Source organism: Cyprinus carpio, chromosome A17, assembly GCF_018340385.1.
Source record: "Cyprinus carpio isolate SPL01 chromosome A17, ASM1834038v1, whole genome shotgun sequence".
Taxonomy (NCBI): Eukaryota; Metazoa; Chordata; class Actinopteri; order Cypriniformes; family Cyprinidae; genus Cyprinus; species Cyprinus carpio.
The window spans coordinates 22,247,676-22,391,854 of record NC_056588.1 but is presented as its reverse complement, the minus strand read 5'-3'; the positions used below and the strand labels follow the sequence as shown (position 1 = coordinate 22,391,854).

Below are 144,179 nucleotides of genomic sequence, written 5' to 3'. Positions count from 1 at the left end.
AGAACACAGCATCACAGTATGACAAGGGGTGTAACATTTCCGCCCCGCTTGAGGCATTCGGCCAATCACAACACACTGGATAGCTGGCCATCAGAGCACACCTCGCTTTTCAGACCGATGGGCTTTGTAAAAAAAGATGCTTTCAGAAAAGGGAGAGCATAGAAGAAAAAAATAATGTGCTCTATGTAAAAAAAAAAAAAAAACTTTTAAACACAATTCATTACACCAAATACTCAAAATAATGTTCTTTTTTAGCAACATCATATGACCCCTTTAATAACTTAAATGGAGTAAAAGAAAAAAAAATCTTCTCAGCAGTTGAGGACTGGAGACATGTATAATGAAAGGAAGAAGAAAATAAGTTTGAGATATCCATCATTTGAACTTCTAAATCAGCCAATGAGGTGAGTTTTAGGCGAACAATGGCGGAAGAAAGTGTGGTGAGTGTCTACTATTTCAGCTATTATGTATATACATTTTTTGTGAATACCAATCCACTGCCTTTACCAAAAAAAAAAAAAAAAAAAAACCCTTGATAATCCCGTAATCATACCCTTCTGTCTGTACATTTCTTAGTTTTTTCCTGCTGTGCATGTTGCTGCAGCTTTTAGCAAAGCTATGATGCACATTTGTCTCCATCAGGCACTCTAGTCACAACTGTGGCTTGTCAACTAAGCAATTTCAGTGCCTTGGTTTCTTGACTTTCACTGTGAAAAAAAAGGTAATGAATTTCAACGATATATATCAGTGGTAATGGCAGTGCGTGCCTAAAAACCTTCTTGCATGCATGATGATAATTCAGTTTTCTTCTTCGAATATTAATTAGCTGAAATCTAAATATTTTCTAAATAGGAGTTATTTGAAAGTGAACATTAGACACATTACTATAATAATAATAATAATAATAATAATAATAATAATAATAATAATAATAAAACAAAATAATTACAAATATCAAACATTTTTTAATAAAGAATATCATAACTGAAGTCATAAATGAGGTTCTTGAGGTTATTCACCTATCATTTAAAAGGTAAGGTAAGTAAACAAACAAACAAAGGTAAGCTAAAGTAAGGTAAGCTTAGGTAAGGTAAGGTAAGTAAACAAACAAACAAACAAATAAATAAATAAAATATCTGACCTGTACAATGGATGGTTTGTCTGTCTATCTACTAAAAGTTGTCAAGGTTTGGTTAGCATAGCCACTTTAACCTTTGTTGATAGATACAGCTTTAGATTTTTAATACTGCAGTATTCCCTGTGTACTGCATTTGACATCAGGATAGGACTATGAGCATTCTTGCAATCTACTAGCCAATTGCCGTTTTTCATAGACGCATATTTCAAATTACCTAATTTTGTTGGGGTCCTGCCTCTGAGATGAATAGGCGTCCAAACAATGAGTACCCCAACTTATCTTGAAATAGGCTGTATGCCACACCCTGACAGATTCTTCCGTAGAGAGTGTAACTGCTTTCCAAAAAGCAGCTTTGGCATTGTGGTTAAAGCAGTACACCTTAAAGTAGCAGGCAGCACTGATTAATAAATCACATAGTGACTTAAATAAAAAGCTACTTGAGGATTACTTGATAAAAGTATGATTAGTAGTATCTTATTCATTAGAAGAGCTGTATGCAGCACTCAAAACAAAATAATTTCGCTGAACACCAAGTACAAGTATCAAGTTTTTACCACAAGGACTGTCATCTGTAAACATAAACTCTGATTACCACAAGGACTGTCATCTGTAAACATAAACTCGCACCTGAAATCCTGTGGCTCAGCAAGCAGTCTAGCGATTGACTGCTTCATCAGTCACAAACATAGCGAGGCATGTAGCAAAGAAAAGTCTTGAACAGACTTTCTCACATAAACGCACATACAAGCATTCAATCCCAGCTCTCTCCTGTATTCTACTGCTATCTGGCATGCGGTCTCATCTCTCAAAATTGCAATTTTTTCCTACCATGCTCCATAGCCGCTTATCTGAACGTGCAGCATGTGCCTCTGTTGAGATAATCAAGTCATCGCGACAGTGATGGCGAACAAGCTCAAGGACTTGAGTGCCACTCCAGTGATCACTGATGTGGGCTGACAGTTCATCACTGCTGCTACACCAGACCCTGATAGACTGATCAATTCCCCAGTTGGACGAGAAATACTGTTACAAGGCGTTCCACAAATACAGAAGGATATCCTAGAGAGATATGTTCAGTTCTGTTATTGTATGATATTCACTGAGGTTTGATCTTGAGTTTTTAGGGGTTTGCTTGAGTTGCCAAACCCTCAGCACAGATAAATACCAGTTTATGTCAGTATGCTGTTTGCTGTCTCAAGCGTAGAAGCAGTAAAGGACTCAAGCTGCCTTCACCCAAATTTACAGCCTTCCCTTGCAGGAGGTTTTATGGGAATGTTTATAAGGATTACTTGTCCTGGCTTAGTATGCCTTGTTGTCTAACTTTGTTACAACAGAAAGAGGTGACGCTATAAAATGAAATGAAGTTGTGCAGTTGTTGTCGATCATCTATGAGAAATTCAAAGATATTTTAATTAGAAGCTAATGCATCTGTAACTATATTTCACAATACTGGCGGATTATTCAATGGAATCAAATAATCGTGGTTAGTTTCAAGAAGGAGATGAAATCAGACGGGCAGATTTTCTCATCCCTCTGAGGAAAGTGTTTAACTCGCTTTATCTTTCTTGTTGTGATGTCATGATGGTGATGTGATTTCTCATTAGCGTCTCTTTCAAAAAGATGCTTCCGTATTCGTAGTGGGCTTCTTCTGGGGTGGTGCCACACCCCTAAGGCACCACAACCAAATAGTTGTAAGAAAAACGAATTTCCTCTAGAAACAAGTCCCGATACACAAATAAACTAATCATGAAGAGTCACTATCTTTCACCACCATCCGGACAAGTACTTGCAGGGGGTTGTTTTCACTAAAGTCTACAATTTGGGAAAACTTTCATTAAAAAAAAACACTATGTCTTCCATCAGCCTGTCTCAGGTTAGTATTATCATGACGGTAGCTAATTGGAAATAATTGCTACGTAAAGAGAATAGTTGAGTCGACTAGGGGTCAATACTGGGACAGCTTACGGAAGTTCTGTGAGAGGAGTGTACAGGATTGGGAAGAGTTGGGATCAGTACCTAGAACCAGCACACCTTTCTATTTTATATCACAAAATAAATGTAGAATAAATGCACTTGTACACAGTTTCTTCTCATTTTTGTTTTTGATTAGAATGTACCATTAGAGGTGTGTTGTGTTATGAATAACTATCTCCTATTATTTGGTTGATTGGGAAATTGCAACCACACTTATACACTGGATAACTACCAAAAATATGATTTACAGGATAACTTGGATTACGTCACACTTTATTCATTTAAGGGTCGAGTTCTCCATCTATTAACCTAACCCTATTAACTATGACTTTTGAACTCTTGTCAAATATACACCTTGTAAGAGGTTGTAAAGGTAGTTGGTTAGTTGTTAGTTAAGGCGATCTAAAAATATGGTCAGGCAGAGGAAACCAGAATAAGGCCTTATAGTTGCGGTATACGTCTTAATGAAACAGCAATATGCTAGTACTATCAAGTATACATAAAACAAATTTAAATGGAGATTGAATTAAGTCAATAGTGTGAGAACTGGTCCTTAAGAAAGAAAATGAAAAAGAAAAAAAAAGAAAAGAAAAGAAAGGAGAAAAAGAAAAGACAAGAAAAGAAAAAGAAAAGAAAATCAGTTTATGCCATTATCAGTTTAAGCTATTCGGATTAAGTAAGGTTTGGTAAACATATCCTATATATATATATATCTATAGATCTATATATATATGTATATATACTTTTTTGGAATCGGTTTGTGCTGATATATCTATTATATCTATATAATCGAATATACTAATATATCAAACCGATTCCAAAAAAGGTTGGAATTACCTTAAGGCTCTTAGTCGCCTTTTAAAATTTGATTTAAAAAAGGGTTTAAAAAATTTACAAACTCAAAACTTAATTTTTTTTCAAAAATAGAATTAATAACTATAAAAGTTGAAAGTGAGACTTTTGAAAATTTTTGGGCCAAAAATTGGGTCCTTTTTTGGGTTTTTTTAAAAGCAAACTTCCCAAAAAAATTTGGACGGGAGCAATAAGGGCCGGAAAATTTAAAAGTATTAAGGAACAGCGGGGGGCCCAAATTTTCAAAATTTTTAAGGTTCCCTTTGGGAACATGATTGGGGGATAAAAAGCCTCCCGAGTGGCCCGGGCCCCTCAGAATTTAAAAAGGGGGGAAGGATCAAACCAAATTCCCCCCCAATGCTGGGGGCGAAAAATGTGGACAATATCAAAAGGGTTTTTTCCAGAGAAAAATTTTTCAAAAGTTTGAAGTTATCATCCTCTCAGTGCATAAATCATCCCCAATTCCAAAACTTAAAAATCCCCTTCTAAGGGTTAAAAGGGGGAAAAACCAACTGGATGTGCCCAGTTGATCTTCGGGCCCTTACCGACGGCAACTGCATTACATACAGGATGTACTGTCAAGGAAATCACAACAAGGGGTCAGGAAATCACTTCCAGAAAACATTGTTGGGAACACAATCCACGGTGCCATCGCGTTGCCTGCACGTAAATACTCTATAGGCAAAAAAAGAGAGCCATATCTTAAGTACATGATCCCGAAGCGCGAGCCGTGTTCTCTGGGCCAAGGCTCATTAGCATTAAAATGGACTATGCAAAGGGAAAAAACTTTCTGGGTCAGACGAATGCCAAAATGTTGAATCTTTTGGGAAAACTGGGGTACGCATGTCATCCGGACTTAAGAGGACAAGGACAACCCAAGTTGTTAATCAGTGCCTCAGTTCAGAAGCCGCATCTCTGATGGTATTGGGTGCATGAGTGCGTGTGGCATGGGCAGCTTACACATCCTGGACAGGCACCATGCAATGCTGAAGGTGTGTATCCCAGTACGTGCTTTCTTTCAGGAGAATAGACCTTGAATTTTACAAACATGGACAGATGCCAGAACCACAAAACGGCCATCAATTAAAACATCATGGCTGCGATAGAAGACGGAGTATGGGTAATGAAAATGGACTTTAGCCTGGGAGTCCAGATTCTTGCACCAATAGAAAACCCATTTGGCTGCCACATGAAGAGAGGAAGATTCGACCAAAGAAGACCTTAAGACAGTGGAGCAACTAGAAGGGGGGGGGGGGGCTGGTATTTAGACAAGAAATGGGAAACTTACTATCCTAAACTTGAGCAACTTGTCTCCCAGTCCCTCAAGATCATTCTGCAGATCTGTTATAAAAAGAAGTGGGGATGACCCACACAGTGGTAAACATCGCCTTGCAACTTTTTTGAGAGGTTATGTGATGCCATGAAATTTAAATACACCAAGTATTTTTCCCTTAAAATGATACATTTTCTCATCGTTGACATGTGTTGAATGTCATCTATGTTTGTATCTGTAATAAAATATTGAAATTTGAAACTTCCACATCATTGCAATGCTGTTTTTCATCACAATTTGTACAGTGTCCAAACTTTTTTTGGAATCGGGTTTGTAAAAAAAAAAAAAAACAAAAAAAAAAATATATAATCATACCTTTGTTATATGATTATATAATATATTATAGACTATTAGATTACTTTTTGTTATTTTTTTTACACAACCCAATGTTCCAAAAAACGTTTTGAACAAAAAATTAAACAAAAAAAACTTTATGATGCCAAGAGGCCATGGTGAGGTTCCATGGGTATACCAGCATGAACAGCAATCTTAATGGTTGAAAGAAATCCCAAGCTAAATGATTATTGCAGTAGTGATTCTGGCGGCCTCGTGATGAATATATGCAAGGTATAAGTGAACTATGGTACAGGGAAAATTGAGGTGCGTGGGTGCAGTCTTGATTCTCAGGAAAACAGGCAGACCGGGGATATGCGGTAAGGGACTTCAAGGAAATCACCAAAATATGGTGCCTGAACCACAAGCGTCCTTCGACACCTTTAAGCTTGCCGCTGTTTTGAGAGGTACTCATAGATATAGATTACTGTGTTTAGCAAAACAAGCACATGCCCACAATTGGTCGCAAGGCACTACTGTGCCAATATCAACAGAAATAAAGAATCATTTTTATTTTATTAACAGTTATCTGCTTTAGCAAGTTTTTGGAAACAATCTGACCAGAGTCCAGCAATGCCGCGTTAATATATATAGAGATATATGAGTATATATAGATATATATATATGATATAAGATTCTGATAGGACATGACATTGACATTTAGTCATTTAGCAAATTGAAACGGATAGAGATAATATAGTATATAATATATATATATATAAGATAGCATATATTATAGTATATACATATATTATATATAAACAATATAAGTTTCTTAAAATTATTCGTGCATGTGTGTTGTATTTTTATATACATACTTAATAGACAAAAGTATGGTGTTGTGAGTATGTGTGTCTCGTGTGCAAGATAAGGGTGTCTATGAAGGGAGATAAAGTCAAAGTGATTTGTGATGGGCCAGCATAAGTTACAGTTGTGTTGAGGTCCCATCCCTTGGCTGGCGTTTGTCTTACTTATCATTCAAAAATAACATCCTTGGGAGGAAGGGACTCGGGGAAAGAGATTGTCAGTTGGCAGAGACGGTCATAAATGCATGAAAATGTATTTAAAAAATAAAAATAAAAAATGTGTGGAAAAACATATTTAAGTACAAACACAAAATACTGTGTTGGAAAAATGCATTTAAAATACAGTATTGTAACAAAAAACAAAAAACAAACAAAAAAGAAAACAGGTACACATTTTTACTTACTGAAAACAAATACTTTATGATGTTCATATCCATTAATGTGTGCACTCATGTGGATGTGGAAAAAACATTGTATTGTAAAACAACAACAAACCACAACAAAAACAACGTGTACAACTTGCCTTAGAAGAAAACTCAGTTTCCATTTTAAAAACCTTTTACATTCCCCTGCCCTGTAGGCAAGTACAAGTTTAAAACACTAATCGGCAAACTACTTCCCTCTTACCGATCTTTCTGATGTGGTTGAAGGAAAAATTATTCCTAGTCGCCACCCCCTGTCATTTCACAGTAAGTAGTATACCATAGGCGGAGCGCGAGCAAGGTCACAAGTGTCAAGCAAAGTGTCAGAAAAAAAGCTGTGCCCTGTTTAGGGAGGAGCTTCAAGGCTTATACAACAAGGCGCAAGGCTTCAACTGCACAAAACGCTCTCCACCTATGAGAGGAAAGCAAGGGCAGCTGGGCATATGCTCATGTGTGTGTATTACTATGGCTTGCTGGGTGTCCACGTGTGAAAGGGCCTTTGCGCAAAAGTGTAGGGCCCTTCTTGTCTGCCTTGCAACTCCATCTCAGAGCGCACACACAAAAAAAAAAAACGCCTGCCAACATGCGAGTGTGAATTTGAATTTCCTCTCGTGCAATACTGCACTTTAATAAGTGCAATTGCCACCAAGTCACATGACACTCTATCATTTAACCCAAGAATCATCCATGTTTCTTTTTCCACCCCAACGTTTTCTCCCACTAAAAGCTTGCAACAGATATATTTTCTTGCCCCAATAGGGCCTTTTCTATGTAAACAATTTAGAAAAAAGTTCAATTCAGTTCAACACTTGCATGTCTGGAAAGTTTATGCACACAATCAGCACCCGCTGATAAAACGTATTTAATCTTATTTTAAAAATATTATCTTACAATCTGTATTTAAAATCACAAATTACATTAGATTTTTCCCAAAGGCTTTAAAATACAAAAAAGTATTTTGTATTTCAAATACATATTTTAAATACATGTATCTGAAATACTGCCTACCCCTGTCTGTTGGTGTACTGATGAAATATCCACAATGAACAATCTGCAAAGAGTCATTAGAATGACTAAGTTGTATAGTCATAGCCGTTAATTCTCCTGTGGATAACCACATAGACAGTGAAATCTAACTTAATTTTACATTGACAAACATCAGGACCGTGCACAGGGGGGTGGCCCGTTGGCTTAGAGCCACTGCTGCCTTTACCCTCATTGGCTGAGCTGCCCCTCTGGAACACTCAAGCATCCACACACTGAATGTGATTGGCCCCCTCGGTGCCCCTCCCCTACCAAACACACCATGGGACTACAGTATCGGACAAAGCCTAATGCCAATTAGATCAGAGCGTTGTCATCACTGCCCTGATTTCACCTGACACTTGCCGCCTGTAAATTTGATAATGATCAACTACCACATGGATCATCAGAGAGCTACCACTGCTTTGGCAATTGTAAAGCCTTTTTTTTTTTTCATGCCAATAACGCTACTGGAATCTGAATCTGTCATTGCTTACAGTGATCTGGGTTTTTCAAATGACTCGACAACCCGTATCTGTTTTACTTTCGGTCTGATTACTTTCGGTACATTTTGTAATATTAGCATCAATATTTCTTCTGATTCTTCGGTTGACTGCTCAAGTTATTATATGTAGCTAGTATGAGGTAAAAAAAAGTGTTCCCTGTGTCCAGTATTTGATCACAATAATAACTCAAACTAAAACTGACACTTTAAAACTAACCTTGAAATGTCAGCTTTCACAAAAAGTAGTCTGTAATAGTCCTAAACTACTATATTATATCAAACTGCATAATCTAATACCAGTATGTGTATGTTCCCAGTAACTAGGGACTACACAGCCCTATTTCTATATTTACATCTAGGGGCTATACAGCCATGTAGTGATTACACCATGGTGCATTAAATTAGAGTAAATATTTTAGTAAACATTTAGTACCTAAAAATCCCCTTAAAATACATAATGTTCAAAGACATATATGTATTTATTTATAGGAAACACAGAAATAAAATATATTGAATAATGCAAAAGGATGCATAAACACCATGAGGAAATGATCAAAGAAAGTCCATAACATTCATGTCTTTATATTCTGGGCTTACAATAATTTTAACTGATTTTGATGCAAATTGTTTCTTTTAGGTTTTTTATTTTGTTTTTGTTTTTTTCTTAAATTTATTTATTCCTTTATTTATTTACCAGAACAGAAAAGCTTTGCAAAATGTGTAAAGGTCTCTTAAAAATAAATAAATAAATAATAATAATAATAATACAAAATAAATAATAATAATAATAATAATAATAATAATACAATATAACAAATCTGGATTGATTCTGCTATGATCAGTCCCTGTGTAGGCATTTTGGCATTTTCTTCATATTATTTAGTGACAAAAGTAGTTTTGGGAAGATAAGGTTTGACACAGGCTTCATTTAACTTTTGAATAATCTGTAGTTAAGCAGACAATAGAATCTGTACACAATACACCAGGAATACAATAATGAATAATAAGATTGATACTAATACTATAATAATAATCATAATGGTATAATCAGCATTAATAATAATTGTATATATATATATATATAATATATATATATCTATATATATATGATATATAATATATATATTATATATATATTCAATAACTGTTATTTAGACATTTTTATTTAGTTTGCCATTCATCTTATTTTTAAAGAAGCAAGAAAATTTTATTTCTATCCTAATCTTCAAAAGCCATTTTATCTTTTAAAATATCTCGAAGGCCTTTTATGTGTTTAGATCAGTGGGGGAAAAGGCGATGAGGACAAAAGGGATGAATCTTGTCTGTGAAAGTCTACTGTATATAAATGTATCACCCGAATGGTTCTGATTATTCATGTGATGGTTAATTATTCATAAGCACAATTGCATGGTGCAGAACTTGGCCTCTTTATCATTGTGATCTAGAAATAGGCTAAGCTATTATGTAAATGTGCTACTTAATAATGAAAACTTTAATGTATGTCTGCTTGATCTGACTTTGTGCAGCTTTAGACAAATCAATCACAAGCAAGCAAGCAAGGCAAGCGAGGAGGCCGGGGAGGGGGGGGAGAAAAGAAGGGGGGAACAGGGCCGAGAAAGAAAGAAAGAGAATGAAAGGGAAAGAAAAACACAAGGAAAGAAGAAAGAAGAGAGAAAAAAAAAAAGAAAGAAAGAAAGAAAAAAGAAAACAAAAAAAAAAAAAAAAAAAACAAGAAGACTAAAAGGTAAAAGTTCATGCAACTTCTATTGCATTTTGGAAATTTACATTTATAATATGACAGCTTGTACCAGTATGTACATGTGTGATGGTAAATGATACACAGATTATTAATAATTGACTAGATGACATTATAAATAGTTAGTAGTTATAATGGTTTAAAATATTAAAATATAATAGTTTGCAAGTTTGGTGTGACCTGTGATTCTTTTGAAAATTAGAGCTTTGTTAATGCGCTGCAGGAATTTACAGAGACCCAGCTGGATTTTGACATGTATCTCTTTCATTGTCTGGTCTTGCAGTGAACCTGCCCCACTGCTGCCTCCAGCATTGATATCACAGCTATAAATAATAAAGAAACCTGTGGGCCCTGGGAATACATGTATTTGAAACAATAAGAGTGCCAAGACTGCTCTTTGCCAGGATCAGATCAGTATATATTAATGAGACTGATGCTCAGAACCTGTGCATTTTTTTTTTTTTTTTTTGTTTTTATTAAGCTTGGCTTCATGTAGCATATTAATTCAGGAGGAATTATTTTGATGGCAGTGGTAACTATGCTGTAAACATTACAGAGAGGCTAAATGAGTCCTAGCTCTTATTAAGAAGATGTCTCTTTGTAAGGTGCTGCTAATAACGTTATTTTTAGAGTAATTTTTCAGACTCTATTAACATTTGACAGATTGTCAAAAACATCATTATACATATTTAGACCACTGTTTGTCAGCTAGTGAAACACATTTGCAGTAATAGCTGGGTCTGAAGCAAAACCCGATTTTGGGGGCTTAAAATCTCTTATACTTACTGTAGTCAATATGCTGGAAGATAAAAACTTTTAAATTGCGCATTTGCTCCTCTCTAGCCATTTCTGGTGTTGAGGCGTTCTATAAAGTCCATATTAATGCTGCAAATTAACCTACTTGTGAATTGAGCACTGTAAGGACTATATTGAAATGTTTGCCTTACTGTTTCAAAATTAATTTGCATATCAATTGGGGAGCATTTAAGAGCTTCCATGTTGTAAGAAAATGTTTAATGGAGGTTCAATGAATTATTAATTAATATAGCCTATCTAGAGGGAGAAGGCACTGTTGGTTTTCTTCTTCTTCTTCTTCTTCTTCTTTTCTTAGAGGAAGTGTTATGTAAATAAAACAGGACAGGTCAGGATGATAATATATGAGAATAGCAAAATGAGCCTTAAATAATGTAGATAAAACATCCATATGAAATCTGGACACCTGCATCCCAGCTGTATCTGACTGACAAAATAAAATAAATAAATAAATGTTTAATGTTTTTAATCACCCCAATTGCATAAACATATTACATCACCCTTCCACACTCATAACCTATTTCAGAAAATAAATTATTTGTGTGTGTGTGTATATATATATATATATATATATCTATATAGATATATATTTTTTTTTTTTTTTCTTACTTTACTTTTTGAACAGACAGTAGTACAAATTACAAATTAAAGTTTTTTTCTACTTAGAATGTGAAAATACTAAATATTATTACATTATTTTTGCTGTACCATTATATACAACTATCCTATCTGTTTTCTTTATTTTACAAAAGCACAGTGTTTTGTTTCATTGTGAGTGTACACAAATAAAAAGCAGGACCTTTACACAGTGATGCATTATTTACAAGGACAATTACCGTGTTTAAGTTGATTCTGCTATTTGTAAGGAAGCAGTTGAAGTGATTGTGCGGGACAAACAAAAACACACACACACACACACACACACACACACACACACACACACAACAAAACACATGGGTTCCAGCGCACACTAACTTGACAGCACAGTTGGGTACTTTATCAAAATAAAATAAAGTGAACCAAACATCAGTGCGCCTGCCTCTGTCACCATTGGAACTGAAGTACAAAGCTTATAATTTACATAATAAATAATAGTCTGGCATTCAGATACGTATTGCATCGCAAAATATGGAAAATGATGAATATTTGGATTTTTGCCGAATGAGAGAAGGGTAGGATACACGAGCACAAAGATCCATTTCACAAACACCAGGTAAGTGCATTACAAGCCTTTTAAAGTATACTCCTTTGCCAGTCTGTGAAAGACGCATTCAGAGTCAGCACATGGGCCCTGTCCCAAATGGAACACTTCATGTGCACTTTTGGTTTTTCGAACTTACAATGGCCACCACGTGCGTGTGTCCGTTAAGTCCATGAGACGTAGGGTGTCCCATTCGATATTTTAGCTTTCAGAAAGGTGCTCGCTAGTGCCCCCTTTGCAGCCGTTATGTGCCTTTGATACATACTTCTGCCAACCCCGCACTGGGTTGAGCTCCGCAGCAGACTTCTACCTGACAGTCAAAGCGGCCATTATGTCATGGAAGTGCAGTCTCAGAGGGAAGACCAAGAGAGGTTTAGGGCCAAAAATCAGCACAATTAAAAGAACCAAAAGACTTAAACTACTTCAGTCTGTGTGCATTGAATTTATTTAATACACAAGTTTCAATGTTTGAGTTGAATTACAGAAATAAATGAACTTTTCCATATAATTGTGATGATTTTGGCTCACATTTAAAAAAAAAAAAAAAAAACATCAATTCACTATCTCAATAAATTAGAATACTTCATAAGACCCAAAAAAAAAAAAAAAAATTTTAGTGACCCTGTTGGCCTTCTGGACAATGTACGATCATTTACTGTACATGTACTCAATACTTGATAGGGGCGCCTTTTGCTTAATTACTGCCTCAATTTGGCATGGCATGGAGGTGATCGGTTTGTGGCACTGCTGAGGTGGTATAGAAGCCTAGGTTTCTTTGACAGTGGCCTTCAGCTCATCTGCATTGTTTGATCTCTTGTTTCTCATTTTCCTCTTGACAATACCCCATAGATTCTCTAGGGGTTCGGGTCTGGCGAGTTCAAAAACCTGGTCAGCAGAAAGGAAGCATGAAGTGCTCCAAAATTTCTTGGTAAACGGTTGCAGTGGGACTTGGGTTTCACAAAAAAACACAAATGGACCAACACCAGCAGATGACATTGCACCACGAATCATCACAGACTGTAGAAAATTAACACTGGACTTCAAGCAATTTGGGCTATGAGCCTTCTCCACCCCCAATCTTTTGTCCTCCAGACTCTAGGACCTTGGTTTCCAAATGATATACAAAACTTGCTCTCATCTGAAAAGAGGACTTTGGACCAACGGGCAACAGTCCAGTTTTTATTCTCCTTAGCCCAGGTAAGACGCTCAGGAGTGGCTTAACAAGAGGAATACGACAACTGTAGCCAAATTCCTTGTCACATCTGTGTGTGGTGGCTCTTGATGCCTTGACTCCAGCCTCAGGTCCATTCCTTGTGAAGTTCACTCAAATTCTTGAATCGATTTTGCTTGACATCCTCATAAGTTGCGGTTCTCTCGGGTGGTTGTGCATCTTTTTCTTCCACACTTTTTCCTTCTACTCAATGTTCTGTTAACATGCTTGGATATAGCACTATGTGAACAGCCAGCTTCTTGGCAATGAATGTTTGTGGCTTACCCTCCTTGTGAAGGGTGTCAATGATTGTCTTCTGGACATCAGCAGTCTTTCCCTTGAAAGTGTAGCCTAGTGAACCAAACTGAGCGACCATTTTGAAGGCTCAGGAAACCTTTGCAGGTGTTTTGAGTTGATTAGCTGATTGGCATGTCACCATCATATTCTAATTTGTTGAGACAGTGAATTGGTGGGTTTTTGTTAAATGTGAGCCAGAAGCATCACAATTAAAAGAACCAAAGACTGAAACTACTTCAGTCTGTGTGCATTGAATTTATTTAATACACGAGTTTCACAATTTGAGTTGATTTACTGAAAATAAATGGACTTTTCCACAACATTCTAATTTATTGAGAAGCACCTGTATGTATATATACAGGGACGGTTTCTCCATTAGGAACGCACCACCAAAGTGCGAAAAAATCTTCTGGGCGGCATTTTTTTGTTCTTTTTCTTTTGACATTCAACCAGTGTTACGCTAACTTTCACTATTATAGACTGTGTTTGTTCTGCCCCTAAATAGTCCAATCAGTGTTGAGTCACGTTTTGTGTAGTACTGCTCCTTTTTGGGTGATTTCTGTCAGACTGAGAATCGCCCCGAGTGATCTTATCGACTTCCATGCAATGATATTTTTTTTTCGAACTGCAGGCACTGCAATGCAATCTTGAGTTCTGGAAGGGCTCGTACTAACGTGCTTTCATCATCATGCATAACCTTAACTTGTGCAAGGATTGGTGGGAACAGTGGCATCCAATAATATTTACAAAAAATGTGAATTTTAACAAGAAAAAAACAATGAAAAACTGCTTTAATATCTTTATCAAATGTGAAAAAAAAAAAAAAAACAGGGAGACGGGGAAAGCTAATGTTATGCCAACTCAAATTCAGTTGTCAGTTGAACTCGATTGACATCATGGCGAACATTACCTCAGCGCAGAAGAAGTGAGTAATGTAAGTAAGCAGTGCAATGTAAGGGAGCAATGTAATATAATGTGATATAAGTGAGTAATGTGATTTAAGTGAGCAGTGTAATACAAATGAGCTGTGTAATAATTAAATTAGCAGTGTAATATAAGGTAGTTGTGTAAATAGTGATTTATGCGACTTCAGTTATTTTTTATTAAACTGATTTTGAAATAAAATGTTTTTTTTGGAAAACCACATCCTGGCTTCAGTCTTCATTTGCTGCCGAATTGTGTTAACACACACATAGAAACATAAGGAGAGCAAGAGATTGATTGTTATAGTCAGTTTATTTTTAATTAATACTATAATAGTTCAGTTTCCTTTACATCTTGTAACTAGTTAATTTATCAACTGAATGGGTGGGTACCTATCCTCCTATTAATCATGGAAACATTTGCCCCCCAGAGAGAATTTTATATATATATATATATATATATATATATATATATATATATATATATATATATATATTTATAATTTACTTAACAAATGTTTACAAAGGACACATACGTGTCAGCAAACTGTGTGCTTGAGATGTTATGTAAACAAACATTTGAGATGTGACCAGAATAATTTAATTTGATTGTCAAATTGTGAAAATATGATTTCATTGTGTGTATTTAGAGTATTTAAAATGCTAACTAGGGAATTTGCTTTAGAAATACAAATGTGGTACATTTTAGATGTGGTAAAAAATATTTATGCTCTCAAAAAAAAAACATAATAATAAATATTTATACAGTATACAGGCATTGTTAGCAGACAAATAACCTAAAGAAAATGTGATTATGTGTTTTGAGAGAATTTCTAAGAGTCTACAAAGAAAAGTAATGGAACAGACACCCATAAACGGCATTGAAAAGAGATTTTATCTTCTTAGAAATGATCAAACAATGTCTGAAATGAACAGAGCAGTCATCATTATATAAACTGTAATAAATGCTGTTTACTCAGCCATGTGTTTCATACTTACGTAAGATTGTGCAATTCAAAAAATATCACAAACATTCAGGGAGACAAAAACCTTGAATAGAATGGAACTGAAGCCACATTTTCATTAGATTTGTTCTCTGCTTTGCCATATCTAACAAACTCCACACAATTGGCTTCTAAAGGGCTAATTTACAAGAACATCATAGATACAATAGTCAAAAAACCAAAAGTTTTATTTTCTCACTCAATGACGTCCATGACATTTACAAAGCGTGCAATGAAAAGGGAATTGGAGTATTTGGTGGAGATAAATGTACTACTCAAACGGCAAAGACATCACTCTTTGAAGGGGAAGGAGGTGTTTTCTTTCGCTGGATGATAAATGCAGCCATTGTTGTTGTTCAAATTGGAAATTTAACTGCAATGTGTTGAGGTTTTCCTTGAGGCACTGCAGCGCACTGTAATATTAAGCCCTGGCCCTATTCTAAACTGTGCATAAAACGTCACTAGGGAAGATATGAAAAAAGGCTGTATTAATGTACCAAAATATGTTCTGGTGGTAGAAAACAAACAGCAATATTTTATTTTTTTTTCGTAGACTTTTAGGGCTATGGCAGTGAGCAGTGAGCTCATGTTTATTCTATTCCAATCTTACAGACTAATGCTAAAGCTTATCTTCAAGGCTCTTAAAAGCTTCAGTTCCTTGCAAATGTATCATTATTGTGAGCACATTCAAGACTAACACAAGCTGTGGGTAGAATGCACACACCTTTCAAATATAGTGTTCCAACAAGTCCCTATGGCAAACTTGGGGTGAACATTGCAGTAAATTTTCACATGTAAATTGAGCTTTGTGCCAAACTGTTTGCTGCAAATTTGCTGCAAGCACTCAAACTCTTGGCAATGCATTAATGACTACAAAAATTTAATCTGTTCAATATATATTGAAGTTTGGCTAAATTCTCTGGTAGATTAGAGCATTATAAGAAATGAAGTCTGTTTTCACTATGGTTCATACAATTTAAGTTTTTGTAAATAAAAATAATTCTTTACCAAAAAGGCTTTTGAATTCTTGTCGCAAATGTTTGTGTATCCATGCAAGACTACATACCATGGAGAGAATGTGCAATTTACAATTTTACAGGACAGAGTCAAATATATATTATATATATATATATATATATATATATATATATATATATATATATAAACAGGACAGAGTCAGTGGCAAAAATTGCACAGGCTGGAAATCCTCTTCTCATACTGCTTTCTGCTTTGAAATTGGCATGAGGAGATATCAGATTGCATCAGGCTTCATTGCAAGTCCCACAGTCAGTGTAAGACACTTTACTGACTGACTTCTATTGGCAAAAGGGGATAATTCAATGAAACATTATGAGCCCACTCCATACTCCATAAAAAGATTGCCTCCTCCCCTGCAGTGACAATGCAGCTCTCAATTTGGAGAGAATTCCACAGAAGGAATAGAATGTTTGGACATTAAGAGAGAAGACTTTATCTAGTGTAAGGAGGGGCTGGCCGACCTGTGGGGATGAAGGACTGGATTAAAGATTTCCTGCCACAGAGGTGTTAGCGGCCATGTCAGTGGTACGCTGTGATGATTCCCTTAGCGCTGAGGTATGCTGCACATAACCACTACAGATATATGGTTTGTTTGAACTAGAAGGACAGGTTAAATTGGAGATTTATGTGACATAGATGTGTAGATTCATTAAATGTGCTGGAGTCATTTAATAATGACCCCAACTGTAGTGGGAAAAGTGGGGCAAAGCTCAGAATCAGATTAATTAGACTGAGACACACGACTAGCTGCTCACATGTTAGGATGACAGAGAGCTGTTGTGGTGTTACAAAACTCAATTTCTCTTTCTTACAAATACAAAAATGCTGTATGTGAATTCATTGGGTTAGATCTGTGGTTGTTTGCTCATCTATGATCATTTTTAATTAAGGAATTAAGGTATTCTGGTGGGTTGGTAGTATGTATGGAGTGGTTGATACTGTTCCAAGACAAACAAGCTCATCTCCAAGTCTCTGTTGCTGCTTTTTTGCTGAGGCTGGTGCCAGAGCTGGAGCCGGTGCTCGGTCAACAGTGGTACTTGTTCAGAACCGGCTCGCATTTCCACTGGCAGGGAGCAGAACCCTCTAAATCACCAACATGTGACCAGAATTGCTTGTTACCTCTTGTGGAAGTAAAAAAGTGTTAATCCGTTCTGGTGACCATTGCTGATTCAAGATTCAAGATTTTTATTTGTCACATACATGGTTATATGGCGAGCATATGACTAGCAGTGAAATGTATGTCAGGTCCACTCAATGGACAGTGCAATTATTAAAGAATACAAACACAAGAAAATTATATGTAAATATGGTATGAAAAAAGTAAGATAAAAAAATAAATAAATAAATATATATATATATATATATATATATATCTATATAATGCTTATAAAATAAAACTAAAAAATGCAGGACCCAGTATACTGTAGAATTAATAAATATAAAGATAAGCAGGAATGTACAATAGAAGAATGTGCAAACAGACTGTGCAGGGTATTTACATAGCAGTAATAAAAATAAAGTAAATAAGTAAAAATACAAATTACAGAAATTGCTGTGTGCAAGTGACAATGTCAGTATATTAAGTATCTTACTGATAATTAAGTGAAGTCATGTAGAAGTTAAGAGACTGAGTTTGAGTTTAGAAGCCTGATGGCCGGCGGGAAGAATCAGGCATCAGGCTATGGAAGCGCCTACCAGATGGCAGCAAAATGAAAAGACAGTTACCAGGACTGAACTGACATATTTAATTGTTGTGTTAATGTTGTTAATTTACCTAAACGCTGACAGCTTTTAAAAATGGCGCTTTTTTAAATTGTGGTCTGTAGTGGAAGCTCTGCCTACTGACATCATAAGCTCCCTTGTTTAAGACCAGTAAGGTTTCGGGCAGGTTTTGAGTGGAAAAGTCTGTGATTTGTTTATTTATTTATTTATTTATTATTCTAAATCTTAAGTATAGTCAATCCTCTCCCCAATAAGCCTCACAATTCATCCATATCAGTAAAGCAAATGGTGCAGGATAAATTGTGTGTCAAAACAGGATTGGAGTTAGGGGTTTGTTCAATTCCTTAAATTTACAGTAATAATAAGTAATGCTTAGTAACTAGATGAGTAAAATTTTGTTCATTGCATTGTCCGCCATCTTGAAATGATCAGTGTATTGTCACTCACAGTAAAAATCTATGAGATTCAAAATGCCACAACAAAAACAGTCAAAATTTAAATTCCTGTGATTTTTCCAAGTAAGACATGTTCCTGGATCAACATCTTTTGTTGATCCTGGATCAGCATTACTGTCCAAAAATACAGACTTATCCCAATCCCTACCCCTAAACCTAACCTTAAAACTGACATTTCCTGAAAAGTTCTCTCTCAGTTTTGATTAGTTGATTGGAATTATACTCCAACCTAATTCTAATTGTAAGCCTAAAACTGACATTTCCTGAAAAGTTCTCTCTCAGTTTTGATTAGTTGATTGGAATGATGCTCCAGGATTAACAGGGATGGTGATCCAGGGACATGTTGTACTTGGTCAAATCACATTCACCGTGCAGACATACAGGCAATTTTCTCTCGAGTGTTAACGGAACTGCTTTGACCATTCCAATATGGTGGAAGGCTTACGTATAGTGGCACACACCGAGACAGCCAATAATAGGGCATCTACCTTTTCATATCTATGACAGCAGCCTTTAATGTCAGTCGTTAATAAACCTTTTGAGATCAGAGGAGTGAGGTTTACCTGCACAGCTTTTACCAGCTTGCCTCAGTTACACTTTTTAGCACAGTGTTTCTAGAATGAGTTAGCATCATTGTAGCATTTTTAGCACATTGTTAAATATATGTTTTAGCACAGTTCTAGCATCTTTCTAACCTGTGTTAACCTGTTGCTAGCATGTATTATCACATTGCTAGCATGTTTTAACACAACTAGCATGTTTTGAACTTGTTTTAACACATTGCATAATAGATAGATAGATAGATAGATAGATAGATAGATAGATAGATAGAAAGATAGATAGATTTAGTTTTTGCTTGCTTTACTGTTTGTTTCAGAGACCCATATACTGAATCTTAATCTTAACTTATTATAATATACCGTCTGCACAACTAGTATGCACAATATGAAGCATTAAGATCAATGTGCAAAGTTCTCTCCATGCCAGACCTTGTTCTCCACAATTTGTCGATTCTACATGAATTCCTGTTTGTTCCTTAATGAAAGGCATTGCAAATGGATGTGCAATGTGAATTTTAATGCCCTGTACTTGTGAGGGAAGCATGCTAAACCACACATAATGAGGCCTTATTGTTAACTCTGTATAGAAGGATCCTCTACATTACATGCATTTGTTAGGAGAGTGCAGTGAGGCATTGCAGATCGCTGTGATAATGCGAGAAACACTGCACATAACAAATCATTGTCTTCATGGGGGATTAACAGTTCTGAAAATATTTGCAATAACTTTTCTTATTATACTTGCCATTTTGGAATGAAAAAAGCAACAACAGCAAAATACAAAATTGTAAAAAAAAATCTATACAGTATATATAAAATGCAATGCAATTTTATAATGTAATCACATTGTAACTATTTATTTATTACAGAGTATCCTATGTAACATCTTGAGAATAACAGGTTAACAACATACTGTATTTCAGTAAGAACAAAGAAATTATTCAAGATCATTACCAGTACCAGGCTCTGTATTAAGCTAACATTAAGTATTTTTCTTTAGATAATGAGTATTTTTTTTTATTAATCTTTGTAAATGTCATTTAGGAACAATATGGTTGTTCATTGTTTATCAGTGTTACTTTACAGTGTTTTAATGCTAAAAGATAAAATATGTATTTATAGCCATATAAATTAAATATATAAAAACACCCAAATAACAAAACCTAAACAACAAAAATAAAAACTGTAATTTTAACATTTTCAATCTTATTTTTACATTTTTTTTCTGTTTTTTTTTTTTAAACTGCCACCAAAGTAACAGTACTTTTGACATCAATGTTTGACAGCAGTATACAGAGAACCCCCCAATGAATGCTTGAATTCTGTGCCAAATAATTTTGAGCACATCAATTGGAAACAGATTATGTGAAAAGTAACACCTACTGTAACTACACTGACCTGTTATCATTCTTGTTTTTGTTTCGCACTGCTTATGTCACGACTGTCTTGCTTCCTCTCACCTCTAAGCTTCGCCCAGAAGACAGAGAATTCTGATATTGTCTTTGTTTTGACAGTGTGTCACCTCTTGTAAGTGACTTTTTGTACATGTTCTGTCAACCCACTTTCTCGTCAGCCACTGGGTTATATTTTAATTTGCTGAAAATATCACATTGATGGCAAGGTTGAAAAGAACAGATAGCTTGTAAAAAAATAAAATAAAAAAGATTGCAACTTTTTGTCAATGCAGAGAAAGATTTGGTCAATTAGATTAATTTATGTATTTTTGAACATTATGCAGTTATTATTTATTTATTTATTTATTTATTTACTTATTTATTTATTTTGTATGGATACTGCTTTTGACACTGGAAAATCATTTTGTGACATTCAAACAATATATCACAGCAGGGAACCTGGATTTTGTGCCTGGTATGAATTTTGGCTTTAGAGTTTTGTAAACTGCTGATTTTTGCGATTCTTTTTACCAGACTATGGGCTTTCTCTGTAGGTGACACATTACAGTTAATTTAGTCATGAAATATTGCATTTTATGTCTCATAATTCGTTCAGTCTATGAAATTAGTCTCACTCGGTAGCCCATAGATCTGAGCACCATAACATACAGTACAAACAGACTTAATGCAACACAAACATGCGTGTGAAATGACATATGCGATACTTTCTCATAATTTTTCATGAAACATTAAAATGAAAATCATTTGAAAAGCCCTATTCAAATAGAATTACATATCAGGGCACATCTTTTAATGGTGGTGATGGCTATAATGTTTATCATATCAAACATGAGAATAAGTAGTTATTAGGATAAATTGATTTCAGGCTTAAACACATCAGTCCTATTGATATCAGTAAGTTTAAAATCCTTCATTCCACAAAGACAGATCATGTGTTGCAGCTTTTTAGATAATCACATAAATTAGCTGTAGGAAAACACAGTCTTGTCTTTCTCTCTTTTACAGAGTTAACAAATGTCATGGAGTAATAAATGGCTTGGATTTGAAATCCTTTATCTAGTTTAGTGAAAAAAAAAAAAAAAAAAACAATACTTGAGAAAAATATGGTAATGTTGAGGGAGAAGAAACAGAGAGAGAGAGAGAGAACTCTGACAGAATTTTCTGGCTTTTTGTGTTTTCACTGTTGTACGATGGGGGTACTATTACACATCTTGAATGAGTACAGAATATCAATAAAACAAAACAGGTGAAGGAGAAGCAGAAAGAATCGGTAGCATATGTAAGCAGATGAATATGTAAAAAAAAATGCGAACATCAAACATTAAACAGCATATAAATCAAATCTGCCTAACATCACCGAATGAAATATTGACACAGGAAGTGGTATAGGACTCTGAAAGCTTTGTGGGTGTTAATGGAAGCAATCAACTCTATGTATGTGTTGATCATTCATCGTTCTGAATCTGATCAGGACCTAGTCTTTGACAAAAAGGTTTTTTTTTTTTTTTTTTTTTTTTGTCAAAGAGTAAAAATCTCAGAGAAGCATTGGTAAATATTACTCTACCCTATTACTCTACCCTACCGTAATATTACACTATCACCCATATAAAACTTATCCCATTCAAATAGTGCTAAGAATATCAAAGATAAACAACTAATGGAATTCAACATAATTCTCAAAATCAAAGTGAAAATATTTCCAGGGCAATATTTTGGTGTATAGCTGGACACAGAGTGTTGTTTCCTTGTGAGAATGTGCTGATGTGAGGCTAACAGGGTCTAATTTGAGTGTGCATAGGTGACATATCAGTGTGTTGGTGCGTTCTCACCTGTGTGCAAAGTCTGCCATCTGCTCCTCGGCTGTCCAGAAGACTAGAAGCTGTCTGATTATAAGTAAAGCTCGTCTTGACTTGCTGCCAGTGAGGGATGAAGTGAACATCAAAGCTTAAGCCAGACTATGTCCAAGCAGGGCTTAGATCTGTCTCTTCATGCTTACCAATGCTCCAGGGTTCTTTGAATAATATGAAATGCAGAGACAAGGTTGGCCCATCATACAGGCAGCCACCTAGGGCCTTGACACGGCTGGGGGGCACTACATGATGGTCCATAATAAATGAGCAGATCATTACTTTCGACACAAAGATCTTCTTATAATAATATTTATACTGCTGGGGCCCATTTCATGATCTTATCTAGGGCTGCACAAAATACTTGTAGCAACTCCAACATATGATCTATTCGTAAAGATTATGGAGAAAATTATAGATTTAATGACTCTACATTTTTTTTTTTTTTTTTTTTTTTTATTGGACATTCAAAGCCATTGTATATTAGCTGACACACACTAATGACTATGTATCAGTCAAATTCTGTATTAATGCAGAGAGTTGCATGTCACCTGTACACAACCTGCAATCTGTGAACTACTGAATATTGCATAAATTGTTTATTCTTTTAAGAATTATTTACACATTTAAATATTTATTCAGATAGTCAGTCTTTTAATATTGCTGTTCATAATGTTTATTACAATGATTTTATCATGGCCAAAGGGGTTTCTGTCTTCGAGTCATACTTAAGAACACCCCAAAAGTAATTATCATGTAACTTCCACACCTCCCTGTGAGATCACATGAGAGTGTTTTAAATAAAACTGCAGACACTGCATTTGCCATTCTGTTTAGCTAATTCAAACATCCTGTTACATCTTGTTAAACTCACATCAATTATACATGTTTCTCATCACATATTTTATTTTGCAGATTTCATTATTTAAAATGCATAAGAACTATAGCAACGTGTTCTCACAACTATTAAGCATTTATGTGTATTCAAGCGTATTCACAGATTTTTATATAAATGTTCATGTATGACACAAACTATACAAGTAACCACTTTCACTCAGATACTATTGTTTCTAATATAGTATCAGGATGCTCCTGCATGTCCTAGGTTTGAAGCAGGGCCATCCCAAGAGGGGTGTGAACACGGGGTGTGAATGCAACAAAAGAATGCAACTTTCTCACACATCTAATGAACAAATAAACCTTGCAGTCTAATTTGTCATTATTTTGTTGTTAGTTAAAAGTGGCTTGACCTACTGCATAATACACTTCTAACAAGCAAAGTAATAGAGCATTGGGATAGAGCATTTTTTAGGAACAAATTTAACTAAAAACAATAATTCATATATGAGATGAACATAGGTCGACTCATAATACAAACTTGTTAAGTAAAAGTGATTTTCCTTTATCCAGCAATCCACAGAGTGACTTCAGAATTTTTTTTTTTCTAATTATTTTCCTTTTCTCACCCCCCGACTTGTGTCTACGAAAGCAGAGGTGCTCTCGCACAGCGCCCAACTTTTTTTTTTTTCTCTTCCTCACAGACGTGCACAAGTGGAGCGAGTCATTATTATATCATATTATATCACAACTATAATATGAGAAAAGGCTGTAAAACAGTCATAAATTGCAGACAACAGAGTGTGATATTTTATTTTTTTTTTTTAAGTGGTGCCTGTTTTTCCCACAGATCTACAACAAAGGAAACACTCACATCCGAAAATATGTGTCAGAAACAGATCAACAGAAAATCATATGTCATTCTAGGTCTTTATTCTAGGTTTAAGTGTTATAGGTAGCCAAACAGCCAAGTTTCAGCTTTTTTTCAGTAGCTTGTTGTCTTTCTTACATAAATATCCACAAATGATAACACAGATAAAGTTATTATTTAGAGAGGATTGGCACATGGCATCAACAGGAGACTGAAATAATTTAGTTAAATACTAGGTTCGTTATGTACTAGTACTATTATGTTCTTATGAAATGGTAAACTTGATGGTGGATTTGGTGTAGATTTACCCTATATGAGATAGATAGATAGATAGATAGATAGATAGATAGATAGATAGATAGATAGATAGATAGATAGATAGATAGAAACCTGCAGCACTTCTGAGAACAAAGAAAAACAGAATAAAATATATAAGTAAAAATAATACAATAAATAGGCCTACACAAAATATTTTTCGCTTAAATAATTAACAAATTATTTGTTTGTGAAATTTCATCCCTGCTAGATATTCCATGGTCAGCTGTATGTGGTATTATTGGAAAGTGGATTATTATTGGAAAGCATCAACTCAATGAAAGACCACATAAAAATAAATAAACAAATAAATAATAATAAAATAAAAAGTCACAGAGTGCTGAGGGACATGGTGAGTAAAAGTCACCAACCCTCTGGTGCTGGTGTCCCATAGCTGAAGAGTTCCAAACTTCCACGGGCATTAAAGGGATACTCCATCCCAAAATGAAAATTTTGTCATTAATCACTTACCCCCATGTCGTTCCAAATCTGTAAAAGCTCTGTTCATCTTCGGAACACAATTTAAGATATATTGGATGAAAACCTGGAGGCTTGAGACTGTCCCATAGACTGCCAAATAAATAACAGTGTCAAGGTAAATAAAAGGTATGAAAGTCGTCGTCAGAATACTCCATCTGCCATCATTGCATTGAGCCGGATCAACGCACACAAGGCTGCCGGCACGGACGGCATTCCTGTACGTGTGCTTAGAGCATGTGCAGAGCAGCTTACAGGGGTCTTCACGGACATTTTCAACCTGTCCCTCACCCAAGCAACTGTGCCAACATGTTTTAAGTCCACATCCATTGTGCCAGTACCGAAACACTCCTCCCCGATGTGCTTAAATGACTACCGCCCTATAGCACTCACACCCCATCATTATGAAGTGCTTCGAGCGATTGGTCCTAGCACACCTCAAAGACTGCCTCCCACCCACACTGGACCCAAAACAATTTGCCTACCGCAGAAACAGGAGCACAGAGGATGCAGTATGCACAGTGCTGCACTCTGCACTCACACACCTGGACAATAACAACACATATGTACGGATGTTGTTTGTTGACTTCAGTTCAGCATTTAACACCGTCATTCCCTCCAAGCTGACCACAAAACTTGGAGACCTGGACATTAACACCTCCCTCTGCAACTGGATCATGGACTTTCTGACCAGCAGACCTCAGCATGTTCGGTCAGGTCACACCCACTCCACCACCATCACACTTAACACCGGAGTACCACAGGGCTGTGTGCTGAGCCCATTCCTTTACTCCCCTTTACACCCACGACTACAAGCCTGTGCATGGATCCAACTCCATCATTAAGTTTGCAGATGACACCACAGTTATTGGCCTCATCAGTGACAATAATGAGACTGCCTACAGGGAGGAGGTACAGCACCTGGCCACATGGTGCGCTGACAATAACCTGCTCCTTAACACCAGTAAGACAAAGGAGCTCATTGTGGACTTCAGGAAGAAGAAAGGAAGCACGCATGACCCCATCCACATTAACGGGATGGTTGTTGAACGTGTCTCCAGCTTCAAGTTCCTGGGAACCACCATCACGGAGGACCTGTCCTGGACCACAAACACCTCCAGCCTGGTCAAGAAGGCTCACCAACGCCTCTTCAGAACACTGAAGAAGAACCAGCTGTCTTCAGCCATAGTGGTGAACTTTTACCGGTGTGCGATCGAGAGCATCCTGACCAGCTGCATCACAGTCTGGTATGGGAACTGCTCGGTGGCTGACCGCAAAGCACTGCAGAGGGTGGTGAAAACTGCCCAACGCATCACAGGGACATCACTTCCTGCTATTGAGGACATCCAGAGGAAACGCTGTCTACGTCGAGCTCTCAGCATTCTTAAGGACTCCTCTCACCCTGACCATGGACTGTTTAACCTCCTGCCCTCCGGGAGGCGCTTCAGGAGCCTCCGGACAAAGACCAGCAGATCCAGGAACAGCTTTTTCCCTACAGCTGTCTCCTTACTGAACTCTGCCCTCTGACACCCCCACACCATACACACAGACTCCTCCCCCACTTCATCACTACATCTGACTGATTTATTTATTATTTATTTATTTACAACAAGCAAAAAACAGCAAACTTGCTATTACTTGCACTACTGTCTGTTCATCCAGGAACACTGAATAACCCATTTGCACACTGAAATATTTTCTATGCACTTTACTTCCATTGCAATAGTGTAAATTGTTCATATGTTCATAGTTCTGCCTATAGTGTACATACACTTCACATATTTCATCTGTATAGTATGTTCATAGTACACCTATCTGTATATCATGCTGATAGTATTTAAAATCTGTAAATTTTGTCCATAATACTTATCTGTATAGTTATTGTACATATTGTAGACCTTGTATATTCTGTACTTACTGCTTATTGCACTTCTGGTTAGATGCTAACTGCATTTCGTTGCCTTGTACCTTACATGTGCAGTGACAATAAAGTTGAATCTAATCTAATCTAATCTAATCAGACGTGCAGTCTGGGTTATATGAAGCAATGGGAACACTTTTTGTAAGCTAAATACACGTAGAAACAGCGCATCCTTAAGGTGCGGATGACACAGAAGAGCCTCCAGGTTTTCATACAAAATATCTTAAATTGTGTTCCGAAAACTAACAGAGCTTTTACGGGTTCGGAATGACATGGTGGCAAGTGATTAATGACAACATTTAATTTTGGGATGGAGTATCCCTTTAATCTCGTCACAAAAACTGTGCGTAGGGAGCTTCATGGAATGACCGAGCAGCTGCATGCAAGCCTCACATCACCAAGTACAATGCCAAGTGTCGGGTGAAGTTTTGTAAAGCATGCAACCACTGGAGCAGTGGAAGTGCGTTCTGTGGAGTGACTAATTACACTTCTTTGTCTGGCAGTCTTATTAAGTCTGGGTTTGAAGTATGCCTGGAAAACATTACCTACCTGACTGCATTGTTCCAACTGTAAAGTTTGGAATAATTTGTGGAAGGTTCTTTTCTATTCCAGCTTGACTGTGCCCCAGTGCACAAAGCAAGGTCCATAAAGATAGGGTTGGATGTGTATTCATTGTTTCTATGAGAAATTAACTGTGCATGCCAACAGACCACAGAAACAAACAATAAAGAAAATCTTTTTGTTCAGTTTGATTTACTTAATGTAAGAATGAAGGATCATTGGTAGGTTATCTGAGCCCTTTGCGAACGGTCACGGCTAGACCAACTTAATACTTATTGATTTTACATGATCAGGTGAAGAGGTCACACAATAATGTAGTCAGGGGCAAGACAGGTTTGTGGAAAAAATCTTTCCGCCCGACTTTGAAGCAATGTCATTTTTTTTGTATTCATAGTTATTTGTTCTTAAAGTTGTACATATCAGAGTCTAATGTCAGCAGGGTAACACTTTAGTTCAGGGACCTATTCTCCCTTTTAACTAGTTACTCATTAACATGTACATTACTATCATACTGACTGTTTATTAATAATTATAAAGCACATATTAATGTCTTATTGTACATGACCATATTTTAGTTCCCTTAATCATACCCCAAACCTGAACTTAACAACTACCTTACTAACTATTAATAAGCAGCAGATTAGGAGTTTGAGACAAAATTCATACTTAGTAGTTAGTTAATAATGAGAACTGGTCCCCAAACTAAAGTGTGACCATAACCAGTGTAGGGAGCAAAGTTACATGATTATGTGTGGGGAACATCTGTGTTCATTCTGAAAGAAAATATAATTTGTGAATATATTTATATGTATATATATATATATATATATATATATATATATATATATATATATATATATATATATATATATATATATATATGTGTGTATATTTGTGAGTGCTGCAACAATGATTCTTTAGAAATCACACATTATGTTAAATAAAAGTGATGTTGTTAAACATTTAATTAATCTCATATTATCAACACAATAAAGTCAAAGTTATGAATTCAATATTCTATGGACATCTTAGGATTTTTAATACATTTCAACATCTTTAAATATATGCAGATAAGACAGATCCATTGGGGAATTGTTTGAATTATGTTTTGTCAGGGAATTCCTCATCCCTAAGATAACTTACAAATTGGGCCTTAACAGCTGCGTTGTGGGGTTTTTGATCGAAGAGTGAAAAAAAAAAAAAAAAAAACAGAAAAGAAACAAACAAGTAAAGTAAAGCAGCCAGTCTGCTTTATCCTGTGATATTTAAATGGTGCTTATTAAACATTCCCTGATGGGTGCACATTGTGGCAGATGTACAAGGTATGTTGCTGAAGCATTTAATGTAAGCAGAATTTCCCCCAGTGCATTTCACAACTGCCTTTTTATTGGAGTGATTAGGTTTCTGAATTAATTATTGTGATTAGTCATTTTCCAAAACAACACACAAGAGCTTAATTTCTAAGTCGTACCTATGCTTTTGTAGTTTGATTTGGCTCTGAGATAAAATTTCACAGTTGAGGTACAATTTCAATCAGTTTACAGATTATGCAGACAGGATTTAAGAAATGAAATCTGTTAGAACTAATCCAACAATATAACTAATCAGCTTACTCTTTGCCTCGCTGCATATGCAATATGGTTTTCAATGAAAAACATAATGAAAAAAAAAATCATTATCACAAAAATCATTTATAATCTCAAATATTAGCTTTTCTTAAAAAAAAAAAAGAAGCCTGTTATGAAGGTCATCACTGTGTGAAGCATCATATCATTAGCATCATCAAATTAGATCTCAGACCAGAAACTACTCCATCATGACTCATTAATATTTCAGACCCCCAATATAAGTGGGCTGTTTGAAAATTGTATTTTACAACTACGTAAAGATATGCCTCAGAAATCATAAATATTTATGCCAATTCTTTGCCTCAGTTATCTTAAATGATTCCCGGGTGTGGATGCTGTGTAGTATCACATCTCTGCGCAAAGCTTTGCCAGCAACATTACTAATTACTATAATTAATTATCTATGTTTGGCATCTGTGTATGTCACTTAATTAGCAAATGTGGTTCTATACACTCATATTTTAATGATCTGCTATGTGAAAAAAGGGTAAAATAGCTTTGTAATAAGGCTCCTTTGACCCTCTCAACCTTGAAAGACAACAACAACAACTTATTTTTTTATATTTTCAAAGAACATGCAAGATTGGTTCTTTTATAATCACAGTATTCAGCTTTCATCTGAAAGTTGTGAGGGTGATGACAGAATGTATTTTTGTGAGCGTCTACTTTCGTGTGATTGATGAAATGTTCTGTCTTATATTGATAACTTCTTGGCCTGTCAGTGCTGTGATGAGGGTTTCATTCCTTCACTTATCGCTTGTTCTTGACTTCAGAGAGATGTGTGATGGAGAAACAATGAAGGGAAGACACTGTTTTTATGAACTATCACTATAATTGCTGGATCTGCACGAGAGAGCGGGAGTTGAGGTTGAAGTTCACTGCACTACTGTATGTTTAATTGGCCATTAATAATGTCATATTGAAGCTGCACTGTACATAGAATTGGTTTTATCCAACCTTTTTCTTGTCTAATGCATACTGTACATCCATGGTTACTGGACTTTTTTTTTTTTTTTTTTTTTTTTAATGGAATAAATTTTAAATGGCTAAAAAAAAAAAAAAAAAAAAGTTTTCTCACTTACACATTTTACCAATTAATATTTGCTAGATATTTCCTAAACAATAAAACATTTTAGACATATTTTAGATGTGCCATCAAGGCAAAATTTTGCTGGCAAAACAAGGCAATTATGCTCAGAGCTAGTTCTGGTGACATTGTCACTGTGGCTTACTTTGTTTCCAAATGTAGCAACTGGTGCACTGTAATAGATGTAATACACAGATAAACTAATATTTGGATTGGATTACAAAGTCATGCATAAAAAGAATTGTAAAAATAAACTTTCAGATTGGCAAAAAAAAAAAAAAAAAAAATTGAGATTTTCCTATGGGGTTTTATAATGGGGTTTTTCAATGGGAGTTTTCAATCTATGAGTGAAACAAAGCCTGTGGTAAACATAACATGATGTTCTGTAACTTTATATTTTGACAAACTAAAGTACACCAACGTAAACCAAAGTAGTCTTTGGGGTTCTAATGCCATTCTATTGCCATCAGGCCATTAAAACCCATATTGTTTAACCAATATTATTTATGATAAATAAAACATCATTTATTATAATAACTAAAACCTAATTTAGCAGTTTGCGGACTAAACTTTTAGATAAAAATAAAACTGAAGATTAAAAAAAAACTGAAATAAAACTATTAGGTTTATTTCAGAATTATGCGTTAACACTGTACAATAAGGTCTCATTTGTCAACATATAGCATTACCTAAAACTAACATTGAGAAAGCTGGTTGGCTGGTCTTAGCTGGTCCTAACACCATCAAAAACCAAACATGGCATTGTCCGGTAAGGTAAAAAGCAAGGGAAAAAGAAAAGGCAAGAAAGCAAAAAATAAACAAAGACAAACCTAACATAACCCATAAAAAGAAAAGGCAAGAAAGCAAAAAATAAACAAAGACAAACCTAACATAACCCATACATTAGAAATGTGATGGTAAGTTTTACATTTGTAAGCACCACTCACATTTTCTTCAGATAATATATTGATTAGTATAGTGATAAAATTGATAACATAGTTTGAGGTTAATCCTCTCAGAGCAACACAGTGTAATTGTGGTTGACTTTCATACCAGTGATAGATTGCACACAGTCTTATAGCATAAATCATATTGGCCTGCAGGTGTGTCCTTGATACTGCATCATATTTTTATGACATATTTTAGTGTTGCCTCGTGATGTTTCATATGATAAAATCATTACATCAATATGAAAACTTCCTTTTGTTTAATGCTTATAATCTCAGCAACATTTTATATGACTCAGATGTACCCAAGTGCAATTATGAGCAGTGTTTAAAGAGAACAGGAAAACAACTTATCAATTTCTTGGCTTATCGTGGCTGCAGCATTTGATCAGTACATCGACCCATCATGGCTAATACCAAAATATAATGTGTTGAGTTACAGTACGTCAGTGAAAGACATAACATCGAAGAGACTGCAGCTTCAGATAGGCCTATATGACAGTCAAAATGACACTGATAGCAGCAGCATTATCATAAAAGTGTGAATCTCTTGATGGATCATAGTGTTGAATCCCTGAAGACAAAGACTGTGGCAGAATACTGATGTTTCTTGAACTAACATGGGCAAATAAGAGTAGTCTGATAAATGTTCCATTTTTATACTCCATATTGGCCATTAAATCTAGCTATATCTAGCTAGAATTTACTAAATCATGATCTTGCACTTACAAAAAAAGGAGGTGGTACAATAGTACCGAGGACAAAATAAAATATTCCAAAGCACTGAATGATTGGCCTAATTAAAATAACCATGACACTGAGTGATTACCTTATTTATATACCTATGTATTTACATACAACTCGAAAGAAAACGTGGTACTCTCAAGTCAAGACAAGTCATGTCACATTTATAAACACTTAAAATTCATCAACTATGAAACAACTTCAATTTCAGCAGAAAAGCAGCTATATAGTAGACAATAGTGTCATTATTCTGTTCAGTGTTGTTAAAATTCAACTCTATAATTGTCAAATGCAAAATTTATCAATTTATTAATTAAATTGAGCAACTGCATAAGCAGCTCTTAAGAAGATAATAGTTTCATGAGTGTCAAGTGTGAGCTCAAGACAGTTTAGTGTTGATTCAGTTTAGTTCAATAAAGGTGTCAATGATCAGTTCCATGAAAAAAAATAAAAAAAAAAAAAAAAAAAAAATATATATATATAATATAATATAATAAACAAATACATAATTATATATATATATATATATATATATATATACCGTGGGTCTGGCAGCTCACATCTCTGGCGGCTTGGGAGTCCCTCTATGCACCCTTCCTGGACCCACAAAGACACCAACGTGCATGCACGGGGAAGAGACCGGTCTCTCGAGAAGAGGCGCGCTCGGCATTTAAACAGCAGGGGTGATGAGGCTCCATTTACGTCAGGTGTGCCTCATCACACGCCACCAGCCCTGGATATTTCAGCGCCCCTCTTCTCACACACACACATATACATGCATACATATACATATACATATACATAAACACACACACACATATACATACATATACACATATATATATACATATATATACATCTATATTTTAAAACGCCACTTTGTTGGTGAACTCAAACAACACACACAATCACACCATAGAAGGTAAATTCAAACAGAATGAGCGCTTGTAACACATAATATCAACGAGACCAGACAACAATGAACTGAAAGAAAACTTAAAAACACAAGCAGACTAGTCTAATTAAATAACACACACCTGAACAGAATGACACAATTAACTCAATGAACGGAAGTGGTGCAAAAGTCCGAATGATATGGTGAAGAAAAACAAAACAAAAAAAACATGGCATTATACTTTTTTAACCATAGTTATATTCCATTTCTGCACAATGAGGTAGATCCATAATTCAGACATTAATTAAATAAAATGGATCTTACTTGATAATGGTTGCCATAAAGCTTATGTTATTAACAGTGTTTTCAAGTGTTTCCTGGCAGTGGTGCAAATGACTGGAATAGCATAGAGTCCAATAACATCCACCACAGAATACACCAAAGAATACCTTAATCAATTGCAAAATCACATTCTGTAAAAAAAAATTAAAAACCTAAAATTTAAAAAAAAAATTAAATTATTTTTTTTAAATGTAACATACTTCAAGCTACCAAAGCACATGTTCAGATAAATGTATGTTCTTTGTCTTGCAGGTGAATGAGTGACCCAATGAGGTGGAATACTACTTTAGCGGAGTGCTGGAAGAGAAGTCACCTTGCCCCAGTTCTCCGAGAGCACAGGGAGAGAGACAGACATCTCTGATTGTTTGTTGCCAGTAGGGAGACAGAAAGGTCAGTAAACAAACTAGACTGCATTTCTTCTTCTGCAGTGTGTCATTCTGCCTGATGTTCAACTCATGTCAGCACAGGAAGAGATGTTTGGATCCCTGCTTGAAATATCAGCAAGTGATGGTTGTCAGTGTAAACACTGCCATTCTAAATGCCAGGCGCGAAATTCAGATTAAGATTTGGATTTCAGCTTCTTTGAGCAGGTCTGGAAACTACTTTTACTTGTTGAAAAATTATGATTTGACTAATGACCACATGTACTTTATTTATTTATTTATAATTTTTTTGCCTGAATATTGTTTAAGAGGCTGCAATTAAAGGATTAGTTCACTTCCAGACTACCGCAATGTGCATCCACAAATTAAAGAATAACGTAATCACATTGGAAAGGTCAGGTTGCAATCTATGTACTCCGGTTTAAAAAGGTAGGTAGGGTGAAAAACTCCATCTCATTTTCTCCTCCAACTTCAAAATCGTCCGACATCGCTGTTGTTTTTTTTTTTCTTTGCACGTTTGCTTTGTAAACACTGGGTCGGTTCTTCCGCCTACATCACGCATAACCTTTCCAACATGACAACATAATGCTTGAAATCGAGCTAGTGCAAGATGAGCATTTGTGGTTAAAAAGTATATACATTTTTATGTTTTTAAGAAAAATATAGATTGTTTTGCTAGATATGACCCCGATTCCTGGGCTGGGATCGTGTAGAGCCCTTTGAAGCTGCATTGAAACAATATATGGAGAAAAATTCTGGAATGTTTTCTTCAAAAACCTTAATTTCTTTGCGACTAAAGAAAGAAAGGCATGAATGTTTTGGATGACATGGGGGTGAGTAAATTATCAGAACATTTTTATTCTGGAAGTGAACTACAAACTCCACCTGGCATTGCTTTGAGTTAGTTCAGTTGATATGCGATTAAGATGTTTACATCCATTGTAAAAGATTTGCCCTATTTACACTCGTTTTACTCATTCTTATCATTAGCATTGGGTATTGCATTAACACAATATATTAAAGTTGCCTCAGTCTACAAAGTCTGAGTCCACTGTCTTATAATTTGGGGGTCAACTGAAAGAGATTTGGGTTTTGTTCTTTCACCCTTGATAAGTAGCTCCTTCTTTTGGGCAAAACATGATGCAGAAACTGCATTGCTTGCAAGTTTATAAATAATAAAATTTATAATAATAAAAAATAGGATTTATCTTATGACATCCACATTCCACAATCCACATTTCAATACGGCTGGCAACAAATACGTTTTTTAAAACCAAAATTGAAACATACCTTCCCATTTAATACATAAAGGGATTGATATGGTGGTGTATTGTTCAGATTATATTCTTTGTTGTTTAACAGTTATTTCTTGCAAATTCGAGATATTTATTTTGATTTTATTAGGTATTGCTTTCCTGGAAACTCCAGCGAAGGGTTAATAAAACATTTTACAATTGCAGTGGTTATGGCAACTAGGTTCTTGTAGTATAAAGATGACTCACAACAGGAAGCAGTGGGCTTTAATTGCCTCCCAACAGATTGCTGTCTCATAGAGAAAGCGGGTTAATTGTGTGGGCTGGGAAAGCCATTTCATGACCTTTATCAAGCATTACCAAACACAACATTTCTGAAGCTTTAATGTTTACAGGTTTGTCTCCTATTGCGCATGAAATGAACTGGCTAGCTTCCAAAATAAAAAGGCCAGTCTTTCAAGACATTATTAATATACATACTGTAGTGTCAGACAGGACATTTAAAAACAACCCTGGCTCATTGTAAACAACACTTTCAAAGTAAAGTGCCCGGTGCATGTACATAATGTATACTGATAAGGAATTTTGTTCAGCATCAATTACAAATCTTTATTATATGGTGCGCACGATCGGTTGTAACCAAAACAGATGAATGCAAATCTGGCAACATTTTTATTACCTTTATTGACGAATTATTGCAGCAGTTTGGAAAAAATTGCCCAGTGAGTGATGCTGAGAAAAATAAATAAATAAAAAAATAAATAAATAAATAAATAAATAAATAAATAAACCCTTTCAAAAAGATAGTATACCACCTACAGTAAATCCTAGCCTAAACCTATTTGATGAAGAAACCATACCCATTTTGGCTTGGTTCTATAAGTCTTTGAGCTCTTTTAATGTGACTAGTTCCTGAAAATGCGAGTGCATGCTATACCCGGTGAGCTTACAACATAAGAAAAGAAATGGAGCTGGTTGTGATGTGATGTCACAACAAAATATTTGTTGAAAACAATGTGCTATGGTAAAACCATTTTGCCACAGTATTGTGCAAGGAACCGCGCAAAAATCAGTAATGTGTGAAAACGCTGTTTGTGTGTTACTGCCTCTAGCCTTCAACTGATAAGGAATTAAATCCATAATAAACTACAAAACACTAATATACCACAACATACTAATATCAGTACATAATGTATACTGATAAGGAATTTTGTTCAGCATCAATTACAAATCTTTATTATACTGCTACAGACTCAGATCTCAGATTCTGTGACTTGCATGCACAATTATGCACCAATTTTATTTAATAACCCAACAGCGTATAAAATAATGAAAACACCTAAAATTGTCAGATAAAAATCATAGATGTTTAACCCTATTGAAACACTTAGATTTTGATCATTTTGTCCATCAAAATGCCAAAACCTCAAAGAAATTGGACAGTTTAAAAAGGTTTTTTTTTTTTTTTTTTTTTTTTTTTTTTATCGGTTTTGTTCATGTTAATATGCAACTAACAAGAACACTCTAATGATTGCTTAACATTCTAAAAATACTCTTAGCACTATAGTAACAATTCATGTTGTGGTGGCTGTTTTTTGCAACACTTATCAACTATTTTGATAATGTAATATTATTAACAATGTAGTAAAATTAACAGTATTATACCTTGCCAAGTACTTTTTCAATTCCCTCTGACATGTTAAAATATGACTCTAAAGTACACTGAAACGATGGCTGATTGTCAGCCGTCAGCTTAGCCAAAGCCCCTCAGGAGACTGGCTGTTTCCAGACTGTATAAATGTTTAACACTTCAGGTAAACCATTAGCTGGTGACCTGCCAGTAAACTGCCTACATGCCACATGCTGTCTGCTAACAGTCAGCCAGTATGTCAGTGTACTCCGAGGGTGGATGTCTGTCCACCACCTGACCACTGTCTCTGCTGCAACTCAGCCATCTGGCACTGCTCTCTCTCTTGAGATGGGATTAAGTGCACTCGCCTGCCACACAAATAACAACAGTTCCACTGCAAACTCCAAGAAATGAGAGTGAAAAACTGCTTAGTTAGAGTGCTAAGAGTGACGTTTGTGTGTGTATTTGTGTGTGTGTGTGTGTGTGAGAGAGAGAGAGAGAGAGAGAGAGAGAGAGAGAGAGAGAGTTTTCACACATACAGTACTTTTCAGTACCAAACTCCCTTGAGTGTCATTGGTTTTGCCATTTCTATCCTTTGCCTCGTGTGAGTTTTGCATGTTGTTTTTGTATCAGCATGTTTTAGTAAGTTAAATATTTGTATTCATATGTTTAGTTACAGAGATTGTATTACACCTTATTGCAACTGATTTTAAATTATATAAATATACATATACAAATACAAATTACTATCCTAAATAATTATCCAAAAACCTGAAAAAAAAAACAAAAAAAGTAAATGAAATGTAATGCTTGTTAAAAAAAAAAATAGTCAACACTTCTTAAAAAAAATAAACAACACTAATATAATAAAAAAAAAAATAGTCAACACTTCTTGAATTCAAATATGCTTAAAAACATTGAAGATGATTAAGATTGTAAGATTGCTTTTTCATTTCATTTAATATAAGCTATAATTTTACATTGTTTCCTCTTTTTTGTTCTTTTTTTTCTCTCTCTTCGTGTTAGATGCAATTCATAATCCTTAAATTATGAATGAAATTATGAAGTCATTTAACATGATTTTTGTTCTCATACATAAATAAATATGACTGATAATGTAATTAATCAGGTTATGCTGATTAAGGATAAAAATAGGGTAAATTTCACTCATTTAGTATTCCAAGCTTGAATTCATCTTCTGACTTGAAAGCCTCTTCCAAGATCTGTTTAACTAGTTTAATCTTAACTTGAACTCTCATTTGGATAGCAGAAAAATTGCCCATGGTGTCATGTAAAATCATGGTGTAATAACAAGAAGGAAAACATTCTCTAAAAAAAAAAAAAAAAAAAAAGAAAGAAAGAAAAAAGCCAAGGCAAAATAAGTTTCTTATCTGAGAATGCATGAAGTGGAACAATGTGCTTAGTCATTAGTCTTCATATTTTTTTTTTATTTTATTTTTTTTTATTGAAAGTGTGCAGCACTTTATTTATTTATTGTGTGTGTGTGTGTGTGTGTGTGTGTGTGTGTTCTCTTAGAGCTTGAAAAGAATGCCAACAAAAAAGATAAGATTATATAAAAAAAACTTTATATCTTTTTATTCTAAACGGATTTGTCTTTGAAATAAAGCAAAAACTACAATAGCCGAATCATATCATAAATTACATTACATTGCATTAAATTATCATTGCCAGAGTAACAGGAAAAATAACTGAAGGGATAAAGTATATTTGCTTAATAGGTTATGATGTCTTGGAACTGACAATGAATGTTGGAGGACAAACAAACAAACAATAAAGAAAGAAAGAAAGAAAGAAAGAAAGAAAGAAAGAAAGAAAGAAAGTTAATTAACACATTTGTGTCTGTACAATTTCTGAAACAATAATGTACAGTGAGTGAATGTAAATGCTAGTACAGTATAATGGCATTATTTTTTTCACATTTTAAAGGACCTTTAAATCAAACTGACAAGGATATACACACAGATATAACAAAGCTGCAGAATCTATGAAGCTCCACAGATATACAAGGAAAAGCTATCTGGTATTCCAGTAATTGAGTCTAGAGCCATCTTTACAAGGGCACAGAATCTGAAGCGGCATATCATAAAAATAAATAAAAAATAAATAAAAAATAAAAATAAAATAAATAAATAAATAAAACATTACTTTTTAACTTGACACAGAGGTGCCATAAATGTGTTCCCTTTGAATCAGAATCACAGGAATAAGATATAACACACTGAATTATGATGACAGAAAGCAAAATATAAGAAGCACACAAAGCTTATTAGAGTACTGAAGTGAATGACAGAAGTATTGCAAGTGTATAATGTTCCAAATCAGTCATTTATGAGGAAGCTTACAAGGTTTTCAAACAGAGTTTAATTTTCATAAAAAGGTGGCATTTGATGTGGTATTTCATTTATGCATAACCAACAGCTTGTCACAGTCACCTCAGTACAAGTTTAGTATTTTAGTACAGCAAAAATTGGCATATGTATACACAGAATTTAGAGCTCTTACAGAGCCACTTTAACTTCACTGTTTAAAGATGCATCTAAGTTACTATTATGCACAGTTTCCAAACCACTAAATTGCCTTTAAGTGTTATGAATGAGAGTATGAATGTGTGTCTGTCTGTATGTTAGCACTGTGATGGATTTGCCATCCGTCCAGAGTGTTTCCTTGCCTTCGGCCGAAGATACTGGAATAGGCTCCAGCATCCCCATGATGTTACAAGCAGATTGTAGAATAGACGGATGAATATAATAACCTACATTATGCCCATTTGAAATGAGAAAGGAACTTTGGTAACACTTTCTATGAAGCCTGTTTGTATAACACATTAAAAGGGAATTCTTAAGGCATTATAATGAATGCATTAAAAAAAGAAAAAAAATAGTTTAATCTCATAAATAATCATAAAAACAATTATAATACATTATAAAACTTATTTGTGGTTATAACTTTTAATGAGTATGATTATTTATAACACGCAATGAACACAATTTTAAATCCACTTAATTTATAATGGATAAGTCTTATATTGACAGTATTTATTTAAGAGCTGCACAGTACAGTACTGATATTATATTAAATATGGTTAAAAGCAAATGTGCCATTTTACACATTCATCTGTTCAAATACCTGATCTTATGGCTGTTTAAGAAAAAAAAAAATGTTATTTATAAGTGGTCTTTGTAAAGTAACAAGTTAACAATGGCAAGTAATGGCACTTATAATACATTGTAACTATGGTAAATATACTGTCAGGGATCTGCAAGAAATGGGACCCAAATGCAAGGACATGGGTATTTTATTAACAAGACGTAGACTAGAACAGCAGGGGGAATGAGAAGTGAAACAGTCCAAACAGAGGGGCAGGGCAGACGATACAATACGGGCAGGTGGGATGACCACTGAGACAGTCCGAGATAGCCATGGACTCAAACACTGAGGAGGCAGCTCCAGAAGAAGACCAGGCAGGAACACAGGGAACCCATAGCTTGAAGTGAAACTCAAATGTCGCACCAGTCTATCCGCCAGGTAGGTACTCACAGAACCAGAGACTACACACGTGAGAAGGAGAGCTGCTTCCAGGCAATGGGGGTCAGTGGGCAGGGGATTTAGGTATGGCAAGACAGGACAAAACACGAAAACAAGACGAGACTCAAGACAACACAACAAGACAGACAAAATGCAAAAAGAGACAATGTCCAAAGAGACAAAATGTGTTCATTGTGTGTTATAAATCATCATACTCTTATAAGCTATAACCACAAATAAGTAAATATTATAATGCATTAAAATGTTATGATTAATCATGAGAAGATACAATATATTAAGGTAATAAGGTTTTTTAATTTTTTTTTTTTTTTATATAATACATTATGCATTCATTATAAGTATACCACAGAAAGTGTTAATTTGCCATAGCAAATTATTGAGGCACACGTCTCATAATAATTGCATGGTATTTTATTATTTTACATTTCTGCTTGTGATTGCGCAAATCTTTCTATTATGTCCAGGAAGCCTACATAATAATTGCATGGTAGTTTCAGAAAGAAAAAGAAAAAAAGACACAAAAGGACAGCTCCATTGAGGCACACGTCTCATAATAATTGCATGGTAGTTTCAGAAAGAAAAAGAAAAAAAGACACAAAAGGACAGCTCCTTTTGAAACTCAGTTTTTTGTTTGTTTGTTGTTTTTTTTTGCCCATGATGTCATACGGTTTGTGCTGGACCTTTTCAGTAGGGATTTTTTTTTTTTTTGTGCTTTTCTGAGAGATAAGTTGCCTTGGCAACTTCAGTGGTTAACTAAGTAAAATTGCTACTAGCAACTGAAACATGTATTTTAGTTGTCAGTGTGAAAAAAAAAAAAAAAAAAAAAAAAAAAAAAATACATTGTTATTTTGGGTTTCATTGAATGTCCTGCCTCTGATTGGGAGTTTAGAGTTTTGCTAGTAAGAGTTTGGAATTTTGAGGCCCTCACCCATCTAAAAAGGCTCCTTTCTATGTAGTTTTAGATGTAATAAAAACTATCATGAATAATTATTTACAAATAATGTGATTAATAGTAGTCAAGAGTAGTTAAGTTTACATTCACCCCATAATGCAATTAATACAGCCTTGAGATTAAGTTGCAAAGCGAATACTGTGAATGTCATTATATAATCATGTTGATACTTAAATATCCATAATCACAGTATAGTATGTGGCGTACTGGGTTTATCCACTTAGAGACATATTTACACCTCAGTTTCATTGCATCCTCTCTAAACAAACAAACAAAAAAATGTCTGCATGTTTTGCTGCTGCAGATGAATGACTTGTGAGGCTCAAAGCTTTAAAACATGGCTGGACAGATGAAGCCTTCAAAGACTTCATTTTTTAGATGTCAAATGCTTTACTAATAGTCGGAAACACAGCAATAGAGACATTTTAGTTGTGTTTCTAACAAAAACAAGCTGACAAACATGTCTGTGTATAAAGGAAGGGCATAACAGCTGCCTATTTTAAGCCTCAAAAAAAAAAAAAAAAAAAAATTACAACCAGACACTGTAATCTTACCACACTTTCTGCAAATGAACAAGATCACTGCCATCTTTGCAATTAGTTGATCATCTCTGGTCCTACTGAATATGTATCGTACTGAGGACTGCATTTTGCCTTTGAGGCAATTAAAAACCTATTTTGAATAGAAAATTTTGTTTTGGGTGAAGTAAATAGCAATGAAATGGTAGTAAACATGAATAAGTCATAGTCACACTATTCATGTACACAAACTATACATGTAACCAATGTAATCAGACAGTGGCTTGAAGCATCTGAATCACTTACAACAAAATCAGTCTCTTACATCCACATTAAATGTGGGTCATGATTGTGTTGATGGAATGGATGACCCTGATTTATTATGTGTTAATATTCTAATTTTCATCCATCCATCCATCCATCCATCCATCCATCTTATTTGGATGAAGCATCCCAGCATCTTGTGCCACAGGCAGGAAAACACTCTGGATGGATTGCCAGACCATCACAGAGCTTACACAGACTCACATGTTTGTAGGGGGAAACTAGAGCACATACAAACCTACACCAACACAGAGAGAACAAACTCCACAAAGAAAGGCCTCCTGGCTTAACCAGGACTTGAGCCGTGGGACTTCTTGCTATGAAGCGAAAGCACTACTCACTAAGCCACAATGATCCAATTTGTCTTACTGTAATTGCTGATTCCTTGCCATGTTAGATGACCACTGTGAATTGTATTTATGCTTGTTACAATAGATCCACACATCCCCACTGGAAAGTTTCTTATAAAATGCTCCGCTGAGGCCTTGCATGTTGTTGTTCCTGTCCGTCAGTAAAGGTCGAGGGTTATCTAACCCCAGGCTGTTAGTTTTGCCACTTCAAACATGTTTATCTTGGATAGTAGTGCTCTTCCTGGAGTGGAGAGCAGTCAGGATAAAAACTGAAAGCATGCTTGTCTGAATAAGCAGAGAAAGTGCAGATGAGAAAGCGAGCTAGAGAACGAATCACACTCAACTTGGCAACAAATTAAATCATGGAATTCAAACAGAACATCTGCTCAAAAAAGATGATAGGAGCAAACAAATTAAAACAAAATCAAATCTCCTTCTTACACAAACAAAAGAGAAAAAGTGGGTTGATGAATCATTTGGTAGAAAAAAAAAATAGTGAGCCAAAGGTGGAGGAAGAAAACTGGTTGCGTTAAACATTATGTGGCAGAATGTTCTAATTTTTATGTCAAGGCCTTTGCCTGATAGTCTAAAAAGGTGGTATAATTAGAAACAAGGGTGGCAGGCAGTTGAGTCTACTGCCTCAGAGCACTGTTCCTTTCATTTCAATTAGGTTCCCTGGTGTCAAACTGCTGGCTCCAACATCTACAAAAGAATATCAGAGGAACATTTGCATGCTTATCTGTTGTCTAAATGTCTGAAAAGACATTTGCACACTGGAGGTCTTTCTCTCAGCCCACAGTCATTGCATCTGCAAATACAAGATGTTCTTTAGTGTCTTGCCAGCTATGGTGTAGTAGGAGGTCACAGTCATAACAAGAAATGGCTCACTGTGGAATCTTCCCCATCTCATCACCTATCAGTGCAGCACACCATCCACAGAGTGATTTTGTAAAAAAAAAAAAAGACTCATAATTCAGTGTTTGCCAAATACATTTAAAAAAAAAAAAAAAAAAAAAAAAAAAAAATTATATCCTCTGTTAGCTAGGCATCAAACAAACAAGGTGAATACCAGCACTACTACAACTTCCCATGTATGTTACTGCAAATCTGGAATGCTTACATTGATCGATTTTGTCTTTTGGGGTTGGTGGTTTTTGACTGTTTAAATGCATACAAGGGCAATGCAGCATTATTAGAAGTCTTAAAGCAAAATATAAGTAATTTTTAAGCTTACCTTTGCAAATTTTAACAGATACATTATAGTTTAGATAAGTAATTAATGTAATTTGTTTGGCGCTTGCTTATTTAACAATTTAGAGCAGATTTTATTTTATTTTATTTTATTTTATTTTATTTTATTTTATTTTATTTTATTTTATTTTACTTTATCTTTTTTTATTTCTTCTTTTATTTTATTTTATTTTATTTTGATACATAGAAAGGCAGTACTTGGCCTATAATAACATGCATATAGTATAATTTAATTTATAAAGAAATATACAATACAGGCTTATTGAAATACTTACATTTTTACAAAACTGCTCAAATTAATTCTGTGGCACTAAAACACTAACAACTTTTTTTTCTTTTTACACAAATTATGTTTACAGGGGCTGATTATTATTAAGACAGTCATGTTTCATTGCATAATGCTATGCTATGATCTAAAACACTTTCACAATAGTACATGATTTAAAAACAAATTTAGTTTCACATTTTCATCTATCTATCTATCTATCTATCTATCTATCTATCTATCTATCTATCTATCTATCTATCTATCTATCTATCTATCTATCTATCTATCTATCTATCTATCTTTTTACCCATATTTTTTTTTTTTTTGGTCTGACGTAATAAACTTGCCCCTTAATTTACCTGACCGAGCATTTTGTAGAAATGTCTCCATGTATTTTCCAATGAGCCTCAGCTGGTTAAACTAATAATTTATGAATATACTATTGTAAAATGGTAATTTACATACTATATTACTATACTATATGATAAACGCATGCTACTATGCTAAACAGCTTATGCTAATATGCTAATTTCCATATCTGTAAGAAATATCATGTGACTGGGCATGAATTTGCTTTTAATGTTGTCCTTCAGATTCTTATCAGATGTTCAATCAATGACTGTAAGCTAGTTATTTACAAAGCATTTGCATAATAAGTTATAACTTTATAGCCCTGACTTCATAACCTCTTACTCCTGAGCCTTATATAGTTTCATACTTTTAGTTACAGAGAAGGTCATAGTACATAGTCTGTGCAGGGATTGCTTATTTATTTATTTATTTATTTTTCTTTTCGAAACCAAATGGAACTAAAGGTGACATAAGCCACAGCAAAACAGAATGAGCTAGCCTTTAAAAATGTCAAACTTCAACCAGCTTGCTCTCTGACCTTCCTGACAGAAAAGATTCATCACAATGACATATTCACGTACTGTATGTATGTACTGCAGTATCAAAGCTGTGTAAAACAATAAATGAGCAACAGTAGTGCATCTGTACCAATCTCACACTTCAATTTCACACTTCATCTCTATCTTTCTGCGCTGGAAAGTGTTTTAATATCAGGCGAAGGTCATTGCTGTTTACAGTAATAGTCCCAATCTCAAAAACACCATTATCATTATTAAATGGAAAGTGTTTGAGGTTTGAGACTTGTAATTCTAGGCTATGTGTTTCCATCATTGGCAAATGAATAATGCATCAGACATCACTCAACTAATGGAACAGTGTTGAGTGTAATTCCAAACATAGTGGGAGACAAGTATGCCCCAACAAACCCTACACTCATTAAATCAGACTGCAACAGCAGTGAGGAACAGGCTGAGCTTTCTGCCATTTACAGAGTGGAGATAACAGTCATCACTATGTGTACATGTATGAAAAGCACTCAATCTGTGTATGTATGTTTGAAGATCCTGTGGTGAATGTTGACTGAGATTCTCCACATTGCCTCCAAGACTTCAGGGTATGCATTTTCCAAAACTTTACATTACATTGTTACCCTTTATTTTTTATTATTTATTTATTAATTTATTTATTTGTGCATTATATAGCCAATGCTGGTGGATCCCGTAACACAGAATGAATGGATGGATGATTGGATGAATGAATGAATGAATGAATGAATGAATGAAATTATTTATTATGAAGACCATAGTTGATCAGTATATTTTCCTCAAACATTAGCCAAAATGTTACATTTACATTTACATTTAGTCATTTTTGCACGCTTTTATCCAAAGCGACTTACAATTGGGGGATAGTGCTTAATGTCAATATAATATTTGTTTGGGCTTTTTCAACCTAATTTCAGCATGAAAGTATTTTTAATTTTCAAGTAAGATAAAAAAAAAGATTAAAAAAAAAAAGTTAGTCATTGTTTAATTTATTTTAATTTACCCTAAATAAAGATAGAAAGGCCTTAATGTTTATAGATGTCTTTTTAATATATGCATTATATTTTCTTTTATGTACTACTACTAGCAATAGTTAAAAGAAATGTATATAATAATTTACAGTCAGGTCAGTATGTCTTCTGTACATCAACAGTCTGGTGTCAAAAGAAAATACAATTTAAACCAAATTGTTTCTTAGAAACCCTGATTTTATTATAATGAATAAATAAGGTATTCATTTATCCATCCATCCTGTCCTGTCCTGTCTTGTTCTGTCAGTTGGTTTGGACGTCACAGCTTACTGATGTCAGTATAGTTGCTAATGAAGGATGGAAGCATGTTATGCAGGTCCAGGGCTGTATACAACTCAGAACCCCACATTGTTACTGTATGGCATATTTTCCTGATTTCCATGCTTCTTAAGTTACCAGCTGGACACTGCTTCTCAATTAACCTGAAGTTGACATTCTCAGTAATTCCTCTTGACAATGTTGCCCCCTCTCTCAGCACGATCATTTTAATATGGAAAATAGACATATGCCTTCTATAAGGCCTGTACTTTGATATCTCCTAAAGACACACAACAACCAAGCATTGTCTTTGAGATCAGATGCTACACCATAAGGTGCTGGAAAGCAACTTCTTTGAAGACTTTAGCTATTTCAGTTCAAAGGGTTTTATTGTACCTCACCCTGAATGCTCTTCATCAAAACTTTCCTGGTCACTGGCTAGTTGTGTGCTGCATCCTCTTTCAGTCCATTTGCACCCAAAATATCATATGCACCACCCATTAATGCCATACAGTAGGATTTCCTGTTTGCTCCTTTGTGATTGTGGAGGGGTGTATCAGATTAAATTTGTGATTCTGTATCTTTACTCTGTTTTTTGTCATCACAGATTGGACCCTCAAAAGTTTTAATGAGGGTACAACAATTACAAAATTACAAACTAATATAAACCGTTAAATCATAAAATTATTATTGATCTTTTAATTGTATAATGCCAATGTCAAAAACCTTATTTTATTTATTTATTTATTTAGTTAGTTAGTTTTTCAAACTTTATTATAGTATTGTATATTAATCTCTTACAAATTATAATAGTTTACAACTTATTTCTAAACTGTGTACATTTAGGTATCAAGTAAAAATAGCATTGTTTTTATAACCTATTTTACTCCTGGGGTGGAATGTAATACTTAAAAACATGGATGTTTTCATTTTTTGTTCTTGAAATTATTGTGGTAATGAAAATACATTTTATGCCCATTGGAAAAATGTGCCTGTGACAACATTTCAGCAAAATTATATAGCACTGCTTCTTGCAGGTTGTGCCACACTTTCAAGGTGAACTTCTCAGCCAGTAGTGTTAAACGTATGTTCCGTTTATCCAAAATAGATGAACATGAATCTATTAATGTTTTATTACATTGGTTCTTGTACGTATTGTGGCGCTAAAAGGTTAATGCTCTACCATGTTTCAAAATAACAAACCACCTACTCAGGGGCGTAAATTTCAGTTGGGGGACAATAAACATAAAATTTCTCAAGAGCAATTTTTGAAGGGGACACAAATAATACAGCTGAAATTGTACTTTTAAGGTCAAGTATACACAGCCTTACTACTATTAGTGCAGCAGGGAGACAACTTCAAGCTATTGTGGTCGCACCGCGACAGCACTCATGTCTGTTGTAGACATTACTATCCATCAAGCAGGTAAAGTTATTGCTAACATAGCGTACTCATCGAACAATACATTGGAATCATATGTCTTAAAGAGAAATGAATCACTTCAGCCGATGTTTAAGTGAATAAAATAGCCTTGACAGCCGAATTCCACAACTATTGACTTTGTTCTTGCTCACCGGACTCGTGTGTGTCTGTGTTTGTGTGTGTGTGTGTGTAGGTGATGCAGGGTTTTCCGTGGGATTTCTGCCTATGCACCTACTGTATATTAAATCTTACCCTAAACCTAACCAATAGTGTCAACAGAAGCAAAGTGGGAATGAGTGTAATAACACATGATTTGACATTGTGGAAAATATAGGATTAAACATTGTCCATACATCTTATGAAATCTTTGTTACAACCTTCCCTGTCTGCTCAGCTATGATATTTTTTCTTGTAGATGAAAATCTTGTGTGGTGGATGCTGTAAATCAAATAAAATAAGACAACTTGCTGCATCAGATTTCTGTTTTTATCGCAATATATATATATATATATATATATATTATGTGTGTATATGTGTGTATATATATATATATATATATATATATATATATAAATTGTTTGTTTGTTTTTTTTGTTGTTTTTTTTTGCGATAAAAACAGTAATCTGATGCATGTCTAAAACAGACATTTTTCCATTCTTTTTTCTTAGCATTATGTAAAATTTATTAGACAACAAGATGTGTTCCTCAATGTTCATGATGACAATGTACTGTTTGTGATTTTTTTTTACATATTCAAGTGGACTTTTATGCAACAATGCAAGCATAAAAATAAACTTGCCATTCTCACTGGATTGGTAAATCAAAAATCCTGAAATTTCAGACAGATGTAATGACAGTGATATCGAGAAGTGCCTCAGACTTGTTTTATGCTTGGAATTTCTGCTAACCAATGCTAGCCTTATTACATTGTATGACAACTTCACTTTGATTTGCAATGCAGTCACTCACTCATGACTGGTGTTGAGACATTCTACACTGCCGTTGCTAGGTAAGCTGCACAGACAGATGGATCTGTCAAGATTTGTTTAGAATAACAGAAGTTAAAAGCCTTTGGCAGAACAGAGATCTGTCACTCTAGCCTTGGTTAGAGAACTCAGTAATGTCTTTGTATCAGAACATGGACACAAGCTTTAAGGAATCGAAAGTATAAACTACTTGAGTTTAGATTCACGTTTGTTGTAGTCCTTGTGTGCTTATAGAATCTTGGTCTTTTGTGGATGTGAAAAAGAGGAATCTTTATAGCATCATGTATTGGGTAAAACTAGTTGTGCCAAACTCTTTGGTTATAAAAAAAACAACAACAAAAAAAACATAGTTACTGCCAACTGCCTTCTAGATGACTTAATTAAAAAGAATAATAATAAATAAATAAATAATAATAATAATAATAATAATAATAATAATAATAATAATAATAATAACAATATATGTGTGATTAAACACTCTAGATAGGAAGCAATTGAAACCTATCTCCCACTTAAAGAACGATAACTGGGTTTTATTAATTAGACTAGAACAGAACTCAGGCTTAGATCACTGAAGCTGCTTTGACACAATATGTGTTGTATAAACTGCTCTAGAAAAAGGTGATTTGACTTGACTATATTATCACCCAGCTCTTATCTGCTAAATGCGAAGTCTATGAATGACGATATAAAGATATTTGAGACTTTAACATGTTTTCATATTATAAACATTAACATTGTCATGTTTTCATATAAAGCTGCTTTGAAACAATGTGTAGTGAGAAACACTTTATATAAATACATTTGTCTTGACTATACCATTTGGATCACTCTCTCTCTCTTTTCTTTCTAAGAAGTTGGCCTAATGAATCTGAGGTATCTTTGGAGGCAGCATAATTAAGTTGCCGGTGTTTTGTAAGAGACTTTGTGTCAGAAGCTTCCTATTATGCTTTAAAAGGCAGATTCTATAAGCAGTTCACTTGGAACAGAGCTGCTATATTCAGTATGTGTTTGGTAACTAGGTTTAACGGTATGTTAAATTGTAATAAAGTTAATCTAAATGGACTTATATGGCAGCAGGCAGATTTCTGATGTTCTAATTTTTTCTCCATTCATTGCCACTCACTATCTAAATTTTTGTGAGCACTATAAAAATCATCTCTGTTTCATTATATTATATTTTGACAGTGACAGAATTTCTGGGAGGACTCTTAAAATTGTGAAATAGACTTCCCTATCTGCTGTCTTTGACATAACATTTCAGAATAGTTGGTAGTGATGGTCTGTGCACATTCATGTGGAGGCATCAACCAATCAAACTTTAGCCAGTTAGGATGTCATTCCTGTTCTGACTGGTTCAGAAAAATGTCTCCAGAAATGAGAGCCTATGAGCATGGATGGCAGCATAGCTTCATGTACAACAAGCTTCATTGTACAGATTCACAGTGGTTCTTGTGTTTCCTTTTTAAATTAAGGTAACAGATGTTCATTAGCTTATACTTACTTACAACCTCTTTATTCATGGCTTTTGGACACAGAGAGGGCTTAAGACACATAGATTTGCAGCCCAAATTGGGTAAAAATTAGTAGCTTTACAGCATGATACAATACTTCTATTTTTTTTTTTTTCACCTTAAGTAAAGACAGTTTATTTCAAAGTAGGTGTTAGTGAATAGTCTTCCTTCTTCCTTTCAATGCTTGCTGCTTTCTTGCCTACTTAGTGGTCACCACTTAAAAAAGGAATATGGTAATAGTGTTTGGCAAAGTGTGAAAGCAGAGACCCTGGACTCTGTAGCAGGTCAGCACACCTTATCTTGCATTAACAACCCACATCTACACTTCAAAGGAATAACACAGAACAGCAGTTCTAAAACTGTTTTGAGACCCAAATATTGCTAGTATTAACGATTCCTCTGAAAATATAGAGGGTGTAAAAGCCCTTTAGTTTGTCTTAGCATTCATTACTATATTCACCCATGGGGTTTTCAAAGTCTGAGACAGTGGGCTTCGTCTCTGACAAAACTTACAAACATAAAACTTTCTATCCAAAAGGGCAGAAATGTTATCTAATACTGAGTTTTTCAACGTGGGCATTGAGGCAAAATTGGAAGCATTCACATCATGTACACAGATTTAAGTTGTAATATTACATTTATGGTGTGTATATGTCTGATTAATCTCATATAGAATGTGTTTGGTTGAGTTTACTAACCTGCTATGAAAGTGCTATAGTTTTGTGTTCATTCACTCTTCAGTGGCAATGCAACATTATTGATGATGACTGGATTATTTGAAACAATCATATTCCTTTTAGACGTGTTCTCAAATGATGACCACTGATGTCAGTTCAGTCTGACAGACAGATGGCAATGTAATGCGATATACACTGGTGACAGGTATCAGACTGAATTTGCTTTCTAGCTACAAAAAGTAATAATATCCATCAAACATTTATATGTGTGATTCCACCAGCATCTTTTCTAATTTTATTGCTGAACTTCTGGTATATTTTATTCACTTGTCTGTTCTCTCTTTTTAACTCTGGGATTTATTCTTCATTTGAAGTGAAAAGAAGTCATTTGAAGTCATTTCCCAATAGAAATGAATGCATAAATATGTTAATGTTTTCTCACTAAATTCCACAGAGGCAGAGTTGTGACCTAATAAGCTGATCACATCAGCATTTTTGTAATTTGCAGTTCACTTATATTCATTTTTTTGTTTTTACTTGGTCAATTGTTTTTCACAAATACTTCACACACTGACTCCTCACATCTGCTTTAGGCCATCAGCTCAGGATGAGCTCTTTCAAGGTAATAACTTTCCTGAATGTAATTATGAATACAATTATTGGGCAGATGATAAAGTATCAGATATTGCTTCCATCACAAGCCTGCCCAACATAATACAGTCCCTGGACTCTGAAAAAGCTTTGCACAGCAAAAATTTTCTGTCAAAGCCATTTTTCAGTTAAACATAAGAACATGCCAACTAAGGCAGTCTAACCGTTTGTCATCCCCCTACACTGATTGGATTGTTGCTAGAAGTTACACCACTGGCTGTGCTACCAATGGACAATATGCATTGTTTTAAATCAGTATAATGGCTTGTTTCAGCAGTTCTAACCAGATTCCTTCATATTAAATTTGGTAGGCCTACCTGGCATAGGCCTTGTCCAACAAACTCCTCTTGTTTGAAAACCAGGCTTAATTACCTTTTAAATAACTTACCCAGTAGGCATGTTGTTTCCCGAGGTGGAGGAAACAAAACTAGCGTGGCTTTGAGTTAGTCTATGTTAGCTTTACTTTGCTTGTATAACTGATAAGGTATTGCAGATGATGGATAAAGAAGACCATAGCACCCATGAGGAAATTGATCGTGGGATGCTGTGATTGCTGGATGTTCTGAGCATAGACAACAGCAGGATTTGAGGCATGGCATATTGACTAGATTGAGATGTCAGACTAAATGGTGCTGGCAGGGGAACTGATAGGCTTATGCTCAGAGTCTGTTGGCATGGAGGAGCGGGCCTAAAATTCCTAATGGCTGAGTAGTCTCGTTGACAAAAGTCAAAGTCATTTTAACTGATGCTGCTAACATGTATGGACAGGACATTTTAGGGTAGAGCTGAAGGTTTTTCACTCATGCAAAGGATAAAGATATGAACCATGTTTAGAAATGGAATATTTGGTTATTGCCTGCAGAATACTGTGCAGCATATACATTGCATAATTTCTTTACATATGAATGGTGCCCTGGTACTATCCTAGAAATGGGTTGTTTTGTGCTTATAATTATAAGTTTAAGTGACAATGTTTTTCTGATGCTCCAATGAAATAAAACAATGTAACTTTCCATCAATCTCCTACCTGACAATTCTCTGCCCAGCGAGCATCTTTTCTATTATAATCTTAATTCTGTATTATTTTTTATTGTATTACTTTAATTTTTTTTTTTTTTTAGGTCTGTAATTCTGTAGTGCTATTTTTATGACACTTTTGAAGATTTTTTGGATAACTAACTAACTTTTTAATAACTGTTTATGTTATTAAGGGGTCATATGATGCGATTTCAAGTTTTTTTTTGCATATTTTGACAAGATCCCTAAAGTTTACAAAAAACTAACGTCTCAACGTACCCAAAGAGATATTCTTTTTGATAAAGTTTAAGACTTGTCCACAAAGCCCTCCTAAAATGGCTTATTAAAACACGCCCCCACATGTCAAGATCCCTAAAGTTTTGCATAGACAACCTCAAACCCAAAGAGATTTCATGCAAAGAAAGCCGTTTCATTGTGAAAGCAAAAAAAACAACTATAAACCACCACATGTCTTGGAGACGCCGTTTCATTGTGAAAGCAAAAATACTTTGTTTGGCCTTCCAAAAGAGGACACAACTAGAAATCAGTGGTTAAGTTGTATTTACAACACTGGTTCAGAACAGTTTAACCCAAATATTTAGATGTGTGCAACGCATTTTATGGAGGACTGTTTCCTGAACCTGGGAGAGAGGATTACAATGCCGGCACTTCTGACTCACAGTCTGTAAATACGTTTACATATGTAAAGGATTTGCCACTGATGATTCAAACACAAGTTTTGGGCAGTGTAGAGTAGCAGTTCTCAATTCCAGTCATCGCACCCCCTGCTCTGCATATTTTATGTTTCACTTATGGCTTCAGACGTTTGTACTATTCGAACATAAGTGCCCTGCGAAGTGGATATCATAGGATATTCAGCCATGATTCCAGTTCGAAGCGAACGTATTTGTTCCATTCAAAGTGGATTGAAGTGTGTGAGACGTGAATTTAAATTGTATTTATTTACAAAGGTATATGATGTCACACTTGCCCATGTGTGTAGATGTTACGCAGCTCTAATCTGTGAATGAATGTTCCGAAGTGAGGTAAACTTTAACAGATTTCCCCTGCTCAGGGAGTAGGGAGCAACAACACTGTGTAGGGACCATGTCAATGGGAACACAGTTCATGAATGGAGCTCACTTCTAATGAGTTGATTATCTGAATTAGGTGTGTTTACAAAGAGAGACATGCAAAATATGCAGAGCTGGTGGGGGGGGGGGGGGGGGTACGAGGACTGGAATTGAGGAACGCTGGTTTAAAGTAGCGCTTGTCGTTTGTCGTTTCTCCAAACACAAATGAAGACATGGTTTTATGTTTATGCAGCGCGATGCAACACAACGCATAAAAACACAGTAAAAGTCATTATTATCCGTAAGTATGTCCCCACTGGATGCAACAAATGGCTCGTTTGTAATGGGCTTTATTGTTTTTGTCTTGTCGTGCAGGTGTTCTGACCGGGACACACATCACAGTATGATAAGGGGTGTAACATTTCTGTCACACGCTTGAGGCATTCGGCCAATCACAAAGCACTGGATAGCTGGCCAATCAGAGCAGACCTCGCTTTTCAGACCGATGAGCTTTGTAAAAAACTACACGTTTCAGAAAAGCTGGGCATAGAGGAGAAACAATAATGTACAGTATGTGGAACATAATGTTTTTTGAACCTTAAACCGCATAAACATTTCATTACACCAAATACACAAAATAATGTTCTTTTTAGCAACATCATATGACCCCTTTAAACTGTTGTTAGCTCAGTATAATGCATGTTGTGGTTCTCAAATGAGGGCACAGGAGAACATTAAGTGTTGAAATTTGGCAGTCTGACTCCCATCATATGCTAATATTTCATTCACACCATAGTTTATTACTACAAAGTAGCTCATGATAGAAATCTTGAGCGTCTTTCCTCTGTTCTTCTATCAATTTCCTGAACACCCCAACGTGGGCAGGGACATCCATCATTTTTATGCCCATGCCTCTTTTCATGGCCTCCAGTGAGCTATAAGATGTCTGCTGTGAATTTCCTGACTTCCCATCTGCTTTAGGCATAAGATTTGCCTCAGGTTTACAAATTTGCCTTAGTCTAATTCTTCTCCATACCCCGCATATTGAGTTACTCTTATGAATATACAAATGCATACTATCACATTAATTTCCTATCAGAACGCTGACGTCTTAGTCATCTTATTTGCTATGCTGCTTGATTTCAAATATAGCCCCAGGCTTCATCTAAAAAACACAACCTTTTAAAAGGCATCAAGGTTTTGTTAAACCAGTGTTTGAACTGTATAGCTTCTCCTCTCAAAATTCTCAAGCTTCCTCTAAATTGCAGCTTTTATTTGGACAACACAAGCAAGAGGCACCCTCCATTTACAGAGGCAAAGGCTGGTGTAAATAATGGTTATAACTTGTTTGAAACAGATATTTTTTTTGATTTGAGGCCAGAGTTGTTTGGAGACTAGACAAGCTCTTATTCTGCCTTTCAAGCATGACTCTATTTCATTTTTTCAAGCAAAGAAAATAGTCTTTCTCATAAAAATTCACATTGATAATTAAATATCCTCCATAGCATAGGTTAATAGTATTAGTACGGTCACATTGACTGAGGCGTGAATAGGTTACTCAGTGGTGGACAGCAGCGCTGTGGCAAAATTTGATTTGGTGCATGGAATTTATTAATTGATCGGTTAAATCTGTTATTCTGGTCACAGGTCCCTTTGAGTGCTCACTGTGACGACTTCCCTGAACTGGTTTGCTATATTATTTAAAGAGATAGAGAGAGTTGGGTCTTAAATCGACAGAACATTCCAGAAAATATCAGAAAAACGAAACATATGCATTACATCATCGAAACGAAATGTCTAGGTTTTATTTACTGTATATTAGAATATATTTTGTAACCTGTTTTAGGACTATTAAGTTTTTTTTTTTTTTTTTTTTGCATTTTGACAATCTCTGTAATTGCCTGTATTACATTAGTCTCTTACTGTATTTTGCAGTGAGTGGTGCTAAAATGCGAGTTCAGTACATGTCCGTAGTTAAGCTTTTTTATGTTGGTACAGGCACGTATTGTAGAATTTTTATCACACTGGCACAAGCGTATTGTGGCAGATCTGAATTCAGATGTCCAGAGAGTGTCGCTTAAAGGTTAATGCTCTATTGTGTTGGAAAATATCATACCGCCTACACCAAACCCAACCCTAAACCTACTTAACTGGTATTGTTAACGAATGCAAAAGTGATATAAAAATGCATTTTTATATTTATTTTGTTTTCTTTTTTACTTCCTTATATATTTCATTGAACCATAGTTTTACAGGATTTGTACCGGAGCACTTCACCTCATAAATGCAATATAGTATTACGTGAGCTACCAAGGGAACCTACTGATTTAAAAAATGCTAACATTCATAAGTATCAGTTTTCAAATATCACAGCATGTTAAAATTATTTTGAAGTCATAACAATATTGTTCATAAGGAATTGTGTGTAAACTAGGCTTTTTTAAAATCTAAATTCCAGCCCTAAAAATCATAGTCTGTGTGAAGTATGTTGAGTAATCTGTTGAGTTTTATTGCCTCTAGTGTTCATATCAACTGGAACTGCAGCAATTTGTATGTATTTTTTTTTTTTTTTTTTTATTTTGAGTTTTGAGTTTTGCAGAAATATAGGTAACCTGGGGAGCAATGAAAATAAATTTAATTTACAATAACAAAATGTAAATAAAATCAACATAAAATAATAAATAATGTCAGATTTATAGATAAAATAGAGAATCTGGTTCAAATAGTACATGAAACAGACAGTATGAAATTTTGTTTGGATTGTATACCAAACCGAGAGAGAGACACAAATAGTAGATGATCTGGTTGATATGTGACCTGAGACAACCAGTATGAAATTGAGCTGGACAAGGATGATGAGAGCCACGCGATGGGACTGGAACCAAATCCATCTCTTTCAACACAGACGACATTGCTATGCATGAAAAGGGAGACCATCTCACTAGAATTTTGGGAAAACATGCATTTCTTAGCAGTTCATTTCTTTATCTAGCTGGAGGGCTGTGTTGATATTGCGATACGCTAAGTCTGAGATCTGTGTCTTGTCCCCGGGTGTCTGACATTTCATTCACTGGTGTCCAAAGCATTGCAGCTGTGAGCTCACTCATGTCTCAAGGCATCACACATACTGAAAGAAGAACAAACATGCCACTGTTAAGACTGCACACTAAGTCTCCCTCAATCTTTCTCCACCTTTGACCCATTCTCTCTCATATGCACGCACAAACAGGCGAGCACACTGGCACACAAACATACTCAATTTGCAACATCTCATATCTTCAGGACACCTGCACTGTCATGTGTCACTTGAAGACCAGGATCAATATTTTTGCAGGGCATAGATGACAACATCAAGTGTTTATATAAAACAAGATGATTTTATACGGGCATAATAGCAGAATTTCTTTAGGCTTCTAGGTTTGCAGCAATTAGTTGAACATATAAACAAATCTTGGACATTTTTGAGGGTATTTACACTTGGTCACTGTTTTGCTGACTGCGCAGCTACCCAAGCATGAAAAGACCTAGTGTAAATGCCTGCAGAGATACATTTGTTTCAGATAGCAATCGGGATGTGGTTTGAGTTGCATAAAAAAGCAGCCCAGCCAAGTGTTAATGTTTCTGGCCAATGTGAATGTGCCACACATGTCAACTCCTCCCAAAAGGACCACAGCAGCATGCAGATGTTTGGATGTCACACACATGCATGAAAAATCATGAATGAGCCAGAAGAATTTGCTGTACAAAAGTATTTTGCATAGATAATGGCTTTAAAATGTTCCTAGTAACAGGAAAAATATTTGGCAGACACAGTCACTCCTCATATTTGCTGGATGAAGGGGAGCTAGGGATAGTACTATATTTTACATAAACCTCAAATAGCTGTGTAGCCATCTCTGTATGTCTCTGAGAAATTAGCGATATTAAATTGATATACAACAGCTATTGATATCTACAACAGGTAAACATATCAGCTGTGTGGATGATAGTGCTGGATTAACGATATTGATTTATCTTTTTTTAATTGATACTGGTATGGATTGTTAAATCTAATGTTCAGTCTTTTTGTATATATGTATCGTGTACCCTATATATTATTTATCTCGTATAAGATGCATTTGATTGAGTTGTGCTGCAGTAAAGCGCTTCATTGTAGTAGCCTACTACAGTGATTTTCTCTTCAGTGCGCACTTATAATGAGAACACTATTATAATAAAGCTCTTTTAATAATAACACTTCAACAAATGTGTTTCTACAAATTAAATTTAGAGCCAAGCAGCAGCATTCGGGGTTCATTCAGAGCCGCACAGACACGTTCATGTGCATCCAGGTCATTTTGTGCAGATAACCTATATGTTATAATATTAACGTTATGTTGTATAAAATAACGAAGCATATTCTATATAAGATAAATGACGAGTTAAATCCCATTGATTAAAAACCTAAGCATTCGACACACTGCACAATTTTAGCAATCTTATAAGATCATTGCAAATCACACTGTGCGACATGGATCTGATAAACTTGGGTACGACATGTATGCAGGATATACAAAGATGACACCTATTGACTCATAGGCTATGACGCACGTTACTATTGAAAAATAAAACGTCATCAGCATGCGCTAGTGGTGAACAAAAAGAGCGTTGATTTCATGTCGCATTTTTATTGGCTGGTCAGTAAACGTGGGTCGTAGCAGCAAATACACTGTGCGATGATCATGCTGAATTTCTCCAGTGTTTTAAAAAGTAACATTCTTATACATTACAGTAGCATACGTCAGATGGACATGATGAACATTCAACAACAAAAAAGCATCCATTCAAACAAACAAAACAGGAAATAGAAAAAAAAATCACCCATTCAAACAAACAAAACATTAAACAATTATTTCTATACATACAGTAGGTGGCCATCCAAAACGTTGGTTCTACCGCCGCGTGCACCGCCGCCGCGGCGTCTGCAAAGTGCATTTGCAGCTTTTGACCGCTGAGTGGTGCTTTATCACAAGTTTTCAAACAAGCGAGTCAAAGCACATTTTCGCAAATAGACGTCAGCTTTGCCTCACCGAAGTGTTACATTTGACTGCAGTCCGGGAAAATGAAAGAAAAAATATTTAATATTCACAGATGAAAGTTTAGTCCTTATGAAGATATGTGCGTTTCTTAGAACAAATTCAAGCAGGATAAATATCAAGCCTATGAGCCTGTGCTTATATTTTCTCTACACAATATTTTAGATTTGACACACATTAAATAGTGTGCAGCATTATTTATATATATGAATTATGTGTTTATATTATTCAAAAGAAATTGTGGTTTACTTTGCATTGGAGAATTAAAAGTGGTAGCATAGAGATCTAGGCTTGTGTGTTTTATAAATTATTTTCTTTATTTTAGTAAAACGTGAGGCACTGAATAATTTCGCTCCCATTATTTAGGCCTAATTAAAACAAGAAATGAATAAATTAAACCTGCACGATTTAACTAAATCACTGAAACTCTAAAGAATGGACTGATTAATAAAACGTCCTCATGATTAAACTCAAGTTCTCTCATTATAATCAACGAAATACACACGATGTAAAAAAAGAGCTTCATTAATTGACAACTTCAGTCTTCTTTACTTGCTTTCATGTAATTAAAGTAAAATAATAATAATAATAATAATTAAATAAATAAATTGTAGCCACATTTAAATGCAGGTTTATATAATATTCCTTAAAATATCAGTGCAAGATTTGCTCGGCGCGCATTATGCTAAAAAAAATGCTCGCAGCATTTATTCTTATTTGTCATATTTTCTTCATTACAAATCTTGTTTGGTTTTATTTAGGATAATTGAATGTAAAAAAAAAAAAAAAAAAAAAAAAAAAATATATATATATATATATATATATATAAAAATGGGAATTATTATTCATATTGAAATGTTTGTGCGATTGCTTTGTAATGCATATGCAAAATGGGAATTATTATTCATATTGAAATGTTTGTGCGAAAATTATTACGCATACATGACTCGATCACGTGATTTTTTTCCTGATAATGAAATAACTGAAAAATTGTGGTGTCTCACATACATGAGAAACATATCTACAGAAAGCTTGAAATGTCTTTTAAACGAATCAATTCAAAACGAAAGCATTATGTAATCTGTGAAGGTTGTATTTCTCTCTAAAGGCTCGTCCATGTGGAGAGAGTCAGCACTGTGAATTTCATCTTGCAGCCGACAAGAAAACATTAGTTTATTAATAAATAATTAAAATGTCTCCTTTTTCACAACTATTGGGCTACTTCTGCCTGTGCTTTGGGGCAAACTAAATGCATGTGCTTGAGCGCGGAATATATTAAGGCTCATTATGGATTATAGATGTAAATTTAATATTAACCTGCGATTAGTTGAATAATTACAAATGAACGAATAGTAACTAGAAAAAATCTTACGTGGGAAGCAGATCTATTAAATACCCTCTAGACATCTCTGTTAAAGTTTTTAAAGCATTTTATACGCGTTTGCATACATTCTTCTTTCAGAACGGTCCGTAATGGAGAGATGCCTTACACTGATTTTTCCTCTGAAACACAAAAACGAAAATTGAAATAAAATTGATATTTTATGTTTTGAGAATGACCAGCCCTTCTCTGCAGATATTGTGCTTTTGGTTTGTGCATTTTAAATCACATAAAGTCTACAAAATATATATAAACTCTTGTGTTTTTTGTCACATCTGTAAAAAAAGCCTATAAAACATGTTCATAAACGGATACTTTACTGATGTCTGGACTCTGTTTGGGATTTAAAAAAACTTCAATATATTGTCCATGAATAGGCTACATTCTGTGAAAATTTATATTTCACACTCTAAAAAAAATATTGTATGGAAGCAACAAAATAAAACAGCTGACGCTCCACTCAGGGCTCCCTTAAAACCAATCATTATAAACCCTCCACCTCGCTATCTAGTACCATCAAAAATAAAAATAAATTATAATACACATATCTTAAAAACTAATCCTGTGTGAGTGAAATCAGGAGATTTTAGTTCAGTTTTTTTGCTGTCAGTCAATGAAGCTCTCTGCCGGTAGGGAAGAGTAAGATGTCAGCTCAAACACTTCTGGTGGCTTCACTGCCGAATGGCAGTTTAGAATGAGCAATCACTATATAGACCAGTGGACACATCCCTAATTTGTTGCTGCCTGCCATCCAATAATCGCAATAAGCTTTTTGCTTTACAAAATTAAACAAAGTCACAGCTTTCAAATTCTGGTAATTAACAGCACAAAACACAAGTAATAAAATTAAAGTAATAAAATAAGTTTTCTTTTTTTTCATTAATTAGGTTTTTTAATTAATTAATTAATTAATTAATTAATTAATTGTTGTTGTTGTTATTTCTTATCACAAATGTTTATTAACCTGTTTGTCATGTTCATCATCGGCCTAGGCTATAATACACTATTGAGTGTAAATTCTGTGAATGAAACGAGCTCAGCATATTTGATCAAAAATCAAATAGTGGCATTGACATTTCAGAAATCAGAGCATTTATTTAACACTTAGTTTATTGTTTTAATTAAAATATATTTAAATAAATTTTACAATTATATTGAAAATAATAATTTTGTTATTATTATTATTGTTAATATTTATGCTACATAGTTAAACAAGGCATATTTGTTAAGTGAAAATTTTAAGGGAACGGAAATCACATTTAATTTTGAGATTGCTACAGATATTGGCTCCATTTCACACAGCTACAGGTTACATTTTATCTGAATACAGATACAGAAACAAATAATTTTGAGATTGCTACAGATATTGGCTCCATTGCACACCCCTAGAAGTTACCTTATATTACTCAGCCATTTCTTGGTACACTGTAAGTGCACAAGAAGTAAGTGCAACCATCACAGGTCTGGAATGAAAGCATCTTTCATTAAATGCACAGCCAGTCTGCATATGCATCCTGAAATCATCATTCATGTGACTTGCTCTGGGAAAACCTCAAGGAGCAAGAAGCCAACCACAAGAATCATCCCCGTATTTCTATTTAAAAGTTTTCAGTATGCTTAGCTGTTAGAGCGTCAAGTCCAAAAAATAAAAAAATAAATAAAAAAATCACAGTTACATAGCACTGTATTGAGAAGACAGCATCAGGCATGAAGAAGTGGCAGCTGGCTGCTTGTAATCCACCGAGACGAACTATCAGAAAGTTAAGCGAGATTATACGATGTATTACAAATATGCTTATAGTGATGAGATGAGCTACTTGTAAGATTCAGAGAGGAGCTTTTCCCAAACCTCCACAGGAAAAAAGGATGAAGTGTTGGGCTTTAAATTCCATGAGTAATGCATCCCAGTTTGAAGTGTGGGTAAGTTGGGGTTCAACAGCAAACTGAGGAAAAGGCAGTGCTGAATATCAGCAGCTTAAAAAAATAAAATAAAATAAAAAAAAAAAAAAAATAATAATAAACATCTTCCCGTCAACACAGTGGGTTGAGCTTATTCACACTGCATGCCATTTTTTCAGGCTTTAAATAGTTTACACAAAACTGGGGGAGGGAAAGGGGGATGGGTTGTGAGTGGGAATATATTGCAAGGTATTGTGGAGATATTTTGCAAGAAAAAAAGCTCCCTTCTTAAATGTCAAATTAATGTTGCATGCTGTGAAAGCAAAAGCCCACCTTACTGGCTTTTCTTTAATAGTTGTTTTTGTGTTGGCTGCCAGGGGGCACACACTAAATTCAAAATAAGCTAGTTGATTTATTTCAACAAACAAATATGAAATGTAATTGCATATGCTTTAAATCAAGCTTACCCCATTGCCAAGACCTCAAACAAAGGTATTCCTGCATACTTTAAATGACAAATACAGCATCCACTGTCCATAGAGTGTGTTTTAATGGTATACATTTTCTTTAATGGGCAGATGTTTTAGATTTGATTTTGTTTTTGTTTTTTTTTTGTTTTGTGTTGAAACTAACCGTTCACTGCTGTGTCTTTGACATGGGACCTTGCAGGTCACACTCACAGTGTAAAGGCTGTAATCTGTTAATGTGGGCACTAAACTGAATATGGGCCACTCATGCCCTATTTAGATGATATGTAAAACAGGCCTAATCCTGCAATACCAGCATCAATTTGAGATCTGCTAACAGAAACAGGAGACGAAGGACAAGGCAACTTTCAAGATCATCTCTTGGGTCAGGGTATGGTTATGATTTACACGCTTGGTTTCCCAGTTGCTGACTTTATAACAGCTGTTATCTTTGTAAGATGCCCCAGATTTCATCATTGTGGTCTTGATAGACTGATGTTTTCCTCCCGTAGTTGGAAACCAGTGGGGGCTGACTGTCGATGCTAACCAACCAGATCTCCTGTGATTGCATTCATTACCTCACCATGCACATAGAGGCTGCTGCTTACATTACAATTCTTGCAAGGGAACAAACCAAAAACAAGATACGTAGTGTTATGACAAGCTACATCTGTTTACACATAACCTCACTCCTAATCTTGCCAGACTATTCTATTGTTGCCTTGCAAGCAGTAGTATTTCCTTCTGGAGATGTAAACTTAGTTAATGAATCTCTTGCAGCCTATTGAAAAACACACAATATAATTATTACATCCAAAGTATTACTGCAATACGATCAATACAAATAACCTAGAAATAAGCCATGTGCCAAGTTAAATGAGAATTCAGTTTGGCTTCATTTTGTCATGCTAAAGATTTATTGTTTTATATAGAACTTTTCATGTCATGCTACCTTACCTCTGAGATTTAAATTCGAATTTTCAGGTAGGGGTCACCAATATTGAGCTACAAATAAAAATTATTCCTCTTTTTTTTTCTTTTCTTTTTTTTTCTTCTGGCAGACCCTATAAATCTGGTTCTGTAGAGTAAATCCTTATTAAAATAAAATGTACTGACTACATTAAGCTTTCCGATATGTATTGTTTGACATAATATATGCATTCACATAATACAGTGAATGTTTATAATACATTCCAGCATGGTAGTCTGCAAGAACTGCTGCATTAGAAAATGCAATATGTGAACCTGCTTTTATTACTTAAGTGCTGGCCTTCTTTTAACAGCAAGAACATTATATTTCTAGGTTATTTTATTATCTTGAGAACCTTACTGATGCCAAGTAATTTCTCTTTCCAAAATGCAGCTCATAGCAAGGAAAGAGACAGCACATTGAACCAGCAGTCCCTCTCAAATTGCAGAGCCCAGATAAGTGGGCATGCCCATGGGCCTCAAGCAAGAGGTACATAATGACAACATGGAGGAATATGATAAGCTCTTATCTGAGGGGCACTTGTCCCAAACCTAGTGGAAAATGTAATTACACCTCTCCACAGGAGAACCAATAGGTAGTCGTAAAAAAAAAAAAAAAAAAAAAAAAAAAAAAAAACCCTTTACTTTCTTTCTGAACACAGACCTCGCACACTAAGGCTATGTCTTGTTCCTAAACTGAGAAGCAAACTGTCTAGTTTTATAAGATTTTGTAAAGAACAATGGTTTATGATTTGTTTCTGAGGGACATGGGCAAAAGTTACATGTAATGCTAAGTATTAATAATGTAATAAATATTTGATTACATTGTTACTACACAGCATACATAAATACATAAAAAAAGTTATATGGGTTAAATATATATATATATCCCATGACTGTGGGAACTAGCATGTTTTTATGTTCTGTATCTATTTCTCTTAGGATTTTCCCCTATATAAGCTGTCATGCTGTGGAACTAGCTAATCAGTATTCATGAGAGCAAACACAAGGTCATGAGCATAATGAAACTTCATAAAATATAGTCTGGACCAATACACTTCATGAGATTGATTCTGCTCAAATGTATCTTGTGTGATGTTAGGACAAGTAAAATGTGTATTTACTGCATCAAATACACAATAATAACCAATTTCACAGAATCCAGGTCACAGCAGTACACGTGCTTTGGACATCTATATTTTTGTGTGGCTTGTTCACTTACAAATAAAGCAACACAGAAAAAAAAAGGAAAACAATGAATACAGGCATACAGAAGCTAATAAAAAATGTCACAAACACAACAACATTACTCAAATGTAAAGTAAAATTAAAGTGCAAACAAATAAAAATAAAATCATATGAAAACAAACAGTATATCAATTATACTAAAATAGCTATGCTAACCATAATCTATAATAAAAAAAAAATAATGGACTAAGCAAATCTGTAACAAAATGAAACAAACTATTATTTATAATAATAAAAAAAACTTAAGCTTACCCTGTAATAACTTCTGTAAAATCTACTGTAGCCTACTGCTATGTGTCACAATGCTGCTACTGTGTTTACAACTAAAGTCTTATTTATCCAAGGAACACACACCTAGCAGGCATGGTGCCCAAGAAATGCAATACAGATTACAATTCTGAAAACAAAATAACAAGTCAGAAAACACAATGACAAATCAGACAAACACTTAAAAACAAAGTAAACGGTTTAGGATTACTCACCGCTTACTCGACGAGACATCTGTCAATAAAGAAATATACAGAAAGAACCAGTTTAAGAACAGCAGAGTCATGGTAGAAAGTTCGGAGATGGCCTTTTAAACAGATGGCCTTAAAGTAGCTCTTTAAATGTATTCTATAAATTGCGCTTACTATGAATAAAACATACAGAGTATTTGCGGAGTATGCATTGCGTTTTGTATTTGTTATTTTGTTTTCAGAATGTAATCCACTTCTTGGCCACCGTAAGCAGGGGATAGAAGAACATAACAGAAGCAGGACTCAGAAAAACACAGGGCTTAAATACACTTAAACGTAATGGGACACACCTGAAATCACAGAGAATCAATGGGAGCAAGTCTCTTTTCATACATGACAGAGACCCTTAATTTGTGTACACAAGTACAATATCAAAACTCAAATTTGTATGGAGATTTTTGGAACAGGTCAAATCAGATAGACCTTCTAATTCCGTAATTTTCCACTTGATAATTATAAGGTTCCATCTTGCAAAACTTTAATTGGAGTTTTGAACAGTTTTTCAGCAAATACAAAGTTTACTTATAATTTGTTTTAAAACATAAAAATTAGTGTTGTAACAATATGTTTGTACACTTATTCGCATCTGGCTCATAAATTCGTCAATCTCAGGAACTATAATTTTCAGCGCTTCACTCGATCACTATTACACCCACATCCACCATCAAATGAGACACTCTGTATATTCCATTGCATACAGTAGCTCTGCAGTAAAGCCATTCAGTCATTTTCAGAAAGTTTTAACCTGTTAATTAAGAACACCCACGTCGTCATTGTCTATGAAAATGTGACACTGGGAATGCTAAAGAAATTAAGTCATCAAATATTTAATTGTTGTTCAGAAAAAAAAATGAAAGAAAAATACTTTTACATAGATCCTGACTGCGAATTTTTGACAAAAAATCATAAACAGACATTCCTTAAATGTTTTTTTTTTTTTTAAGAGATCAACTATAGAAAAATGTTTTATCAACTATATATTATTAAAATATTTTACATTTGAAATATTTAGCATTCTATCTTTCCTGCTGTCATGGAGCAGTCCAGTGACGTGACAAAGAAAGTTGATCCTGATTGGTCCTCTTGTGTGCATTCAAAGTGCTGATTGGCTCACAGATAGAACTTTATAGAACCAAGTTAGAGTTCGACTTATTAATTTTGTACCTATATATATATATATATATATATATATATATATATATATATATATATATATATAGCTGCTTTAAAATCCATTTGACCCAAAAATCTGATGTGGCATGTGCCCCCTTGGTTTGAATGGATGTATGACTGCTTTGAAGGCATTGATATTTTGTGTCTTAAATCTATTTTGGAGCTGGCCAGGAATGATGTGAGGTTAATCAAAGGATCAGTGAGATTAATAGAAAAGCAGTCCAACTTTTAGTAAACAAAAAATTCCATAAAACAGTTTGGAAAGTTGTGAGTTCTGAAATTGTGTTGATTACAGTGCATGTAATTCTAACAACTGTAAAACTATCCCTCACAGCCTTGTTTTCATCTGCAGGAATTTATTTGCAGGAATTTTTTGCATTTGATTCTGTTCATGTAATTTTGGTGTGAGATAAGTGCAACAGTGTTGCTCACGCTATCCCACACAATAGCTTCATAAAATCTTCATGCTGTGGAACTTTTCATGCCCCCAGAGTTGAAGAAAGTAGCATCTATGTTTCTTAATTCAGTCAGCACAACTTATTGAACAGAGGTTTAAAGGTTAGCACAGGTTGCTTCTATAATAAGAGTGGGCGTTTTTTTTTTTTTTTTTCAGGTGGCTGACCAACTCCCATTTTGTGTTTGGATTTGTGTGCGCAGCCTGCTCTGAAAGTGCTGACCCTAATAAAGCCTCTGTATTGACGCAGGCAAAGAGAAGCTGTCAACAGAGCATGTGGAACAGACTGTTCTTTCAACTGCATCATGTGTGCATTTTTGGTAATTTATTTTAAGAAACTACTCGCTTCAAATCTTTTTCAGCATAGTTTGCAAAATGCTGTTTTTCTTTTGTTTATTTTATTTTGGCACACTCATTATTTTTGGAGTCTCTTTGGGATAACATGTTGATCTATACCATTACACTGGACTATGATGTTGGCTCCACTGTTAGGTTGTTTTCAGTCTCGTGTAGCCAAAACTTCAGACTGACACAAGAAGGTCTGGACTCCATAGTGGCTTTCACTGGCCAAGAGCTGCCAAAGAGGATGTCTGACTGACATGTAAAGAGACCAATCACAGTTTGTTTTGTTCAGTATCATATTTGGGGGTGTGAAAATGTAAAGACTATGTCAATAACAGACCAGCCTACAGTTCATTCAAGAACGTTGTGAGAGTTTACTGCAACAATGGTGCTGTGAACTTCACATACTTTTGGAAACCCACCGCTTAACTGATCCTGATAAGCACTCATTGTCACAGTTGTAAACACAACAGCTTTCTTCTTCCAATAAGCTGTCACAACAGCTCTGTTTCTAGGTGGACCCGTCTCCCGAAAATCCAAACATGACATTGAAATTCCTGAAGTGTTGTCCTAATTTGTGTGCCATATTTATCAGACGTGTAGCCAGTGGTCCATGCGTGTGCCATCTGAAGCTGAGACTAGGTTGTTTCACTAGTATGTATAGTATATTATCTTTGTACTTGGTTTGTTTGTTCTGTTTAGGTGCACTTTTATGTTTATGCTTTGTAAAGCACAATGAGCTGAAAGCTCTGCACTAAAGGGCTGACAAAAAAAGAAGCGTAGTAAATTTTTCACTCAGAAATTGCTAGTAAATTTCACAATTACTTAGAAATAAACAGCAAGTAACACATTAAATTAAACATGTATTATTATTATTATTATTATTATTATTATACAGTGTACATAGAGTATACATTGTAATAAGTAGCTACTGTATCATAATTAGTAACAACTGCATGGGATATATATTATGTTATATAGGTATCTATGTGGGCCAGTCATCCATCAGAGGAATATGTATATTAAAATTTTCCTACTGTGACTTTAAACACAAAGACACATTCAAAACAGACAGTGTATAATGATATGGACTGTTATAAAAATGCTGTCTTAAAGTGTTAATGGCCTGGGATTTGTGTGTGTGTGTGTGTGTGTTTATTTTATTTATTTATTTATTTATTTATTTATTTATTTTAATTTAATCTAATGTTAATTGATGATATTTCACTAGTTGTTCTCTAGAGTACTCTGCTGCTGAGCCTCTTTTAGCCAAATAGAGGTGTTTGTTTATTCTGAATCCAAATGTCAGAGTCTGTCACTGAGCGTTTTACAGCGTCTTTCCTCATTTATCTCCAACGTCTCTTTAAAAAGGTCAACTCCCTCCATTAGAGGCTGGTGCTTTTAGATCTCGCCAGCAATTTGTACTGTTTTATTTAATTGTGGGCATTCATCTACCCTTAAAATTTGTTTAGTTTTGTAGTCATTTTAATTGTTTATTTTGATGTTCCATAAAACATTTCAGTGCAGGTCAACCCTTTTATGTGACTTCACATATCATTGAGCTTATATTAGGATCATAGCAAGATTAGACATATGTTTCTGGCAATGCCCGATCTCTAATTTTTGATTTTTTTTCTTCTTCTTCTTCTTCTTCTATATTCCCCCTAAAAGGGAATTGCATCATATTTAAATCTGCAAATACACACACATCAGTTCTATTTCAAGAGCTGTCAATGCCCAGCCCATCTGATGTCGTCTGCATGACTGCACTGACTTGAAGCTGAATTGGTAATACGCTTCACATGTGATGTGGTAAACTGGTGAAAAGGAAATTAAAAAAAAATATCACTAGCTAGATTTGAGCAAGCATGCTGCTAATCCCACTCTGAACATATGGAAATTGATGGGGCCTCAGAGCAGAAAGAAATGCAAATGAATTAGTGTGGAAATTGCTTTCCAAATTATTGTGTTTTGCTCTTATCAGAATCCTGACTGGAATTATTTGATAAACTAGGATCACAAACAAACATTCTAAACCTCATGTTTGGATAGAATAAAAAAAAATGTTTCGTCATTATTTACTCATCCTCATATTGATTTTTGCATGAATGATTTTCTTCTGTGGCACACAATACATGAATACACAAACTCAAGGCCAGTCTTTTCCATATATATATATATATATATATATATATATATATATATATAAGTTCATTTCAGTAATTCAACTCAAATATATATATAGGTGCATCTCAATAAATTAGAATGTTGTGGAAGTTCATTTCAGTAATTTAACTCAAATTGTGAAACTTGTGTACTAAATAAATTCAATGCACACAGACTGAAGTCTTTGGTTCTTTTAATTGTGATGATTTTGGCTCACATTTAACAAAAACCCACCAATTCACTATCTCAACAAATTAGAATATGGTGACATGCCAATCAGCTAATCAACTCAAAACACCTGCAAAGGTTTCCTGAGCCTTCAAAATGGTCTCTCAGTTTGGTTCACTAGGCTACACAATCATGGGGAAGACTGCTGATCTGAAAGTTCTTAACAAATTAGAATACTTCATAAGACCAAAAAAAAAAAAAAAAAAAAAAAAGAAAATTTTTAGTGAACCGTTGGCCTTCTGGAAAGTATGTTCATTTACTGTACATGTACTCAGTACATGGTAGGGGCTCCTTTTGCTTTAATTACTGCCTCAGTTCGGCGTGGCATAGAGGTGATCAGTTTGTGGCACTGCTGAGGTGGTATGGAAGCCCAGATTTCTTTGAAAGCGGCCTTCAGCTCATCTGCATTGTTTGGTTTCTTGTTTCTCATTATCCTCTTGACAATACCCCATAGATTCTCTATGGGGTTCAGGTCTGGTGAGTTTGCTGGCCAGTCAAGCACACCAACACCATGGTCATTTAACCAACTTTTTGTGCTTTTGGCAGTGTGGCCAGGTGCCAAATCCTGCTGGAAAATGAAATCAGCATCTTCAAAAAGCTGGTCAGCAGAAGGAAGCATGAAGTGTTCCAGAATTTCTTGGTAAATGGGTGCAGTGACTTTGGTTTTCAAAAAACAAAATGGACCAACACCAGCAGATGACATTGCACCCCGAATCATCACAGACTGTGGAAACTTAACACTGGACTTCAAGCAACTTGGGCTATGAGCTTCTCCACCCTTCCTCCAGACTCTAGGACATTGATTTCCAAATAAAATACAAAACTTGCTCTCATCTGAAAATAGGAGACCCCTGAGCAACAGTCCAGTTCTTCTTCTCCTTAGCCTAGGTAAGACGCCTCAGGAGTGGCTTAACAAGAGGAATACGAAAACTGTAACCTGTTCCTTGACACGTCTGTGTGTGGTGGCTCTTGATGCCTTGACCTCAGCCTCAGTCCATTCTTTGTGAAGTTCACTCAAATTCTTGAATCGATTTTGCTTGACAGTCCTCATAAGGCTGTGGTTCTCTTGGTTGATTGTGCATCTTTTTCTTCCACACTTTTTCCTTCCACTCAACCTTGTGTTAACATGTTTGGATACAGCACTCTGTGAACAGCCAGCTTCTTTGGTAATGAATGTTTGTGGCTTACCCTCCTTGTGAAGGGTGTCAACGATTGTCTTCTGGACAACTGTCAGATCAGCAGTCTTCCCCATGATTGTGTAGCCTGGTGAACCAAACTGAGAGACCATTTTGAAGGTTCAGGAAACCTTTGCAGGTGTTTTGAGTTGATTAGCTGATTTGCATGTCACCATATTCTAATTTGTTGAGATCGTGAATTGGTGGGTTTTTGTTAAATGTGAGCCAAAATCATCACAATTAAAATAACCAAAGACTTAAACTACTTCAGTCTGTGTGCACTGAATTTATTTAATACACGAGTTTCACAATTTGAGTTGAATTACTGAAGTGAACTTTTCCACAACATTCTAATTTATCGAGATGAACCTATATATATATATATATATATATATATATATATATATATATATATAAACATAATAGTCTCAAAAATGTTGAATTCATGCTATTTTCTAAGTCTTCGAACAGTTAATTTCATGAGAAAGTTCTTCAAACTACTTTAGAATGGAAGTCATTGAAAAGATCGGACTCAATACAATGGTTTGTTTATCAATCAACCAAATTTAACAATGATATGAAGAATAAATGTCTTATGTCTTGATGTCTTATTTACACACACTCAGTTGTTCTCAAAATTATTATTATTATTATTATTATTATTATTACTTTACATTTGTGTCTGCAAAATTACTAAATGTAAATGTTTTTTTTTTTTTTTTTTTTTTTTTTTTTAATTACCAAAATCTAACCTTGCATTGGAGAATAAGAATTCAAAATCTCATTATGAAATAAAAGTTCACTTTCATACTCTTTAATTCGATACTTTTTCCAACCTCTTTTTACCACAAAAACAGCTCTGGGTCTTCACCTTTAATGCCTGGGGAGTTTGGAGAACACCTGACTAGAGAGCAGAAACCATTTCTTCATACAGAATAAGTACATACCCTTCAGATTTCCAGCTCCATGTTGGTGCTTCTCCTCTTCAGTTCACTCCACTCATGTTCTATAGGGTTCAGGTCAGGGGTCTGGTACAGCTTTGGCAGAAGCTTGGTTTTGTGCTCAGTGACCTATTTTTGTTTTGATTTTGATGTTTATTTTTGGATCATTGTCCTGTTGGAAGATCCAACCATGGCCCATTATAAGATTTCTAGAGGGGACGGTCAGATTTAGATTTTTTTAACATACAGTAAAAAATAAGAAAAATAATAAAATCTACTGAAAATGAACACAAAATATGAGTGAATAAAAAAATAAATGAATAAAAATTGGCCCACAACATTAAAGATACAGCAGTATATTTAATTGTACAGATGGGGTACTCTCATTTTGAGTGTATGCTGCTAAAAAAAAAAAAAAAAGAAAAAAAAAAGAAAGAAAGCCTGAGCATTATTAAATGAAAGAGAGGGGTAGAAAGATAAGAATTCATACACAGAAACAGGATATTACTGGTGCTGTCTCATATAATTGGTCTCATCATCTGAAATGACATCCTCCGTGTTTCAAATAAACATTTCTTGGAAATGAGGGTGTTTTGTGTTTGTCCAGCCATGACAAGTAAAGAGACACTCTCAGTCTCCAGTGAGGAAGAAAGTTCGTGGCACATTACACTGCATCCACACACCCATACAAAACAACATAAAAAAATAAATAAGCCTTCAAACACTCACTGCCAACATGTCATGCTCCATTATAGTACAAGCACACTGTGTTTTGATAGACAGGCCACCTGACTGTGGAAAATGTTATATACTCTTTATGGAATTGGAATAAATTCTATCGTGACTACAGAGCTGCAGTCTTGCTGTAAAACCCTTTCTGTGAAGTATTTTCATATAATTTATTTATCTATTTATTTTATTTATTTTTTTTTTTGAATACTAAGGTGTAATTCTGCTGTCTGAGAGTGTTTGAAATCAAGGCTGTAAGAAGGAACCATATGGCACAAAACACAATATAGGTAAGAATGAGCTACTTGTTGATGTGGGCATGTATTCACACCCTTTGATTCAGCTAATTTACAAGGTTTTATTTATTTATTTATTTATTTATTTATTTATTTATTTATCTATTTATTTATTTATTTATTTATTTTTTTCACTGATAAAGAAAGGTGAAGTGATGTAAGCTAGCTAAGCATATAAATTGATCAGTAGATTTATTTAGGAGAGAGAGACCTTGAAGATGAGTGTGATAATTTTAAAGATCATATTATTGCTCTACAGATACTGTACCCTTGAGCAGGGTGCTTGGCTCATTGTTGGTCCCCATAATTAGTTGACTGTAACAAGAAATAGTGGTCGTGGTAGGTTTAGTGGTATCTTTCAAATATTTTTAACAAATTAACCATATATTAGACAGCAGGTATTAGACCAGAAAGGTTACAGAGAGCAAATCACTTGTAACTGGACAAAAGTGCATTTACTAGACATAAAATATACCTGCAGTATAAATGGAGAATAATAATAATAAATGTAATAATAATTTAAAAATCCTTATTATTATTATTATTATTATTATTATTATTATTATTATTCAGTGCATTTAAAATACACTTGCAAAAATATTAGTTAGTGTTAGTATCCTCTTCTCACATCCCTGTTTTATATTTCTAAGTTTTATATTTTAATATACTTAAAAATAAAATAAAAAATTCTGTGATGCAAAGCGGAATCACTCCAGTCTTCAGTGTCACATGATCCTTCAGATCCTTCATAATATGTGGATTTATTAAGAATGTTGGAAACAGTTGTGCTCCTTAATATATGGAACCTTTGATACGTTTTCAGGATTCTTTGAAGAATAAAATGTTTAAAAAAATAATATTTTCTAACAATATAAGTCTTTATTATCACTTAACTTTTTATTAATCAAAAAAATCCTGAAATAAAGTATCACATTTTTCAACAAAATAATAAGCGAGAAGAAACAATTTATAAAGTAAAATATCAAGCCATATGTCAATTTAGCACAGGTCCCTCACATTTACTTAACAGAAAACTAATAAAAGGACAAAAGTTGTTTGGAGTTATGGCAGATAAATTTACCATCAAGAACAATAGACATTAAAAAAAAAAAAAAAAAAAAAAAAAAAAAAAAAAAAAAAACAGAAGAGGAAGTTAAATGAACATATTACATGACACAACTAATCAATATGTTAAGTAATTATTGTAATGCTCTGTAAGTCTCAGGCATTTGCTTTAATCATCACTGACAGCTAAAATAATGAGTAAGATAAAGTGAAATTATTTAATAATATTAAATAGTGATTTTTAAATGTACTAAAGCTGTAACATTATTACTTTGAGATGTGCTCTGTATTGCAGGGGTGATTATCACACTATTTTTACAATTAAACTCATAATTAAAAAATATAATCACTCGTATTGCAGGGGTGATTATCACACTAGGTCTCCTATTAAATTCAAAATTATAATATAATATTCTTATATAAGTATATTAATGTTACAGTTTTGACACAAATGGTTCTTACACCCAAAGATGGTATTTATAGTCAGTGATTTGTAGAAGAAAATCCTACAATTGTCTCTGGTCTAGCAAAGAAGGATACTTTTGTATTCTCAAGCGTATTCTGTCAGGTTTTTATTTATTTATTTATTTATTTATTTTTTTTAGGTAATAATAACACATTATTAAAATTCACATATCGTGAGAAAATATGACACAGTGGCTTCTTCACTTTTTTCCGCATGTCAGCTGTCAGAAAAAGGTCTGTTGAATATTCATTGGGACTGAAATAACTGCATTGGATATTTCACTCTGTTCTTTCAGTTCAGGGGCTGTTTATTGCATAATCAGAGATGCTGTCAGTGTTCTTGTATGATTTCAGTTCTTTTACAATCTGTTTTAATGACAAAATTCTAGCATTTTCACTTTGGGATATTCAATACCACATATATTTTTACCCCTAGAGCATCAAGTCTACTTTGTATATACCTATCAGAAATAAATTGGGAATTGTTTGCTGTTCTCAGTTTGCGTCACCACTCTAAACTACCAGAAGCAACAAAGCTTATGCTATGACAGATCTGTCCTGACGACAAAAGATGCACCTTCAGGGAAAATAACACAGACTTTCTCAAAAGTATGAACATACCTACAAAGAGGTCTTTAGATCTAGACGAAGAAATACTTTCATCAGCAGCCCTTAACAGGTAAACTTTTAATGTTTATTCTTCCAAGAATACATTCCTCTACTTCCCTGTTGCAAATTAGCTTGTGTAGCAACAAAGAGTGTCAGAACAGATGTGTTACTTTGAGTTTATAAGCAGAGAAGAAACAAGAAGTTCTGTGAAGTTTTGTAAATTCAGAATGGCTGGACATCTACAAGTATATAATAGCTATTGAAATCTGTCTGTTAGACCTCCATATACATTCTAAAAGTTAAGCTGATCAACTTTTGGAGTACACTAGTATAGTGATAGCTTCAGAGCTAACAGGTTTCAACTACAAACCTCAAACACTAATTTTATTTAAGAGTGAAGAATGGAAATGCTGGTTTTAAGAAGATACTATAATTTTCCCCCTCTAAATTTGAACTGATCACCACTACGATGACATCGAATTGATGTCTGTGCCACATTACTCTTCATCCAGGACAAAGCCAGTTTTTTTTTTTTTTTTTTTTTACTGTATGTTGTTCAACCAATTTGTAGTGTAAAGCAGATGACAACAATTCACCCATTTCTTATTCTTCAGAAGGTGAAAAGATCTGTGGATATTAAATAATAATAATAATAATAATAAACTTCTTTATGCCCTCTATGGCATACTTTGATATGTTGCTGGATATGATTTTTGTGTCAACAAATCTGTTGCAGAACTATTTTGTGATTTGACACATCATACATAATGTACTTGTTATTAAATACACTGACCTGTCACTAAAACCTGCCCTTTTGTGGGTCAGCATTGTTCTAAGCAGGCTGAAGAAGATTTTAGAAGGCTGAAAAGTCGCTGTTCTCTGACAGCTGTCACTCAACATAGGCCACCACTTATATTCCCCATAGGGATTCACATATCACTTAATTCTCACCTGCACTTGCATTTGGTCAACTATGTCCTTGACTGGTTAAACTTTCATGGACTATAAGTACAGGCACCTACATTGGAAACCTGGAATGAATGGCAAATATATATGGAATATATCAATATATATATATATATATATATATATATATATATATATATATATATGGATTTTGCACTTATCTAACTTTCAATTCTCAATGCACTAAAAACAACTGTAGAGGGTCTCCCACTGACTGTGAATACAGTTTTATTCTTGACAGACACTTTTTTATCCAAAGCAACTTACCGCATACATTTTTATCAGTTCAGCAAATTCACTAAAAAAGTCTGAGGTACATGTGGGAGCTACGGAGAAACATAAGGTCATTGCTGACGGATAGCACCTGGCTACTAAAAAACTCAATGGCATATTTATAGCTGACTCTCCCTTAACTAAAACTGCACTGGGGATTTAGAAATGTGCTAAAGAATCAGAGGCTAAAAGAATAAATGCATTTTTCTCTAAAGAACGATTCAGAGTTATGACTGGAGTACCACGAGAAAAACGTCAGACCCAACAACAGTTTAAACTTAACAATACTTGACAAATACATTCACAACTACAAACTCTCACAAACTCTAACATTAACCTTTAGTACAGTTACTAAAGGACTGGGGACAGTTCACTATTAACACATTAACATCGTTGGAGAACTCAACTAGTTCCAGAAAAAACAGTAACAACACCACAACACCTCTGTCATTTAATTTAATTATATCATTACAAACATATCCACAACTGTTCCAGAAACTGTAGTAACATGGCCACACCTCTGTCATTTAATTTAATTATATGATGTCACACAGATGGTGGAGTAATAACTAACTAATTAAGCTGAGGTTGCAATTAATGTGAGATTATTAAAGTCCAACCAAATAAACAAAATAATTGAACTATGCTGGTAACTACGGATCTTGCGCGACCATAGTTGGCTTACAATGCTTTTGTGAAATGCTCCACAGATGTATTAACAGTTGGACAATTTTAATCCAGAGAGAAGAACAGAACCATTCACTAACATGGAAACTTCTGTCATACATGATGAATAATAAATGCATATGCAAATAATGTACATCTGAAAAGCTTTAAATAGAATAAGCAAAAATCCCAGAGGCTCAAAGCACCAGCTAGTAGTAGACTGATGCAAGACTCCAGACTCAGTCAACTTGAATGACTTGACAGATGTCTGTGACACTTCTCAGGAAGACCCTTGAATTGTGATCTGTACTTCTCTCTTCAGTCATATTACTGAAAGAGCAAATCACTTTCAGGAATAGAAGATGCTACCTCCATTTATCCAGTCAGCTTCTCAGGAATACTTATTGAAAAAAAAAATAATAATAATAATATATATATATATATATAATTTTTTTTTTTTTTTTTCTTCACCCTGAGCCACTGAACTGGACCCTTGAATTGTGATCTGTACTTCTCTCTTCAGTCATATTACTGAAAGAGCAAATCACTTTCAGGAATCTGGACTTTTTCTTAACAAACTGATCCCTCGCAAACAAATCACTTAAGAAGTTCACCACTAATCACAAAAAATACCACCATCAACAAACCAAACAATAGGCTCTAGGTTGTTCAAGGCGGAATTGTCCCTGTAAAGAGTTAATGGTTCTTTTCCATGGCAACTACAAATTACATCAGTAGCTGTGTCAAAAAAATAAATAAAGATTGCTCAGGTGCACATCAAAAAAAAAAGATAACATTTAATTTATAAGTTAACAGTGCAGAAACATGTTAACACTGTCGTGATATTATTGTGGAGTTTGCTTTACTATTTTTGTTGTGTTATTGCTCCTATGGTGACCATTTCAACATTTGCATTCATATTTCATATAGACGGCTCATCCTCGTACACTAGAAGGATGTGGAAGGATGTAGAGAAGTCATCCTCGTAAATAAAACAAGCAGAGAGCAGAACTACAACTCACTATGCCTGTACTCAAGACTGGGACATAATGTACAGCACCAGTGTACCTACGGATATTTGTTAATAAGTGTTCTCTGCTTGGTAGTTACCATATGCAATTACATCAAGTGAACATTGTGCTTAAATGTATAGCAAGATTATTTACTCCTATACCAACCAAGGAGATTTGAAGATAGAAGAACAGTAGACTTCATCTACCATTACAAAGGAGATACTGTTGTAATTAGGTGCATTCAAAGTTCATTTTTAAATTTAATGTTATGTTCTGTACTATGCATACAGTATATAAGCTTATGCGCCTATGCAGGAAATGCTTTTGCAGCTTTTGACTGTTAAGTGGTGCTTACCAAAGATTTCAAGTAATCAGGTGAACGTATGGAAGAACAGTTTCACCTGTAGCAATATTGCCTTGTCAATGAGTTCGATTTTATGGATTCAGTCAAAAGAAAAGAATCCATATTAAACTGTTTAACATGAGCATATTAACGTCTGAGTTAACATATAAGCAGCAGTGCAGTCATTCATCGGATATGTTTTTATACATTTTCAAAGGCCAAGATAGATATTCAATATAATTTCCAAAGGCAGTGATGCAATGTTTCAATTTACATGTAATAATATCTTCTATATAATAATAGAAGAGTCTGATGCTCCTCTGTTTTTAAGAGACACGTAATAAAAAGACTGTTATATAATCTAAAAATCTGAAACTATAATGATATAAAAATATGATTATATATTTAAAATGCAATGCAAATTTACACTGAGTTTTATTAGTCTTTATTATGTCTATCTTTCAGCTTCTGCCTAGAACAAGAATCTGACTCCGCAGAATGAATAATCCTCAACAGGGTATTGTCTCTTATTACTTAGAGATTGCTTTGTTTTTGCGGGATAATTATTTCTGTGGTAATTAATCACTCACAGATAACAATTCCCTCCATTTTAATTCCTCTCCAATAGAGCACACATCAGTTAAACAACTCAGGAATGAACAATCATAAAAGTAGGCCAACACTAAGGTTGTTATTTTCTTTATTTTTTTTTATTTTATTTTTTTTATTCTATATTTTTTATTTATTTATTTTTACGGCACTGCACACAATGCAAAAATTTCCCAGGAGAAGCAGCACTGATCCACTGAAAACTGCATAAGTTTTCTATCCCTGGGAATCAGTGTGATAAAAGCGTCAGTGTGAAACTAATGCACCAGAAATGCCACGGTTGCCACCCAGTGTCTTTGCAGGAACCTTTGTTTGCTGACACTGAACTCCAGTAAAACAGGGGTTACTCTTGGCTACATGCAAGAGTTAGAGACTAAAGTTTTCCTTTTTACTGAAAACAGGGCACGCCGGCTTTCTGAGTGTGCACTTGGTGTGTCAGCCTTTTATAGGCTTCTTCTAAGCACAAATCTATCTATGAATATATTCATGTAACATCTATTCAGAACATAGGCCTACTTAAGCCTACTATTTTTGTTACAGATTATAAGGGCTTTGAACAAATGACATTATATAGGGGCATTTGTAATATAACATATAACCCCATATATATTACATGTTTGTTTTTGCATAAGATTGTTTTATCTCAGTTAGTCTCTCTGCAGTTTTTACTGCATTGCAGTTTTCATGGAATGACAATGATGTCCATGATCAGTACATGATTTGGCAGTGATTGACAACATTATTATTAATAATAAAACAAATGCAATAATATTACCACTATTTTTGCTAATTATTATTACTATTAATATTATTAAAAATACCTCTTACTACATTAACATTTTGTTGCATCTGTTAAACTAAGTTTCAATAACCTTTGCCGTTTTAACATTTGTTTTCAAAATGTTTTCAGAATAAATATATAATTGTTATACAATTATTTTATTAGTTTGTAATCATATTTTACTAGAAAAATGACATCCTCATATTGTTAAATATCAGCACGGCTGTGATTTGGCCTTAGGCACAAGGCCACAGTGCAATGCTGATATTGAACGATAGCACGTGGCTACAATTGTGATATTGCATTTATACAACAGTTCAATGGCAAAAGTGTCTACATTGGGGTGTCAAAAAAACTATTTCCTTCTGCCACGGATTCAAATCTTAAGTTGACAGTTTAACAAATGAACCCAAGCCTCCGTTACTAATTTGAAAATGTCACTTTAGAACAAGTAACAAAGAGAGTTATCTTGCTTCATTGAAAGCTCATTGTATTATGTAGAGTATTATGAGAGAGAGATTAAGTGAGTAGGTGTGATTACCTGCAACTGAATGTCTGCTGAGGAAAGTGATATCTATGCCGTAGTATCCTTTCAACTGACGCATCCAACAAATGCATTAACCAGTATTGAATTTACAATGGCAATGCTGGTAAAGGCATTTTTGGTTGTGTCTTACAAGGGGTTGTTGAAAGTAAAAATGTCCTTTTTTACAACCTTGTTTCTGTTTCAGTCCCTGTCAATATAAAAGCCTTTACTGCTGACTCAGTCATAGTCAGAGTGGGGTACGTTAGCAACATATAAAAGCATGCAAATCATTTAGCTAAATATGCATTGGTAAGCTAGCTATTTTTTAATTATATTATATGTTTTTGGGAAGGTCACAACTTTGGTGTTCAATATATTGTTTCATAAATGCAAATAATTAAAGATTGAAATTAAAGATTTGGTAGGTTTTATGTTAAGTTAAAACAAGAAATGTAACTGTAAAAGGAAATTTGATTATTAAATTAGTTTTTAAAATGGGTAAAATATCTTCAAAATAGCACATGGGTTTGACTCAGATTGAGTTAGATGGACAGTTTACCCACAGACCCGGATCAACTTACCCCTAACCTGGGGCAAATTGAGTCACTGGAACACTTTTTTTTATATAAGAAGTCATCTTTTTGAGCCCCTTTTCATAAATAAATTTTGATCATTTAAAATGATAGGATCCATCCTGAAATTATTTTATACTTTCATTATACTTCTGCCTCATTTGCCCTTATCTTGAGGACCACGCAAGTAAAAGAAATGGCTCATCTTACCCCACTCTCCCCTAATGCCCCAAAAAACCAAACACAAATAATGCTTATAAAAAATATTATTTATTAAACAATAATATTTAATAAAACCACAAAAAACAATAAAAAAAAAACAAAAATAAAGTTAATAATACAAAGAAACAAAGGAAACACTCTAAAACAGCATTAAAGATATATAAAAATGTATGTTATGAAACTTCACCCTCAGCCAAAACTATTTGCTCTGTAACAAGTACTAGATTAATGAGACCGCTATAAAGACATAAGAGCCAGTGGTAAATTCAAGAAGGGCTGGTCAAGTTAAGGCTGCTCTTGGCGGGTTCATGAGCACAGAAGGGCCGCTGATGCCCTGGAGCACACATCTCCGAAAATATTGAAGCAGATTTTCAAATAGCCAATATATTTAAACAAACAACATATCTGAAGTCTAAATAAACACATTCTCGATTAAAAATTCCTAAAACTACATTCTGTGACAAGAATATAGTGGTTTTGAGCATCCACCATGACACTTGCTGTGAGAAATGCTGCCAGCGGAGTGATACAAACAGTGAAACTGTTTGCCTCTCAGCCTATAAGATTCAAGGACCAGAAAGAGCTGTTGTACAAATATATATGTAGTTTAAATAATTTTATAGTTTAAACAAGTTTACAATGAAAATGCTTCTTTTTATTAAATAACACATTTTACTAGTGCCCGACAATGATCAATGACCTCATGGATCAGGAGAATTTTGATGTGCATGGGGCAGATGTTCAGGATTGTGCAGGTGTGTTTATTCTTATTTAGTGTGAGGGAAATAAAATAACAAGCGCCTTGGGGAGTCTTTAGCCATGATGTGCCCATGAGACCATCAGATTTTTTGAGTATTTGCTAGTATAGCATGCAAGGAATTAGTCCTTTAATCTTAAATTATCTAGTGTTGTTTACCTACTGTACAGTGTTGACGATTTTTCTCATAAGCTCGTTGATTATTAAAACCACGCACCACACAACATGCAAATCTATGGATTGTTTGTCCCTTATTACAGGATTCTGTGTCTTCAAGCATCTGCAGTGTTAATTATATAACATACTTCCCTTGGATCTGCCCATCTTTGCATAAACAAACAAATTCTGCGACACAAATACATGGGGCTCGCAAATGAATAACAAGTGCAGCTGCAGTAGATGCTTAACATGTTTTGTTTGTGCTACACATCTTCAGCCTCAGTTCTGCGAGCATCAGCACTTGCAAAGAGTAGTCCATCCAAATGCAGTTTCATTGAATATTGAATGGTTAAAGAAATATAATCTAACACTTTCTTTGCAATGCATCTCACAATATGGCTAGAAACAAACAGACACAAATGGTTGACCAACACATTGCAGGCACATTCTAGTTGTACTGTACATACTCAGAGTGACTTAGTCTTGCATTGCTGTAGGGAAACAAATCTCAGTATTTAATAGGACAGTAACTTTAACTTAAATGTATGCACAATTAAAACATGTCTAAAGCAACAAAAGCATCAAAAGGTTGGTTGCAACACATGACTGCAACTACAATACATTCACGTCACCCTCAGAAAAAGTACAGTTTATGTTAATGGCTATTGACTGTTCATACAACAGTTCATGGGAGCAGGCCTATTAACATATTATGGAATTAATAGATTAATAAATGATAGTTCAATGGTTTCCCATCATGTTTGAACTCTATTTGCTCCCCATGATGCTATTTTGGAAGAGGTTTGGTAAAGAAATAGTTCATGGGTAAAATGTTAAAGATACAGTTTAACTTTGCACTCTACTCTATGCAAATGAGTTCCACACTAGGGAGGGCAACACCGTGGCCACCTCGGACACAAGTGGCCAATCACATTCCAGGAAAGGAGAGGCACCAGATTCCAATTAACTCCCTATCAGAATGGGATAAATGTACCCTTCCAACAGACACCCCTTGTTCTGAGTATCCATCACGTTCAGTGAGATACAAAGAGACACAACAAATTCTGCATTTCCAACTCAATGGGGAAGGAGACATTAATCCTGATGATACACTGAGCAATTTTGCCGGGCAACTTTTGGAGCAATGTTGCTTGGGCACTTTCCCATTGAGAATGGGTAACAAATTTCTATCTGGATACTTTAGATAGGTCATGGGCCCTGTGTCTCACCTGGTTGCCCAGCAGCATTGCTCAAAAAGACACTATGGTCAAAGTTTCTGACCTGACGAGGAAAGAGACTTCAAGAGAGTTAAGATTCATCTTAGCTCTTGAGTAAACCTTTAATATTTATATGACTCTTGCAACTACAAAAGCAGTGCAGTCCAGTCCGCAAAGGACCTCCGCATTAGCAGACACTGCCTGAAACACATGGCTCCTCAGCAACTCTGCTAAGCACCCTGTGAAGACCCATCTGGCCGGTCCACGCTCTAAGGACCCTCTTGGCCCTCTTGGCCCAGCAGCAATACATATTTATTTATAAAAACAACCAAGGCTGACCAAGTGCTGTACATAGCAGAGAATAAAATGCAGAGCAGTACTCAAAAGAAACAACTAAAAAAGTAAAAAAAAAAGAAAAAAGTAAGCTCAGAGTCAATAAGCATGAAAAGCAGCAATCTTTGAAGATGGAAACTGAGGGACCAGTCTGATATAGAGAGGCAGACTGTTCCAAAGTTTTGGACCTGCAGCCGCTCGGTCACCTCGTTTTTTAAGCCTGGATCTAGGCACGATGACAGTGATCGCTGGATCTCAAAGTACGAGAAGGAGTGTGGACAGAGCAGATCAGTCGTAGGGGCCAAATTTGTTAAACTTACACAAAAAGTAACAATTCTTCCAGGTAGCCAATGGAGTTTGGCTAGGGGTGATCGACTCATACTGCGTGTCCCAGTAAGGAGTCTAGCTGCTGCGTTTTGCACTAGCTGTAGGCGAGAGAGAGAAGACTGAGATAGACCAAAGTAAAGTGAATTACAGTAGTCTAGTCGTGATGTTACGAATGCATGAATCACTATTTGAAGATTACACTGAGTTAAAAAACGGTTTGACGTTAGAGAGTTGGCGGAGCTGAAAAAAGCATGACTTTACAACAGCACTGGATCTGTTTCTCAAATTTTAAGTTGTGGTCAAAACAGAAAGCCCCAGATTTTCCTGCACAGTGGGTTTCATTACGGTGCGAGAGAACCACCCTCAACAACAAACACACAGTTTTCCTTGGGCCCAAAAGATAATTATTTCAGTTTTATTTTCGTTTAGGTTTAAAAAGGTTACTTGAAAGCCAGAGTTTTCACTTAAACAGGCAAACAAGGGTTGTAGACCATTTTAATCGTTATGTTTTAAAGGAAAATAAACCTGAGTATCGTCGGCATACAGATGGAAGGATACTTCATATTTATTAATGATGGAAAAAAAGAGGTAACAGATACAGAAAAAAAATATGGGGCCGAGGATTGATCCCTGTGGGACTCCGCAGTTCAGAGGTACACTAGTGTGGAGGATTGATGACCAATACGGACACTAAAAAATCTATTGTTCAGGTAATAGCGGAACCACTGCAAGACAACGCCTCGAAAGCCCACGGATGTCTCCAGACGTCGCAAAAGGACCTCATGGTCAACTAAGTCAAATGCAGAACTCAAATCTAATAAGACTAAGGCCATTGATTTCCCAGAGTCAGTTTCAGTGAAAATATCACTTGACACTCTTAAAAGAGCAGATTCAGTACTTTGTAGAGCTTTAAAACCATTGAAATGTTTCATGGAGAGAATTTGCGGATAAGTATGATTGTAATCGAATCAGTACAACTCTCTCAAGGATCTTTGAAATAAAAGATTAGAAATAGGACGATAGTTAGAAATGAGTGGAAGGATCAAGATTAATTTTTTTAAGATATGGCGTCACCACAGCAACTTTCAGACTGTTGGGGAAGGAACCAGTTGACAGGTATTTGTTAATTAAAAAGTAACAGGTCCCGGTCCAAATGTGTCCATAATTTGCCTAAGGAAAGAATGTGAAATAATATCCTGTGGACAGATAGTGGGTTTTAAGTGACCAACAATTTCATTACATGTGTCCAGATAATCGACTCAAACTCAGACCAGATGGAAGAACATAATGGAACATCATGTGTATACACTGAGTTAGACAATTGAGATCTTAAAAGTGTGATCTTATCAACAAATAACTTTGCAAAAATTGTTACATGATTTCATACGAAACCTGCAGATTGTCCTTTTTCCATTGGCGCTCCGCCTGTCTACAAACCCGTCTAAGGGTACGTGTAGTGTCAGTGTGCCAGGGGCACTGGTACAGGCTTGTGATTTTTTTGTACTCAAAGGTGCAATAGAATCCATGATATCTGCGCAGGTGGAATTAAAAAGATTAAGATGTGCATCAGCATCCAGGTTATGCAGGGTAGAGACAGATTCCAGGCAGTTTCGTACATCGTGATAGGCTGTGGAAAAATCTTCACTAGAGCGTTGGGTAAGACAACGAGTTAAACGTGCCAGCGATGGATTTTTAAGTGTGCGTCCAGTGAGAGAAGGAACAGTAAAAAAAGTACAGGCATGTGGTCAGAGAAAAATGCGCTGTTGATTTCTATATTCGAAATGGATATGTGTTGGACCAGAAAACCCACTGAGTAAAGTCAAAAGACTCAATCATATTTAGAAATTCAGCTGAATATGGTTTGAAAATCATGAACGTTGAAATCACCCAGCAGTAAATATTTTGTCATGTTTGATAACTAGATCACCCATTAGAGCAGCAAGCTCACTTAGAAAGTCCTTGTTTTTGCTGAGGAGGACGATAAATTAGAGCTATGGCAATGGGGTTAACTGAGACTAATTGTAACAACTGCACCTCAAAAATTGTGGTAGGAGCCGGTAGATAACTATCAGAACACAACTCTGTGGCCTCCCCACTGCATGCAATCTGCATCTAACTATCAGAACACAACTCTGTGGCCTCCCCACTGCATGCAATCTGCATCACCAGTGGAAGATGTCTCCACATGATCTCTGACTGATATCCCGACATTGTGGAACGTAAATATTAACTTACAAAACCTTTTTCCTAGACACATTGGCTTGGTTTATACCTGCAGCCTATGTTTTCTAACCTGCTTAGATAACAATTACCTGGGGTCAGCATTACAAATAATAGCACTAACTAAAAGTAACTAACTTACTAAATATATTAAAACGGTAAATCTATTAACATTAATACTTATCACACATTACAAAAACAGTAACATTATAAAAACTATTAATACTGTTTCTTCTTTAAAAATATTTCTCAAAATATAAACAGTAATAAATTTACTCCTAATGAACAGTACAATTTCAGCAAAAAATAAAAAAATAAAAAAATCTAGGTTAATCATTATTTCCAAAAATAAAAAAAAATAAAAAAATAAAAAAATCTAGGTTAATCATTATTTCCATCATCTAAAACATTTTCTTTTTTCTTTTCTTTTCTTTTCTTTTCTTTTCTTTTCTTTTCTTTTCTTTTCTTTTCTTTTCTTTTCTTTTCTTTTCAATGCTGAGAAAGCAATGCCTGTTTATCTTGGATTGTGTATTGCATTTTGACACATTTCGTACCAACATATCATATCAGTGACATAGAGTATATTTATAGAATATGTGTCAGCTTACAGGTTCCCAACGGCTCTTGTACCTTCATTTTTAAATGTCAAACCTTCTTGTGAGTTGTGTGTTGCCAGGGGTGTTATATACAAATATATATATAAGGTACGAATGATGAATGGAGCTCTTATGTCTGCCTAAATCTGCATATTTACCGTCGATACACAGGAACTGTAGAGCTGGAGTGACAGCCATAAATCACAGCACTTAAGAATGTACTGTGCCATGCTGTCTCAAAGCATGAGGGGGCTTTATGCAATTTCTCCACATTAGATTAGCCAAAAGGTAGGGGGTGGACCAAACTCTCCTCCTCCTCCTACAGAAGCGGGTTCTTCCATTGATTGGAAAAGTCGTTTTTTTTTTCTTTCTTTTTTTTTTTTTTTTTTTCTTTTTCAATCCCTCTCAGGCAACAGGCTTTCGCTCTCTCTCTCAGCGGTGATATGGGTGCCATCCCTTCATGTTGAGGCATGTCTGGAGGCAGTGCGTGGGATGCTCATGGTGGGTTGATGTCTGGCAGCTTCAGATAAGTGAAGGACCTGATTTTCCCACCCGCAGGACCTGGAGTGGGGAAAGAGTTATGGACTGCATCAATGGTGCTGTGCTAAAATCTATTGAGGATGTGGGCGGTAGAGACTGGTGCTTGTGCCGCACGGCTGTGACAGGAAATCCCCTGGGATATGTTCTTGTACAGTGTACAATGTACATGTGCTGCGTACCCGGTTAGGGAGGGCCGCCACTAGGCAGTTCATACTACAGCCCACGCAAAAGAATTAGAAATAAAAAAAGAACATGAAAACAGTTATTTTATAGATACATTCTTATTCTTATTCTATTCTTTTTATAAAAAATAAATAAACTATATATATATATATATATATGTGTGTGTGTGTGTGTGTGTGTGTGTGTGTGTGTGTGTGTGTGTTGTAAATTACAGGTTCACTATAAAATAAATAATATTTATAATTATTAATAGATAATTTATTAGAATTAAAACAATTTTATTTTACACTGTAAGTTACAATAATAATATTTATGTCTTAATTTCTTCATGTTCAAACGCGTAACATTTAATTTCTTCAAGCTTTTATTTTGGAATACTGGATAAATGCTACAAACTTCTAACCACAAAAATGTTGGGAATTATGCAAATGTGTACATAAAGCTAACCCAGTTAATGCATGTTAAGCTCAGAGTACATGCAGAGATATAGTTTGCTGTATTTACTGTGAACTGTGAACATCTTTCTTTCTTTCATTCTTTGGAAATTAAAATTGTAGCCATTTGTCACAACCAGCTATTTCATATAAGTAGCAACAAAAATAGCTTACAGACCGATGAAAAATTGTACAAAAATGGTGGCAGTTGCCTTGTTTGCAAACTGTTGTTACATTGATTCTCTTAAGTACTGTACCTCCCCCCAAACAAAATTTGCCAATCTATATCACGGAGTGAACACTAATAACCCCCCCATATAACAATAGCCTATAGAAGTAGCACCCATTCAAAAATAGCTTACAGCAGTAGCATCCATTTGACGGAGTGAACACTAATCATTCCCTCAGATGACCCTGTCCATTTCTCTTCTGTCTGTAGAAGTGGTCCCTCATTAAACTCTTGCCATCAGTTCTATATTTATGATGCAAAGACGTATCCAATATTATTATATTTGATGCAGGTTAGCTAAAGCAGGGTCAAATAGATAGCTCTGCAGGTCAAGATACAGTACATACCAAGTTATCAGTTTTATGCTGATGTTAATCTTTCTTTGCACAGGAGGATAACATTAGCCATTGACACTCCTGATATGGCCAAGACAGGCTGAGTAGACCGTATATGTGTTCTTTGTTTTCATTCATTCATTCATTTATTCATTCATTCATTCATCCGTTCAAACAAATCACCCAATGGTTTATTTATGGTTATTCTCCATTTTTTAATTTATTTGAATGTATGTATGTATTTTCCATACATAAATAAATTAAAGTTACAAATTAGCTGCTGACCTACAGTATAGGTCTAGTCTCAACCAAATATAGAGCTATCGGTAAAAGTAAGTAGCCTGCAGTATGTCTTAACTATATAGTTGAAGAAAAAAAAAATCATCTGTAATTGCCTTACAGTATTGAAGCAATAGATTAAAATAAGAATCTGCCCCAAAACTTAACCCTTATAGGCATGTGTCTAGAAGGTCTGACTTTCCTGATCTATCAGGCTGGTCTGTTTGCTGGTTTTAGAGGAGATTTGGACACTTTTTTTTTTTTTTTTCTGGTCAGATCAGGAAACCAGCTTCCTGTCAACGGTACATCGCTTGGTCAAATTAAAACCTGCTAAGATCAATAAACTACCTTGGGGTTAGTTATTTTTAACACTGCTGTTCAAAAATATATATCCACCCAAAGCTGCAAATTTGGAATATCACATAAAACATTTGCGAATAAAGCACCATTTCCATCTAGCGAGATGTAGAAAGCAAAATCGTAACTTCCTGATAAACTGGTGCCAAATATCACTAAAATAAAGGTAATCTGCTGTAGTATAAGAAGTCACTGTTGGTCTTTTTTGCGCCTCAGAGTGTGCAAACAAAATGCAATATGCACAGTCATGTTATCTTGCTTTCGAAGCCTGATACCTGCTGTTTGGGAATGCAATCGAACCACTTTAATGATAGACTTTGGCTCGGGGATTTCAGAATGACCAAAACAACATTTCAGAAGATATGCAATGAGATAAGTCCAGTTATGCCATCCCATGGCACAAAATCACATGACTTTTTTTGATGTGCATTAAGGATTTATATATATATATATATATATATATATTATATATATATATATATATATATATATATATATATATATATATATTAGTAAATGTGTTTCCATCTTATGTGCATGTTTTCTCACCAGATTATTATTATTATTTTTTTTAATGCATGTGCCTCAGCACACACTTTTAAGCGTATTTTAGAATTTATGTCCATTTTGGAACTTCCATCCATCCAGGTTTTTTTTTTTTTTTTTTTAATGCAGTGTCCCAAAATGCCTATAAAACTAGATGGATGGAATCATAGCTACATAGCCCCTCGTCTTGCTACAGCCTAACATCTGAGAAACAAATTGTTCTGAGATACATCTGAGCTGACAAATTGTTATATGAGGATTGGTTTTAAGGACATAAACAGGGAAAGGGCACTGATTGTTCTGTGTGGTAATGCCTGCAGTCAGTTGGGTAGCTCTGTGAATATATGCGACCTGTCATTCACCTCCCACAGTAGAACTTCTTCATTCATGTTTAGTGGCCTTATTATACTTCACATTTGCAACCAAATGGATTCATTGTCCAAAATGCAATAAGGAGACGGATTATTTGTCCCCAAAGAGTCATATCTGTCATGGCAGATGTCTTACTTGCAGATCAGCCTACAGATTGGACGGTAAGAGGAAATGAGAAAATGAAGACAGTTGTTAGCTCCTCAAATTGAAATTTGGGGTCCATTATTCAGCTGTCAACACACTAGAGCATGGATCCATTGATAATGCCGCTAACAGCCCTTTCTCCTTGACTGTCTGCTTGAAAAGCAATGGAAAGAGAAGCATGCAGTAAAAATGTACAAACTGTGTTTGTTTCAAATTTTTATTCTGTACCATATATGCACAGTTAGAATGCTGTCGAAAGTATTCACAGATGCATGCACATACTGTATGTCTGCTGTGTTCAAGAGGTCTGTTGCCCTCTAATCTTCACTCTATTATACTTTAGGGGTTCTGAGGTTCCTGGAGGAAAACTTAATGATGTGGTGGATATAGTGCTGTGGACTGCATGCAGAATTTGTTAGAATCATAAATATGAATGTAAACAGGGGAGACTCAGGGCTAAATATCTCACAGGGAACTTGTCACATGTGCTTTAATCAGGAACTATTTTTGACTCAAAAGTCCAAAATGTGTGTTTTCTATAGCAGTGGATTGTTCTGTTTTAAACTCTTAAGACCCGGCAAAACATTTTAGGAAAAAAAACAAAAAAAAAAACATTCATTTAATGTAATTACATTGTTTAGAGCATTAAAATAAATGTAAATAAATAAATAAAAATAAAAATGATATTTAATTTATAAGTTATGCAACGTCCTTGGTAGAGGACTCCAGGACTCAATTTCTTAAAATAAATAAATAAATAAAAAGACATGAATAAACAAGCACAGGCATTCTTTTTTTTCTTTTCTTTTCTTTTCTTTTCTTTTCTTTTCTTTTCTTTTCTTTTCTTTTCTTTTTTTTAAATCACCAATACATTTTTAGTTTTCAGGATTTTTTTTTTTTTTTTTCACACTTTATATAATGATAATTCTCAACTATGTTATATCAGAATGATTTGATATACCATTTTTCTTTATGCAAAATATGTGTAGAATGGCCATAAACAGGTTTTCTCATTCTATATAATGTACAGTAAACTAAATCTAATTTGCATATCAATGTGTTTTTGGGGCAACATGTAATGAAAAAAGAAGTGCAATAATGGGAGTAATAATTGGCAAGATTTTCATAATGATATAAATAATATTTCATAGGAATATTGAAATATAATTTATTTCCCTATTCATTTGTTGTGTCTGCTCCCCAAGCTATCTGATGAAATATTATATGTAATTTTAATAATTAAGATTCATGATTATTGCAGATATAAAGTTTTTGTCTCAAATGTGGTTCCCAGTTGTGTACATGCCACGTTTAATGATTATTACACAATAACATTTTGATGCCGGCAGTGTAAAGTGTACATTAATTCACAAAATGGTAATGCTAATAGTTAAACACAATCTTTATCAACTCTGATGTCTACATTATCTCATTATCAACGAACAAATTATAGAGTGAAGGCACACTTTGTGGAGTGTTTTTTATTGTGTGTGAATGAGTCACACATTTTAGCAACAATAAACACAAAATTGTAGATTAGCGTAGTGTAGACACAGCATAAGCTCCTAAGGTTAATTAGCCTGTCGTCGGTCAGAGAAGCAATCTGATTTTTTAACCTCTGCATTTTGGTATGAAAATTAATTTGGCCGCAGTATGAAATAAACCCATTGTCACCCTCCCTTTTGGCTGCGCTCTGCTTTCCTTTTGAGGGCTTTCATCACTTCCCACAAAAATGGCTCTGTGTCGTCTACACATTAATCAAAGGAATGGTAGATACAGGATGTTTGTGTGTAATGGTGAAAATGATTAGCAGTCGTGGATGTGACTACACTGATAGAAGAAGAGAGGGAGGGTGAAAATATAGAGAGAGCTGAAAACAAGGGGTAAGGAGACCATTTGCATGGCAACGCAGAGATAGAATGCCAGTGCTGAAGATTAGATGTCTGAGGGGATGACAATTTGCTGTTTGAGTGAGTGGTGGTTGAGAGTAAAATACGATGGTTAAAGTTATGGATTTATTTAAGGCAATGTGAGTGAATTATTTTTTTTTAAATGACTGGAGAGAACCAAATGGAAGCTCTGAGGAGAAAGAACATTTTTTTTCTTTACCTCTGTCACACAAGCAATCAATCTTGATTAGAAAAAAAAAATAAATAAATAATTTTGGCTAAATTAAAAAATCTAATTCATTACACCCAAATTATGTCTCAAGTTATATTTATGGTTTGGGTCACACCTTACTTTTTGATTTAATATTATTATTTTTTTTTCCAAAGCCAAAAACATTCATTCAAAGTAAATTTACAAAGTAAAATTGTAAAGACTATCATACTTACTTACATTTGACTTAATGGCAGTAAATATTATAATATGAAAGTAGAATTTCCACTTAAGAAAAATGTTTACAATTTCACCATAAAGAGAAGCTATAATAGCTATAATATGAAAGTAGAATTTCCACTTAAGAAAAAAAAAACAGCCATCTAAATTGCAAATATATTACTATATATATGGTTACATCGTTTACTACTCACCTTCATGTCTCATGGACAAAAACAGCATAAACATTCTTCAAAATATCTACTCTACACATTTTCAGTTTTTGGGTGAAATATTGCCGTAAAAAGTTATAGGCTATTTTTTTCTAAGTTTTTAATAATTGAGATATTACTGCAAAAAAGCTTCCAAGCAAATCCAACTACTTCAAAGCTGTCTTCATAGAGCACATGGATTCATGCAATTATGTGAAACTTATTTCTAACTGTGAAATTCTGCCAAAGACTTTTGAGCTGCAGAGAATGAAAAGGTATTCACTGCACTAAGATGTTCACCCCAAAAGCTACTTACAGTAGTTTGCTCATACTTCACAAAGATTACCCATTATCTCCAGAGCTTCTGAGCATAGATTACCTCAGGTAACACCACGCTTCCTCCAGCTTTCATGTCTCTAGTGGAAACAGTGCACTGAATTGTTCTGACAATAATCTCTGGTGGAATGGAGGCTAGTACATGTAGACCAAAAGCAGTCCATTAGACCCTTTGTCAATCCTAGAGTTTTTCTAGTCATAACACATCCAAGCTTTAATATTTGTGGGATTTGTTAATATATAATTTTTCAAACATCAAACATAGAAGTCAGTGCTGATCCTAGCAGTGGTGGAGTGGGGCATGAGTGTTTATGAACGGATCAATGAAACGCATTTGACTGTTTCACTCCATCTTGAATCGCACTCGCGGAAAACGCTTGTAAAACAGTGTCTCTTCCATGGCTTGGTATGATTTCAAATAATTTTTTTTTAGTCTCGAGCAAGACTGTACGACATTCACATTACATGATTTGACTGATTTTTAAGTAGCAACAGTGCTCCGCATTAAAATAAATGATCATTCATGCTTTCATAACCGCTGGCCAAATTCAAAAACAAAACTAAAATTAAATCATCTTTGAGCGCAAGGGGGCTCCCTGGTGTTTCGGGGGCCTTACGCAGCTTGCATATTTTGCGTATAGGGAGGATCGGCTCTGATAGAAGTAATGAAACATAGTTATAGTGTAGATACATTTACACATACAGTATTTCTTAAAGTTTGACACTAAAATGTTTATGTCTGCTATCCTGTACACAATGGATGCAACTCATTTCTAGTATACCTACTTTCAATCACAGTTTCTGTAATTTTATCATACAGGATTGAATTTATCGTGGTTAGTTCTACATAAAATCCATTGCTAATGCTTACTGATTTTAGTGTTACTATTTTCCCACAATAAATAAATAAATAATGTTTCCTGGAAAATTATGCCATTAAGAAACTGTGATATTTCAAACACAGCACAACTCACAATCCCTCAGTGATTTAAAAGAAACTTTTCTTCTTTAATCTACTGAAGGACACCATTTTCTAATAACCTTCTCTCCAATACCATACTCTCCTCTACTTTTGTTGTTCCATTTGACAACAAATGTGTTTTGAGAAAAAGAGTAGTGACTTTTAAAAAAACACAGAAGTGTTGAGATAAGAACATGATTGGCAGAATGTAAAGGCAGCATGACATTTATTGTATAATGAAATGATTTCCATAAACCCGTAATGATGTACAGTACATGAAGAACATAGCCTGAACTTTAAGTAGACCAAGACATTGTGTGAAACGAATGATTACGTCATAAACTTGGCGTGCTTGTACATGTTGATTTCACAAGCAATGTATGTGTTTCTTCACTTGTCACAACATACAGCACAATTCTAAATCACAATCACATCTGGGTAATTTGCAAGCTTAAAGTGTCAAAGAAACAAATAAAACAGACAAACAGAGCAAACATACTTTTAAGATGGTAGAACCTTATGAATTAAGCTGTAAAGTTAAGTTTTACTCGTACATGCATTCACACAACTCTTTGTCAGATTGGTGTCTATATACAGTATATATATATATATATATATATATATATATATATATATATATATATATATATATATATATATTAATGATCAGAATTAATGTCAATTTAACAAAATAAATAAATAAATAATAATAATAATAATAATAATTACAATATACTACTACTAATAATAATAATAATAATAATAGGAAATTCCATTGGTGCATTGTTATTATATTTAAAAGATATGATAAAGTAGAAGACAGCTGTGTGCTATAAAAAATAAATAAATAAATAAATAAATAAAAAAATTGAACATCTTAGTCCATTGCACAAATATTATGCCAGGTGCAGAATCCATCATGCAGTTAGACGTCATGAGGTTTCTAGAGCAGCGCTGTCAAACTGACTTCCAACTGTCATAATGGTTAGCCCGTGTCCAATCAGGCGTCTGCACTGGGGAGTTCTCTCCTGGATCTCAAGTAAATGGCCCTCCATATCATGGCAGCTCTACCTTCATCTTGCGCTTCAGCACTTTATGATTGCGAAGCCTAAGCTTTTACCTCGCCTTTGGATGTTTAGCCGTCTCTGTAGTTTTTCACATCCTGCTGTTTCATGGACACCTTCTCCTTCGCTTGATAAAAGACTTTTTGATGTGCTCTTACACACTTTCATTTACTAAAGCTATGATTCTTTAGCCTTAATGTCTGCTGAACTGACAAAAAAGAAAGTTCTATGATTTTGCACAACCCTTAGATCTCTTTCTGTTGATTTTCTTGAAGTTAGCAATGACTAAGCTCATTTAAACATTCCCTCCAACAAATGAGCTGAGATGTTTAGCTCATTTGATAAAGTGAAGCAAATTCCTTTCCACTCCGCCATTCCGTCCTTTTCCATCTGATTTGGATGAAATGCAGATATGTGCAATGTTATTGAGGGCTATGCTCCTCAGCAATTGTTATATATGTGTTTGATGGCTGCGCCATTAGCAGGCTGCAAAGGGAATGAATAAAGATGAAGCTTGACAAGCAGTAAAGAAATAATAATGCAGTAAACCAACAAAATAAACACAGAAATACAAAAGTGCAAAATTCAAATCTACACATCCATTCAAACAAATCAGGTTTCAGCTGTCAAAAATGACAAATATCCTCTTTTCCCAAGAACACTACTTATAACTTTACACAATGCTATGCAGTGTGAGTCCTGAATAAACATTGAAATTAAGTTTTATTCTGCATAGGGTATAGTTCAGTTGATAAAGTATGGGATGGTCATAAATTCCAACCAGTGTACTGTAGCACTAATGAAATGTTCCAAATGCCTATGGTTCAACATTCTCCCTTCTCTCTTTATTAAGATGAAGTTTGTGTTTTTCTGTGATGTTTACACATGCTAGACCAATATGCATTTTGGATTCTTATACATATTCCTTCTCTTGTTTATTTATGGCCTTTTGAATTTATTGAACAGAAAAATGGAGATAGAGAGGAAATTTGAGGGAGCTAAAGGGGAAATGGGTTCAGGACATTGTATGTGTTGTTATAAACACACAGCTCTGACACATTGTTGCTCTTTCATAAAATTGTAAAAATCTGATTTCCTGAGAATGAAATGAAGAGAATTAGTTATAATTGGGGAATATGCTCAGAAGGGAAGTAAAGAAAATATGTTATTGCTCAGAAAACAGCACAATGTTCATTGTCTGCTTCAGCGTGAAATTATTATAGTCTAGAAAATTAGGTGCATCACATCTTCAGTTTACGTAGAAATTTCCTCCTAAGTTCTTTCCACATATCAATCATTTTGAAGAGTTTTAAATATTGCATTTCTCCAGACTTTAAAAACAGAAGTCATTGCTTGTTAATGTGCTAGTAGTCTTCGGGTTTTTGTAGTAGCTGAGAAAGAAAATTGCTTGATATGTTATGGTAATTCTGCTATTTGCTTTCTAGCAAAATACAGCCCTGGCATGAATATCTGGCATTACCAAAAGCTGATTGCATGTCAGTCAAATTGCCAATGAAATATCCATCCCCTGTATGCAACAATTTATTTATTTTGTTGCAGACAGTTTTGATTACATGGTTAGGGTAATCACAATATTACTCTTCGTACAAATCTTACTGATTTTATAAGATGAGTTGCAGTCTAGGTTTTTAGTGTCAGTCACCCAACTCCTTTTTTGTTACAAATACTCATATCTGCATGCTTTCACCTTGGAGCTATATTGATGTATGCAATAAACTTAAGGCTAGAAAACATGATATGCTTGAAAACTCATAATATGTTGCACATAATTTAGGAATCCAGAACTCTGTGTACTGGGGTTTATAGGAATCGTAGAAGATATAATTTTAAGATATCGATGAGACAATGATGATTTATTGTATGAGTGCTGCCAGCTGGGAGAATTATTATCCTTTAATTCTCACCTTGAAATGAAAATCACCCCTTCTCCTTCTCATAGGCACCTAAAACAGTTCCACCAACCCTGCTCTACCATTAGAGAATCAGCCTGGCAGAGCACTGATTAAAATTGATTTAAGTTTTGAGTATATTTGGAATTGATGATACAAATGTCTACAGGAATTATGGGCTGTCATCTGAGGGCAAACGCAGTCATCCATTCTCTCTGTGTCAGAGATATTGAGCCTACTGCGGAATTCACAGACGGACATTGCATCAAACATTCTTGCTTTAAACATATTTTATACCTCAGTGTCTTCTCAGTGCTCTGACAAGGGTATGAGGATTGCAAAGCGAGCTTCTAATAGCCTAAACTGGTTCATGGGTAGTCGTGGCCTAATGGATAGAGAGTTGGACTTGTAACCTGAAGGTCGTGTGTTCGAGTTTCAGGTCCAGCAGGGATTGTAGGTGGGGGGAGTGAATATCCAGCGCTCTCTCCACCCTCAATACCACGACTGAGGTGAGACCCTTGAGTAAGGCACCAAACCCCCAACTGCTCCCCAGGTGATGCAGCATTGGCTGCCCACTGTTCCGGATGTGTGCTCATATTTTGTGTGTTTCACTACTCACTGCTGTGTGTGTGCACTTGGATGGGTTAAATGAGAACTAAAATTCGCTAAATAGGAGGACTATTTTTATCAGATAGCCCTTGCAGAGGCAATAAATCAACTGTTGTTTATATGGCTGGAAAGGACTGACCATTGTTTTTCCCGTTGTCTTTCCAGGTCCCTGCTTGTGATTTACCATGGCAAAAGTGCTCTGCAGCCTCCTTCTCCTGGGAAGCACAGTGATGATCACCACCGCGTGCCCTAAATATTGTGTCTGTCAGAACCTGTCAGAATCCTTGGGCACACTGTGCCCATCCAAAGGTCTGCTGTTTGTGCCCCCTGACATTGACAGAAGAACCGTGGAGTTACGCCTGGGGGGAAACTACATTATCAAAATTACCCAGCAAGACTTCACCAACATGACAGGCCTTGTGGACCTCACACTGTCTCGAAACACCATCAGCTTCATCCAGCCCTTCTCCTTTGTGGATCTTGAAACCCTGCGATCACTGCACCTGGATAGTAACCGGTTGACAGAGTTGGGCCCAGATGCCCTGCGAGGCTTAGTGAACTTGCAACACCTCATCCTGAACAACAACCAACTGACTCATATCTCCAAAGAAGCTTTCGGTGACCTGCTACTCACCTTGGAGGACCTAGACCTCTCCTACAACAACCTGCGAGGCATACCCTGGGAGGCTATTCGCAGAATGCTCAACCTACACCAGCTGAGTCTGGACCACAACCTCATCAGCCACATCGCTGAAGGCACTTTTACAGATCTTGAAAAGCTGGCGAGGCTGGATCTTACATCAAACCGTCTCCAGAAGCTTCCGCCAGATCCTATTTTTGCTCGGTCACAAAGCAGCAGCATTTTTAGTACACCATTTGCCCCGGTCTTGTCTCTCAGCTTTGGTGGAAATCCTCTTCACTGTAACTGTGAGATTCTTTGGTTACGCCGTTTAGAACGGGAGGACGATATGGAAACATGTGCCTCCCCTCCTAGTCTGAAGGGTCGCTACTTCTGGTATGTGCGAGAGGAAGAGTTTGTCTGTGAACCACCGTTAATTACCCAACATACACATAAGCTTTTGGTCCTGGAGGGACAGACAGCCAGTTTACGCTGCAAGGCCGTGGGTGACCCTATGCCTCTCATACATTGGGTTGCTCCAGATGATCGACTAATTAGTAACTCATCCAGGGCTACAGTGTATGAAAATGGTACTTTAGACATCATGGTCACCACCTCTAAGGATTATGGGACATTTACTTGCATTGCTGCAAATGCAGCTGGAGAATCAACAGCCTCAATTGAGCTCTCCATCATCCAGCTCCCCCACCTAAGCAATGGAACTAACCGCACATCTCAGCCCAAGTCCAGGTTATCTGACATCACCAGCTCCACTAAAACCAGTAAAGGGGAGACAAAAGCCCAACCAGAACAGGTAGTGTCGGTGTCAGAGGTCACCGCAGTCTCTGCTCTGATCAAGTGGACAGTAAGCAAAGTGGCACCTAAAGTCAAAATGTACCAGCTCCAATATAACTGTTCAGAGGATGATGTCCTGATTTATAGGTAAATATTCCATGTTTATTTTCATTTAAATCACCCAACTACATACTAATTAAGCATGTACTTCCATCTGCTCTTAGTTTCTTTCAAAATATTTGTGGAAATTATCATTAGTTGGACTTCGGGATAAATTATGTATTTTGTAACTCAATTCAGTCTTTTAAAGGAAGATAGTAAATATAATGACATTTAAAAGTTGACTCACATATGCTGAGATTCATGTTAGACATAGTTTTTGCATTTTATTAATTGGTCTGTCACACACACACACACACACACACACACACACACACACACACACACATATATATATATATATATATATATATATATATATATAGACCTATCTATGTGTTAATGGTGTTCTGTGAGTGTTATAGCTAAGACAATAATGACTCGCTTACCCTTTACTGAATCAGTTACCTGCAAATTACATTATGTCTAAAATCCATCAACAGCACTTAATCCATCCACCAACAATATATATACTTTCTCTTCTAGGAAAAATATCTTGATTTCTTTAACATGTTAATTTTGCTTATTACATGGCTCTGATTGGTCAGTCGTGACATTCTGAGGTATGTTATCCCTGGATAACAACCTGTAAAAGCTAATAACACAGGCTCGTCCGGGTAACAGCAGTCGGCGCTGTACTATATATATAAATAAACATATTCATGGTGGAAGCTTTCCATTTGTTTAGCTAATACAATATTAAAACTCAATTGAAAATGGTGTATAATTGTTTAATTATGTCATCCTGGTATCGCGGACTCGCTCTCGTTTCATACAAATGCAGATGCTGCCATTTTGCTACGATTGTTTTATATGCTGTAATGGATTATGAGAGAACTAACAAACTGGTAAGGTTTTAAAACATTTTTGTCTTAATTATTTTATTGCCTTAATTATTTTGTGGTGAAATGTTGTGTAATACATGGTTTGTCTGCACCGTTTCCCTTAAATGTCCGTTTAGTTTGAATTAGCCGCTTGCTTGCAATGCTGTCTTCACGGAAGTTTTGCGTTCAAATATTTCAACTCAAATCAATATTTTGTGTCTAATTATTTACTTAAGTGGCAAGTAGCCGTGTAATAAGCAGGATAATGTACATCCAGCCAGTTGTCACTGCATGAAAAGAGGTGTATCCGTACTAGTAAACTCCTGTATACTCCACTGATTTTCGGAAGTATCTACTAGTTCCACTGAGGGTAAACTTCTAATTCAACCAAGTTAGGAAACTCCCGTAATGATACCAATTCGGATGTATCTTGCTGAAGGGATATCCCCGTGGTATATGCAGCCATTTGTTGCCATGGCAAGTAATCCCCTGAAGAATGTTGTCAGGAGACATTTTCACACCTCAAGACCCCTTTCACTTCACACCTTGACACACCTCTGCTGTCTTTATTGGTGTTTTTTCTCAACATTGATTGGTTGTTTTAAAAAAAAACACCCCAAACCCTGACAACTATTGGGACAGTGACCTGTCAATTTCCTGATACTAGTATTTGATTGGTCACGGTTTTCATTTAGCCCAACCCAAGCCCTCATAGCATAATGACTTGATTGGTTTTGGCCAGCTATGTTAATAAACCATAACCACCCACCCACTATACAACCCAACCCCCTCAAAAATGGAAAACAGAATGGATTCAGAATTTATTTTTATTAAAATTAAACCAAAACACTTAAAGCATTAAATATATAAAGCAAGCATTGAATATAAAAATAAAACTATAGGAACTGTACAGGGGAAAAAGTACTTTTATAAAATTTAACCAAACACAAGCAATATTATAACAGTTACAAAATATAAAACGAAATAATATGTACACAAAGCAAAGTACTTTTATAAAATTTTACTAAACACAAGCAATATTATAACAGTTAGAGAATATAAAACTAAATATGCACACAAAGCAAAGTACTTTTATAAAATTTTACTAAACACAAGCAATATTATAACAGTTACAGAATATAAAACTAAATAAACTACTTAATATGTACACACAGCACAAAGTATTTCAAATGTAACCAAACACAGCAAACACAAACAATATTAAAAAATAAGTTGCAGAATATGAAACTAAATAAATCTAACCTAATAAGTATACAAAGAAAAAGATAAAATAGAAGAGAATAAGTGAAAATGTGCAGTTTGTGGTGCAATTATTAAAATTGCAAAACCAGTGCAGTTTAGTTAAAGTTGAAGAAAGGAAGGTCCATCATGTCCATTTCCATCAGCCTTAACACGCTGATGATGCAAAATAGTGTAGCGCATATCTGCCTCCAATCTGCGATGAAGCTCCTCACAAAGTTCTGACAATTGTGGCTTCCTATGAGATGGAGACCTCACAATCCACACTGGCCTTCCATCAACAATGGCATCCTCCTCGTCAGACATCAGCTCCACTGTTGCAGTCTGCCAAAGCTTTCTCTCTGCATCGGTTTGAACAAACTTGGACCTGGAATCCAGCAACTGCAAAACACACAATGTGTTAACCACTAAAAACACCCAGAAATGTATCAAACTTAAAGGAATAGTTCACTCAAAAATGAAAATTGTGTCAATGTACTCACTCTCATGTTGTTACAAACCTGTAAATGTCTTTGTTCTGATAACCACAAAAGATGGAATGTTTATAATCCAACCAATCATGATTCCCTTACGTCACCGTCAAAAAAACGGCAAAAAAAAAAAAATATTGAGAAAATCCCCAGTTGTCCAAATGAAGTCCTTAGCAACAAATATTAGGCTACTAATGATAAATATATTTTTGATAAATGTAGTGATCTTCACACAAACACCAATAAATATATATTACTATTATTTTTATGGAACTTTTTTAATATCCTAATATTTTTTAACAACAGAAAAATCAATTATTTTGATCCATTTAATGTATTGTTGGCTATTGCTAATGCTACAAATATAACCTACATGTGCTACTTATGAGCTTACTTATGTTTTGTGGCCCAGGGTCAAATGTGACACGGATATATTATAAAAGACCAACTTTGGCCTGCGTGCCCTAGTTTCGGCACCTCTGGACTAGAAGTACAGTAGCTGACAGGTATCTGCAGATATTTTTACCCGAGTTTGTCAGTCTGTATCACCCAACATGTTTTGCATTCACATGTGAAAGACTTTTAGATTTATGGACCTGTCTATTGATTTTCTTTGTTTCTATTTTAAAAGATTTAATGAAATGTTAGGGTAGAATCATAATAACAATAGAAACAGTGAACTTCAAATCATGAGACATCAGCAAAAACAAGCAGCTTTAAATTTCACTGACTTATTTTTTTTTTTTTTTGTTTATATGGTACTGAATTTATCAACATCCTAGCTAGCAAAATGTGTTACATGATGTTTTTGTAAACAAAATGTCTCATTTGAACTGCTTCTTTTATACAATGAATGCAGCATTGAGAGATACGTGCACAACATACTGACATAGGGCAGTTGGAGACATGTTTTCAAAGTGTTGGAAATATATATTCTGAAATAACATTTGTTGCATTCCTCTAGACTACATTAAACATGAAAAGTCAGAGACATAATTTTCACATATTAAAATGGTAATTGTGTCCATTGAATTTCAGTTAATTTGAATGATGCTAAGTTTCTTAAATAGACTAATTAAATTATATTATTAATAAATGTATTTAGCAAACACAGTTCCCCCCACCTAGCTCTGAAAACAGAGAAGGCACCTCTACCTGGGGGTCATTAACATATAAAAAGCCCTTCACACCTCACACCCACCCCTCCTCACAACCAGCTGTAAGGATTCCTGGAAACTTCCACCAGTTCCCTATATACATCCACATACGTAAGGTTTCTGGATGTTTCACGAGTTTACTTCTGTGTATTACCTTTCCAAGCACTCTGCCTCATTTATCTGGCAAACCTACAGTTTAGCAGAGATTTCCCATCCCGTATTTGTCCGTATACAGCTCTTTTCATGCAGTGTGTTCTCGCAGAATAAACCCCGACAGGGTGATCAGGACCCCGACACGAAGCGTATGTACATTATCCCTTACATAGCAAATAAGGAAATAAATGTAAACTTTTGCAATTTTGCTTAGCAAATATATTCCTATTGATTAAGGGATTATAAAAGTTTATAATAAAATCACAAGCACAGAGGTGCCACAGTCATTTTTATTTAAATGAGCTTAGCCGTTAAAAGCTGTTAAAAACTGCTAAAAACTGCATTTCATTAGCTCTGTACTTATACTCTGCATAATAACAATAAAGTTGAATCTAATCTAATCTAAAAAAAAAGTGATCCCATCTTTTAATTGAATGCAACATTTTCTCTTTGAGAAATAAGGAATGTGTAGACATCCCTATTACATCTATTTTATTTATTTATTTATTTATTTTGCATAATAAAACCATTATGATCATTACCATTACAAGCCTGAGGCAACATGAGCTTTTAGAATATGCTTTATTCTTTTGATTTTAATTTTAGTTCACTTCTCTTCAATGTTTCTTTATATTTACATGATCTACAACAGTTTATAATCAAAATGATGGGTCCCCTATCAAACTGCACAAATGTGAGAGGTTATGCATAAGCATTAGGCTATCTAGTTTCCCCAACTTGTGAAAATCCCATGATCTACAAAGAATGAGTATGACTGTTCATTTTCTGGTGCCTCTCTATTAGTTAATGACTTCATGCTGGTGAACTGGATGTGGCATTATCCGTAGATCTGTTTTCTTCCTCCTGTCTTTAAAGAGCAGTGTTAACCTGGATGTTGGCAACAACAAATAAAAAATAAAAAATCAATCACTAGTGCTTGAGTGGAAAAAGGTTGGGCTCTCTCATAAAGCTGTCACTGTTAAATGTAGCATCTTCTCCTGTGATGGGAAAGCAATTATGAATGAGTAATGGACTAGCTGGCATGGAGGCTTACTGTAGACAATGGCCAGGCTGCACTGCTAGATGTGGTTTTAGTGTGGTAAAGGATGTCTCTAACACAAATAATTTATTAATAAAGAACCATATCAATTGTGATTTGTTTATTTATTTATTTTTTCACCCCAAAAATGTTTTTTTTTCCCTTTGTTTCTTTTTCTTTCTTTTTTTTTTTTTTTTTACTTGCACTTTTTTTTACAAGACTATGCTGGTCTTTCTTGTCCATGCACTAACAATGACTGGGAATGCAAAAGTTCCATTGAATTTGTCCTTTACTTATGTACTATATTCCATTCCAAGTCTTCTGATACATACAACAGCTCTGTGTAAGTTGTGAAACAGACTAAAGCAGGTGTTATTAAGCACAGAAAATTCCCTTTCCAGCGGGCAAGTGCTGCAACTGGATCACAGAAATTGAAAACTAGATTACCAATTAATTTAAAAGATCAGACACAAAATAATAATTTGTTGACTAATCTGCTTGGAAAAGTAAATGGAAAACAGTGATTTACTTTAGTACTCCCTGTAGAAAGTCATAGGGTTTTGTATGTAAGTACAGTGGTTATAGAAAAGAATCAGCCCCTTTAAAATAATCACATTTTGTTGCTTTGCAGCCTGAAATGAAAACGGACTGTATTTACTCAGTGCAGCTTATAACATTCAACTGAAAGATAAAACACAAACATGTCAGAAAAAAAAAAAAAATAATAATAATAAAAAAAATATGTATATGTATGTATATATATATATATATATATATAATATATATACACACCACACACACACACACACGCACACACACACACACACACACACACACACACACACACACACACACATACACAGAATCACCGAGTTGGAAAAAGGATCACCCCCTAGCTTTAATTACAGCCTTTAGTCTGTTGGGATATGCCAAATCCACCCCCCCAAACCTGTAGCTTCATCTTACCTCTCTCCCGCTCATTTAACAGACGTTTCACGCTCTGCTTCTGTGGACAGTAAACCCCGCCTACTTTGATTTGATTGACCATCTCAGTCGTTTTGCCATTGACGAGCGCTGTTAGACTGCTGAGGCTTTGATCTGAAAAGCCTAGTAAGTGCAGCTTTGGTGCGCACATCCGTAGACTAGAGCAGGTTAATTCTCACATTTTAATAGTATTTATAGCTCCTAACAGGCTGTGTGACTATGAGAAGTTATTACCTCAAAATGTAGGCTATGTCAGTATGCAGTTTTCCCTATTGCTAGCGTGCCAGCAATTATCCCTCTGCGTGCCACTGTTGGCAAACGTGTCATAGGTAGCCGACCCCTGGACTAGACCATGCAAAGACAATTACCTTTTTCTACTTCAACCACTGTGTGCTCAGTTTTGCTCTGTGCTTTGGGTCATTGTCATGTTGGAATGTAAACGTTGTTCCCATTGACAACTTTCTGGTAGATGGAAGCAGATTTTGACGGTATTTTGACCCATCCATTTTATCCTGACAAGTGCTCCACTTCCTCATAACAGGATATTACCACCTCCATGGTTTTCTGTAGGAATCGTGTTATTTGGATGGTGAACTATATTGAATTTCCGCCAGACATATTGTTTGGTGTGAGGCCAAATAAATACATTTTAGTCTCATCTGTCACAGAATCTTCAAGGTGCTTTTGGCAAAGCTCAGTTGTGACTGCATGTGGTCTTGAGGAGTGGCTTTTTCTTGCAACCCTCCCATACAAGCCACATTTGTGGAGAATTAGTGATATTGTTGTTATCCAGTTTCGTGCGACGTCCTGATCCAGGGAGGGTCTGTGTTGTACCTTACACTTCTTAATAATAGACTTCTCTTCTAGGTATCGATAAAGCCTTTGAAATAGTTTGTATCCATCTCCTGACTTGTGCCTGTCCACAGCTATATCCCAGAGATATTTTGACAGTATCTTTGACAGTTGATTGTTTGCTTCAGTTGCTCTATCAAGGACTTAATAAAATGCTACAGGAAAGCTCTTTTCATGCTGAACTCATCAAAATAACCACAGCTGATCACAGCTGAAAGTCAAATGGCTTTGTGTGCCACTGAGAAAGTGATTAGCTACATCTGATTAAGTTTACAAATCATTTTTAGGAGAGGGGTGACCTTTCTCCAACTCAGTGATCTGTTTTGTTTTGTTTTTATTTTTAAATGTTTAGTTTTTTTTTTTGTTTTTTGTTTTTTTTCTGACATGTTAGTGTTATATCTTTCACTTGGATGTTATAAGTTGCACTAAGTAAATACAGATGGATAAGACAAGAACTGTGACCGTCTTCATTTCAGGCTGCAAAACAACAAAATGTTATTATTTTCAGGGGGCTGATTCTTTTCTCTACCCACTGTAAATTATAACAGAATTTTCATTTTTGGCCGCTTATTTTTGTGTGTATTGTATGTGTTATGTATTTGCATATTTATATATATATATATATATATATATATATATATATATATATATATATATATATATATATATATCTTATATGTTCTAATTCTTCTTATTTTTTGTGAAAAAATAAATAAATAAAAATAAATTGAATATCTCCATATGCACATAACTGTACAGTTTGTCTTCTATTTGCCCAGATTCTGAAAATAGCCTCAAACACTTCTATTGGTTCTTTTCAAATACGTAACCTTCCCAGAGCAGTGTAGTTAGGTCAGTTTGCACTATGATTAGTATTCTCAGTCTACATCCACAGCAAGGTTTCTGCAAAGAATGTTTTAGATAATGATGAGCTAAAGCAGTTAAAAAAAAAAAAAAAAAAAAAAAAACATAATGTGTGATTACATACCCTCGTACTAAAAGGTGCTTTTTAGGAGGTTGAGTGCTGAAGTACTACATAAAATAAAGGAAATAAATATATATATATATACTTAAGGGAATATATATTTTAATAACATATAATAACAATAACATCTATTTTCTAACCAATTCAGGAACTTAAAACAATGTATGTATTTATTAATTCCACTTTCCGAAATACAGAAAAAATAAATAAATAAATAAATAATAATAATAATAATAATAATAATAATAATAATAATAATAATAATAATAATAATGCTGAGGAAAAGAGGTTTGCTACTTCCCTGTTTCAATGATTCAGTTTCGACAAGAAGTGTGCATGTTTGTCAAGTATATTTTCAAATGATTATATTTATGTAATCTCCATTTTGTTTCCTGTAAATCTTTTTATCTCTGGGTTCATTGACTGCACAATAGACCTAATTTCAAAATAATTTAATCTAAAGGAACTTTCAAGGTTGATAAGACCAGTGCTTTTCAAGTAATTAAGTTTTCACCATAATAACAAGATTAAGGATTGTCTTCTGCCAACGCACATCATGTGCATCCACAATAAAGCAATAAGCAACCAGTATGTGCATTTTAATAACTACCTTCAGTGTGATATACCTGTGGTTTCAATCTACTGCATTTATTTAATGATTAGTCTTCTGTTGAACTTTGAGAGTCAGTTTTAATCTCAGTGTCTTCTTGTACCACAGGATGATTCCGGCGATCAGCAAATCCTTCTTGGTCAACAACCTGATGCCAGGGATGCAGTATGACCTATGCGTGTTGGCCATCTGGGAAGATACCGCCACCACACTCACTGCAACTAACATAGTGGGTTGTGTGCAGTTCGAGTCACGTGATGACTACTCCCGCTGCCAGTCGATGCACAGTCAGTTTTTAGGAGGAACCATGATCTTGGTGATTGGGGGAGTGATCGTAGCCACTTTGTTGGTCTTTATCGTCATCCTCATGGTACGCTATAAAGTGAACAGTGGCTTGCAGGTTGCAAAGTTGGTGACGGTGAGCAACACCTACTCCCAGACCAATGGAAGGCCACAGGCCACGGAGCGACTTAACAACGGGGCTCCTACACCGCAGGCTCCAAAGACTGTAGTGGTGATGCGAGATGAAGTGGTGGAGTTTAAGTGTGGCTCCTTGCAGAGCAGCATCTCATCCTGTTCATCCTCCTCAGCTGACTCCCTTGGAAGTGTGAAAGTTCAATCTTACAACCGACATGTGGATTCTAACACCTTGCCCAACAGGTGGAAGCAGTCGTCAACTAAGGTACGACCAAACCTGGATAACCTACTTGGGGCATTTGCCTCTCTGGACCTGAGGGTTCCCGCAAGAGATCCGGGAGGACCATCTTCCTCAGGGACCATTATGATGGCCATGAGACCGGCCACTGACAAGGAGCCTCTGCTAGGCCGGGTAGATTCCAAGCTTGGGAAGCTTGTAATGCTGCCATCAGAGAACAAGCCCAAGCGCAGCCACTCGTTCGATATGGGTGACTTTGGTGCTTCACAGTGCCTTAGCTACCCACGACGCATCAACAACATTTGGACTAAGAGGAGTCTCTCAGTCAATGGCATGCTCCTGCAGTGTGATGAGAGCGAGGGGGAAGGTGATAAGGCAACATTTGATAGCTCTGAGTGGGTCATGGAGAGTACAGTCTGATAGAGATATCAGATTAGCTCTGCCAAAAAAGAACAAAAAATCAAAAAAGGATATGAACTTGCTGCATCATATGACATCAAGAAGGACTCAAATGGCCATAATGAAAAGACACCTCACCAATGGCCATGACTTTGTAGTGCATGATTGTCCATGTCAATATTGCCCTTCTGTTCATTTGATCACAAAGACGTTTAAAGGTTTGTGTATGAGTTAGGCAAGCAGCCGAGGCCAGGGCTGGTCCTGTTTATTGAGAGCTGGACAAAGGATATCTCCAGTTGCCTTCAAACATTAAAGCAGATATGAATAAATATCCAAGAACAAGGGATGTGTGGGTATCTCAGAGAAGCAGGGGGAATAAAAGAGGAAATTTATCTGACTGTGCACTGCAGTATGCCAAGAGGATTTTCTTCAGCTAAGTGGATGTGCATCACAATGGACCAAATGTTCCCATGAGACAGGACTACATAGTTTAGCAGGTGAAATAAAAATAAAAATAAAAATTGCAAATGTAATGAAATTCTGTAGGTTATTTTATTTTGTTGTCATTTTGACTTTTTTTTTTTTTAAGTTAATTCTAGTGTTGCCCCCCAGCATTTTTGCTAAACAACTGAAGAATACAGTACAGTCTGTCACACATATTTTACACTGAAGAGAAATACAAATCTAAAGTTCAGGAAGATGTCTTTTTCATAATCAAATCTGCAAACTTATTCTGCTAATTGTCCGTGATGTTTCATGACATTATGTGCCTCTTTTTTCAGTTTGTCAGTGCATCTATTACATTTGTTATTAGTTTCTTAGTTTTAAAGCTTGTCTGATCAGACAACATTCAACAGCAAATTTAATTTAGTACTGGTACAGAACAGTACTAGTCAGTCTGTTCAAGGTCCATATTATTTATGCAAAGAGATATTTACTACATATTACATGCCCAACCAATACATTGCATATCCAACCAAGAATAGACTCTGTTCGACGTCCCCTTGGTCTAATACTACTACTACTACTACTTATAATAAAATAAATAATTAAATAATCATGGTATATACCTACATGGTTTGACCATGGTACCATTGTAATACCATGGTATTCTTTAAAGTACCATGGCATATGAATATGGGAATCACTGATTAGATGGTATTAACATTTACCATCTTACACAATCACTGTACTGTGGTACCCAACAATATTTTGCAAGCATTTCCCAAAAGAATAATAAAGTATTTTCTGATATTTTATTATGGTAATTGCCCCAGCAATGATCACTTTCTAATTATAGATCTATTCCCTCTGTAAGATTAGTTTGTTAGTGTTGGTGATTTACGTTTGTACTCTCCACAACAAGCCCCTCAAGACTTAAGCCTGAAATGTAGGTCAGAGTGTTACGTTAGACGGTATGTTGTGAAAGACATTTAGGACAGGATCTGGATCACAATTTTGTGCAGAAACATTTATTAGTGCCAAATGGTTGTGGCAAGCTTGATTTCACACAGAGGTGAATCATGAACTGGGGAGAGACTGAGCTCCTCTATCATCATTGTGCCCTTGAGTGATGACACTTAACCTCAGGTTGCTCCAAGGGGACTCTCTTGCCATTAGTGCAGTGCAAGTTGATACAGGTGAAAAGAAAGACCTTGATAAATCATGTATATTCATTATCTCAGATTTTACCATTTAAAAAATGTGGTGATACTTCCTATGAACACATCTATAATGCATTTTAGTACAATTGAATGGATTTTTAAAGTAGTATATTGTAGTAGTAATATATAAAGTATTAATATTGCTACTCTCTTGCAGGGTGGTCCAAAGCAGGTGGGCAAGAGTTTGAGTGAGAATGCGGTATTAAATCAGAAATTTATTTTGTAAGGTCAGGTTTCTATGATCTTACCTTCATCTTGCCCCTGAATATAAGGCATTGTTTTGTTGTAATGACTTTTTAAATAAATTATCTAGACTTATTATTTGTAAAAATCTCCAGCCAATCCAGGGTTAAATTACTACTATATATGTGTACTATATATTGTTACTATAAAGTGCTATATGATGTGTATTATAGATATACTGTTCCTAGGATGTTTTACCCAAAGGATCATACCATGCAATGTCTATTTGTATTATTTAGAAGAAAAAAAAATCTTTATTTTTTTTTCTATTTTGTGAAAGCTGACAGTTTCACTGCCTTTTTGTTTGTCAGATACAATGTCACTGTATATGTTTTTAATTATGTTTTACTGTTACAGTTATATTATATACAGAAAGACTTGGATAAACAAACAAGACATACAGCTCTTTATTTGTTATAATTATTATTGTTATTATTTTTAATTTTTTGCATTATTATTATTATTATTATTTTTAACTAAACATTTAAGTCACATTCTGGATTTGCAACATCCATTGTTTATAATTTGTTACTGCTCCTGGAATATGATTCTTTCTATGACTTTTTTGTATAAAAATTATATAAGAATGCATGGTGGTATTCTGTACAGTGATCCTCTTACTTTCCTGGTCAGAAAGAGAGAGAGAGAGAGAGAGAGAGAGAGAGAGAGAGAGAGAGTGAGAGAAGGTGTTTTAACGTATTGTTCTGACATATGCGTAAATGAGAAGCAGCATAGTCATGTTTTTTTTCACTTGGAGTTGTCAAAAAAACAAAAACAAAAAACAAAAAAAGGCTAAATCATTCTAAACCATTTCTGTTTTCAAATATATATATATATATATATATATATATATATATATATATTATATATATATATATCTATATATATATATATATATATAGATAGATAGATAGATAGATAGATACACATAAATCATAATATTTCTTTTTTTTTTTTGTCTGCTTGCTTCTCAGCCTCCCAGAATTGTTTATTTATTTTATTTATTTTTAGCGTGTGCACTTTTGTCCTTGCTTTTCTGCCTTAAACTCAAACTTAAAATGTGTCTTATTCTTCTCTGACTCGAGTCATTGCATTTCATTAATTTCTCACCAAAAAGTGCATATAATTGTATTAAGTTGCACTTTTAATGAATTTATTCTAAGGGATATATCCTCAAAGATCAGATGAAAGAATTCATACAGTGCACAAGTGTAGTGTCATACTGCATAACATTAAAATATGACACGCAGCCCACTGAGATGCAAACACTTTCCATGACGTGTAATCTTATATCAAACATACTTGTCATCCATTATGCCTGCTGCCTCAGATACCTCCCATAGAGTTTTATTTATACTTTGCACATTTAATTTACCATGGTCCAAAGGGATCTAGCGAGGAGCAATCCAATTTGCCTCCATTCTTTTAAATAAAATAGCTTATTGCATTATAAAAACATACTGTTACTTTCATACTGGAACCTCCCCAGTGCAAAACGGCTTTTTATTTGAAACTAAGCAGCAAAAATGTTTTGTTCCTTATGTGAGATGAAAATATAAGCATATGACAACCCATGAGGTAATAAAGGAAATTTAGAATAGATCCAATTATTCCTTAACACTAAACAATTAACAATAAGAGCAACATGTACAGTAGGCGAAAAATAAGTCTGCCAAACTTGATGCAGTGTCTGCTGTGCATAATTTCGAATGATTTCAGCATTAGGAAAGAGAAGATAAAGTTTACATTTAACAATGTCCTAGATGATTTCAGTGTGATTTTAATGGTTTTTGAGGCACATTTCAGAGCAGATTGTTTTGTGAACCTGATACTGTCCCAGCCAACACACCTATGTGGGGACCAAAGGGGTTGCATCTGGGCTTATATCTGGGGCCCACCTGGGCTACCCAACTGGGATCCTGCTAATTTTGTCCTCAGTTTGCCCCACATGGGTCAGCCCAGACGGGCTGATTGATGGGCTCCATACAGGGCCCATATGGATTAACCAGGTAGCTGACATTTGGAGCCTACAGGAGTCTGCCTACATGGGTTAGTAATGGGACATAGCTAAGTCTTATTTAGGTCTCTTATGGGCCACAACAGGTATACATAAGGGCTAAAATATTTGTCTGTTTGGGTTACCTTATTTTACAGTAAACCCCTAAATACAAACATTGCATTTAATCCACTAAAATGCTAAAGGTATTCAATGAACAGAAACCAGTAGTTCATCCCATTAAGCAAAGTTTATTTGGAATAATTTGAGCATGACTATTATAACTTGCACCTTTAAACCTTTCTAAAACACAAGCATCTTAATAATAATAATAATAATAAAGGGAAGCTCCTGACAAACATTATTTGGCATAAATTGTATTGTTTATACATGCATTTCTGAAAACCCTAAAATACATTTTCTCACCAACAAAACAAATAAAAAGCAGTGCAGCTCCTCACTCTTCTGTCCTCACTCTCCAAATGGCCATTTGAAAAGACAACAATTAACCTACCACTGTGCCACTTTTTCACAATTAAAACAGATGTGTCAGTTTAGCATTTTGGTGCGCAACATCAAGTTGATCTTGATCAGGCTGTGTCCAAAAAAAAAAAAAAAAAAAAAAAAAAAAAAATACTGCCTCTGCATTTGCATTGATATGCACCGTTATTTTTGTCTTTTTAAAGATTGTATTTGACTTTTACCCATCTTGCTCCCCACTATACATGCCCTTGCAGAACGGTTTCCTCCCCTGTCCCTGGCACTGATTAGCCACTTTGACTCTACCTTTTCTGCCTCTTTTCTGGTAATTTGGTTGGTAAGGAAATATTACACATGTAATAAAGGCTTAAAAAGAGGCTGTTATTGAAAGATTGTTCTACCAGTCCAAAAGTAAACCTGCAACCCGGGAGCAAATTGTTGTTACTTATTTCACAAATTGTTGTTACTTATTTTGTGTACTCACCTTAACATGATTTTTCTGACACCTGATGGTCCTTAGAAATTTGCTTATCAGATATGATGCAGTGGGTTTTATAGGGTTAATTGTAGGGTAATTATAACAGGGCAAAAGAATGACATGATAAAAAAAAAAAATACATACATACAAATAGGGCTGGGCGATATATCTAACGATATGATCATGCACATCTAGTCAGTAAATCTGGTTCCGTGATTACCGCTAAATCGCCATCACCTGCTTTCAAATGGAGCGGCATTTAATAGACAGAGCCGTAGTTCACTGACAAGGTACGCAATATCGCGTTGATTATCGAAGGCGATTCATCTGGGATAATCAACGCAATATTGCGTATCTTGACAGTGATCTACGGCTCTGTCTATTAAATGCCGCTCCATTTGAAAGCAGGTGATGGCGATTTAGCGGTAATCAAGGAACCAGATTTACCTGACTTAGATATATCGCCCAGCCCTATTGTATGTATGTATTTTTTTTTTTTTCATATGTCATCTTTTTGCCCTGTTAAAATACCCTCGCCCTATAAAACCCACCCTATCATACAAATTTCTAAGGACCATCAGGTGCATACATACATACAACAACAATTTGTGAAATAAGCTTTTTCTGCAAACTTTGGACTGGTAGAACAATCTTTCAATAACAGCCTCTTTTTTAAGACCTTCATATCGTTAGAATATCGCTCAGGGAAAAGTGGTGATATTCTATGAAAACCAACAGGAACTGGCAGCTGGAGAGGTTAAAATGGGAAAGAGGAACTGGCAGCTGGAGAGGTTAAAATGGGAAAGAGGTCTTGGACAAAGGATATGGATGAACACCAGATATTCTCCTCTGATTAGAACAAGGTCTCTTATCAATGCTTAATCAGGGTCCTGAGTGTCCACTCACGTCAGCACTGCCCTTCTTACCAGGAAGGAGACTATTGCAGGCCAGGCCATAGAATAAGACTTTAACACATGTAATCTGTAGGATAATAAGATTAACAATACTTCACACAGTTACAATCTCTGCAAACAGTGTTTGGGTTGATTATCTGGGTTGTGCAGAACATCAAGTCCAATTTACAGTTGTGTGTTTCTCAGTATTTCAGGTCTGTTTATTGTACTTGGTGGCATGGTGCATAGAAATTTCTGTTTACTTAAAGTATTCTCTATGGGTTGATATCTGTCATTCTTGAAGGGTTTGTTGTGCTGCTGACCTTTGTAATGCTGTACCACATTTCACAGAATTGTGGCATTTACCCCAGTCTATTGGGTCTCAGTAGATACAATGCTTTCAGAGTCCTTCAAATGTTAGGTTGTTCCTGAGCACTGTCAACAGGTTGAGTAAGATCAAACAGTAAACAAGAGATTGTTTCAGCCAAAAGAATGAGGTATAGTAAGGGGCGAGCCAAGAAGAGGCTTGTACTACTGACTAGATTAAGCTCTGAGAACTAGTGTGTCATGTTAGAGGGGAAAGAATCTAAATGACTCATGGCAAACTTCTTCATCTTATTCTTGTTTTTATTAGCTAATAAGCTAGTTATCAGCTGTATAGCTATGTTTTATCTAATTGGTAATTGTGTGCTGTATACATGCCAGATCTTAGGAGGTCAACATTTAAAATATCTTTAAAAGGCTGCCATGTGTCCTAAGTCGAGAGAAATGTCAACATTACCTCAGGTTACACTAACAGCACAGTCTTAGTAGGAGTGACATCTATGTGCTGCACGTGAAGGCACTCACGTGTGTTTATGTGAGTATCCAAATGTGAATACACAGAAAAAAATAAAAATAAAATACTATAAAAATTACTATACAGTATTTATAACACATTTTATTAATTAATTGATTAATGTCATTAAAGGGATAATTTACCAAAAAATGAAAATTTCATGTTAATTTACGTACCCTCAGCACATTCCAGATGTTGGTGCCTTTTTTCCACAGTAGAACAGTAAATAAGATTTTTAGCTGAAACTGTGGTCCTTGGTGGTTTGTAAATCTTAAGTACATGGCTTCAGTCACTATGAGAGTCCTAAAAATAAATAAATAAATAAAGAAAAATAAATAAGAAAGAAAAGCATATCAGGGAACAAAATTAATACAGTGGCTCCTGATGATGTGTCAAGGTCTCATGGAGCAAAACGATTTGTCTGTGCAAGAAAATGAACATTATTTACATTATTATTTCCTGTAATCCAGTTTGTTGTACTGTTGGAGCAATAAATGAGTCGGCCAAAATCATAGAATCATATACAATGGAATTTAGGCTAATTTTGAGTCAGACTGACTGTCATGCACAACTGGAAGTGAGTTTTGATTTAGTAACTTATAGAACTGAGCTGGCTTGGGCCATGAAGTGTTTCAGGAAGTTCTGTCTGATTTGGTGAACTGGTTCATTCAGTTCACTTAAAAGAATCGGTTCAAAAAAATAATCCATTTGCGAACCAGGCATCACTCCAACCGCTTGCCTGAGGCAATGGATTACATTTAATAATGCTGTAAATAATGTTTAGTTTCTTGCACAGACTGATTGTTTTGCTTCATAAGACCTCAATATCATGTCAGAAGCCACGGGTAATAATTTAGGTTCCCTTTCAGTCGGTCACGTTCTACATTACGTCAGAAAGAGACTGACGAATGGGGTCTCGCCCGAGAGCCCAATCACCTTTGAGTGGTAACAAAACGAGCCAATGGTACACAATGTATATAAGGGTATATAAGGGTATATAAGGAGCAGCGCAAGCAACTCGCATTCAAGCTTTATCTTCGGAGCCGAGCACATCTCTTGCTGCTTTCACACTGTGTCACATGTCTGGGCTTTCAGCACGCTGAGACTGCGTTTGTGGATGACTCATGTTCTCGTTGCGGGGACATGACCATCTCGGCGTTAAGATCGAGACTCGATTATCTGAAAAGGTATAGAGTCCCCTCTGCCACACCCCGTTCTAGCTCCTCTTCTCATAAGAGGTTTACTTCGGCTGGTGGCCAGGGTGATGTGAGGGTTACTGTGTGGGTTTCCCCGACGAGCCAGCCTCCTCGGGCCACACCCCCCTCACAAACGCCACAGCCGGCTGAGTTTCTGGATGAGTTTGCTGGACCCTCTCAGGCTCCTGACATCTAATTCTGACACCTAATCGGGGCTCAGGAGGAAGACCTTATGTCGATCGCCTCATCACAAGGCGGGCTTGAGTCCTCGGGAGATAAGGATTCGGCTGCGTTGCCTCCCTCGGGAGTGTCAGCGTTGCCCAGGTCCGATCCCGAGCTGACAGCCGTGCTTTCCCGGGCAGTTAAGAGCATCGGGCTTGAGTGGAATCCTCCACCCTGTCCCGAGCACTCGAGGCTGGATGATTGGTTCCTGGGGGCTGCTTGTGCTGATCGCCAGCACCCCCCGCTGGTTCCTTTCTTTCTGTAATATATCCCCCTCTAATAAACCTGCCATTTCTCTTGAATTACACAGATTTATTCCCAAAAGTGATTCTCACTCACAAAGACAAATACTTGGTAGGAAAGTATGTCACTGCAACTATCCTTTAGTAGACTGGAAGAGTGAACTACTGGTGAGGAGCCAAATATGCATTAGTGAAATATTTTGTTTGGTTTTGAATAATTGTAGCTCTTTCTTGGCTCACTTGGCAGCATTTTCTTTCACCTTTGTTGTTTCATCTGATGAATTAGCTCAGACATAGAGCGGATTATTCTATCAGCCATTGTGGCATTCCCTGGAAAATGTGCGAAATCCAACGCAATAAAGGCAGCTTCTGTAACTAAGGTGAATGATGTTGCCCCACTGATAGCAATCAATAATATTTTATGGCACATTTTCCATGAACAAATGGGTGAAGAAATTGGTTTCATCTCACAGTTGTGTTAAGGTGAATCACATTTCCCTGGCTCTATCTGCCAGATGAGAGGTTGTCTTTGGGAATCATTAATTTCCAGTGCCTTCACGAGGGAGAGGAAACCCTAGGCAGAGAAAAAGTCTGCCACCAAATGCATCTGCGGATGAGCAGTGTAAGTGAGCCAAATGAATTAATGAAACACAGCTGTGTCTGTGTGTGGCTTTCCTAAAAAAACAATAAATAATTATGCAAACATAATTTATATATAAAAATTTAAGAAATAAATATAAAGATGTCTGAACTTTATATGAAAACTGGCAAGGCTAAATAAATAAATAAATAATAAATATACACTTATTATTTATTACTTATGCAAATTTATTTTTAATCAGTACCCATTTCCCCTCTACACTCTTCAGTAATAAATTGCAGTTTTGGTTGGCTTTGATTGGATTGGATCACAGCAGTCCATCTGCAGAGGACATGTAGGATAATTTTACCCTTGATTGGGAGAATCCTAACCATAAAATATGTGGGTGACATTCAGTTTTTAATATAATTATATAGATTTTTATTTATTTATTTATTTATTTATTTGTGTTATATTGATTGAGTTTGTACTTTTTTCACCCTTAGACTTTATTGGTATTATCTATTTGTTAATGTATTATTTTGTATTTTAAAATACAGCAATGCAGTTATAGACTGCACTGCACTGTTTAAATTCAACTCAACATCAAACAGCAACCAATTTTATCTCCACAATGACATTTCTCAGTGAAACAGGATAATCTTTGTGGAATTTTGTCCATCAGCAATTGATCGAATGGGAAACTCTATGCCAGGGTTCCTCAAATCTTACCCTGGAGGGCCAATGCACTGCAGTGTTTTGCTCCAACCCTGATCAAACTCACCTACCTGTGATTTTCTAATGATCCTGAAGACACTGATTAGCATGCTCAGGTGTGTTTTATTAGGGTTACAGCTAAACTCTCCACTAAATTGAATCCATTCCTCCACATCCCACCAACACCCCCAAACACTATGGGGAAGTCGTCGCCTAGTGGTTAGAGAGTTTGACTCCTAACCCTAAGGTTGTGGGTTTGAATCTCGGGCCGGCAATACCACGATTGAGGTGCCCTTGAGCAAGGCACTGAACCCCCAACTGCTCCCTGGGCGCCGCAGCATAAATGGCTGCCCACTACTCTGGGTGGGGGTGGGTGTGTATGGGTCACCATACTTGGCTGTATGTCACAAAACTCACACGTGGGGGTGTGCGCACTGCTGTCTGTGTGCACTTGGATGGGTTAAATCCCATCTAAGGATTCTGAGTATGGGTCACCATACTTGGCTGTATGTCACATCACTCAGTCTCTCACTCTCTAATTGGTAAGTGCACATGATGTGATGTGACAATGAAGTGTTTCTCTGCAGTAGTTTTGTTAATTCATTATTCATGCCATTTGAGGGTCCATGCTTAAAGCAACAAGCATAGTGAGCTGAATGTAGGGAAGGGAAAAGTTCATATTTGAAAGAAAACCAGAAAACAGGAAACAGATGGTATTTTGAGCATGTGCAATGCACAAAGTAACACTGGTTTCCAGCTAACAGATGGTAGTTTAGAGGTTAGAAAAAAAAGAAAAAAAAAACTGCCGTAAATCAATATATAAAGTCAGAACATCAACAGTTTGAGGTGCTAACCATTGCCAAATAATAACAGATGTAATAAAGTCCCCTGCTGTTAACTTTAAAAGTGATATCCATTGCAGGATTAACTTTATAACAGAAAAAAAATAAAAAATTAAAAAATAAAAATCAGAAGAATCCAGAGAGCATAGGACACATAGAGGGGGAAAAGAAGAGGAGTTAGTTAGTTAGTTAGTTAGTTAGTTAGTAAGTTAAAAATTTACTATTTTGTAAATGGCTTTTGTTTTCAACATCACAGATCAACATGATACCCAATACTATATTTAGCATTTGTGTGTCTAAAACATAAATGATAAACCACGACACCATTGCTAAAACAAACACTGCTGCATCCATTGCATTAAACATCTCTCTTTCTGAAAACTGCACAAGTGTAGGGTGTCGCCTTCAACTTTCTTTAGCGTGCTATACTTATTCATAAATGTACAAAGCAACCACCACTCATCACAGTCTGATGAGAGGTTCATGAAAACATTTTCAGGAGTAAAATGTTAAATATTGGGACAATCAATCAATTAATCAATCAACCGACTGACCGATTGATCGATCAATCAATCAAATAAATAAAGTAATGATCTTTCAAATGCAATGGTCTCAATGCTAAGTTTGGTAACTTTTCATCATAGTAAAAATAAAAAGTTACACTGTGGCTGTTCAAAGACAAGTTGAAACAAATGCAACCCCATTTAAATCAAGTTTATGATGAATTTAGGAGCATGTAAACAAGAAAGCATTGTGTTTATAGGAACATTTTAACATTTAACATTTAATCATTTAGCAGACGCTTTTATCCAAAGTGACTTACAAATGAGAACAATAGAAGCAATCAAACCAACGTGAGAACAACAACAGTATAAGTGCCATGACAAGTCTCAGTTAGTGTAGCACAGAACCCATAGCAAGGTGTTTTTATTTATTTATTATTATTATTATTATTAATATTTTTCAAGAATAGGATAGACAAGAAAAGGTAAGTGCTAGTATTAGTTGGTCAAGTGCTGGCGAAAAAGATGAGTCTTTAGATGTTTTTTGAAAATGAGTAGAGACTCGGAAACAGTTGATCATATAAGAATTGATTTACTTCTTAATTAACATCAAGATATTGTAAATTATACAGAAAATATAAACATACAGCACAGTGAAAAGAAACACTGCGGTTGCTATGAAGGCTCATAGAAATTTGTCAGAATTTGTGCACAGTACTTGGATACTTTTCATCCACAGGTTTATGAATACTAAGAATTTAGGCAGACTGCTCATTTCACATTTATTTTTGCATACTACTGTAAAAAGTAAGCATTAGACACAGGTGTGCCTCTGTAATACTGTGAAAATTCTCTAATTACACACACACACACACACAATTTAAGATAAATTTGATAAAAAATAAAATAAAAAATAAAATGTACAATGTATAAAAATACAAAATGTCATGTTGTGTCATTGCAATAATTAAGCAAATAAAATAAAATAAATAATAATCTAGTTTTATGTTTCTAGTGTTTCAAACAACCCCAAAGTTTTTTTTTTTTTTTTTTTTTTTTTTTGGAACAAATGGGGGGGTATGGGGGGGTTGCTGAGGCCTTACAGAATCCTTTGAAATTGTGAGAGATTTTTGGTGATTATGGAAAAATATTGCTAGTTTCCATTGTTAGAAATTAATGTGGAATATTGATTTACATCATTTTACCAGGAAACCTTTCTAGAACAACATACAGGAAAACGTTGCTGTGTTCCATTGTAAGATTGAAAATATTAAATATTAATTTAGCTTTATTTCCATATGTCAGTTGGTTTGATGAATGGGAATAGTCTGCAGCTTTGGAGGGTCTTTTGAAAAGCAATACAATTCACCTCTCTCAACCAGAGCAATCAAACTGAAAGAGTGATTGCTTCCATGCTGGATTCCTAGTAAAGTGCGGGACCTGTCAAGTCTGAAGTACACTCATATTATTTCAAGATGTTTTTGTTTCTATTTCCGGGGCCCCAGAAAAAAAAAAAAAAAAAAATTCCAGGTCCAACTTCACCAAACAGATAATGTTAATTCCTGTGACTTTGCACAAAACAAAACTATTTGCAACAAAACATAATGAAAAAAACAAACAAACAAAAAAAAAAAAACATCAAAGCTAAAACATCTATTAAATCCAAAAAGCTATCATTTGTGAAGAGAACAATGTGAAGTTTATAGCACTAACACCAGCTATATGCACTTCACAAAAGTTCACTGTGTCCACAGGAAGTCAACTAAATGGACAATATTATGCAGTTATTTTGCAAAGATGAATGTCATTAAATAATAATAATAGAAAAGACCTTAGTAGATATATATTACTCTACAGTACTTTTACAGTTTTTACATTGTAAAATGAATGTATTAGTTTTGGTATGAATCAGATCTGTCTCATATTGCATTTAATATAAATGTATACAACAGAGAAGATATATATATATATATATATGTTGGGCTAAATGCACCAATTTACAGTACCAGTGTCTGACAACAGAGAAGACATCAAGGCTAGCATTCCCTACTCTTGGAGCTTTCCCCCATACCGCTAAGCCCTATCCATATCATATCATATCATATTATATATGATCACATTATATTATATTATATTATATTATATTATATTATATTTATATTATATTATATTATATTATATTATATTATATTATATTATATTATATTATATTATATATACCACATTCAGCATCTTCAGGCATGTATAATTCTGCAGTTCACCCAGAATTATTTCAGTAATACAATGCATTTGGAGGAATAGGAATAGGACTATATATATTCCTCCAAAAATGAATGAATTCTGCATTGTATTACTGAAATAATTCTGGGTGAACTGCAGAATTATACATGCCTGAAGATGCTGAATGTGGTATATAAATCCCCCTCTGACTGGCTGCCTGCTAGCGTGACTATTTCTGTGACCTCATGCTGCATGCGCTAATAATTAAAACATGAGCTTTTGGTCGGGGGTCTGCTGGCTCGGTGCCATAACGGACAGAGTGTTCCACCAACACTCTGCCGAATCCATAGTCACCCATATCATTTGCCTTCTTAGAGGGAACGGTGACATGCACTCTTTTCCATCTCTCCAAGAGCAGATGATACATGTACACTCAGAATAGAACTTCACTGGACAGAATGAGAGTGAGGTCCAGGAACTGTTGCTGTGGACCTACTTTGATGTGTCGTGTAATATTTATGTGCTGTTTATCCATGCTGGGTAAATTGAATCTGACCTTGAGCCCTACTTACCTAGCCCTGTGCGGTGAAAATTTGTTTGTTTCCTATTATGCTGCAATGGGGATGCAGAACCTTTAAAGTGATGAAAACGGAAGGAGACTGCATACTACGGAAAGTGATGATGGAGCTTTTGGTGGATATTAAAGTGTAAGATGTGTTTTCAGAATGTTGAAAGATCCAGTTCAAGCTAAATACAGCAAATTGGATTTTTTAAAACAACTAGACCCACCTGAAATCTCAAAATATGAGTCAATAAAACAGAAGCCAGGGAAAAATGTAACACAAAAAAATGTCAATGGTGAGAAAACAGCAGTCAATAAACCATTTGATCATAGAAATTTGGACAACTCTGAAATTTGGTTCTCCAGTCAAGCACTTTATAAAATGGGTTATTTTAAATGGAAACAACTTTACATTATTAAACATGAATAAACAGTGTCAGTGTTGTTTTCAATTAGAATTACAACTTCATTTCTACTATCAAGAACACCCCACTGTGTTTATGTTTATACCACATCTGTTTTAAATCATCTCACACTGGTTTGTTCTTCGTTTTCATTTAAAATGTAATGGAGCCTTTAACTTTGTTCATGCAAACCCTTGTATCTTTCTATCATTGACTTTTGTTGCACCATAACAATGAAATCAATAGATTTGCTGTGTTCTCTGATGCAGCATAAACTAGCCTAACACAGTAAATCAATGAGCAATTAAAGTGATCTCTTCTGTGTAAACCAGTCAAGCACTGTGAATATGACAAGAAACAGGACAAGATAGATAGATAGATAGATAGATGGATAGATGGATAGATGGATAGATAGATAGATGGATAGATAGATAGACTGTAAAAAATGGATAATGGGTCTTGTAATTTTCATTTAAAAAATAGGGTGATCATTAAAAACAGTGTGTTTATTTTATTAAAGAAATTGTGTTTCAGTGTTGTATAGAAAATATTGAGAACTTTTCACTAATAAAACCAAAAGATTAAGTTTTCCTCATTTTTTAAGGACACTTAAGTAGTTTTGAGGCTTGAATTGAGAAACTGATTAAACTGGAGAAATAAATGAATAAATAAATAAGGCTACCTATTTATTAGAGAATTTTCTCAATTTTCTCAAATTTCCCAGTAGTTACAGTTCTGCTGATGTGTCCTAGTTGGCCACCAGATGTCACTGTGTGTTTGTTTGAGCACATGGCTTGTTGTGTGTTAATTGGTGCCATGTGCTCTCTTGTCTATTGTCTTACCCCACCCTTCTTGTTATCTCATTATTGTTTTAGTTACTCCACCTGTGTCTCCCTCTTTACCCTCCTCGTTTGTCTCCCTATTATTTATGCCTAATTTCACTGCTGTTGCCATCGTCAAGAAGGCTGTCTTCTTCTTTCACCTCAGGGCTGTTCTGAGGGCATGGGCCGCTTCAGAATTTGTTCTGGCTTTCCAGGAGCCTTCAGAGTCCACTTCAGAGCCTGTTCCAGTCCAGGAGCTCTCGGAGTCCACTCAAGAACCTGCTCCAGTCCGGGAGCCTTCAGAGTCCACTCAAGAATCTTCAGCCTTCAGAAGTCTTCAGCCTTCTCTGAGCAGCTGTGGTGGACTTCAGCTCCACCCTGGAGGGCTTCAGCTACAGGTTCCGCCACATGGGCCTGTCCCACCATCCCTTCCCCTGATCCATCTCCGATCCACCACGCGGGGCTCCGTTGCAACTTCAGGACACCCGCATACTGAATTCAATCGACGATTGGTTGATATTAGCTCAGAGCAGATTGCGGCTTGGCATCGAGATGTCGTCCTTGCCCATATGAAAGAGCTGGTGTTATGGCTCAACATAAAGAAAAATGTGCTTTCTCCACTACAGAGGACCACTCGTCTGGGTGTGATTTTGATTTGACAATGATGCAGGCACGGTTGTCTCCTTCTCGTATCGAAGCGATTCTCATAGCCATGAGAGGAGTGAGAGAAGGCCAATCACTTAATGTCAAACAGTTTCAGAGATTGTTGGGTCTGATGGCAGCTGCGTCCAATGTAATACCTTTTGGCCTGGACCCTTGCAGTGGTGGCTCAGGACCAAGGGTTTTCTCCGAGGGGAAACCCACTTTGCACAATCAAGGTCACGTGGCAATGCTTACGGCTTTAGACATGTGGAAGAAACCTTAGTTCCTGTCTCAAGGACCGATGTTGAGGGCTCCTTGTCCTTGCAAATGTTAACAATGGACACCTCCCTCACGGGCTGTGGAGTGGTCATGGGAAGGCCATCATCTCACATGGCACCTGTTGAAACAGGGTCTAAGGCCCATGGAATGGAGGCCCAGAAGTGGTGGAGCTCCTATGGAAGGAGTTCGGCCAGGCAGAAGTGGATCTATTTGCATTGCAGGAAATGACACACTGTCCGCTCTGGTTCTCCTTCATGCATCAAGCTCCTCTTGGGCTGGACGCCATGGTGCAGATGTGGCCGAGGCTCTGTCTGTATGCTTTTCCCCTGATCGCTCTGCACCCAAGAGTTCTGGAGAGAGTACTCCTGGACGGGGTCCATCTTCTATTAGTAGCCCCATTCTGGACAGTCTGAGTATGGTTCTCGGACCTGTGTCACTCCTTGATGACTCTCTGTTGGAGATTCTAATCAGGAGGGATCTCCTCTCTCAGGCGGGGGGCACCATCCTTGACCTCCGCCCTGAGGGGGCACACCTCTAGCATCCAGTCTCTCAACTGAGGTTGTTGAGACTATACTCAAGTTCAGAGCTCCCGCCACAAAGAAAACTGTATGCCTTGAAGTGGAAACTTTTCACTTCTCGGTGGGGACAGCGACTGCAAGACCCAGTCAAATGCCCAGTTGGTACAGTTCTGGAGTTTCTACAGGAGCACTTCTCTGCAGGGTTATCTCCCTCATCTCTAAAGGTATACCTGGCGGCCATAGCTGCTTACCATGCCTTTCTAGATGATCAGTCATTGGGAAGACACCCATTTGTTACATGTGTCCTCCATGGCACTCAGATGCTAAGACCATTCCAGCACACCAAGGTGCCCTCGCGGTGGTTCTAGAGGCTTTGTGCAGTGCTCCTTTTGAACCCATTGACAATATCTCTGTCAAGCTACTCACACTGAAGACGATCTTCTTACTCGCCATTTCCTCGCTGAAGAGGATAGGAGATCTTCAGGCACTCGCTGTATCATGCCTGGTGTTTGCCCCAGGCATGGTTAGGGCGTTCCTTTACCCAAGACCCGGGTATGTCCCTAAGGTGCTCACTTCTTCGCCAAGTTCTGTAGTACTGCAAGCCTTTTGGCCTCCTCCCTTCCAGGAAGTAGGCCAAGAAAGACTCAATCTGCCTTGTCCAGTGCGAGCTGGAAATTACTTAAGTTCACAGATCTGCCCAGTGGCATAAGGCTCGTTTGCTTTGGTCTGCCTAAAAAAGGGGCTCCAGTGACCAAGCAAACTATGAGTAGGTGGGTGGTCGAGAACATCACACAGGCCTGTGAGTCCTCTGCCCTCCAGTCACCCGTCGGGGTCAGAGCGCACTCGACTAGGAGGCCTCCAAGGCCTTATCAGTGGGCGTGGCCCTTCAAGATTTTTGTGTTGCGGCAGGCTGGTCTGCACACATTTGCCAGATTTTACAATTTGGACCTGACATCTATTCAGGGTCCCAAGTTCTCTCGTCTTGATGTGCTCACCATAGTTAACTGAATGGAACGAGAAGCTGTGTCTTTCTGCCATACTCCCTGCATCACTGCAGGAACTCACTTCTGCAGAAGCTAACATGGGTGTTGCCAGATGCGCTTTTATACTTCCTGGTTGCTCATGATGTCTTTCTTCTCTATTGGACTGATTTCATACATGCTTCAGAACGTGATCTCTCTGGGGCATTCCAAAAGTGTTTTGACGCAGTGTCTCTTTTAGATACGTAACCTGGAAACGTTTCCCATGTTTGTTTCAGGAGTGAGCCAGTCATGAAATGATTTTCACACAGATATTTGCATAACATGCACACACATTTTTGCTCACAAATAAATGGTGATAAATAAATATCTGCAACTCTATATGTCTATGTATGTGTGTGTGAGAGAGAGAGAGAGAGAGAGAGAGAGAGAGAGAGAGAGAGAGAGACTCAGAGTAATTGTGTCTCTTTACTCTTAACTTGCCCATACCATCAACCCATCTTTTGATCTATGCTGCTGCAGTAGTCCAGGTTAAACCTTTTGGCTGGCACGCAAGTGTCTGCCGTTGATCTAGGATTAGCTTTGAGTCTACTCCAACTCTGTATTAGCCTTCTGAAAGAGATAATGGCTTGGAATTAAGGGTGATGTAAGATGACTGAGTCACTGCTGAATTCAGATGCAATCTGAATGCAATTCAAATATTCACATGTGCATATTTGGAAGTTCTTCTTTTCTTGCCCCTAGATAGGATAATAACTATACAAGATCAAAAACAGGGCAAAGTTAAATATTTACATTCTAGTTATTTTATATTTGCTTAAGGCAAGAATGGACAATTAGTTCTACATGATTTTGACAAGAAGGAGAGGTTCCTGTTTGGTTTGTGTTTCATACCAGTGTGACATTGTCTTCTTTAGTGACACGTGTAAAGATTATTATACAGTAGCATTTTGCGAGTTAATTATCTGTACATTCATATCTTGATATGGACTTTGATATTATTTAATTCATTTATATATAATATATATTGGTCATTCACAGAGAATGTGGGTACATTCATAGTGCAAATGCATTGTTAAAATATAGGATCATATTGTTTTTACAGGATTGTTTATGTTTTCTAATATTGTAAACTCACAGTATAATTAAAAAATGTTTTTTTACATTAATCCTACAATTGCAAATTACCAGTAAATGTATAAAAATGTCACTGAAAATAAAATAAAAAAACTATTAGAGGAAGTTAGTAGGGATGGGACTGCAGTATATCTTTTTGAAGGTACTATTACACCAGAAGCAAAAATAGCTGATGATCCAGGAACATGTCATCAAGGTAAAATCATGGTAACCTACTGTAGCTACTACTGTTGTATTTCATGAAGTCTACACATTGAGGCAAATTAACTCCACTGCTCTGGGAAGTGAAGAGATCACAATCATCCACACAATTGTCTATGGAACACAACATATAGAAATAAAATCCACAGACTTCTGTATAATGAAGCTTGAAGGGACTTCCTTTGCCAGATTGAGAGACAAATCTATGCCATACTAGTTGTGTGTAGGAGCAGAAGCACCATGGACAGTAGAGCTCCCATTTGCAAAGTCCGATTTTCTCTACATGCCTGCTGGGAAATTCTTTCTATCTGCACCCCCTCTTCGCATTCTGGAACTCATGGTCTAAGACAGCTAGTCAATACTATGGCTTAGAAACCCAGTTCATATTGACTTTGTTTTCAGGAAGACTTCATAAAGAGCCACCTGGGAATTTCTGTCACTTTGAGTTCCCTCCTGAGGTATCCCAGCCATCTCTGTTCAAATGAGCCTCCACCCACTGCATTTCAACACTTATCCCAGGAGTTACACACCAGGATTGGAAAGTATGTGTGTGTATATTGGTGTGATTATTTTCTGGGCCAAAATTCCACCTGGAGTGACAATCCTTCTATTATATCTATTACTGGGACAAATAGCAAGCAATAAATAAATAAATAAATAAACAGATAGATAGATAGATAGATAGATAGATAGATAGATAGATAGATAGATAGATAAATAAAACATAAAATAAAATCTTTTTAGTCACAAGAATACATTTAAAACTTTTATTTTGACAGTTTGTCTCTGAGCCACCTTTATTCGCACATGGTTCCTTATCACTGTATTATTTAATTTTGCAATGTTAATTTGGTTCATCATTCATTTGTTCATTGACATTTGTGCATTTTTTTAAATGTATTTATTTATCTCTCTTAGAGAGACCAATCCACTTTGAGTGTAACTAAACGAGCCAATGCACATTGACATGCAATGATTGTATCCAGCTGCCGCTGATCACAGCATGAGCATAAAAAGGCAGCAGGTGCAACGCACACCAGTTCTCCTGTGCCCCCTTTTTGGCGTAGGCTGGGGCTCGTAAAATGAAGGCCAGTCACCGGTGTCGTAGCACTACCCAACACAGGAGGATAACTGCTTCGCACGAAGGCAATAGCATTTAGCGAACATGTTGGGGGCCGCCCAGCCTGCAGCTCTACAAATATCTGCCAGCAAGGTGCCACGAGCCAGCGTCCAGGAAGATGCAACACTTCTAGTAGAGTGAAAACACAACCTGAGTGGGCAGGGCACACCTTGTGCCTGATAAGCCAGGGTGATGGCGTCCACTATCTATTGGGCCATCCTTTGCTTAGAGATAGCGGTAACACTTTCTATGAAGCCCGTATTTATAATACGTTATAAGGGTATTCTAAAGGCATTATAATGAATTCATAATGCATTATACAGGTCCTTCTAAAAAAAATTAGCATATTGTGAAAAAGTTCATTATTTTCCATAATGTAATGATAAAAATTAAACTTTCATATATTTTAGATTCATTGCACACCAACTGAAATATTTCAGGTCTTTTATTGTTTTTAATACTGATGATTTTGGCATACAGCTCATGAAAACCCAAAATTCCTATCTCAAAAAATTAGCATATTTCATCCGACCAATAAAATAAAAGTGTTTTTTAATACAAAAAAAGTCAACCTTCAAATAATTATGTTCAGTTATGCACTCAATACTTGGTCGGGAATCCTTTTGCAGAAATGACTACTTCAATGCGGCGTGGCATGGAGGCAATCAGCCTGTGGCACTGCTGAGGTGTTATGGAGGCCCAGGATGCTTCGATAGCGGCCTTAAGCTCATCCAGAGTGTTGGGTCTTGCGTCTCTCAACTTTCTCTTCACAATATCCCACAGATTCTCTATGGGGTTCAGGTCAGGAGAGTTGGCAGGCCAACTTGAGCACAGTAATACCATGGTCAGTAAACCATTTACCAGTGGTTTTGGCACTGTGAGCAGGTGCCAGGTAGTGCTGAAAAACGAAATCTTCATCTCCATAAAGCTTTTCAGCAGATGGAAGCATGAAGTGCTCCAAAATCTCCTGATAGCTAGCTGCATTGACCCTGCCCTTGATAAAAACACAGTGGACCAACACCAGCAGCTGACATGGCACCCCAGACCATCACTGACTGTGGGTACTTGACACTGGACTTCAGGCATTTTGGGCACTTCCCTTCTCCCCAGTCTTCCTCCAGACTCTGGCACCTTGATTTCCGAATGACATGCAAAATTTGCTTTCATCCGAAAAAAGTACTTTGGACCACTGAGCAACAGTCCAGTGCTGCTTCTCTGTAGCCCAGGTCAGGCGCTTCTGCCGCTGTTTCTGGTTCAAAAGCACACACGCCTGTGCACGGTGGCTCTGGATGTTTCTACTCCAGACTCAGTCCACTGCTTCCGCAGGTCCCCCAAGGTCTGGAATCGGTCAATCTTCCTCAGGGTCCGGTCACCTCTTCTCGTTGTGCAGCGTTTTTTTGCCACACTTTTTTCCTTCCCACAGACTTCCCACTGAGGTGCCTTGATACAGCACTCTGGGAACAGCCTATTCGTTCAGAAATTTCTTTCTGTGTCTTACCCTCCCGCTTGAGGGTGTCAATGATGGCCTTCTGGACAGCAGTCAGGTCGGCAGTCTTACCCATGATTGTGGTTTTGAAGTAATGAACCAGGCTGGGAGTTTTTAAAAGCCTCAGGAATCTTTAGCAGGTGTTTAGAGTTAATTAGTTGATTCAGATGATTAGGTTAATAGCTCGTTTAGAGAACCTTTTCATGATATGCTAATTTTTTGAGATAGGAATTTTGGGTTTTCATGAGCTGTATGCCAAAATCATCAGTATTAAAACAATAAAAGACCTGAAATATTTCAGTTGGTGTGCAATGAATCTAAAATATATGAAAGTTTAATTTTTATCATTACATTATGGAAAATAATGAACTTTTTCACAATATGCTAATTTTTTGAGAAGGACCTGTAATATGTTATATCAATTCTTGAATAATCATAACAACAATTATAATACATCATAATACTTATGTATTTGCGGTTATAAGTTTAAGAGTATGATTATTTATAACACACAATGAACACCATATTAAATCTACTTAATTTGCAGTATAATGGACTGTATCGTATCTTGACATTGTTTATTTAAGATCTGCACAGTAGCTTACTATAGCTTGTGAGTGGTTAGATGTTGAGTGTTATTTGAGTGCTTCCTGTGGAGCTAATGTTAATTAATTGATGTGAGCTTAATACTCCAACTGAAAAAAAAAAAAAAATGTTTTATATGGTTACATTTTATTTTGATGGTCCCCTTAATCAATCGACTATAAGCAATTTTGCAAGAACATGCCAACTAACTCTCATTACAGTATTAGTATACTTAAGAATGGTAGAATCTAGTATGGTAGAATAAGCTGATGTACTTGAAAAGACTCTCATTTCAGTTTATCTGTTGATGTACCATTAAAATAAAGTTTTAGCATACATTTACAGTAGCAGACATACTAATACTCTAATGACTAGTGGCTAGTTGATATGTAGTTGCAGAGTTACTTATCAACAGCTGTCTAAAGGGTACCATCAAAATAATCAAACTGATATTACAATAAAAATAGTTCAAGGCAAATGTGTCATATTACACATTCATCTGATCTGATATCTGATCTTATGGCTGTTTAAGATAATTTTTTTATTATTATTTTTATTATTATTATTACTACTTATAAGTGATCTTTGACCACTTTAAGTAAAGTAGCATAATAAAAACTGCAAGATATGAGACTTATAATACATTATGGCTATGAGAAATATAATGAATTGTAGAAGTGGATGCAACGTGTTCATTGTGTTATAAATAATCTTACTCTTAAAAGCTATAACCACAAGTAAGTAAATATTATAATATATTAAAACTGTTCTTATGAATATTCATGAAATGTTACAACATATAAGGTTTTTTATAATGCATTCATTATAATGACTTAAGAATACCCTTATGATGTATTATAAATACGGGCTTCATAGAAAGTGTTACCAAGACTGCCTTCCCCTTCTGCCAGCCTCTGTAACAGACAAAGAGCTGGTCTGAGGTCCTAAAGTTTTGTGTGCAGCCTACATACAATCTCAAGGCCTGGACAGGACAAAGCAAAGCTAGGGTTGGGTCTGCCTCCTCAGGGGAAGTGCTTGCAGGCTCACCACCAGACCCCTGGAGGGAGTAATGGGAGCCTTGGGCACATAGCCGGGCCGGGGCCTCAGGATTATCTGGTAGTCAGCCAGCCCAAACTCTAGGCACAAATCATTGACCGAAAATGTGTGCAGGTCCCCTACCCTCTTGATGGAGGCCAGTGCAAGCAGGAACAGAGTTTTCATTGATAGAAACTTCAGCTCAACCGATTGCAAAGGTTCAAATGGGCCCTGCTGTAGGGTTTTGAGTACTAGAGACAGGTTCCAAGATGGTATAGATGGTGGAACCTGATAACAAGGTCATACTTCCCTACCGACTTCCCTCCACAGGGTCGTGGTAAGCAGCAAGCATAGACGTTAAGGGTAGAGGGAGACAGCCCTCACTCCAACCCTTGCTGCAAAAAGCCCTGATCGGGCATCTTCGGGAGTCTTCTTGGTGAGAAGAACACCACTCGACGAACAGGTTCCATGTCAAGACGTAAGCGTGTCTCGTAGGCGGTGCTCACACCAAAGTGATGGTGTCAACTACCTCTTGGGGTATTACACCTAGAACCTCCGCATCGCGTCCAGGGACCAGGCATGAAGTTTCCAGAGGTCTGGATGAAGGTGCCACAGGGTGCCCCATCTCTGAGTCAGTAGAACCTTCCTCAAAGGAATCTGCCAGGGAGGGGCTGTCACGAGGAGCATTAGTTCCGGGAACCAAGGTCAGCGTCTGTGCAAGAAGGCTCACTGGGGGAAACGCATACTTGCGCAGGCCCCTTGGCCAGCTGTATGCCAGTGCGTCTGTGCTGAGTTTTCACTCAGTCACGGAGTAAAACAACTGGCAGTTGGTGGTCTCTGGAGAGGCAAACAGGTCTACCTGAGCAGCTCAAAAATGTTGCCAGTGCAGGTGGGGCCTGTCCAAACCCCTGACACCACATGCCTGTTGTACCTTTGCAGCCAGTTGTCGAGGCATCCGTGTAAACCACAGCATGCCTGGAGACCTGTTCTAGGGGCACTGCTGCCCGGACAGAAGGTCTGACCACGGGGTGAAGGTTTGGCTGCAGGCCGATGTGACTTGGACCCAGTGAGTGCCACATTGCCAAGCCCACCTCGGGACTCGGCCATGAAGCCAGTGTTGAAGCGGTCTCATATGAAGCAGCTCCATCGGTGTGACTGCCGCTGCAGCTGTCATATGACCCAGGAGCCTCTGAAACTCTGAAAACGTGAGGATTGCTGTCTGTTTGACTGAATCCAACTACATACCAAGAAAATAAATCCTCTGTATCAAGGAGACTTTTCTCTTTCCAAGTTGACCTGAAGGCTCAACCGGCTGAGGTGTGAGAGCACCAAGTCCTTGTGTTTGCACAACTGATCCTGAGACTGAGTTAGTATGTCCAAGTCGTCAAGGTAGTTGAGAATGTGAACATCCTGCACTCTCAGTGGAACAAATGCTGCCTCAGCAACTATCGCGACAGGGACTGCCTGGAGGACCACAGCAATGGTCTGTGGTGCAGAGAGATCGACACATGAAAGTACACATCCTTCAGGTCGGTCGCTGCAAAGCAATCTCAGGGACAGATGCCACCAAAAATGCATTTCTGCATCAACATCTTGAACGGAAACCGGTGAAGGGCCCGGTTCAAGACACGCAGGTCCAAGATCAATCGTAACCCACTGCCTTTCTTGAGTACAATGAAGTAGACAAAAAAATCCTGTCTTCATATGGGCTGGAGGGACCGGCTCTATCACATTCTTCACCAGTAGGAGTACGATCTCTGCATGCAAGACAGGCGCAACAGCCGCCTTCACTGATGTGAAGTGGATGCTGCTTAACTTGGGGGAATGCCGGGCAAAGTGAATCACATAGCTGACTCTGATGGTCCGCAGGAGCCAGCAAGAGTTTTGTGTAGTCAAGCACCCAGACACCATACAAGCTGGACCAGCGGGACCACCGACGTACCCGTGGACGCGCAGCAAGGTGAAACACAGGGACCTGGTCCATGGGGGGACCAAAGAGGGGTCTGAATGTGCCGTGCATTGCTTATCTGGTTCGCTAACAACACATACAAACCTGGGAGGGGAGGCATGTTTTGCCCTGCTGGGTGGAGGCGGTATTAGGACACAACCGCATCACAACCGACCACTCCACGGGGGGGACCCCCGTACACCCCCTAGCTCAACCACCGTCGAGAGTGGTGAGGGAGGAGAAGTTAGCAGGTTAGTTTCTGGCAGAGACATTTGCTTGGCCCACAACTCTGAGATGGTCATCTTCCCACAATGAGAATGTGACTCATCCATGAACGCCACCCCAACGTGCTTAATGCCCAGACAGGCAAGGCAGCAATCTTGACCATCACTTGATGCCAGGTAATGCCCGCCTCCAAAAACGCACGGGAATGGGTTGTCTATAGAAAGACGCAACATTGAGTTTGTCAGATGCAATGCCGTCTTTAAAAAGACGCACACGTGAATGCTCATTTAAAGAAAAAAAGCTATTTTAGCATGCTGAAGCACACAGGAGAGATGGCCATCTGCAACACAAACAGGGGGTAGTGCAGCCTGATGTGTGCAACCCACTTGACATGGAAAACCACCACCACTGAAGCGCCATACCGCCAACACCAAGAGCTACAAAGAGCACGCTGAACTCGTTCAGACTTCTTCTCTCAATAGAGTAGTCAGGAGCAAAATGATGTCGGCTCTGAAGTGAAAAGCTGGTGCGCGTTGCACCTGCTGCCTTTTTATGCTAACGCTGTGATCATCGCATGCCAATGTGCATTGGCTTGTTTAGTTACACTCAAAGTGGATTGGTCTCTCTAAGCGAGATCATAATTTGTCTGTCATTATCGACATGACGTCGGGAGTGACTGACTGAAAGGGAACTTATAGCTTGTTAGTTGTAGTTTGCGGTAATAAATCACATGCACATTTATGAATGAAAATTTAAGTTTTGTAGTAATTACTTAGCCACATCAAATTCATCATTACAGATGCATGTTTGCCTTACGTCCCTTGGAGATAGCTTCATTTAATTAATATGAAAATCTCTGGATTTCATTACTTGATCTTAAAATCAAACACATAATACTCCCAAAAGTGTCTGGATATGATGATTTATGAAGGGATTTGCATGAATAACCAATAAGGACTATTTCAACATGAAAACCTTCTGTTTGGGATGGATAAGAGACCAATATTCTGCAGAGAATAATGGACTCAGAAGCATGTTATAATATCTCCTCACTGTATATAAATTACCTACATTTTCAGATATGACAACCACAGCACTTTGTAGGTTATGAGCAAACTGGATGCCAGATTCTGTCATTCTAACATTTTATCTGGAAAGTGAAAGTTGCTGTAACTCAATATTTTAACTAGTTGAGACTAGAAAAATGATTCTAGAAAAACATTCCGAAAACATTATTGTCTTTAAACCAAATAAATAAATAAATAAATAAATGTTTTTTTTTTTTTTTTTTTTTTTTTAACAGACCTAAAAGATGCCTTTAACTTGCTAGGCCACAGATTAGATTCATAGTCAAAAAAGCAGAATGCCCAGCAATATTGCATTCATTAATGTTGTTATGACATCCCTGTGAGAGGGATGTATAGATTTACATGTTTGTACACATTTTGGCCGAGACTAAATAATTTAATTATAATGGAAATTTTGTCAAAAGATGAACCTGTAGGGAGCACAGCAATTGGTGGTGTTCAGAGAGATGTGCAGTTGAAAAAAGTAAATTAGATGATCTGCTACATAAATATACTTCTTATATTTCAAACATTGGAATACTGGAAATATAGGAAGGGGGGAAGTTCAACCTGCCACAGGTGCCGCTTCTGTAGTTCTACTGTCAGTCATATAGCCTCTGGACTCTAACTTATAACTGTCTGGTTTGGCTCAGCTACAGAGGATCTTCCATACTGCTGAGAGAATCATTGGCACTCCCATTTCCAATCTTCAAGAACTGTAGTGAGGAAAGGGATTGAAAAAATCAATCTGCACCCCTCACATCCAGGCCACTTCCTCTCTGAACTGCCTTCTGGTCTGAGTTACAGAGCACTGAGAAACAGAGCAGCCAGACACAAGGAAAGTTTCTTTCCTCAGGCCATCTACTTCATGAACAGTCAAACGACCCCACTGTGCAATAAAAAAGTACAATACTCTTCATTACTTATACTTATTTAGCATATCAATCCTTATTTTATTTTTATTTATTTTTTTACATCCACTTGCATAATTTGTATATATAGCATATCTGTACTATTATTATCTGTTTTGTCATAGTCATTGTGTCTGAACTGGAAGCTTCTGTAGCTGAGACAATTTTCTTGTGTGTAAAGCATACTTGGTAATAAAGCTCATTCTGATTCTGAACTAATTCTATAGTGCTATTTGCTGTTCTTTGCACCTTAATGTATCTAATAATAATAATAATAATAATAACAAATTGAGTCCTGCAGCTCATATTCTCCTTTGCCACTTGCCCCAGCAAAATGACTTCAGACATAAATGCTGTCAATAATGAGCAAAGTCTTGGCTACAGTTTGTATTGATTTGCAGAGCCCATCTTGGCTTTTACATATAACCCACTGGTGTCTTTTTGTACAATGACAGGCAACTAATTAAAGACCAATTGGGCTTTGATGTCATTGTGTCATTCAAGGGATGAAGGTTGTCATGGTGCAGTTTACCACTGCAAACCTGGAAGAATCTGTGAATACACCATTATTGCATTTTTTTTTTATTATTATTATTTATTTATTTTATTTTTTTATTCTCCAACAGTCATTGATGGAAACATTCCAACAATAATGTTGAAAAAAGATTTACCTTAAGTATTTTGCTATATGTCATGTCACTCAGGAAAGTTAATAGTAAAACTGGATCAAGAACAAATGAGTGCCCAGGAGCAAATATGAGAAGGTCCTGTGTCAGCCAAGCAACAGTCATTGAGATGAATGGAAATGCTAACGGATACCTTTCTCTTGACTCAAAAAGATCAGAGTCACCCATCCCTGAAACAAATTTCAGTTTGTTCACAAATGAAATGCTCTAGTTTCTTCAGTTCATTTAAAATATGCCTCGTTCATCCAGTTTCTTCACAAATTACATGTCTTTCTCAATGCCACTCCACTCAATTATTCATTCAGACTCACATCACCAACTCGCTCTGTGCAAGGGCATATTTGTGCAATGATACGCTCTGTCACAGCCAACACTATAAGTCTATTTGCTTAGTCTCTAAATGTGTTTGCACTACAATATTTACTACACACGAGTCAAGTGCATGTAAGTGAACAAGAATAATTGTTCACTTAAAAGAATGTTCTAAAACAATTAAAATAACACTAATTGATATTCAAGTTGTGAAAAAGTGATTGATTCCCTATCTGTTCATTTAGATATGTCTGTTCCAATCCCACTACAGCTTCCAGATGTGTTAATTGTTATTTGTGTGTAATGGATGGCATGCTTTCTAAAAGTGGGCAGGATGTGGAAAATTTGCTGTCACAGCCACACACAGGTGATTGAATTGGGATTTTGCAGAATTACAGACGGATGTTCAAGCCTTGAATCATATTTAAATTAATTTAATCGCATTTAATTGCAAGTTTTGGGGATTTATCATGGGAATGTGCGAATTAGAGCATGGGTAGATACCAGTAGATATTTGTTGTCCTACTGTATGTGAATTTTTTTTTTGAAATGCTTCAGCAGACACCATCTTACAACAAGTTTGAATTACACATTGAAAAGATTGCCACCAGCATGTTCATTCTCAAACTTGATATTTTCATACAGTGTGTCTTTCAACGTTTCTTTGTTTAGCACAACAGTATGCCTCCCTTGCAACACAACAGGAGGCCTATAACACATCCTTGTTGTTTTTATGACAACTTTTTCAATTGACACTTTTATTCTTGACTGCTTTCCTGTTTAGTTGTTCTTGTGAGGTATGCGCCTTCTGTTTATTGTATTCCATTGCAACGTTTGAAAGCAGTGCCTTGGAATAACTTCCAGAAGTAAGAAAACTCAAGAGAGGGACATCAATGAGGTGGATGTGTCATTGTAACCACAGAAGTGTGACACAATAGCATTGATTTCAAGAAGACTATAGTCAATATTCTAAGATGATTTTGATCACAAATGTGGCTTCAACCAAGCAATCCCAGCAAAAAAAATAAATAAAATAAAATAAAATAAAAAAAAAAAAAAAAAAAAAAAAAAAAAAAATCCAAGTCCAATAAAAATAAAAAAATCCAAGTCCAATTGGTATGTACTGTATTGCAGTGCAACTTATTGACACTTATGCTACATTTACTAACCAGCTACAATTTTTTTTTAGCATTACAGCATCGCTAAGCTGATCTACTTGCTCAAGATTTGCACATTATTTTGTTTATATGAATCCTAGTGGGAATGTGGTTAATTTATCTTTATGACTTTTTAATTTAGTGTATTTCTCCAATGATGAGGTAACCTTTCCATCAATGGACCATAAACAACTTGGCAGGTCTTCCTGCTGCCAGTTGTGCAATACAGATACTAATTTTTCATCTGTTCCTGTTAAGTGACCTCTATAGGGGACACTGCTAGCAATAATTTATCAGGAAATTTGATTGGACACCCTGTCAGAAAATTCCCAGATATCCATGATTAAAGCTCTGGAGCGATAAAGGCCACTGAGGTTGACTAACTTTGGATAAGGCTGTCATTCCAGTATCCATCATCAATAATGTAACACACCAGTGTCCACCAGGATGCAGGAAAGATTTGTCTTAATCTCTTTTAATCTAGATTTAATACAATTTCATTAGGTTGCTTATCAAATCTTGAAACTATTTTGACAGAAGTTATGGCACAGACAATTCCTGAATTAAATAAGTACATGCATACATTATATTGAGCACACACTTTTTTAATTTATGCTAATTTATGTCAATAAAATAATGTAATAATTTATGTCATTGCTCAAACTGCTATGTACTCCATATGTTTGTGCAAAACCAGATTGTTCATGTTACTCAGCATTATTTGATACAGTTCCAAAGAGCATGTTAAATGTTTCATGTAGTTTCAAAATCAGATATTTTGTTGAAAGGGGTTCAACATGATCAATGTACAAAAATTTGCTTGTTTGTGTGATTTATAATAATAATAATAATAATAATAATAATAATAATAATAATAATAATAACAATAATAAATCATATACCTTCTTTAAACTGCGTAAAGTGATTTTTTGTATGTTCAGGGACTCTTCTTGAGTCTGAATAATTACAGAAAAATCAAAAAAAAAAAAATATATATATATATATATATATATATATATATATATATATATATATATATATATATATATATATATGACCTTCTTCTCACTCCTTCTTATGATCATGAAAGTATTATTTTACTGTGATTCTACATTATATTTCATTAATTTTACACCAAACATGATTTTGATTTTGTTCTTTGTTTTGAACTTGATTTTGTTCTTTCAATTTTAAATAGGCCTTGTTTATGAAAATTGGCCACTGAAGTTTTTATGAAATTGACTGTAAAAGTTGCTTGAAGTTTTTTTTATGAAACTGTGTTCATCAAATTAACATGAACACATCAACAAAAGAGGTGCGAGGCAGATTCATCTACATTCAGGATACCCTTTTTTTTTCATCTTCAGACTGTAAAAGTTGCTTGAAGTTTAGTGATAGCAATGTAGAAGTCATGCAACCATGGTTTAGTTCATTCATAGTCTAACTTTAGCTTTTTCCCCTGCTGATTGTATTTAGGTTTCAAAATTCATAAAACTTGTGATGACAAAAACATGTAAGAATTTTCTGCTAGTCTTAGAGCTTATTTCCTGCAATAATTCAAATCACAATGGAAAAATCCAATTGGATTTGTCGAGGGAATCAGGGTGAAGCTTCTGTGTTGGCCTACAAAAATAGGTCATCCCTGCCGCATTACCCCTCACTAAACCCACAGTACACATTAGGGGGTCTATTAAAACTCAGTGGGCTCAGGAGAGGTAAGATAGATGCAGCCTCTGACTGAAACTATAACCACTGGTGTTGCTGTCAGACAGTTTCTGTGAATGATTATATAAAATGTAATCTTATTGGCCCCTTTCCTTAGTAACCGATGAGCGCAGGTATGATAGATTCTAACTTAAAACCACTAGCCACTCATTAAATTTTAAGGCACAGAAAAAGGATATTCATTGTGACACTGTAAAATGATGGAACTATATGGAGACATTTTCATTTGCCTTGTTGCATCCACCAGCTGCAGCGCAAGATCAGAATGAAACAGGTCTCCCACACATTGCATATATATATATATATATATATATATATATATATATATATATATATATATATAGATATATATATATATATATTCCCACCCTGGATGTGTTTTTAATAGACAAGTCAGGTTAAGTCAAGCCTATTTATATAGAACTTTATAATAAACAGATTGCTTCAAAGCAGCTTTAGAGTAACAAACAGGAAAACAGTGTCAGTGTTGCAAAGTTCTTCAGATTCAGAAATCAGTAATTTAAAATATAGTTACAGCTTAAATCTCATTTATAAAGCAGCTTTACAGTTCACCTCTGGCTTAACAGAATGAGAGCAGAGTGATTGTTTCAGAATGGTTGCGTCACATAAAGGCATTTCACACGTTTTTAATATTTCAATATTTTCAAAACCATACTTTGTACTTTTCCTTAAGTATCATTTTATTGGACAACTTTTATTTAAAATAACATTTACTTGGTGTGGAATCTGTACTTACTGAAATATGGAATTTGTGTACTTTTTCCACCACTGCTTATATTTAGTAACAGTCGTAATGCTGGGTGATGGTGAGTCTGTGTAACCATTATGACCAGGGCCATCCTTAGGAAATCTGGAGAAAGGCCATATAACAACGCCAGTCATGCTGCAGGGAAAAGTGGGCACAGCAAAGTTGGAAAGACTGGCAAGCAAGCCATTACCTTTTTCAGGGGAAGACAGTTATTAGCTCAGTTAATCAGCAGAAGCATAACACACAATCACAAACTGCACTTGGCACCTTAGTTTCATATCATGTTGCCAAAGAAAAAGCACCACACACAACTGCAGAAAGATTAATATGTTAATGCTCAGTAATTTTGGCTAGATTAATTTGTTGAAAAGGCATCTGAGAAACTAAAAATATTCCTCTTAGTGACCATATGGTTTCACTGTGAATTGGGGATATTGCCCAGAATTTGAAAATTGTGAGATGGAAATCAGATTTTTGGTATTTAGCAGGACATTGACATTGCATCAAGCTTGTAATACACTTGGGTTCCAGGTAAGTGACAGTAAGTTAATGCTCAGTAATTTTGGCTAGATTAATTTGTTGAAGACAAATTTGTTGCGCTGCCTAACAGTACATTGCTTCAGGTAAACATAGTTTTAGTAAAATACTTTCATGAATAAACATAGTTTGGATTGGGCCAGTTCCAAAGGTTTTGCCAGCAACAGGGTGGTCAACATCACTAGCAAAAAAAATAAAAAATAAAAAATAACAAATAAAAATAGCAGAGTTGTCAGAAGGACCAAGAATGCAGCAAAACAGAATATTGGTTGGTTTTATTCATTGTGAAGCTTTGGAATCAAAAGGAATCCCATCCAGCCTAAGGTTGTACAGTATGAAGGAGACTTTAAAACCAATTTGCAACCAAGTCAAAAAAAAAAAAAAAAAAAAAATCTGTCTTGAAACCACTGATTATCACTTGAATTGACTAAATCGTTATATAAACAAAAGAGCTGAAATGACTGACAACTGAAGGCTGGAATACGACTTTTACAAAATGAACATATTTTAAAACACTAAAGGCATCATTCACTTGCCAACTTTGCAAACAGTTACAGAGGAAAAACTGGGCATCATACACTAAATGAAGGACTACACAGCACCAGACTTTCAGATCTTTCCAAACACAAAAAAACATTAACACGTCCCTCGTTGCTAGGAGACACATGACAATTGAAAACAAAATGTTTTCTAAAATTGGCTCAAAATATTAAACATATTTGACATCCTTCAACTAGATGAAATCATAGTCTGAAGCAAAAAATCGGAGTCTGTGTCCATCATATTACACTATTCACTATTCTGTGAAATCTGTCAACTCAAATCTGCTGATCTGTTCTGACTTCTGTTAACCATACTGTATATTAAAGTAAAAATTTGGCCAAAAGTAGTCCAGCCTTTATTGATTACATCCAACTTGGTATGTTTGCATATGCAGGTCCAATTATGCCTAGGCAGAACCTTCCATAAAATTCCATAACAAATCCTTAATAGCACAGTCAAGGAAGTGTAATGTAGAATGACAATTGCTAAATTCCTCATGGGTGGATTTTTCTGTCAGTCAAAACAGCAGTAATTTTTACGCTGTTCTCATTTGTACTGTGCAATAGTTGCATATTATTATCATCCTGAAAAGACCTTTGCATCAAACCAGAGCAACATTAGTGAAGCAGAACATGGTTTTGTATATCTCTCCAGCTTCAATGGCTCACCCGCTGTAGGCTGCTATTCACTCCCCCGATCCAAGGCTTCTATTTGAAGTGAAAGCCACGGGGATGACAGCAAACCAATTAATCTTTCCCATAATAGACTGAAGGCTCATGGATTATTGTGCTGATTGGAAAGATTGCTTCAGAACCTTAATTAGCTTTGCAGGTTTACCCGATGACCAAATCTCTTCTGACTCCTCAGTTAATTTAATTCTTAATATAATTATCATACATTGTCCTCATTATCGATTGACTCCAGTTACATGAATGAATGGGAGGTGTTCTCCATAGCCCTTGTGATCCTAATGCTATAATAACTTTTGTTATTATAGCACCATGATCATAAGGGCTACAGAAAACACCCCCACTTCATTCATGTAACTTATAATAACTTTTGTTATTATAAGTAAATGTGATACAGGAGACCCCATCCGCCTTCCACCTTTGTCTTGCAGCTCTAATTTACCAAAATAAATTGTTGTGACGGTTAGGAATGCATTTTACATGAGGCAGAGGCTGATGGGAATTAATTGAGCCTGACACTTGGTGGATCTTTGTGACATCTTATAAATGAGTGGGCCGTCTTCGTGTAATTGATTTCATCACGGGTGAACAGGTGTTCTCGACGCCAGCAGAGATAACAGCTTCTTCTGTGTGTTCCAGATCTTTCCTAGCAGGTAACTGACAGGACCTGAAAACACTTTTTATCAAATTGCGGTTCATTCTTGATTGATTCCTGTTGGCCACATAAAAGCATTTCTTTGGGGTAAATCATTATGCTGTCTTATCCTGCTGTCCTGTGTGTTGGACAATTTTGTCTCTATTTTTTCCCTCGGAATGGCAGAGGTGCAGTTTTCAGAGCTTGCGATGAGCATGACAGCAACCCCACCAAAAACAGAATTTAAAAACACAACTTGATTCTAAGGACTGAGTTACTTAACAATCAGTTAGCAACTAGGACATGGTAGAGAGGGAGAAGGGGCATGTTGTTTTTACTACAGTATAATATACTGTATACTTTCAGATAACTAAAATCATGTTAACAAATAATGAACTAATAAAAAGGCTGAATTGCCACACAAGGACATAGAAACATTATTGAATGATGTAAGATTTTGTCACGCCACATGTAGCTTGTTGTTGGAAAAACTACTCAGCTGAATGGTTAGAGAGTTAGACTTGTAACCCGAAGGTCGCAGGTTTGAGTCTCGGTGCTGGCAGGAGTTGTAGGTGGAAAGGGAGTGAATGAACAGCGCTCTCTTCCACCCCCAATACCCATGGCTGAAGTGCCCTTGAGCAAGGCACTGAACCCCCAGTTGCTCCCCGGGCACTGGATATAGCTGCCCACTGCTCCGGGTGTGTGTTCACGGTGTGTTCTGTTCTCACTGCTGTGTGTGTGCACTTGGATGGGTTAAATGCAGAGCACCAATTCCGAGTATGGGTTACCATACTTGGCAAATGTCAAGACTTTCACTTTCACTTCTTTTTGAACAGCTGAGATGCTGGTAGTTTAAACAAGTTGTCTAGTTATTTTCAAACATAGTGGTGGAGGTAACAGATTACAACTACTCACGTTACTGTAATTACGAAGTTTTTTTTTTTTTTTTTTTTCTCCAGGTACTTGTATTTTCCTAAGTATATTTTTAAGTCTGTAATATTACTTGTAATTAAGTATAAATTAATCAAAGAATTCTACTTTGCTACTTTTAAAATCACAGTTAGTTACTGAGTACACCTTCTAGTGTTGTGACATGATCTCACGATATTAAAATGTGATATTTCTCATCGAGGTGAAAAACTGTCTCGCAATATTGCCATGACCGGATCTTAGGGTGAAATAAGAATATGATGCCACCATTATGTTTACATTACATTAATAGTTTACATTACATTAATACATTAATACACAACTATAGTTGCCGCAGTTTATAGCTGTAATTTTCCTTTTGTAAGTATTTTTCTAGAGGTTATCCATGTTTTATTTCTCAATGGCATGAATAAATAAGGTATTCACTTCCTTCCTGTTACATGAGGCTGTCAAGTTCCTACCCCTACCAGGAAGCATGGTGAAGGCAAACCCTCCCAAAGAAATGTAATTTTCATATTACTAATAAGTATTTTTTTATTGACATATATATATATATATATATATATCTACATAATCACAAAGGTCTCTAGAATCATCCAAACAAAACAAATCTTCCAGGAGATCTAAAGTTGTTTGTGTACTTAGTCAAATGTCCAAGCGGCAACTATAGTTGCCGGTGGGCAAATAACTTGTACGTACTGTACATATCATGGGGAAATGGGGTATACTGTGTTAACAGGTTAATAAATCAAGGCTATTGGTCTTGTTTTCTGCCTTTTGCTTTCATAATATCCCACCTAAAACATAACTTAACCTTTTAACTGACATATCTACTGTACAGCAGACCTTAATTTGATAGGGAATAAATCTGTCAAAAGGAGGAGATGAGAGAGCAATCTTCTGAGCCCCTCTTCTGTGTCTGCTTTTGCCATGGAGGGGGGGAGATTTCCAGTTTTCAAGTGACAGCAGCAGTTTACAAACTTCAGTCAGTCACACAAAAGGAAGAATGGAAAGATAAAGAGCTAACACATGGGATTAATTGATGTAGATTATATTTTGCAGAATGTTGGTAACCAAACAGTTAAATGCGTAATTTTCTTTCAGGTATACCGCCCCACAGATTGAAAACCCCTGGTATGGGAAATCAAAGGCATGAAAAGCCTTTGGGGAACTTCCTAAAATGTCCCTATAAAATTAATGTTGAGAACTGACGACTGTTAAAATGTTAACTAAAGACATTTCAGTCATTTAATTAAAATAAATAAATAAATAAATAAATAAATAAATAAATAAATAAATAACCAAAAAAGCTTTCAA

General features: G+C 35.8%; 1 protein-coding gene across 1 annotated transcript; it reads left to right on the top strand.

The window, feature by feature from the left end:
- Window positions 1-33,508: 33,508 nt before the first annotated feature.
- Window positions 33,509-110,539, top strand: LOC109108277 (leucine-rich repeat and fibronectin type-III domain-containing protein 2-like). The gene is made up of 3 exons (XM_019121461.2): window positions 33,509-33,642; window positions 97,050-98,445; window positions 106,900-110,539. Exons 2-3 carry the CDS (start codon window positions 97,070-97,072, stop codon window positions 107,864-107,866), a joined length of 2,343 nt encoding a protein of 780 aa, XP_018977006.1. The 5' UTR covers window positions 33,509-33,642; window positions 97,050-97,069; the 3' UTR covers window positions 107,867-110,539.
- The last annotated feature ends 33,640 nt before the right edge of the window (window positions 110,540-144,179 follow it).

What these genes read in the sequence shown, in the direction of transcription:
- LOC109108277 (XM_019121461.2), top strand. Translation starts at nt 97,070, where the DNA reads ATGGCAAAAGTGCTCTGCAGCCTCCTTCTCCTGGGAAGCACAGTGATG. An exon ending in GATGATGTCCTGATTTATAG is followed by an intron (nt 98,446 to 106,899) that starts GTAAATATTCCA and finishes CTTGTACCACAG; the next exon opens with GATGATTCCGGCGATCAGCA.